At 53.3% G+C, this 140,400-nt stretch overlaps 3 protein-coding genes across 6 annotated transcripts; 2 read left to right on the forward strand and 1 right to left on the reverse strand.

Annotated features, from left to right (window-relative positions):
* Window positions 1-2,280: 2,280 nt before the first annotated feature.
* Window positions 2,281-61,940, forward strand: A2ML1 (alpha-2-macroglobulin like 1). Its single transcript, XM_056134680.1, has 36 exons — window positions 2,281-2,342; window positions 3,346-3,529; window positions 4,258-4,420; window positions 5,457-5,509; window positions 9,762-9,782; window positions 11,156-11,315; window positions 12,333-12,417; window positions 14,512-14,638; window positions 16,600-16,714; window positions 17,992-18,101; window positions 18,739-18,906; window positions 21,000-21,227; window positions 21,803-21,863; window positions 22,648-22,793; window positions 24,921-25,070; window positions 26,690-26,878; window positions 27,893-27,992; window positions 28,709-28,817; window positions 30,688-30,916; window positions 31,592-31,718; window positions 32,413-32,534; window positions 33,640-33,691; window positions 34,524-34,607; window positions 36,930-37,106; window positions 38,281-38,362; window positions 40,275-40,431; window positions 41,752-41,826; window positions 42,757-42,919; window positions 49,432-49,646; window positions 52,786-53,001; window positions 53,122-53,249; window positions 54,199-54,289; window positions 54,550-54,618; window positions 56,549-56,651; window positions 59,625-59,666; window positions 61,878-61,940. Exons 1-36 carry the CDS (start codon window positions 2,281-2,283, stop codon window positions 61,880-61,882), a joined length of 4,368 nt encoding a protein of 1,455 aa, XP_055990655.1. The 3' UTR covers window positions 61,883-61,940.
* Window positions 61,941-77,873: 15,933 nt separating this feature from the next.
* Window positions 77,874-105,978, forward strand: PHC1 (polyhomeotic homolog 1). 4 transcript variants are annotated; one of them, XM_056134683.1, is made up of 15 exons: window positions 77,874-77,877; window positions 81,634-81,787; window positions 87,251-87,361; window positions 88,747-88,827; window positions 89,736-89,885; window positions 90,506-90,661; window positions 96,707-97,202; window positions 99,242-100,050; window positions 100,467-100,614; window positions 100,805-101,016; window positions 101,495-101,609; window positions 102,460-102,568; window positions 102,701-102,851; window positions 103,608-103,839; window positions 105,769-105,978. In XM_056134683.1, exons 2-15 carry the CDS (start codon window positions 81,674-81,676, stop codon window positions 105,921-105,923), a joined length of 3,039 nt encoding a protein of 1,012 aa, XP_055990658.1. In that variant the 5' UTR covers window positions 77,874-77,877; window positions 81,634-81,673; the 3' UTR covers window positions 105,924-105,978. The 4 variants fall into 4 exon arrangements, with proteins under 4 accessions (XP_055990658.1, XP_055990656.1, XP_055990657.1 ...); XM_056134681.1 differs by lacking the exon at window positions 77,874-77,877 and adding an exon at window positions 79,712-79,818 and having other exon boundaries at window positions 81,636-81,787; XM_056134682.1 differs by lacking the exon at window positions 77,874-77,877 and adding an exon at window positions 79,712-79,818 and having other exon boundaries at window positions 81,636-81,787; window positions 90,530-90,661.
* Window positions 105,979-107,554: 1,576 nt separating this feature from the next.
* Window positions 107,555-120,849, reverse strand: M6PR (mannose-6-phosphate receptor, cation dependent). Its single transcript, XM_056134689.1, has 7 exons — window positions 120,638-120,849; window positions 115,426-115,605; window positions 112,154-112,326; window positions 109,996-110,105; window positions 109,661-109,791; window positions 108,586-108,712; window positions 107,555-108,089 (listed from the first exon to the last, which is right to left on the reverse strand). Coding segments are annotated over exons 1-7 (846 nt in total). The 5' UTR covers window positions 120,640-120,849; the 3' UTR covers window positions 107,555-107,966.
* Between the last annotated feature and the right edge of the window lie 19,551 nt (window positions 120,850-140,400).

Raw genomic sequence — 140,400 nt, forward strand, 5'->3', positions numbered from 1 at the left:
CCCCATCTCCACCCCTCCCCCTGCCTCTATGGCATACAATCTCCCCATACTCTCTTTTGTATTGCTTATTTTGAATAGCGTAAGAAGTCTCAGAGCTACGTGCTCCTGGAATTCTAAAATTTTAGATAATTAGGGTCTGGAGAAATCTCTGCAGCGAGCTGCTCAGTTCCGAGATTCTTTTGTGTGTCTCTGGGATCATGGTCCTGGAGAAGCTTAAGTAGCAGCTGGAGGCAGTTTGTGGGTGTGACCTCCAGGGTCCCATAGGGATGAGGAGATGAGAAGGATCGGTCCATCCCCTATCCCTTGAGGCCTGGAGTTTACAGTCACTGAACCTGTGTACCTGCACTTCTCATTGGGTTCTGGAAGTTGGCGGCCACTGGGGTTCTTAGGAGGCAGTTGGAGGGACAACGCCCACCCCCATCTGAGGCACCCCATGAAGTCAGCCTGGCTTAAAGTCTGGAGGCAGCTCTGCAGTGAGCTGCTCAGTTTAGAGATCCTTTTGTGTGTCCCTGGATACCTTTCATGTCTTATCATTACACAGAGCACTGTGGGCCTGGGAAGAAGTTCAGTGGTAGAGCACAGGTCAGGCTCAGAAGACCCCGAGTTTGACCCCTGGCACCACATGGCCACCTGAACACCACATATGTTGTCCAGATTACCTCTGAGCACCATCTGCTATGCACAGCATCTGCACAGCCCTTCCCTGCATGGCTGGGTGTGGCCCCTATGTCATAAAAATAATTACAAAAACTCAAGAGACCTGTGAAGAAACTCAGCAAAGCTATGTTTTTTGGCATGCATGTGGGATGCACTCTACTCAGAAGACAGTTCTAGAAAATGAACGGCTGGTTGAAAGGATTTACAAACCACGAAGGCTTTTGAAACATATTGTGAAATCACCCTGACCATTTAAATCATTGAGATCATCTCAAGGTGTGTCTCTGTTCTTATTTCCATGCAGTTTTTTTTTCCATTTTGGTTTTAAGAGAGGGCTATACCCACCTCTATGCTGGGGGTGACCATGCAGTGCCCAGAACGAACTCCCAACTCCCACAAGCAATTTATACGTGTTCAGTCTCTTGTGCTCGCCGCTTGATCTTCCATGCACTTGTGACAATATTGAGTGTCACGGGGTGAAAGATTAGTCAAGAAGGCTGGAACATTCTCGTTAACCAAATTGAAGAGTCTTCGTTAACCTGCAGGGATCACCCAGCCTGAGAACAAGGGTCTCAACAGTTGAACCGAAGTCCAGGCCACGTTTTAAACATTCCTTACCCCTTTCTGTATTGTGGTGGCATCAATCAACTTTCCCATCAGCTAAAGCAAGCAAAACCCATTCCAGTACAGAAGCCAGACGCTGTACCTAGAAGTGAACCTTCTAGGTTCACTGCTCAAGGATATTTTCACTTGGCAGCTGAAAAGAGTGATGCGTGACAGGTACCTAGTCTGGCCTCTAAGCACAGTCCTGGGTAGAGCCTCATCCTGCTTCCCTGCAGATGACCTGCCACCGCCTGCTTTTCTGCGAACTTTGGGTCACCTGATCACGTTGAGTAATTAAAAAGAAATTTTTTTAATTCCCAGATCAGCAGAGGCAGACTAATTCTCAGCGAAGACTCCATGCATCCATGTCTGTGTTCAAAACTACGTCACCGTGGCCTACGTAGGAGAGAAAAGGATCTAGAGAGAATAAGGATTTGGAATGAAACTAGATAAAAAAAAAAAAAAAAGAAAATAAAACGATTTAAAGAAAAAAAAAGGCTGGAGCGATAGCACAGCGCGTAGGGCGTTTGCCTTGCACGCGGCTGACCCAGGTTCAATTCCCAGCATCCCAGATGGTCCCTCGAGCACCGCCAGGAGTAATTCCTGAGTGCAGAGCCAGGAGTAACCCCTGGGCATCGCTGGGTGTGACCCAAAAAGCAAATAAATAAATAAATAAATAATTTACAAAAATGGGAGTAGTCTGAAATGCGTGGTGAGAACCTGACGTCTGAGAATACTGAGCTGGGGATTCACCTCTAAACTGGTATTATAGACGGCTGAGTCAGCGTGAATGTGCAAGTTCACGGGGCCCTGCCCTGCTTTGCCGCCTTAGCCCGGGGCCCTCACTGTGATTGGCGGGAGAGTTCCGGGGCCCCGAAGGTGATTGGCTGAAGAACTCGGGGCCTTGACCCTCATTGGTTAGAGCCCCAGGAGCGAGGGTTGATAATGAAGCTGCCGCCCGGGCGCGGTCCTGGATGCTGGAGCTCAGCTTGGGAGCTGTGGACCGTCCCATCCACTGAGATGTGGGTCCAGCTCCTTCTGGGGATGCTGGCCCTCTCGCCAGTCAGCACCGACAAACTCCCGTAAGTGCTGGACCTAGGGCGCAGGTGGTTTCTTGGGATCTCCTTCTCCGGCATATATAGAGGAGATGCACCTTTAGGTGATGTGAATCTTCCTTTGGTTCTCCTGCCTCTGTTATCCAGACAGCAAAGCCGAGTCACCGAGAGGAAGCTTCAAAAACTAGAATATCGGGGTTGGGGGAGGTGGTGAGGGGAATGACAGTACAGCGGGGTTGGGTGCTGGCCGACCTGGGTTGGATCACAGCATCTTTCATAAGGTCCCCAAGTCTTACCAGGAGTCAGCCCTGAGCGCCGCAGGGTGTGGCTCCCCCCACTTGGAAAAATTAAATATTGAAAAAAAAGAATAGGACCAGACAGCTCAATAGCCTGTTTTGCATGCAAGAGCTCTGGGTTCCAACTCCAGTTTTTCAGCACCCAGGAGCAAACTTGAGCATCAGGCTGGGAGAAATTGCATGAGGGAGTGATACCCTCCCCCGTATACACACACACACACACACACACACACACACACACACCACACACTACCACCAATATCACAGAGAGTAAACTCTTGTTCTCTGTAACAAAACTTGTGTTTTCCCGGGTACCCTTTTTGTTGTTGTATTTGGGCCTCACTTGGAGATGCTCAGAGGTTACTCCTGGCTCTGTGCTCAGGAATCACACCTGGCAGTGCTCAGTGGACCATATGGGATGCCTTGGATGAAACCCAGGTTGGTCACATGGAAGGCAAGCCCCTTATTTGCTGTACTATTCTTTTGGTCCCTTCCTGGGTACCCTTGTCCAAGATCCTCGCTGATGACCTCCTTAGTTGTGTCTGGGGGCGGAAGGGGTGGAGGTTTAGGCTGTGTGGTTCATTGTCACTCTGTTCATTGTCCCTGGATGCTTCTCCCTGGGGACAAGAAAGGCTCCTGAAAGCGGGGCTCAATCTGGGGAATTTCCCCGCGGGATGCAGGGATGCTGAGGTTTTGTTGAACGGAGTCCTGAAATCCTTTCTCTTCCATCACAGAACCTACCTGGTCACCTTACCAGCCCAGCTCAATTTCCCCTCTACTCAGAAGGTCTGCTTGGATCTTAGCCCTGGGTACTGTAATGTCAAGTTTTCTATTACTTTGGAGACCAAGGACAAGGTCCAGAAGTTGTTGGAACACTCAGGATTGAAGAAGAGGCACTTACATTGCATCTCCTTTCTGGTAAACTTTGAACTCAGCCCCACCCTTAAGCCTCATTCCCCTTTCTCTGCCTATGCCTTAAACTCTCTGGAATCATTTTTTGGGAGGCAGGGTTCTTTTTGGGTCCCACCGGCATTGCTCAGGGGTTACTCCTGGCTCTGCACTCAGGAATTACTCCTGCTGGTGCTTGGGGGACCCTATGGGATGCTAGGGATCGAACCCAGGTCGGCCATGTGTAAGGCAAATGCCCTTCCCACTGTCTGGCCTCAGCACTCTGGAATCAAAATTGAATACCTGTTGGCTTATTTATTTATTTTTAAATTTTATTATTTTGCTTTTTGAGTCACACCCGATGATGCACAGGGGTTACTCCTGGCTCTGTGCTCAGGAATGACTCCTGGCGGTGCTCGGGAGACCATATGGGATGCCGGGGATCGAACTCGGGTTGACCGTGTGCAAGGCAAATGCCCTCCCCACTGTGCTATCGCTCCAGCCCCCCTATTGGCTTATTTATGCACCAACTTGTAGGCCAGCTCTTGCCCCTACCTTCACCTCCTGGCCAGAGCCCCCCCACCCCTTAACCTTTTCCCATGATGATTTGGTTCTCATCTCCCGACAGCCTGTAGTGCTCCCTGCCTCTGCCTCCTCCACTCTGGTGTTTTACCTCCGTCCACTCCATCGGGACGGAGCTCATTTGAGTCCATCTCCCCAACCTCCAACTGCACCTCAGGACCTCCTCTCTCTTCCAGGTCCCACCTCCCGCGGGTGGCCTGGAGGAAGTGGCCACAGTCCGGGTGGCAGCCAGCGGAGAAAACATCCACTTTGAAGAGAAGAAGAAAGTTCTGATCCAGAGGCAGGGGAATGGAGTCTTCATACAGACCGACAAGCCTATCTATAGCCCCGGACAGCGAGGTCAGAAGCAGGGAAGGGAGGGGATGACCGCAGGTGGCCAAGGATGATGGTGGGTAGGAGGGTTGGACGATTGTTTTTGTTGTTGTTCACACCTAGCGATGTACAGGGGCTACTCCTGGCAGTGCTCGGATATGGCATATGGGATGCCGGGATTGAACCTGGGTTGGCTGCATGTGAGGCAAATGCCCTCCCCGCTGTACTCTCGCTTTGGCTGGGTTTGGACTTTGTGTTTGGTGGCAGATCAAAGGGATCCTAGGAGAAGAAGGTGTGGAGGCGTGAAGGACTCAGGCTGTTGACTGTGTGCGTGTCCCGAAAGCGTGGGCGAAGTGGGTGGACTAACTACTATGTGAGGAACTGTTACAAAACACACATCTTGGGGACGGGGCGGGGGGCGGGGGGAGGCAGAGAAATAGTGCAGCGGGCAGGGTGCTTGCCTTGCACGATGCCAACCCGGGTTCAGTTCCTGGCATCCGATCTGGTCCCCTGAGCACTGCCCGAAGTAATACCTGAATGCAGAGCCAGGAGTAAGTCCTGACCACTGCCAGAAGTAATTCCCGAGTGCAGAGCCAGGAGGAACCCCTGAGTATTGCCAGGTGTGACTCAAAATGAAAAGAATAACAACAAACCCGCATGTCTTCTTCCAGGGTGGGATTTGGCATATGGCACTGGATTGCTGTGCTTGTCTGCAGCTCCTCAAGTTTTGTTGATTGTGGTGTGTGTGTGTGTGTGTGTGTGTGTGTGTGTGTGTGTGTGTGTGTGTGGAGGGCACATTCAGTGATGCTTAGGTCTGACTCCTGGTTCTGCACTCAAGGATCACTCCTGTCAGTGCTCCAGGGACCGTATGGGGTGGTGCCAGGGTATCCCTGTACTGTCTTTCTGACCCTGAGCATCGCTGGGTGTGACCCCCCCCCCAAAAAAAAGCATGCATGCCAGCCCTTTGAGCCTTTTCTGAGTCTCTGGCTCAGAAAGAAAGACTGTGAGCAAGAGGAATAAATCCCCTCAATCCCCTTTGCTAAGGACGCCTCTTCTCCTGCAGTGAACTTCCGCATCGTGACCCTGGACAGCCAGTTTGCTCCAGTGAATGAGAAGGTAAGAAAGGGAAGGGGTTGGAACAGGGGAGAAGGCAGAGGGAAGGAGGAGGGCGGAATGAGAGGGGAGATGAGAATTTCTGGACCAGATAGAGAGGTCCTCCCCTTTGCTGTGGGAGGCGTGAGACTTGGAGAAATTGGACTGAGTCTGGGGTACAAATGGAGATTCTCTCAAGCCTTTGCCTAAAACCCTGGGCCTGTCCCACTGGTTTGACACCTGTGAAAAGCCACCCTGCTGCATTCCTGAGACCTGGTTCTGACAAGGTGCTTTACACTTCTAAGACGTTCTTTCCAGGAATGACATTGAATGATTTTGCCATTCAAATATTAGATTATACCACACACACACACACACACACACACACACACACACACACACACACACTATGACTATTAAGGAGCGAAAGGAAAAAATGACTATTCATTCCTATCACGTTATTTTTTTTTTTTTTACCTACAAAGCAAGAGTTTATAAAGTATGCGATTCTCAGGGCCAAGGTGATAGCACAGCAGGTAGAGTGTTTGTCTTGCATGCAGCCGACCTGGGTTCAATCCCTGACACCCCCAATGGTCCCCCGAGCACTGTCAGGAGTGGTTCTTGAGTGCAGAGCCAGGAATAACCCTTGAGCATCGCCAGGTGTAACCGAAAGCAAACAAAAAAAAGTAGGCAATTCTCTTGTTTGTGTGTGTGTGTGTGTGTGTGTGTGTGTGTGTGTGTGTTTTGGGGCCACACCTGACTGTGCTCGGGGTTTACTCCTGGCTCTGGACTCAGTTCACTCCTGAAGGGTTTGGGGGACCAAATGGGGTCCTGGGAATCAAATCTGGGTCAGCTGTGTGCAAGGCAAACACCCTACCCACTGTACTACTGCTCTAGCCCATAAAATAGGTGATTCTCTCTCTCTCTCTCTCTCTCTCTCTCTCTCTCTCTCTCTCTCTCTCTCTCTCTTTTACTTTTGGTTTTGGTTTTGGTTTTTGGGCCACACCTGATGATGCCCAGGTCTTACTTGGGCTCTGCGCTCAGCAATCACTCACTCCTTGCAGGGCTCTGGGGACCAGATATGGCACTGAGAGTTGAACCCAGGTCTACCAGGTGTGAGGCAAGCAGCCTACACACTGTACCATCTCTTGACCCCTAAATAAGGCAATTCTTAAAATCATTTAAACATACATACCAGGGGTCAGACAGAGAGAGAGAGCCAAGGGGTGAACACATGTGTTGTGGGCAGAAAGTCTGGGTTGGGCCCCTAACACCATGTGCCATCCCAAGCACCACCAGGAGCAACCCCCAATCACAGAAGAGGGAGTAGCTGCCCCTGAGCACTGGTGGGTGTGACCCCCCCTCCAAAAAAATGGACATATATGCCAAATTCATAAATGCTGTACCCTTTGGCAAATACTTAAATATTTTTCTTTGGGGTTGGGAATGGAAAGTGAGATATACTTGGTGATGCTTAGGGATTACTCCTGACTCTGCATTCAAGAATTATTCCCATAGTACTTAGGGGACCATATAGGATGCTGGGGATCGAAGCCGGGTTGACCATATGCAAGGCAAGCGCCCTACCCACTGTACTATCTCTCTGTTACATTTTTATTTTCTTTTCGAGTTTTTTTTTGGGGGGGGTGGGGGTCACACCCAGCTATGCTCAGGGGTTACTCCTAGCTCTGCACTTAGGAATTACTCCTGGCAGTTCTTGGGGGACCCTATAGGATGCCGGGGATTGAACCCAGGTCGGCCGTGTGCAAGGCAAACGCCCTACCCACTATACTGTCACTCCAGCCCTACATTTTTCTTAGAACAACTTGGTTCCTAGAATCATAAGCCTGTAATAAGTTTGATCTCAGTTTAGGAGATGCGTCTCTTCTACCTGCTCCTGAGATTCTCCTGTTTTCTCTTCCTCCCCCCAGTGACAGCTCATGTGTTTGTCAGGATGGAAGAAAACATCTCTCTTTCCTTCTGCCTTCTCAGACCACTTGAGCAAGCCAAGGACTTAGCAGACACATTAGAAAGAGAAAAAAGCAACTTTAATTCTAAATCCAGTCACCTTTTTCACCACAGTGGTTGTTTCCTCTGTTTCATTATTGTTGATTTGGGGGCCACACCCCGTGGTGATCAGGACTTATTCCTGGTTCTGTGCTCAGGGATCAGTCCTGGTGATGCTCAGGGGGTCATCTGAGGTGCTGGAGATCGAACCCAGGTTGGCCACATGTGTGGCAAACACCTTGCTCACAGTGCTATCTCTCTGGCCCTTTACTATTCTTTTTTTTCCCCCTTTTTATTGAATCACCGTGAGCTACAGTTACAAAGCTTTCATGTTTGAGTTTCAGTCATACAATGATCAAACACCCATCCCTCCACCAGTGCACATTCTCCATCACCAATGTCCCCAGTATACTCCCCCTTTCCCACCTTCCCCCTGCCTCTATGGCAGACAATTTTCCCCATACTCTCTCTCTACTTTGAGGCATTATGGTTTGCAATATAGATATATAGATACCAAGAGTCTATCACATTTGGTCCTTTATCTACTTTCATTTTTTAATTTTTATTTATTTATTTATTTATTTATTTATTTTGCTTTTTGGGTCACGTCCGGCGATGCACAGGGGTTCCTCCTGGCTCTGCACTCAGGAATTACTCCTGGCGGTGCTCAGGGGACCATATGGGATACTGGGAATCGAACCCTGGTCGGCCGCATGCAAGGCAAACGTCCTACCTGCTGTGCTACTGCTCCAGCCCCTGGTCCTTTATCTACTTTCAACACACATCTCCCATCCTGAGCGATCCCTCCAACCATCACTGACTTAGTGATCCCTTCTCCATCCCAGCTGCCTTCTCCCCCAGCTCATGAGGCAGGCTTCCAACCTTGGAGCAATCTTCCTGGCCCTTGTGTCTACTGTCCTTGGGTGTCAGCCTCATATAATGCTATTTTATATTCCACAAATGAGTGCAGTCACTCTCCTTGACATCTACCATCCTCGCTGGAGGGAGATATCTTATGGTTGCTTGGATTTGGACTTCCTTGTTAAGTGACAGTGAATTCTTTTTATTTACTCATTGGCCATGCTTAAGTCCTCTGTGCAGAAGTATCTCCTCTCCTCCTCTCCCCATTTTTGGATGGGGTCATGGGTGTCTTTGGCGCTGGGCTTTGTGAGAGCTTTTATATATCCTGGATAGATGAAATTGAGTCCTTTGTCTGATGTACTCTTGTGATTCCTCTGGCAAAGAACTTTTGGGGGGAGGTAGAAAGGAGCAAGAAGAAAGATTCTTTTTTATGGGGGACACAGCCAGCGGTGCCCAGGATTTACTCCTGATTCTGTGCCCTTTCCGCTCTTCTAGTGGCCCTTAGAGTATCCTTTCAGTTGTATTTACTTATTTATTTATTGCTTTTTGGGTCACACCCGGCAATGCACAGGGGTTGCTCCTGGCTCATGCACTCAGGAATTACTCCTAAGCATGCTGAAAGTAGCCTATAGACCAAACATGATTGCCACTCAATGCCTCTCTTGCAAAGCACAGTACCCAAAAGAAGAGAGAGAGAACAGGTGGGACAGGGGGATGGGGGGTGGGAGGGATGCTGGGACCCGTGGTGGTGGAGGATGGGCACTGGTAGAGGGATGGGTACTTGATCATTGTATAACTGAAGCCCAAGCACAAAAATTTATAAGTCTATAACTGTACCTCATGGTGTTTCACTAATAAAAATAAATAAATAAATAAATAAAAATAAAATACTATTATTAGGGAAAAAAATGGATTAAAGATCTCAACATCAGGCCAAATTCCATAAGATGTATTGAAGACAAGGCCTGCTTAAAAGTTTTGATCCACTCTTTGCTCTATTGGCAAATAAAGCAATTTTTGTCTTATGCTACAAATGCCTAACAAAGGTGGCCCTCTTCTCTTCCTTCCTATAGTGAATCTAGGAGTCAGTTCAAAGAGGAATCTATTCAAACTAGAAAGCACTCAGCATGACAAAAGAGATCAGACATCGTGTATAAAATTAACTGACTTTCATTTAAATAAAGTGCTAGAAAATTAAAAAAAAAAAAAGGAATTACTCCTGGCGGTGCTCGGGGGACCATATGGGATGCTGGGAATCGAACCCTGGTCGGCGGCGTGCAAGGCAAACACCCTCCCCGCTGTGCTGTTGTTCCAGACCCCCAAGAACATCTTTGCGAGTGTTTTGCTTTGGTCAATCTTCTCTCGTGGGAAGATCCTGCTTTAACCACAGTCTCTTTTCTTTTTTCAGTACTCGCTGGTGGAGCTGCAGGTACGTCCGAGTTTCTCTTTCTCTCCTGTCCGTTGGGGGAGAGGAAGAAGGTGCCTCTGGGGTTCCAGCGAGGAGCCAGAAACGATTCTGAGATCCCAGTCCAGAGCCGGACGCCTTGCCTGGATACTGAGTGACTCACGATTCTAGCCGGGCTGTTCTCTGGCCTCTGCTGTCCGGCACCACGGGCCGTAGCTCCTGCAATAAGGACCTGACCTGTGCCACCACCCCCAGACTGTGCCAGGTTTCTCTCAGTCCTCAGGATTAAGTACCAGTACTTAGCTCTCAGCACTAAGTACTTTTCCTTGGTACTCAGTCCCCAGCAGAGACTGATTTAGACTCTCAGCTGGTGAAGGGAGGGGACTGGGCGGGGGCTTTTCCCATCACCTCCCCTGCGTTTCTGTCTTTCCAGCAGATATAGTCCAACCCCTCAGCACTCTGTGTGTGTGTGTGTGTGTGTGTGTGTGTGTGTGTGTGTGTGTGTGTGTGATTTGGGGCCACACCCAGCTGTGCTCAGGCTTGACACCTGACTCTGCACTCAGGGATCCCTCCTGGTGGAGCTCAGGGAACCCTATGGAATGTCGGGGATTGAGCCGGGGTCAGCTAGGCAAGGCAAGGCAAATGCCTCCCCACTGTCCTGTGCTTTGGCTCATCAGCACTGTCCCTTCCCAGGGACCAAGGAAGGATAGGAGATGACTCTGTGGGGCTAGCCTGTGCCTTGTATGCTAGAGAGCAGGGTTTGAGCGCCAGCACTGCAGGGGCCCTGGACAGCCCTCGAGCACTGCAGAGGGGCCTCCCTCCAAACCAAAGCAAACACGAAATAGGAACCAAGTAGAAATGCTGTGTGGTCACAGTCAGATCCTCTCAATCCTCCACACCCTTTTCTTCCTAAAGAGAAGGACGAGGCCTTAGAGGAGAGAACCTCGTTCTGTAACGTCCTTTTTTTCAGGGGGGTGGGGTGGGGGAAGGGTGATCATACCCACCCTTCGCCTTGCACGCGGCCAACCAGAGTTCGATGCTCAGGGGTTACCCCTGGCTCCGCACTCAGTAATCACTCCTGGTGGTGCTTGGGGGACCCTATGGGATGCCGGAGATGGAACCCGCGTCAGCCATGTGCAAGGCAAACAGCCTCCCCGCTGTGCTATCACTTAATCCCCTCGCTCTGTAATGAAGAGAGTGACCCTTCACCCAGAAAGCTCTTCCCTGGCCTCAGGGCCCCCCCCAACTCTCCCCATCGTGTGGGGGTCTCTGCCTCACCTTTGTGTGGGAGGGGAGGGGTGTGTGGGACTGGGACCACAGCCTCACCCCTACAGGCTGCCTCCCCGGGGGCCTCTAGCAGTACGACCCCTCACGCAGCTTCTTCTCGCCGGACACAGGATCCCAACAACAACAGAATCGCCCAGTGGCTGGACGTGGTGCCGGAGCTGGGCATTGCAGACCTGTCCTTCCAGCTGGCTCCCGAGACCACGTTGGGCACCTACACGGTGGCCGTGGCAGAGGGCAAGACCTTTGGCACCTTCAGCGTGGAGGAGTATGGTAGGTGGGGTTCACAGCGCGAAGCGGGGGTTCACAGTGATAAGGGGGTTCACAGTGCTAAGTGGGGGTTCACAGTGCTAAGTGGGGGGTTGGCATCCCTAGTAAGTAAGAGATCCCCTATGGGACGCATCCCTGGCACCTGTCCCACCCCCCCCCAGGCTCGCACCAGTGCTCCTGGATGTGGCCCCCATTATAACAAAAACAACCACAAAAAGTAATTTTATTTCAGAATTCACCCCAGATTGGGATGGAGAGATAGTACCATGGTTAAGGCATTTGCCTTGTGTGTTGCCGATCCTGATTTGATTCCCAGGATCACATATGGCCTCTCGGGCACTGCCAGGGGTCACTCTAGAGAGTCAGGAGTAGACACTAAGCACCTCTAGCCAGAGACTCCCCAGACAAAAACAAAATCTACGCAGGTCCAATCAAACTGACTATGAAGACAGATGAATCTCATTTTGAATCCCTCTAAACCAGTTCACTGCATGCCGCCTTAATAATATCCCGTAGGGGCTAGAGAGACAGCACAGCGGGGAGGGCGTTTGCCTGGCACACGGCCAACCTGTGTTTGATCCCCGACATCCTATAGGGTCCCCTGAGCCCCACCAGGAGTAATTCCTGAGTGTGGAGCCAGGAGGAACCCCTGAGCATCACCGGGTGTGACCCCCCCAAAAATCTAAATAAATAAATAAATAATTTCCCTTAATTCAGCCCCGCATTTATTGAATTCATTGATTTAACCGTCGCTTTCATTCAGTAAATGATTTGCTGACTTGTGCAGGAGAGAAGGCTCCAGGGTCCGAGCACATGGTTTGCAGGCAGGAGTTGTGGCTTTGACTCCTGGCACTGCATGGTCCCCGGAACAGCGCCAGGGTCAGTCCACGAGCACCAATGGCTATGCTCCTGCCCCCACCCCCCAAGCTTGTTGCTGTTTCAATGCCTCCTTCAGCGTGCGCTCTCCCTCAACGTCCACCCCCTTGTCCTCCTCGTCACTTCCCTTTCTACTCCCTCCAGTGCTACCCAAGTTTAAGGTGGAGGTGGTAGAACCCAAGCAGTTATCAACAGCGGAGGAATCTTTCTTCGTCAAGATTTGTGGCAGGTAACCATATGCCCAAAAGAGAGAATGGGGGAAATTGTCTGCCATAGAGGCAGGGGGAGGGTTGGGATGACCGGGGTGGGGGGGTATACTGGGGACATTGGTGGTGGAAAATGTGCACTGGTGGAGGGATGGGTGTTCCATCATTGTGTGACTGAAACTCAAACGTGAAAGCTTTGTAACTGTACTCACGGTGACACACTGTCGGCAGCACTGTCCTCCCGTTGTTCATCGATTTGCTCGAGCCGGCACCAGTAACGTCTCACAACAAATTGTGAGACTTGTTACTGTTTTTGGCATACTGAATATGTCACGGGGAGCTTGCCAGGCTTTGCCGTGCGGGTGAGATACTCTCAGTAACTTGCCGGGCTCTCTAAGAAGGGCGAAGGAATCGAACCCAGGTCTGCCATGTTGGCCGCATGCAAGGCAAACGCCTTACCCACTGTGCTATCCCAAGCAACACCAAGAATAATTCCTGAGTGCAGAGCCAGGAGTTGCCCCTGAGCATCGCTGGGTGTGACCCAAAAAAAGCCAAAAATAAGGGGGCTGGAGCGACAGCACAGCGGGTAGGGAGTTTGCCTTGCTCGCAGCCAACCCAGGTTCGATTCCCAGCATCCCACATGGTCCCCTGAGCACTGCCAGGAGTGATTCCTAAGTGCAAAACCAGGAGTAACTCCTGAGCGTCGCTGGGTGTGTCTCAAAAAGAAATATAAAAAAAAAAGAAAAAATATTTTTATGGTGACACAATAAAAAAAAATTTGATACAGGTAAGGGGCCAATGTGATACTCCAGTGGGGAGGGCGTTTGCCTTGCACGCAGCCAACCTGGAATCCCATAGGGTCCTCCGAATACCACCAGGAGTGATTCTTGAGTGCAGAGTCAGGAATATGTACTGTACTTATCTATGGATATGTGTAGGTACTATGAATAGTTCCCTGAGCATCACCAGGTGTGGCCCAAAAAACAAACAAAAAAATTGTTGCAGGTGAGGTAGCAGCTCTGTACCTGGGGCTGGTCAAAGCTGGAGGAGCAGAAGTGTGGGAGGGCAGGGTTCAGAGGCTAAATTGTGGGCAAGGATCTCGCGAAGCTCACACTTGGCATGTGAGAAGCCCACGTTCCTTTCCTGGCAATACATGCCCTTCCACTCTGGCACTCCCAGGGGCATCCCTGGAATACCACCAGGTGTGGCCCTCTGAAACCAAAAAGACGTGCCCTGGGAGCCAGAGGGACAGAACTGGGTGCAGGCTGGGTGCTTCCCTTCCATATGGCAGACCCCGGTTCAATCCCTGGCACTGCATCTAGTCCCCAAACCCCGCCAGGAGTGATCCCTGGGCTCAGAGCCAGGACTAAGCCCTGAGCACTGCTAGGGTGACCCAACAACCGATAAAAAGATGTAGGAGGGATATTTTATTTCATTTTTGTTTGGGGACCCATGCCCAGAGGTGCTCAGGGGTCACTCCTGGCTCTGCACTCAGGAATTTCTCCTGGCAGGGCTCAGAGGACCCTCTGGGGTGTTGGGGATTGAACCAGCACCCTGTCTGCTGAACTAGCTCTCCTGTTCTGAGCGAGGGATGTTTGGGTCAGAGCCTGACTTCTTCATGGCTCCCAGCTCCGCAGGTGCACCTGCCTCCACGGTTTGCTAACGGAGCGTGACTGATGTGGAAAGTCTTTTTATATATTTTTTTAGTTTATTTATTTTTACTTTTTGGGTCACACTTGGCGATGCACAAGGGTTTCTCCTGGCTCTGCACTCAGGAATGACTGCTGGCGGTGCTCGGGGGACCCTATGGGATGCTGGGCATCGAACCCAGGCCGGCCACGTGCAAGGCCAACGCCCTACCCGCTGTGCTATAGCTCCAGCCCCAGTGATGCGGAAAGTCTTGACCCTGTGGGTGAAGCAGGAACCCGCGGGGACACTGTGTTCTGTCCTTGACTGGGTCTTCCTGGGTGGTGGCTGTGCTCTCTGAGGAGGGCTGGGAGGAAGGTTGTCACAGCCAGAGCCTGTGGTGACGGGAAGAGGGGAACGAAATCCCTCATGGAGGCTGGCTTGGAATTCTAAGGGGAATTTCTCAGCTTCTCCCTGTTCTTCTGGCTCAGATACACCTACGGCAAACCCATGATGGGGACGGTGCGCGTCTCGGCGTGCCAGAAGGCTTATACTTACTGGTATCCGGAGGAGGGACGGGAGCCCCTCCCTGACAGATGCAGGCATCTCTCTGGGCAGGTGAGTCCTGAGGGCTGCGAAAGATCCCGGGTCACAGGTCTTCACCGCCTTCAAGGGGCTCTTCTTTTGTTGTTTTTTTTCTTTTTGGGTCACACCCAGTGATGCTCAGGGGTCACTCCTGACTCTGCACTCAGGAATTACTCCTGATGGTGCTCAGGGGACCCTATGGGATGCTGGGAATCGAACCAGGGTCGGCCGCGTGCAAGGCAAATGCCCTACCCGCTGTGCTATCACTCCAGTCCCAACACCCTCTGGGGGTTCTTAATGGTAAGCGCCCACATGGAAAAGCCCAAAGCAGAAAGATCCCACCTCATTAAGGTCCCAGTGCTGGGGCAATAGGACAGCAGGCAGGGCATTCATTTCTCATGTGGCTGACTCTGCCCCCAGCATCCCCGAGAATCTCCCAAGTACCAGCAAAAGTAATTCCTAAGTGCTCCAGAGACCTGGACCCTACGCAAACAGGATGAGAAAGCTATTCGGGTCTCCCAAAGAGGAATTGAAAGAGCTATGCTTGGAATATCACGTTTCACTCAAATGAGAGAAAGAATCCGGAGTTCCAACATCCGTCGACGATCAAGAATCAGGGACACTGTCTCATTTGCCAAGGTGTCAAAAATCAGATGGGCTGGTCACGTAATGAGATTTAAAGATAACCGCTGGACTAGAGCTGTTACCGACTGGATTCCACAGGATGTCAAAAGACCGCGTGGCCGCCCACCTACCAGATGGTCAGACTTCTTCGTCAAGATCATGAACGATCGGTTTGAGGCTCTTCATGTTCCCAGAGCAAACAGATGCCATTGGGCTACACTAGCACGCGACAGAGACAAATGGAGACGTTACTGGCGCCCGCTCGAGCAAATCGACGATTAACGGAAAGTCAAGTGATCAAGTGATCAAGTGCCTCACCAGGAGTAACCCCTGAGCATCGCTGGACGCAATTCAAAAACAAGCAAACAAAAAAATCAGCAATATCAAAAAGCCCAGTTTTAGGGCTGGAGCGATAGCACAACGAGTAGGGTGTTTGTCTTGCACGCGGTTGACCCAGGTTCGATCCCCGGCATCCTATACAGTGCTGGAGCCCTCCAGGAGTAATTCCTGAGAACCGCCAGGGTGATCCCCAGATCAAACAAACAAAAGCTCCCAGATCTAAAACACAAAGCAGTGTACTCCGTGCTACACAAACGGGCTTGCAGGGCTGGAATAAGGACATGAAGCAGCCCTTCAGGGGAGACTCTCTTCCAGTGCTCCTCTTCCAGACTGGGTTCTTCCTGCCTTCTCTCCTCCTAGAAGGTCAATTACTCCTGTGGGCATCTGTCCTTGGGAGATAGGTTTGGAGATATATTTTATTTTTCTTTTTGGGTCACACCCAGCGATGCACAGGGGTTCCTCCTGGTTCTGCACTCAGGAATTACTCCTGGCACTGCTCGGGGGACCCTATGGGATGCTGGGAATCGAACCCGGGTCAGCCACATGCAAGGCAAAAGCCCTCCCTACTAGACTATCGCTCCATCCCCTGTCCTTGGGAGATAGGAGAGATTGACTAGCTTAAAGAGGAAGAAGAGGGCTGGTGAGTTAGTTCAGGGGTTAAAGCACTTGCCCTGTATGTGGCCAACTTTTGGGGGAGCAGAAGGGTGGGCACTAGGCTGAGGACTGACTCCTGGCTCAGTGCTCAGGGATCACTCCTGTAGGGCTGCTAGGGATCGAACCTGAGTCAGGTGTCTGCAAGGCAAGCACCTACACACAGGATGATCTCTCTGGTCCTGAACAACTCCAGCTGTTGAGCACAGACAGGAATAAGCCCTGAGCACCTCTGGGTGTATCCCCCCCAACCCACCCCATACCAAAACTGATGAAGAAGATAAAGTGTGGGGAGGTGGGGGGGGGGGCGGAATCTACCATCCATGATGAAGCAGAAGCAGAAATGAGGTGGTTCACTCCCCTCTTTGTTATCTCACCAGACGGACAAAATGGGCTGCTTCTCCGCTCCCGTGGACATGAGCACCTTCAACCTCACCGGGTACATGTACAGTCACAGCGTCAACGTTGTGGCCACGGTGGTGGAGGATGGGACTGGTAAGTAGAGATGCTCCCGGGCACAGGAGAAAGGAGAAGGAATGTGGGGCCGGAGCGACAGCACAGCGGGGAGGGTGTTTGCCATGCATGTGCCCACCTGGGTTCCATCCCCAGCATCCCGTAGGGTCCCCCGAGCACCGCCAGGAGTAATTCCTGAGTGCAGATCCAGGAATAAACCCTGAACATCGCTGGGTGTGACCCAGAAAAATGCCAAAAAAAAAAAAAAAGAAAGAAAGAAAGAAAAAAGAAAGGAAGGAAGGAAGGGTGGGTGGGCGAGAGTGATAGTACAGCAGGGAGGGTGTTTGCCTTGCACACAGCTGCACCGGGTTCGATCCCTGGCATCCCATATGGTCCCCTGAGTACCACTAGGAGTAATTCCTGAGTTCAGAGCCAGAAGGAATCCCTGAGCATCGCTGGGTGTAACTCAAAAAGAAAAAAAAGAAAGAAAGAAAGAAAGAAAGAAAGAAAGAAAGAAAGAAAGAAGGGAGGGAGGGAGGGAGGGAGGGAGGGAGGGGAGGGGAGGGGAGGGAGGGAGGGAGGGAGGGAGGGAGGGAGGAAGGAAGGAAGGAAGGAAAGAAAGAAAGAAAGAAAGAAAGAAAGAAAGAAAGAAAGAAAGAGGGGCTGGAGAAATAGCACAGTGGGTAGGGCGTTTGCCTTGCACACGGCCAACCCGGGTTCGATTCCCAGCATTCCATATGGTCCCCCAGGCACCGCCAGGAGTAATTCCTGAATGCATGAGCCAGGAGTAACCCCTGTGCAATGCCAGGTGTGACCCAAAAAGGAAAAAATAAAATAAAGGAGGATGCAACCAGTAAGAAAGAAAGAAAGAAAGAAAGAAAGAAAAAGGAATGAAAGAGTGAGAGAGGGTGAGAACCCAGTAAGAGTCGGGACTCCTCCGTGTTGCAGACAGACTTAGTTCTGAGTTGCTGCCTCTTGCTCTGCCTTCCACCTCGTGCTCCCCAAAGTTTGTGGGGGAAGAGCTCACTGGGATATTTGACCAGCCCCAGGACTGAGGTGATGGCACAGGAGCGAAGGTACTTGCCTTGCGTGTGCCAAAACTCTCACCTCACTCCCTCCGTTCGATCCCCGCCACTTCATAAGGTCCTCATGCACACAGAACCACTGGGTGTGGCCCAAACCTCTCCCCTGCCCCCCCCCCCCCCACACAAAGACATGCTATCTGGGCTCCCACCCCCAGAACCCCACCTTCCAGGATTCTGTGGAAACCCCAAGGTGAGGAAGTCGGGTGTGGAAGTCCTTCCCGCTTCCTTCTGCAGGTGTGGAGGCCAACACCACGCAGGAGATCTACATTTCCTCGCAGATGGGGTCTGTGACCTTTGAAGACACCAACAGTTTCTACTACCCCGGTTTCCCCTTCAGCGGGAAGGTACGTTGAGATGCGTCTCTGCCGCCGCCTCCTTCCTGGAAACTTAGACTCGCCATGGACGGTGTGGACGGATTCATCGGTTTATTATTTCTTGGTTGCTGTGATGTGGGCGATTCGTTTCGGGGCTTCACACAAGGGGAAACACAGGCATCTACCCCCTGAGTCATATCCTCAGCATTTTTTTTTTTTAATTTGCTTTTGGGACCACACCTAGCGATGCTCAGGGCTTCCTCCTGGCTCTGCGCTCAGGAATTACTTCTGGTTGGGCTTTGGGTACTGTGTGGGATGCCGGGGATCGAACCCGGGTCATTCTTATGCAAGGAAAATGCCCTCCCTGCTGGACTATTGATCCAGCCCCTCTCCCATCTGATTCATTTTTTTTGGGGGGGGGTCTCACCCGGTGATGCCAGGGGTTCCTCCTGGCTCTGCACTCAGGAATTACTCCTGGCGGTGCTTGGGCGACCCTATGGGATGCTGGGAATCGAACCCAGGTTGGCCATGTGCAAAGCAAACACCCTCCTCGCTGGGCTGTCGCTCCAGCCCCTCTCCCGTCTGATTCTTGAACATTTCTCTGACCTTCCCCATCTGCCTCCTACTCAAACCTGCTCGAACCTCGCTCTCAACTTCTCTCCCTCAGGTAAGAGCGAGGGACCACAGCGGCGCCCTCCTCAGGAACCAGGATCTGTTCCTGGTGATCCGGGGCACCAATAAAACCACCGAGAAGATTCTCACCACCGATGACAACGGTCTTGCCTCCTTCGAACTGGACACAGCTCCATGGAACGCCACAGGCATTTCCCTGGAGGTAAGCAAGGGCAGACCAGCTGTCCAGGGAGGGTCGAAGAAAACGGGGGTCTTGGTTCCCTCCCACCCCCATGCGTTTACAAACCCCAGATCCTCCCCCTGGGATGGTTCTGCTCCCCAGACCCTTCGCCTTAGACCCGGCTTTGTGGTGGTGCTGAGGGCTGGAAGCACATGTTTCATCCCTCCTTCTTGCTCAACTGGGCTTGGGTTTGCCCTAGACGGCAAAAGGGACTGTGTGGAGGTGTGGCCTGGATCGAATTTGCAACCTCAAGCCCACAGTGCAGTTGCTCTGACCCGGAAACAGATCCCCAGCCGCGATCTCCTGACTCCACGGCTTGTTTTTCATTTAATTTACTTTTAATTATTCTTTTTTTGGGGGGGGTGGGGGTGGGGGTGGAGGGGGCCACATCCAGCGATGCTCAGGGGTTACTCCTGGCTCTGCACTCAGGAATTACTCCTGGCGGTGCTTGGGAGGGACCATATGGGATGCTGGGGATCAAACCCAGGTTGGCCGCATGCAAGGCAAATGCCCTACCTGCTGTACTATCGCACCGGCCCCTAGTTAAAGGTAAAGGTAAAGGCCCTCCCGTTGATCGTCGATTTGCTTGAGCGGGCCCAGTAACGTCTCCATTGGAGACTTTGTTGTTACTGTGTCTGGCATATCAAATACTCTCGGTAGCTTGCCGGGCTCTCCGAGAGGGGCGGAGGAATCGAACTCGGGTCGGCCATGTTGGCCGCGTGTAAGGCGAACACCCTACCTATTCTAGTTATTCTTTTTTTTTTTTCCAAAACAAGATGTTCTGGGGAGCAGTCAGGGCTGAGTCAGGCTTCTCAGGGAGAGGGAGCAGGAGACAGTAAAGCCTTCACAGATGGAGGTCTGGGGGGTGCAGAAGCCGACCAGGTTTATATAGAAATCAAAGTCTGTATCGGGCAAAGTGATAGCAAGATGGGGAGGGCTTTTGCTTTGCATGTGGCCCATCCAGATTCAATCCCTGGCATCCCATATGGTCCCCTGAGCACTGCCAGGAGTGATCCCTGAGCACAGAGCCAGGAATAAGTCCTGAGGTTAGCCAGGTATGGCCCAAGTCTCCCGCCCGTGGCATTATCATGGAGCTGTGGCAATGGTCCAGTGGATAAGGTACTTGCTTTGCATGTGGCCAACCCGGGTTCGATCCCCAGCATCCCATATAGCCCCCGAGCCTCACCAGGGGTGATTCCTGAGCACAGAGCCAGGGGTAAACCCTGAGCATTGCTGGGTGTTCTCCCCATACACACCCCCAAATAAAAGAGGCCACTGGGGGCACTACAACTAGTTCTGTGATCAAGGATTGCTCCTAGTATAGTGCTCAGGGGACAATGTGGTGCTGAGAAGTGAACGTGGGCCTCCTGCCTGAGAAGAAGGCGCTCAGCTGTCGAGCACTCTCAAGAGCTGACCCCGGGGATCCCTAAGCATCCTCACCTCACTCTTAATAACACACGAATTGCCTTCCTGCTAAGTTACCCAAAATTAGATCGGAGAGATAGTATAGCGGGTGGGGTCCTTGCCTTGCATGTGGCCAACCTGGTTGAATCCAGGAGTGATCCCTGAGCACAGAGCCAGGAGTAAGTCCTGAGCAGAGCCAGGTGTGGTCCAAATCTTCCGCCCCACCCCCTAAAAAGTAAAGGTCGTCCAGAGCTTGGCATTCTCATGGGGCTATCACGATAGTTGAGGCTAAGATGCTTGCCTCGCATGTGGCAACCCAAGGTTCAATTCCCGGCATCCCATATGGCCCTGTAAGCCTCACCAGGGTGATTCCTTAGCCCAGATCCAGGAGGAAGCCCTGAGCAATACCAGGTATGGCCCCCAAAGCAAAACAAAGCAACCCACAAAACAAAACTCCTCTTGGGGCTGGAGCGATATCACAGTGGGGTTTGCCTTGCAAGCAGTGAACCTGGGCTCGATTCCCAACATCCCATGGGGTCCCCTGAGCACCGCCAGGAGTAATTCCTGAGTGCGGAGAATCTCTGTGCATTGCTGGTGTGACAAAAAGAAAAACAAAACAAAACTCCTGCTGAGCCGAGGGGCTCACAAGGCCGTGTCCCTCTCTCTCTCAGGGCAGGTTCAGTTTGAAAGACGACGTTTATAACCCTGAGGCGGTGCCCCGGTACTACCAGAACGCCTACCTGTACCTGCAACCTTTCTACAACACCACCCGCAGTTTCCTCACCATCGGCCGGCCCGAGGGCCTCCTGAAGTGCCACCAGCCCCAGGAGGTGTGGGTGGATTACTACATCCATCCCAGCGATGCCAGCCCGGACCAAGAAGTCGTCTTCTCCTACTACGTATGTGAGGCTGGGGTCTGAGAACCAGAAAGGGAGTGAGGGCCGGAAGTCAGAGAGGCAGGGAGACCCTCCGCTGTCCAGCAGGACACAGAATGAGCCTCAGCGGTCACTGCAAATATGCTAGACATCACCCGGGGGAAAATGGAATAGCAGGCAAGGAGATGGCTCACAATGGTGGGATACATGCTTTGTCTGTGAGAGGCCCGGGTTCCCTGCCTGGAACCCCCAGCATTGCTGGGTGTGAACCCCACCATTTCTGGCTGTGTCCCCCAAAACAAGGCATTTGCCTTGCACGCAGGTGAGCCGGGTTTGATTCCCAGCATCCCATATGGTCCTCTGAGCACCGCCAGGAGTAATTCCTGAGTGCATGAGCCAGGAGTAATCCCTGTGCATCACTGGGTGTGATCCAAAAATTAAAAAAAAAAAGATGTTTGAAGGTTCAAGGATGCTCCGTAAGGGGTGCGCCCAGGTCCTGGTCCCTCCAAGGAGCTCCCTGTGCAGGGATGCCCTTGATAGTCCAGGCCTGGGATGTCCATGCTGCCAACCATCTATCTCCCCCTCTCCCTCTTCCACAGTTAATGGGGAAAGGGAGTTTGGAGCTGGAAGGGCAGAAACAACTGAACTATAAGAAGCAAGGTAAGTACTCACGCATCTCTCGGAAGGGAACTTTATTTATTTATTTATTTATTTATTAATGAGACATCATGAGGTACAGTTGTAGATTTACAAATTTTTGTGCTTGGGTTTCAATTATACAATGATCAAATACCCATCCCTCCCCCAGTGCCCATTTCCCACCACCACGGATCCCAGTATCCCTCCCATCCCCCATCCCTCCATCCCACCCTGCCTCTGTGGCAGGGCATTCGCAGAAGGGGACTTTAAACCTCTAAGGAGGAGCTGGAGCGATAGCACAGTGGGTACAGCGTTTGCCTTGCTTGTGGCCGACCCGGGTTCGATTCCCAGCATCTCATAGGGTCCCCCAAGCACCACCAGGAGTAATTTCTGAGTGCAGGGGTGTGACCCAAAAAGGGGAGAAAAAAGAAACAAGCAAACAAAAAAGTAAAACCTATAAGGAACAGCCCGAATGATACAGCCCAATTGATACAGCCTGAATGATAGGACATTAACAGGGAGCTTGCTTTGCACGTGGCCGACCTGGGTTCCATCCTGGGCACTATCTATGATCCCCCCAGCCCTGCCAGGAGTGATGCCTGAACACAGAGCCAGGTATGACTCAAAAACCCAAAGAAAAAGAACAAACTCAAACAAAATCGAAACAGCAGGATGGGGAGGACCTTGAGATCAACCACAGAAGAAGCAGGAGACTCAGCAAGAAGCCCAGGGTGGTCCAGCGGGCGGCAGTGACCCGTGACTGGGAGTGCTCCCTGCGAGAGTGTCACGGTCCGTTCTCTTTCAGGACCCAAGGGCTCCTTCTCCCTCACGCTGACCTTCAGTTCCAGAACCGCCCCCGATCCTTCCCTGCTGGTCTACGCCATCTTCCCGGGTGGAGGCGTCATCGCGGACAGGGTGCAGTTCTCCGTGGAGATGTGCTTTGAGAATCAGGTAAAACACCCTGGGAGAAGCAGAAGCAGAAATTCAGAGAGTTCGCATGTGACAGTGTGTGTGTGCAGTGTGTGTGTGTGTGTGTGTGTGTGTGTGTGTGTGTGTGTGTGTGTGTCTGGAGAGAAGACGGGGCGGGGAAGGAAGAGCTCAGTAATGCTAGATACTGTGTGTGTCTATTTTTCCCTCATTTTTTTAAAATTTAAATTTTATTATTATTTTTTTGGGGGGGTCACACCCGGCGATGCTCAGGGGTTCCTCCTGGCTCTGCACTCAGGAATTACTCCTGGCAGTGCTTGGGGGACCATATGGGATGCCGGGGATCGAACCCAGGACAGCCACATGCAAGGCAAATGCCCTCCTTGCTGTACTATCACTCTGGCCCTTTTTCTCTCAGTTTTATTAAACTCTCCTGCTGTTCAGAAAACATCAGCCAGGTGCTCCTGTTGTTTCTTCCTCTTTCCAGTTCTTCTGGTTTTTTTTTTATTTAATTTTTAAAAATGGAATCAGTGTGAGATAGACCCTTACAAAGCTGTTCATGATTGGATTTCAGTGACACAGTGTTCCAACACCCGTCCCTCCACCAGTGTACTTTTCCCAGTACCAGTGTCCCCAGGTTCCCTCCTATCACCCCCACCCTCCACCCTCTGCCTGCCTCTGTGGCAGGTGCTTTTCTTCTCTCCTGGTTCTTCTCTTTTACGTTGTTTAACTCCTTCTGTGGTGTTGTTCACTTTCTACAACTTTGTCATGCATCACTGGTTCGAAAGGGCTAGACTTCCCCAAAGGAAGTCACTGTCGGGCTGGCGACAATCACTTGCCTTGCACACGGCTTCAATAGGCCCAACCTGGGTTTGAATCCTCAGATCTGGGGCTGGAGTTATGGTACGGCGGGGAGGGCTTTGCACAGGTTTGATCCTCGGCATCCCATATGGTCCTCTGAGCACCACCAGCAGTAATTCCGGAGTATAGAGTAATCCCTGAGCACTTCTGGGTGTGGCCCTCAAACAAAATAGAACAAATGAACAAATTCCCCAACACCATAAGAGGTCCTCTGAGCACTGTCGGGGGTTGCTACTGAGCACAGAACCAGGAGTAAGCCCTGAGCACTGCTCAGTGTGACTCAAAAAACTGAAAACCAAACAAAAAAACAAACAAAACCCCAATCAATCAAACAAATGAAACTCCCAGAGAAAATTCATGTGTGAGGAAGAGCATCTGGATGCCACAGGGCCCCCCAGGCTGTTAGACCTATGACTTTGCTTCCACTTTATTTTTTTCTAAATTAAGAGGTTGCAAAGGGCATGCTGTTGGTGACATTCCCGGATTCCACTTCAAGGTTGTCAAAGTAGCCAACGTGTCTCTTTTGGCTTTATACAGAGGCAAGAAGGAAAGACCAAGTTCATAAGTTTTTATGACGAAAGCACAGTAGTCAATAAATTTTCATAAATTAATAATAAGGGGCTGGAGTGATAGCACAGTGGGTAGGGTGTTTGCCTTGCATGCGGCCGACCCGGGCTCAATTCCTGCATCCCATATGGTCCCCTAAGCACTGCCAGGAGTAATTACTGAGTGTAGAGCCAGAAGTAACCCATGTGCATCACCAGGTGTGACCCAAAAAGAAAAAAAAAAAAAGAATAAAATTCTTTGAGGGGGGTGGGCTAGAGAGCTACTACAGCAAGGACATGGGCCTGGCCCGTGGCTGACCTGGGTTTCATCTCCAGTACCCCATATGGTCTCTGGAGCCCGACCAGGAGTGATCCCTGAGCACAGAGCCAGGAGTAACCCCTGAGCACTGCCAGGTGTGACCCCCAAACAAAATTTTCTTTTTAAAAAATTTTCTCTCTTTTTGGGCTGGAGCGATAGCACAGAGGGTAGGGCATTTGCTTTGCACGCGGTCGACCTGGGTTCAATTCCCAGCATCCCATAGGGTCCCCTGAGTACTGCCAGGAGTGATTCCTGAGTGCAGAGCTGGGAGTGACCCCTGAGCATCACCGGGTGTGACCCAAAAAGAAAAAAAAAAGAAAAAGAAAAAAATTTTCTCTTTTGCTTTTAATTTTGAATTTGATTTTGGCCTCTCCCCGCTGAGCTGCCCTCAGTTTCTCTTTTTCCTGTTCCCCCCCCACCACCCAGGTGTCCACGAGCTTCTCACCCTCCCAGCAGCTCCCAGGAGCTGGGGTGGAGCTGCGGCTGCAGGCGGCGCCTCGGTCCCTGTGCGCCATCCGGGCCGTGGATGAGAGCGTCCTGCTGCTCCGACCGGAGAGAGAACTGACCAACAGCTCCGTGAGTTCAGCTCCCGGGGAAGCCCGGGTCACCCGGCTGCCTGCGTTCCGTGAGGAGATGGCTGCTCGGGGTGGGGCGGGAGAGAAAGTCTCAAGGACATGAAGCCCCCCACAACAGGCGATGGAACAGCCAGTGTGGGGAACTGGAGCGATAGCCCAGCGGGGAGGGCGTTTGCCTTGCATGCAGCTGACCCAGGTTCAATCCCCAGCATCTCATAGGGTCTCCTGCTCCTGAGCGCCGCCAGGAGTAAATCCTGCGTGCAGAGCCAGGAGTAATCCCTGAGCATCGCCAGGTTTGGCCCAGATAACCAAAAAGAAAGAAAGAAGTAAAAAGAAAAGGAAGGAAGGAAGGAAGGAAGGAAGGAAGGAAGGAAGGAAGGAAGGGGAAGGAAAGAAAAGGAAGGAAGGAAGGAAGGAAGGAAGGAAGGAAGGAAGGAAGGAAGGAAAGAAGGAAGGAAGGGGAAGGAAGGAAGGAAGGAAGGAAGGAAGGAAGGAAGGAAGGAAGGAAGGGGAAGGAAGGAAGGAAGGAAGGAAGGAAAGAAGGAAGGAAGGGAAAGAAAGAGAGAGAGAGAGAAAGAAAGAAAGAAAGAAAGAAAGAAAGAAAGAAAGAAAGAAAGAAAGAAAGAAAGAAAGAGGGGCTGGAGTGATAGCACAGCAGGTAAGGTGTTTGCCTTGTACGCAGCCGACCTGGGTTTGATTCCCAGCATCCCATACGGTCCCCTGCGTACTACCAGGAGTAATTCCTGAGTGCAGAGCCAAGAGTAACCCCTGTGCATCGCCGGGTGTGACCCAAAAACATAGAAAGAAAGAAAGAAAGAAAGAAAGAAAGAAAGAAAGAGAAAGAGGGAGGGAGGGAGGGAGGGAGGGAGGGAGGGAGGGAGGGAGGGAGGGAGGAAGGGAGGGAGGAAGGAAGGAAGAAAGAAAGAAAGAAAGAAAGAAAGAAAGAAAGAAAGAAAGAAAGAAAGAAAGAAAGAGAAAAGGAAAACAAAGCCCATGTGGAACTCCTTGGATGAGGGTCTGATTATAGGCTGAGAAAGATGAGATGGGAGATGTAGGGGACAGAGTCTGAAGAAAGGTCAAGTAGAAGTTAAGTGGATGGGGCCAGAGCCACAGGACAGAGAGGAGGACATTTGCCGTGTTCTCATACGACCCAAGTTTGATCCCCAGCATCCCACCTGGTTTCCTGAACCCAGCCAGGAGTGACCCTTGAGCACTCCCGGGTGTCGCCCCCAAACAGAACAACCAAAACCAGGAGTTGGGCCAGAGCGATAGTACAGCGATTAGGGCATTTGCCTTGCACACAGCCGACCAGGGTTCGATCCCCGGCATCCCATAGGGTCCCCCGAGCAACCACCAGGAGTAATTCCTGAATGCGGAGCCAGGAGTAACCCCCGAGAATCACTAGGTATGACCCAAAAAAGCAAAAACAACAACAACAACAACAACAAAAAGAAGTGAACGTGTGGTGAAAAGCCCCAAGTTCCTGATGCCATAGATGGGAGCCCGCGGGAGAGGGAGAGACGGGAGGAGCTGGGACCACGGCCGGGCGCAGAATCTGAGAGATGTTTCTCAGAGAATGTCGCAATGCTGAGCATGACTTTCCTTCCCCCTGGACCTCAGGTCTACGGGCTGTTCCCCTTCTGGTATGGTCACTACCCGTATCAGGTGGCCGAATATGACGAGTGTCCTGCAGCTGGGCCCTGGGGCCCGCCACTCGTAGACCCTGTGCCTGAAGGGCGTTCGAGCGCGCGTTCCATGATCTGGAGGCCGTGGTACTCGGAGAGCACCGATGTCTTCAGTTTCTTCCAGGTTCGTGTTTTTTACCGACACGATGTTGGTGCTGGGGGGATGGGGGTGGGGCAGGAAATTCTATCTAGAAAGCGATCGTGTTAGCTGTCTGCAGTAATTGAATATCTTCAAAAGGAACTCCAGATCAAGATCTCTAATGACAGGGCTGGAGCGATAGCACAGTGGAGAGGGGGTTTGCCTTGCACACGGTTGACCCGGGTTCAATTCCCAGCATCCGCAAATGGTCCCCTGAGCACCTCCAGGAGTGATTTCGCAGTGCAGAGCCAGGAGGAGCCCCTGTGCATCACTAGGTGTGACCCAAAAAGGAAAAAAAAAAAAGATCTGATGGCATCAGGGAAACGGGTGGTGTTGGGGGAGAGAGTGGCTGTTCTTCAGCTGCTATGACCAAGGCTTTGGAAGGAACAAATGGTCTTGGCCGTTCTGGCTGAAAGTGAGCCGCGGGCCTGTAAATAGAGCCTCTGCCGCCTCGAAAGTTTGCAATGCTGTGGCCCAGTGCCCCAGTGGAGGACCAGGAGTCAGGAGCCGTCTGCTCCTGGGTTCCCCGCGATGCCTCATCCTTCCTAATGCTCCAGTGCATCTTTGTTTAATTGGTGGACCAGCTCTGGCCCCTTCCTTAGACAGGAAGCCTAAGGCCAGGCATAACCCTGGGGTGGAGCACACACCTGCCCTGGGTTCGATCCTCAGCAATGCCAAGTTCAGTCTAGCTCCAATAATAACTCATGGACGCTCACGGTGGGAAGAAGCAGGAAGTAGAGCTCCCAAGGACCCCCAGTTCATCAGAAGACTTTCACGAGTGCTGGGTCGAAGCGAATTTATCTTGGGGGGCTGAGCTTGCGAGGAGGGGGGAGGAAGTGGGGGGCATTAGTCCCATAGTGAATCAGAGGAGAATGTATGGATCCTGCCCTTTGGGTTGGGTGGAATATCTAGGCAGGGAGGAGCCCTTGACATAAGGGGAAGGACCCCCCCTCTCCCAGCAAGTCCTTTTTTTTCTCTGCTTGTTTTGGTACCTGCCAGAATATGGGCCTGAAAGTGCTGACCAATGCCAAGATCAAGAAGCCTGTAGATTGCACCCGCTGGAATTCAAAATATGACACTTCTGTAGCTGGAGGAGGAGGTAAGTCCCCCCCCACACACACACACCCCCACACACACTCATGTATCCACTAAGCTTTCAGGAACTGTGACTCCAAGAGCTGCCTCTGCCTCTTGACTTCCTCTTCAGACAAGGCACTGCCAGCCTCCAATCGTTCAGGGCTGGGGCCCTAGAGGAAGGCAGTTTCCTCGCCTCTCTCTCTCTCTCTCTCTCTCTCTTTCTCTCTCGGATCTGTTATTTTTTGAGCTACATCCAGTAGTGCTCAGCAGCTACTCCGAGCTCTGTGCTCAGGGGGACCATGTGTTGCTGGGGACCAAACCGGGACCTCCTGCATGCCAAGCTCTACCCATTGAACTTTCTCTTTGGCCCCTGGGGAGGACTTGGGAAGCCTGAAATCTGTCGCTGTTCATTTCTGGACTCAACCCCCACTTGCTTCCTTTCATCACACACACACACACACACACACACAGAGGCACACCTATGTGCACAAATGTGAACTTACACATGCAACAACTCACATGTGCACACATGCATAGACGCACATGCATACACACACGTGCACAAACACAAACATGCATGCCCACACACGCACACACAAGCATGCACACACATGTGCACACACAAATGCACGCATGCACACACAGGCTCAGTGCTCAGCGCCCCAGGGATCTTTCCTCCTGGTCTGGGGTACTGTGAGCTGCTTGCCAAAGCCCCTGTGTTCTCAGCCCGTCTAGAAGATGCTCTCAACCACCCAGATGGTTTCACGTCGACCTCCTCGCTTCCGGAAGGGTCATCCATCCGCCAGTACTTCCCCGAGACGTGGCTCTGGGATCTGTTCCCCATTGGGTGAGTCCGCCTGAGGGGAGCCAGACCAGAGAACTCAGGATCAACCCACTGCAGCTCTGGAACCTCACGCCCAGGAGAGTCAATGGTGGGGACCAAGCTTGTGGCTCTAAGGGCTGAACCCAGTGTGGGCTTTGCTGAAAGGAGCCCCGAGTTCGAGCCGGCACTCCATAGCTCCCTGGGCAATGCTGGGAACCACCCCCTGAGCACCAAGCTGGGAGTAACGCCTTTGTGGGTTACTGGTGTGACCTCAACCTCCCCTCAGAGAGAAAAAAAATAGAGTGATAGGACAGTGGGGAAGGCATTTGCCCTGCATGCAGCCACTCCGGGTTCAATTCCCAGCATTTCATATGGTGCCCCGAGCCCAGGAGAGCCAGGAGTAACCCCTGAGCATCGCTGGGTGTGACCCAAAAAGCAAAAAACAAAACAAAGCAAAACAAAACAAAAATACCCAGAAGTCTGCCTGCCTTGCACACAGCCAACCCAGGCTCAATCCCCGGCATCCCAGAGGGTCGCCCAGGCAACACTGGGAGTGATTCCTAAGTGCAGACTCAGGAGTAACCCCTGCCAGGTATGACACAAAAGCCAAAAGGAAAAAGAAAACAAATGCAGAGGGTCCAGAGAGAGGACAGTGGGTAAGACACTTGCCTTGCATCTGACTGACCCCGGGGTTTAATTCCATGAACCCCGTATAAGCACAGAGCCAGGAGTAGCCTCTGGTACCACAGGGTGTGCACCCGCTCCCCCTCTGCCGCCTGCCTCATCTTCCTATATACACGGAGGCTGGTGCAGGCCCCGTCCAGAACCTCTCAAAGTCAAAAGCACCTACTGGGGGTCCGGGGTGCATCTCAGCATAGGGTCTCCCAAGCCCAGCCAGGAATGATCCCTGAGCACTGCCAGGGACGGCTTAAAAGAACAAACAAGACAAAGAAGGGACTGGAACAACAGTCCAGCAGAGAGGGTGTTTATCTTGCACGCAACTGACCCGGGTTCGATCCCCGACATCCCATAGGGTCCCAGAGCACCACCAGAAGCAAGTCCTGAGTGCAGGGCCAGGAGTGATCCCTGAGCACTGCCCCCAAAGCAAAAACCAGAAAACAGACCCAGACCTCTGGGGCTAGGAAATGGGGCAGAGTTGAGGTGTTTTCTTTGCATGCAGCGGACACGGGTTTGGGCCCCCTGCATCACATACCGTCTCTGAGCACCAAGGCTGACCCCTGAGCACAGAGCCAGGAGTAGCCTCTGACACCAGTGGGTGTGCACTCCTCCCCTCCTCCCTGCCCCCTTCCTATGTACACTGAGGATGGTGCAGGCCCAGTCCAGAACCCCACAAAGTCAAAAGCACCTATTGGGGGGCTGGAGCAATAGCACAGCAGGGAGGGTGTTTGCCCTGCACGTGGCGGACCTAGGTTCGATTCCCAGCATCCCAGATGAGCACCACCTGAGAGGTAATTCCTGAGTGCAGAGCTAGGAGTAACCCCTGAGCATTGCTGTGTGACCCAAAAAGAAAAAAAGAAAGAAAGAAAGGAAAGAAAGAAAGAAACAAAGAAAGAAACAAAGAAAGAAAGAAAACCAACCTGGAAGGATGCTTGCCTTGCACTCAGCCAACCCAGGTTCAATCCCCAGCATCCCAGAGGGTCCCCCAAGCACCACCAAGAGTAATTCCTGAGGGCAGAGCCAGGAGGAACCCTGAGCATTGCTGGGTGTGACCGGCAAAATAAAAGCACCTATTGGGGCCTGGGATGCATCTCAGCAGAGGGGTCCCTGAACCCCATCCTCGTCTCTCCACACCAGCCCCCTCTCACCCACCCCCACCGCCAGGCCTCGTGGCCTCTCGGGTTCTCACTCCGGCTTCTGGGTTTCTTTCTGGCAGGAGCTCGGGGGAGGAGGTGGTGCCCCTGGTGGTCCCCGATTCCATCACCGAGTGGAAGGCTGTGACCTTCTGCACCTCCCGGGCCCGCGGCTTCGGCCTCTCCCCGCCCGTGGGGCTGACGGCCTTCCAGCCCTTCTTCGTGGACCTGACCCTGCCCTACTCCGTGGTCCGCGGGGAGGCCTTTCTCCTCTCCGCCACCGTCTTCAACTACCTGAAGGAGTGTATCAGGGTGAGCGGCAGGGGACCAGGGGCCCCGAAGTTTGTGCCCAGGTGGGGAGCATCACTTGGGAGTACCAGGAAGGATGTCACTGGGACAGCCAGCCCCCCAAATATCCCTAAGCCTCTGGGTAGCACTGTAGCACTGTTATCCCATTGTTCATCAATTTACTCGAGCAGGCACCAGTAACGTCTCCATTGTAAGACTAGTTGTTACTGGTTTTGGCATCTCGAATACACCACGGGGAGCTTGCCAGGCTCTGCCATGTGGGTGGGATACTCTCGGTAGCTTGCCGGGCTCACTGAGAAGGACGGAGGAATCGAACCGGGGTCGGCCGCATGCAAGGCAAACGCCCTACCTGCTGTACTATCACTCCAGCCCTCTGAGTACTGTCTGTTTTACTCATCAGATACTTGGACTTTTTTTTGGGGGGGGGGTGCTCCCAAGCAGTGCTTGGGTGGAGTCCCCATCTGTGATTCTCCGCCAGGTGACTGAGCCAGCTGTTCAAGGCAAGGGCCCCAGCCATGGGGTGCTGGGTGCTGGGGGTATCCAGGGCACCCTGTTAGCGCTGGGTCCTCCAGGGCTGCACCCGACAGTGCTTGCAGGGAGTTTGGGGTACCAAGGGTTGCCCTATAACTGTGCTACCTCCCGTCCCCCAACCCCCCCCCCCCTCGTCACTGTGACCAGGTCCAGACTGATCTGGCGGCATCGGATGCCTACCGCGTGGATTCACCAGCAGACCCCCAAGCCTCCAGCTGCCTGTGTGCGGATGAGGCCAAAACCCTTCACTGGGACATCACGGCCACGCAGCTGGGTAAGAGGCGGCGGCGTGTACTGCGAATCTCTCCCCTCTTCTGATATTTTTTTTCTTTTGGGGGACACATCCGGCAATGCTCACTCCTGGCTCTGCACTCAGGAGTTACTCCTGGCGGTGCTCTGTGGGGACCCTATGGGCTGCCGGGGATCGAACCCCGGTCAGCCGCGTGCAAGGCAAATGCCCAACCCACTGTCCTATCGCTCTGGCTGGTTTTGGCCATACTAGTCTGTGCTGATAAGAAATAAGCGAGGTCGAGAGAGGGCACCAGGGCAAGGTGCTTGCATTGTGGGCGACCAACCCAGTGCCACTCCCGGCACCCGCTGACGGTTCCCCCCACCCCCACTCCAGCACTGCCAGGAGGAAGGGCTGGTAGGCTCTATGCCCAGTCACAGAGTCAGGAGTAGACCCTGAGCACTGTTGGCTGTCCACCCCATCCCCCAAGGGGGGGGGGGAATTTAGAATATGGGCCCTACCCGATCCCCTGCCCCAAATCCACTGAGTCAGGGTTTTCTGTGCTGGGGGTGAGAAGTCCTTGGACAAAGGGACTCCTAAGTAGGACTGGAAGGGCAGGCCAGGCTCCACAGGTGGCGACAGTGTCCTCAAGTACGAGAGAACTGCAGAGGGGAGGGGAAGAAAGAGCCCCTGACCTCCTCAGGACCCTGAGTGGATGCTGTACTTACTTTCCTCTCAGGTCATGTCAACTTCACTGTGACCACTCAAATTCTGGACAGTGATGAACCCTGCGGGGGCCGAAAGGGCTTTGTCCCTGCGAAGGGCCGGAGTGACACCCTCATCAAGCCCGTTCTGGTCAAGGTGAGTGTGGGGGAGGCCAGCGGGATGCAGGGGGCCGGCTAAGCACTGCCCCCCCTTGCTCTCTGCACAAACCTTGCCACCTGGGTGAGGGGGGCGGGAGACGCTCCTCTCATCCCTGACTCCCAGTGCCCCTCACTACTGAGTCCACATTGATGCCCTGAAAGTGTCCGGCACAGCCGTGGATGGTGTTTGTCTCTTCTTCTTCTTCTTCTTCTTCTTCTTCTTCTTCTTCTTCTTCTTCTTCTTCTTCTTCTTCTTCTTCTTCTTCTTCTTCTTCTTCTTCTTCTTTTCCTTCTCCTTCTCCTTCTCCTTCTCCTTCTCCTTCTCCTCCTTCTCCTTCTTCTCCTTCTTCTTCTTCTCCTCCTCCTCCTCTTCCTCCTCCTTCTTCCATCGTCTTCTTCTTTCTTTTTTTTATTTTAAGGAACTTTATTTTTATTTATTATTTTTCTTTTGGGGTCACACCTGACAATGCTCAGGGTTCCTCCTGGCTCTGCACTCAGGAATTACTCCTGGCGGAGCTCAGGGGACCCTATGGGATGCTGGGGATTGAACTCGGGTTGGTTGCATGCAAGGCAAACACCCTCCCTGCTGGACTATTGCTCTGGTCCCAGAAAGTCTATTTTCTCCAGCACTCAGAGACGCCCTGGTGGGGGCCATATGAGGTCTCTCCTCTCTCCCAAAATGCCCGATTTCTATTTGGTTTTATTTGGGGGTGGGGGCTTTGGAATCACACTCCTTATGCTCTGGGGCCCACGCCCAGCTCTGTCCTCGGGGATCCCTGCAGTGCCAGGAATCAAACCTGGGCCTGTGAATCCTGCGCTCTACCTGCCAAGTCTTCTCTCCACCATCCATTCATGTCTTTTTTTCTGGGGCGATGCTCAGGGCTAACTCCTAGCTCTGCACTCGGAATCACTCCTGGCAGCGCTCAGGGACCATACGGGATGCCGGGGATTGAACCTGGGTTGGCCGCTTGCAAGGCAAACACCCTCCCCATTGTACTATCTATCCGGCCCCTGCCCTCCTAGTCTTTCTGAGCCCCCTGCCCTGACATCTGTCTTCCATGTTGCCTCATTGTCTCCACCATCCTTGTCTTCCCTTGTGCCAGCCTGAAGGTGTTCCTGTGGAGAAGACACACAGCTCCCTGCTGTGCCCCAGAGGTGGGTGACCCGGGAGAAGGGCTGGAGGTGTCACGTTCTTGGGCCCAGGGAAGAATAGCCGGGATGAGAGGGGTCAGGACAGTCTCCTGGGGGACACCCTCACCACACCCACTCACCGAGAAGAAACTTAGAGACGGGTGCACTGGGGCTGAGCACAGCAGGTAGGGCATTTGCCTTGCACACGGCCGATCCGTGTTCGATTCCCAGCATCCCATAGGGTCCCCCGAGCACCACCAGGAGGAATTCCTGAGTGCAGAGCCAGGAGGAACCCCCAGGCATTGTCGAGTGTGACCCGAAAAGCCAAAAAAAAAAAAAAGAGAGAGAGAGAGAGGGAGAGACTGGCGCACAGCACAGCCAGGCTCTCTGGGGAAGGGAGTTTCAGCAACGCCCGTGGGAAATCTGGTTTCCTTTGGAACCTTCCTCCAGTCTCCAGCCATACTGCCCTGAACACGCCTGGTCACTTCCAAAATCTTTTTCCACCATGTGGTAAACCCACAGTGCAGGGGAAAAAAAAAAAAAATTATGGAGCGGTATTTTGAGCCAGAGAACAACCAACCTTTCTTTTTCTTTTTCTTTATTTCTTTTTTTGCATTTGGGGTCACACCTGGCGATGCTCAGGCGTCACCCCTGGCTTTGCACTCCAGTCCCACTCCTGGTGGTACTCTAAGTACTCTAAGTACTCTAAGGGGGACCCTAGGGGATTTTGCAAGGCCAACACCCTCCCCCTCCCCAGGCCCCCCACGCCCCTCCCCCCCCCCCCCCCCCCCGTCCCACTGCTCTGAACTCCCCACCCACAACCTTAATGTCTCTCTCTCTGCTCTGCCTTTCCCAGGAAAAGTCGTCTCCGAATCCATTTCCCTGGAACCCCCGAAGGACGTTGTGCCTGATTCCACCAAGGCTTACGTTACTGTTTTGGGTGAGCCACTGCGGGGAGGGGCTGGGCTCAAAAGGGGTGGAGGCTGCAGGGGTTGGGGGGGGGGGGGAGGCATGGGAGCGGCAGAGGAATATCAGAAGGGACCATGTGTCAAGACAGAAGTCAAGACAGAACCGGCAGACGTGGTTTCCCCCAGCACCACCAGGGGTCGCTCTTGAGCACAGAGCCAGCAGTAGCCACCCGCCCCCCCCCCGCCCCCCCCCCCCCCACACAGCCATCAGCAGCACTGCTAAATTTTCTTTTTTCTTTTTGGGTCACACCCAGTGATGCTCAGGGGTCACTCCTGGCTCTGCACTCAGGAATTACTCCTGGCTTGGGGGACCAGATGGGATGCCGGGAATCGAACCCAGGTCGGCCGCATGCAAAGCAAACGCCCTCCCCGTTGTGCTATCGCTTCACCCCAGCACTGCTAAATTTGCACCCCCTACTGAAACACAGGAAAACAAGGGAAGAAGAGTTTATTTTAGGTAAGGGCTTACTCACTGTACAAGTGGGATGAGAGCGCGCTCCCATTCAGAGACAGGAGGAAGCCAGTCACTAAATCAGCTTCCTTGAATGGGTTGGCAGAAATTTAGAAGCAGTTGGCCATTGCAAAGCCATGTTTGAGCCGAATGGCATTGAGGTGGTAAAGGGGCCCGAAAGTGACCATAAGAAGGTAGAGAGGGGCTGGGACGATAGCACAGCGGGGAGGAGGGCATTTGCCTTGCATGCGGCCGGCCTGGGTTAGATTCCCGGCATCCCATATGGTCCCTCAAGCACCGCCAGGAGTAATTCCTGAGTGCATGAGCCAGGAGTCACCCCTGTGCAACGCCAAACACCAGATGTGACCCATAAAGCAAAAAAAAAAAGTAGAGAAATGGTCAGAGTGATAGATAGCACAGTGGGCAGCATATGACAGCTCTGGGTTCAAACCCCAGCATCCTGTATGATCCCCCGAGCCCCGCCAGGAGTAATTAATGAATGCAGAGGCAAGAGTCAGCCTCAAAAGAGCATTTCCCAGTGTGACCCAGAATGTTCAATAAAAAAACTATGGACAAAAACCAAGACAAAGGAGGGCCAGGAAGAGAGCTGGGACATGGGCTTGGCAGGCAGGAGGCCCAGGGCCCAGATCCCTGGCACTGCATGTACCCTCAAGCCCAGATGGGAATAGGCCCTGAGGAGCACAGGGTGACTCAAAACTAACAGATTGACCACTAAGTGAATGATGCTTGGAGGGCCCTCTCGGGAAGTGCTGGAAGTAGACTAAGGACCAAACATGCTGGCCACTTACTACCTGTATTGCAAACCATAACACCCAAAAGGAGAGAGAGAGAGAGTAAAAGGGAATGTGTCCCCAGAAGGGGCCGGGAGAAAGTCTGGGAAATGGGAGTAGAGGTGCCCTACAAACTGTTCCTGCAGTAGAGATAAAGGCCAGGAGGATCGCATCATGGCTTGGAAAACGGCCTGATGTGCTGGGGGAAAGATAGCTGGGATGGAGAAGGGACCACTAAGTCAATGGTGGTTGGAGGGCCCACTCGGGATGGGAGATTTGTGCTGAAAGTAGATTATGGACCAAACATGATGGTTTCTCAGTATCTGTATTGCAAACCATAACACCCCAAAAGAGAGAGAGAGAGACAGAGACAGAGACAGAGACAGAGGGAATGTGCCTGCCACAGAGGCAGGGGTGGGAAGGGGTGGCGGGGTGGCAGGAGGGATATTGGGAACATTGGTGGTGGAGAATGGGCACTGGTGGAGGGATGGGTACTCGATCATTGTGTGACTGAAAGGTAAGCATGAAAGTTTGTAAGTCTGTAACTGTATCTCACAGTGAATCATAAAAAAAAACAAAAAAACCAGCATGGGTGCAGAGAGAAAGAGCAGCAAGTAGGCTGCCTGCCTAGCATGCAGCCCACCCAGGTTCAATCCCCAGCTACCCCATGTGGTTCCCCAAGCCCCCACCAGGAGGGATCCCTGAGCACAGAATCAGGGGTCAAACCTGAGCACCACCGGAAGTGGCCCAGAAACAAAGGAATAAACAAAACCCAGCAACAACAGCGATAACCAGGGCTGGAGTGATGATAGTACAGCGGATAGACATTTGCCTTGCACGCGGCTGACCCGGGTTCGATTCCCAGCATCCCATAGGGTCCCCCAAGCACCGCCAGGAGTAATTCCTGAGTGCAGAGCAAGGAGGAACCCCTGTACATTGCCGGACATGACCCCCCCCCCAAAAAAAAACAGCAATAACCAAATGCCCTGTCATGTGCGCCTGTGTCTTGAGTGACAGCTGCTCAGGGCTCCTTTCCCTCCACGCATTTGCAGGAGACATCATGGGCACAGCCCTGCAGAACCTTGACAGCCTGGTGCAGATGCCCAGCGGCTGCGGGGAACAGAACATGGTGCTTTTCGCACCCATCATCTACGTGCTGCAGTACCTACAGACATCGGGGCAGCTGACGGAGGAGATCAGCACACGCGCCCTGGGCTTCCTGGAGAAAGGTGAGTCACTCGCGAGGACCTTTCTCCCGGCACTGGGAGGGTGGTTGGGTGGGCCCAGTGCAGGCTTTGCAGGCGGGAGGTGATTGAGGTCCGATCCGAGCACTATCGGGAGCAGCACCCAGGCACAGAGCTGGGAGGCTTCCCAGCTGTGCTGCGTGTGACAATAATAATAATAATAATAATAATAATAGTCATAGGGGGCCGGAGAGATAGGACAGTGGGTAGGGCATTTGCCTTGCACGTAGACAACTCGACTTCAATCTCCAACATCCTATATGGTACCCCGAGTCCCCCAGAAATGGTTCCTGAGCACAGAATCAGGAGTGAGGCCGCTCAGCACCACCAGGGTGGCCCATCCGTATCACCACCACAGACCCCCCCCCCCCCCCGCCCAAAGGGAAATGATATAGAGGATCTGGAGCAATAGGACAGCAGGTTGGATATTTGATTTACAGGCACCCGACCTGGGGTTTATCCCAGCATCCCATATGGTCCCCTGAGCACTGCCAGGAATAATTTCTGAGTGCAAAGACAAAAACAAAGGGGAAGAAAGAAAGAAAGAAAGAACAGAAAGAAAGAAAGAAAGAAAGAAAGGGAAAGCAGAAGAAAATGAGGCAGAAAGTGTGGGATCCGAGGGCTCACAACCTCTTGAACTAAGAGCCCCAACATCCTACAGTCAATATTTATTGCTTAGAACCAGGAATCATTAGAAGAACCTTTCGTCAGTTTCCTGTCTTAATCTATCCTGGCTAAGTTTGTACATATCCTGTGGCCTCAGTCTATCAAGACAAACATCTTTATAATGGGCTTATCTTCTGGGGAAGAGCAGAGGAGAGCGGTCCCAGTCCACATCGGTGTGGGTTTTCTGGATATGGGCTTCTTGGGATCTGCCCGTTCCGCCTTCCTCCTCATGCTCTCGTGACCCTCCGGTTACCTGCAGCCTTCCGAGGGCCTGTGGCAGTGTGTTAGGATACAGGGGGGTGGGGAGGCAGCTCACAGGAATGGAGTGCAGGCAGGGGGTCCTGGGCTCCATCCCCCCAGCAGGACCTATTCCTGCCCCGCCCCCCAAAAGAAAAGGGTGAGAGCTCCTGATGGGTCCATATCTGGGAAAGCCTCAGGGTATGTTTGGAAACTCACCCGGATCTAAAAGCTAAAATCACTTCCTGTGTCACAGGGTACCAGCAGGAACTTCTCTACAAACACAGCAACGGCTCTTACAGCGCTTTCGGGGAGCAGGATGGAGACGGAAACACCTGGTACTGTGGGCCCGGGAGCACTGCACCCCAAGCTCCAGGGACCTGCCCCCACTCCCCTCCTCCACTCCTCCTTTTATATGTCACTGTCACTGTCCTGTCACTGCCGTCCCGTTGTTCATCGATTTTCTCGAGCAGGCCAGTAACGTCTCCAGTGTGAGACTTTTGTGTGTTTGGCATATCAAATACATCACGGGGAGCTTGCCAGGCTTTGCCCTGTGGGCGAGATACTCTCGGCAGCTTGCTGGGCTCTCCGAGAGGGGCGGAGGAATCGAACTCGGGTCAGCCATGTTGGCTGCATGCAAGGCAAACGCCCTACCGCTGTGCTATCGCTCCAGCCCTCTCCATATATATATATATATATATATATATATATATATATATATTTAGTTGAATCACTGTGAGATACAGTTACAAAGCTTTCATGTTTGAGTTTCAGTCATACAATGATCACTCACCCATCCCTCCACCAGTGCACCCCTTCCACCACCAAGGTACCCAATATTATTCCCCCATTCCCCCTTTCTCCCGCCTCTATGGCAGACAATCTCCCCCATACTCTCTTTTGTATTGCTTGTTATGAGTAGCATAGGACGTAGTGCAGTCTGGAATTCTAAAATTTTAGATAATTAGGGTCCGGAGAAATCTCTGCAGAGAGCTGCTTGGTTCTGAGATGCCTTTGTGTGTCTGGCTCATGGCTATTAAGAAACTTAAGTAGCAGTTGCAGGCAGTCTGTAGGCGGGACCTCCAGGGTCCCATGGAGATGAGGGGATGAGAAGGATTGGCCCATCCCCTATCCCTTGAGGCCTGGACTTTGCCGTCACTGAACCCATGTACCTGCTCTCCTCACTGGGTTCTGAAAGTTGGCAGCTGCTAGGGTTCTTCAGGGGCAGGTGGAGGGATGACGCCTGCCCCCGTCTGAGGCCCCCAGTGAAGTCGGCCTGGCTTAAAGTCCAGAGGCATCTCTGCAGTGAGTGAGCTGCTAGGTTCAGAGATTCTTTTGTGTGTTTCTCTTTGAGATATATATATATATATATATATATATATATATTTATTTATTTTTAGGTCACACCTGGCAATGCATAGGGGTTCCTCCTGGCTCTGCACTCAGGAATTACCCCTGGCGGTGCTCAGGGGACCCTATGGGATGCTGGGAATCGAACCCAGGTTGACCGAGTGCAAGGCAAACGCCCTACCCACTGTGCTGTTGCTCCAGCCCCCACTTTGATATATTTTTTGATTTTAGATTGCTTAATTGCATTGAGCACCCTGGGATTGTTCTTCTGGATAGTTTCCTGCCTATCATGTTCCCCGCCCCCGCCCCATCCCTCCACCCCTGTTCATTTCCGGGTCCTCTCCCACCCCACTCTCCTGCCCCCATTCCTGTTATCAGGGGGAAGGGGCAGGTTGGGCCATACTGGCCGTACTAGGGGCTACTCCTGGCTCTGTGTGTGCTTGGAGGTTGCTCCCGGGAGTGCTCAGGAGACCATGCGGTCCCAGGGATTCCATCCGGGCCCCTCGCATGTGAAGTGTCTACTCAGCACTTTGACTTCTCACTGTGGCGCCCCGTTTCTTTATTGTACCTCGTCCCCTGCCTCCTTCATGCCATCTCTGCGCCCTTCTCCCTGCCTTCGAGCCTCCCTGATCCTTGTCCCCATGTGCCTCCTCTCCCGGGAACCAGTCACCTGAATAAACTCATTCCGCTCTGGGGGCTGGAGTGATAGCACAGCGGGTAGGGCGTTTGCCTTGCACGCGGTTGACCCGGGTTCGATTCCCAGCATCCCACATGGTCCCCCGAGCACCATCAGGAGTCATTCCTGAGTGCATGAGCTGGAACTAACCCCTGTGCATTGCTGGGTGTGACTCAAAAAGCAAAAAAAAATAACCAAACTCATTCTGCTCTATGTTCCCGTAGGCTCACCGCCTTCGTCACCAAGTGCTTCGGCCAAGCTCAGAAATTCATCTTCATCGATGACAAGAACATCCAGGAGGCTCTCAAGTGGATGGCGGGCAACCAGCTCCCCAGTGGTTGTTTCACCAACGTGGGGAAGCTGCTTCACACAGCGATGAAGGTGCGGCTGCGTTGGGCCAGCCCAGGTCCTTGTGCTCGGCGGGTCAGCGGGACACTGGATATCGGCTAGCCGCAAGGCTCAGCCCTGCTTTTCTTTATTGATTTTGGGTCACACCCGGCAGTGCTCAGGGATCACTCCTGGTGGTGCTCAGGGAACTATATGGGATGCTGGGGATCAGGTCAGGCATGTTCAAGGCAAGTGCCCTGCCCGCTGTGCTATCACTCTGGCCCCACAGTTCTCCTCTCTAAAAAAATTATTATTATTATTATTTTTTTTTGCTTTTTGGGTCACACCTGGCGATGCTCAGGGGCTCCTCCTGGCTCTGCACTCAGGAATTGCTCCTGGCAGTGCTCAGGGGACCCTATGGGATGCTGGAAATTGAACCTGGGTCAGCCACATGCCAGGCAACCGCCCTCTCCACTGTACTATCACTGCAGCCCCTTAAAAAAAAAAGAGTTATCCTTAAAAAAAAAAATCTTTGTGCTACACCCAGTGGTGCTCAGGGCTTACTCCTGGTTCTGTGCTCAGGGGTGGCTCCTGGCAGTGCTAGGGGGATCTTACGGGGGTGGGTGCTGGGGACCAAATCCAGGTCAGCCACGTGTGCAAGACAAACGTCCTACCCACTGTCCCGTTGCTCCGGCCCCTCAGCCCTGTTTCTGCATAGCCCAGGCGTGATGCTAAGTCTACCTCAGCCCCCAGCTCCCACAGTGTCTGCTAAACCAGCATCTGATCTAGAACTTTGTTCTGCACGTGGCTTCCCAGCTCAGCAGCCTCAGTCTCCCCCGAAGAACTGATTGGGATTGCAAATTCCAACAGAACCCCCACAAACCTGCTTTTTTTTTTTTTTACTTTTTGGGTCACACCCAGCAATGCACAGGGGTTACTCCTGGCTCTGCACTCAGGAGTTACTCCTGGCGGTGCTTGGGGGACCCTACGGGATGCTGGGAATTGAACCCGGCTCGGCCGCATGCAAAGCTAACACCCTACCCACTGTACTGTCAGTCCAGTCCCCAAACCTGCTCTTCAAAGAAAAACAAAGCCATTTGTGCGTTTGTGGGGCTGACTGTTTGGATTCGGTAGGGGAGAGTTCCTGAGAAATGCTCTGGGGAACGGGTGGGGTTGAGGGAGCATCGGTGGACCTGTGTGTCCAGTGCTGGTGGTACTGAGTGGCTCTGCAGTGCTGGGACCCAACCCGGGGCCTGGCGCCTGCCAAGAACCCACTCCAGCACCTCCGGCTGTTCTGTGGCCCTCACACAGAGCCACTGTGTGTGGCGTGGCCGAGGCTGCCTGGTCTGCATGTCCCCGCTCTCTGTCCCTTAGGGCGGCGTGGACGATGAGGTCTCCTTGACGGCCTACATCACGGCGGCTTTGCTGGAGATGGGCAGGAGTCCCCGGGTGAGTTCCCATCATTCTCCTCCTCTCTCGTGGCTCTTCCTGGAACCGTGTGGGCCCCTTTGTCTGCCTTTTATCACTTTTGCGGGGCGGGGAGGTCTTTGGGTCACATCCGGGGATGTTTAGGAAGGACATCCAAGCTCTGCACTCAGGAATCACTCCTGACGGTACTCGAGGAACCATATGGGATGCCGGGGATCGAACCTGGGTAGGCCACATGCAAGGCAAACGCCCTACCCACTGTGCTCTCGCTCCGGTCCCCCATTGGGGGTTACTCCTGACCTCTAGCAGTGCTTGTGGGTTGCTCCTGACACTGCTGGAGGACTATTCAGTGCCCGGGATAGTCAGGCCTCCTGCCTGCAAAGTCTGCCCTCAAGCCCTTTACACTGCCACCCGGGCCCCTGTTCTGCTGTTCCCGTATGTAGCACTGTAGCACTGTCCTCCTGTTGTTCATCGATTTGCTCGGGCGGGCACCAGTAACATCTCCCTTGTGAGACTTGTTGTTATTGTTTTTGGCGTATCGAATATGCCATGGGGTGCTTGCCAGGCTTTGTCGTGCGGGCGAGATACTCTCGGTAGCTTGCCGGGCTCTCCGAGAGGGGTGGAGGAATCGAACCGGGGTCAGCCACGTGCAAGGCAAACGCCCTACCCGCTGTGCTATCGCTCCGCCTATTCCCGTGTGTATTTTTATTTACGTGGGAGAGCGTGAGGGATTGGGTCACACCCAGCCATCTTGGGGGGCGGGGGGGTTTCTCCTGGGGTTGCTCAGGGATCATGCGGGACCAGGGACTAAACTCCGGTCTCCTGCACGCCACGTCTGCCCTCGGTTCTCTGAGCCCCTGCTCCCTGGCCCGCTTCTGCCTTTGACCCTCAAGAACGCCCCGAATGACCTGCTCTGGCACAGGGAGTCCAGCCCCTCCCTTCCCGTTTCAGGATCCGATGGTGGCTCAGGGCTTGAAGTGCCTCCGAAACTCCGCGGCCTCGGCCAGCTCCCAGTACACGCAGGCCCTCCTGGCATACACGTTCTCTCTGGCGGGGGACATGGAGCTCAGAAGCGCGTGTCTGGAAAAGTTAGACCAGCAGGCCATCGTGTCAGGTACGTGGGCCCCAGGTTTGGTCCCTCATGCCTCCACGGCCAGCCTTTGGCTCCATCAGAGGACTTGCCCGAAAATCACTGACTTTTGTGCCAAAGCCCCGATGAGTCTTCTAAGGCTTTGGATAGTGGTATAGAGCCGAGCAGGCCGGGGCTTTCAGCTCAGGGTGGAATGCCAGCCTTGCCTGGGAGAGGGCCTGGGTGCCATCCCCAGCACACACACACATACACACACACACACACACACACACACACACACACCCTGCAGCTGCAGATATATATAGTACAGGGGATAAGGCATACACACACACACACACACACATACACAAACACTTCTGCAGCTGCAGAGATAGCACAGGGAATAAGGTATATATACACACGCACGCACATACATATACACACACACATACACACACACATATACACACACACACATCCTGCAGCTGCAGAGATAGTACAGGGAATAAAGTATACACACACACATACATACATACATACATACATACATACACACACACACTGCAGCTACAGAGATAGTACAGGGAATAAGGTATATACACACACACACGCACATACATACACACACATATATACACACATACACCTGCAGCTGCAGAGATAATACAGGGGACAAGGTAAACACATACATGCACACACACACACACACACACACACACACCCTGCAGCTGCAGAGATAGTACAGGGGATAAGGCATACACACACACACACACACATATACAAAAACTTCTGCAGCTGCAGAGATAGTACAGGGAATAAGGTATACACACACATGGACATACATATGCACACACATGTACACACAGTTGCAGAGATAGTACAGAGGATAAGGTATACACACATACACATACACACATATACACATACACACACACTTGCAGCTGTGGAGATAGTATAGGGGATAAGGTACACACATACACACACATGCACACCTGCAGCTATAGAGATAGTACAGGCGATAAAGTATACATACGCACACATGTACACATACACACACACACACAGGGAACAAGGTGCTTGCCTTCTGTGTTTCCAGCCTGGGTTCGATCCCCAGCACTGCATATGGTCCCCCAAGAACCACTAGGAGTGATCCCTGAGCACAGAGCGAAGAGTGAGCCCTGAGCACCACCAGGCATGCCCTCAAATGACCACAACAAGCTGTCTCAGAGCAGCGTTCTTACACCTGTCACACCTGTGGATGGCACCTGTCCTGCACACGGGTCCACGCGGTCAGCACCAAGGCACCAGCCCAGGGCTGTCAGCCTATCCACACCCGGGGACTGCCTACAGCCCGGGAGTTGAAGTCGGCTGTCCTAGAGTCCTGTGGTTTTGTGTGGTTTTGGTCTTTCTGTGTGGGGGGTAGTGCTTGGGACCACACAGAGGTGCACAGGGACTGCTCCTGGCTCTGAGCTCCGAAATGACCCCTGGCAGTACTCAGGGCTCTATGAGGGGATCCAACTGGGGTCAGCCGTGTGCAAGGCAAGTGCCTGACCTCCAGTGGGATCTCTGGCCTGTGTCCTGCAGTGTTAATGGGTTTCCTAATCTCTGTGTTCATCTTGTTCATCTTCACCTGCATTTCTCCTTGGATGTCTCATATTTTTTTTATACGCCTGCCACTGTGGGAGAGGGGTGGCTTACACGGCTCCGCTCAGGGCTCACTCCTGGCTCTGTTCTCAGGGCTCACTCCTGGCAGTGCTCGGCAAAACCATGTGGGTTGCCGGGGATCCAACCCCAGGCAACTGCACGCAAGGCAAGTGCCCTATCCCCAGTACTATGTCTCTGGCCCTCATTTTTTTCCTTCTCAAAATATTAAGCCATGGGGCTGGAGCGATAGCACAGCAGGTAGGGCATTTGCCTTGCACGCAGCCAACATGGCCAACCCAGGTTCGATTCCCAGCATCCCATATGGTCCCCCGAGCACCGCCAGGAGTAATTCCTGAGTGCATGAGTCAGGAGTAACCCCTGAGCATCGCTGGGTGTGACCCAAAAAGCGAAAAAAAAAATAAAGTGAAACATTGTTATCACTTAACTTAATCACTTAACTTCCCGTTAGTCGTCGATTTGCTCGAGCGGGCGCCAGTAACGTCTCCATTTGTCCCTGTCGCGTGCTAGTGTAGCCCAATGGCATCTCTTCCCTCCGGGAACATGGAGGGCCTCAAACCGATCGTTCATGACCTTGACAAAGAAGTCTGACCATCTGGTAGGTGGGCGGCCACGCGGTCTCTTGACATCCCGTGGAATCCAATCAGTAACAGCTCTAGTCCAACGGTCGTCTTTAAATCTCATTACGTGACCAGCCCATCTGATTTTCGACACCTTGGCAAATGAGACAGCGTCCCTGATCCTTGATCGTCGACGGATGTCAGAACTCCGGATTCGTTCTCTCATTTGAGTGAAACGTGATATTCCAAGAATAGCTCTTTCTATTCTTCTTTGGGAGACCTGAATGGCGTTCTCATCTTGTTTGCGTAGGGCCCAGGTCTCTGAGGCATATGTTAATGCAGGAAGAACAGTGGAATCAAAGAGATGTGCCCGGAGCCGGAGGTTCTTCGTCCTCTTAGCTATTTCTTCGACGTTCTTGAAGGTGTTCCAAGCCGCTCTCTTCCTCCTGCGCAGCTCGGGTGCCAGGTCATTTGTCATGTTGACCTCTCGACCTAGGTACACATAGCTGTTGCATTCGGAGATGGTCGTTCCATTGAGAGCGAATGGGGCGTCAGGAACAAGGCTGTTTCTCATAAACATTGTCTTCGTAAGATTCAGCTGTAGTCCTACCTTTCCACACTCACGGTCAAAGTCGGCCAGCATTTGTGCCGCTTGGCTGATGTTTGGTGTTATTAAAACAATGTCATCAGCAAAGCGGAGGTGGTGTAGTTGCCGACCATCTATCTTCACTCCCATTCCTTCCCATTCCAGTCGTCGCATGATGTTCTCGAGGGTGGCACTGAAGAGTTTTGGTGAAATGGTATCACCCTGCCGCACCCCTCTCTTGACATCAACGATCACTTCTTTGTAGAATGGTGAGATCCTGGTAGTGAATCCGCAATACAGCTCACGGAGGATCCTGATGTATTGGGCTTGAATGCCCTGATTGGCTAGGGCTTCAATGACCGCTTCCGTCTCAACAGAATCAAAGGCCTTCTTTAAATCAATGAACGTTAAGCAGAGCGGCATCTTGAACTCCCGAGAAACCTCAATGAGTTTGGTTATCGTGTGGATATGGTCGATGGTGCTGAATCCTTTGCGGAACCCTGCTTGCTCACATGGTTGTCCTTCATCTAGTGTTCTGCCAATCCTATTCAGGATGACTCGAGTGAACAACTTGTAGATGACAGACAATAGGCAGATCGGGCGATAGTTGCCAATGTCATGGATGTCTCCCTTCTTGAACAGTAGTACGGTCCTGCTGGTTTTCCATTGAGATGGAACCTTGCATTCAGACAGGTAGCGAGTGAAGAGCCGAGCCAGTGTATTGATGAGTACTGACGGCAGGTTCTTCAGGTGTTCAGGTCTGACTTTGTCTGGGCCGGGTGCTGTTTGCTTCTTTACTGACGAAATGGCGTGTCGGATTTCGGAAGGGAGAACGTTGGGAACGACATACCCATCCTGTGGAATTTGGTATGTCGGCAAGTGGACATGGCTATCGAAGAGATTTGAGTAGAAGTCATGGATAATCTTCTCCATTGCCGTTCTGGAGGATGTGATGGATCCATCAGGACGTCGGAGGGCAGTCATCTTGGTCTTATAGTTGGCGAAGGACAGGCGGGCGTTACGAATACTTTTCCCAGCTTCTGCCGCATCTACTAGTACTTCTGCTCTTCTCTCTTTGAGGTCTTCCTTGATCGCATCTCTGCACTGCTTTGCAAGCTCGGACGTTAGCTTGCGGTTGCCTGAGGCATGCGCCAAACCACGCTGGCGAATTAGCTCAAGAGTTTTCGAAGATAGGCGACTTTTTGTGGCTATCTCTCTCTTGGCGTTCCTTGCACATTCATGGAGGTGCTGAACCAGTCGATCGTATTCCTCGTCAATGTTGTCAACAATGGCATCTTCCCATGTTGCCGCAATAGTAGCAAAGAGTTCCCAGTTGGTGGTCGTTCTGGGAGTTCTCTTTTTGAACTTTGCAGCCCTTTCTCCCCGCTCTGTGAAGTAGAATTTTGCACGAAGGAGACGGTGGTCCGATCCCGTTCGAAATTTTGGGACAACAGCGACATCAGTCAGGCAAAACCGTCGATTGAATATGATGTGGTCTATTTCGTTGTGGAATCGTCCACCGGGAGACTCCCATGTCCATCGTTTAGATTCTGCCTTCTGGAACTGTGAGTTACCATGAATGGTCTTGGTCGACATGATGAACTCAGACAGTCTCTCACCCTGTTCGTTCCATTCTAGGCCATGGGTTCCGATGTGAAGTTCTTCAGCTGATCTTCTCGGTCCTATCTTGGCATTAAAATCACCCACAATGATCTTGTAGAAGGTGTGGTCTTCTTTATAGAATTTCTCTAGCTCCATGTAGAACTTCTCGATTTCTCTTTCATCATAATGAGATGTTGGTGCGTAGACAACGAAGATAGAAACTGCAGGCAGTGAGCCACATCTATTCAAATGTAAACGTCCGATTCGGGTTGTTAGGCATTCGAATGAATCAATGCTCTTGGCCAAGTTTGTGTTGATAAGGACACCGACGCCTCCAACACCTCTTTTATCGCATGTTCCGAGGAACAATTCTTCTCCAGTGTCGAAAACGGCATGGTGAGATTCGTGCCTTCTTGTCTCGGTCAGACCAATGATGTCGTACTTGATCATTCGCGCTTGTACCATCAGGTCCTCGATGGATGCATCTGATGCTAGCGTACGTGCATTGAAAGTACAGACGATCATTTTTGTCTTCCTTCGTTGTGGCAGCCTAGGTCGGCCTTGAGATTTTGTCGGCCTCTCCTTTCTCATCCTTCTCAGTGCTGCCATGTCGGTGAAGCCTTCAGGGTCAGGTGAATGAGACCAGTTGTAGTTACTGGTTTTGGCATATCGAATACACAGCGGATAGCTTGCCAGGGATCGAATTGTGCACAGGAGACCCACCCTACCCAGATAAATACCCCACTGGCAGACTTCCACTCTCGACACTACTTCCACTACCCAGCCGTCGCCACACTCCAGGACGCTTTCCGGACCCGCGCGGCCGCAAGCGGCCGCGCGACACATCATAAGACACTAAATACCCGTCTTCTGGAATTGTCGTACCATATTTGATAGGGTTCAAATATGGTAACACCTACAAGGGTGATTAGAGGTCACCCCAAAAGCCTCTATACCTCTCGGAAAGACTGGCAAGCTACCGAGAGTATTCCGCCCGCACGGAAGAGCCTGGCAAGCTATCCGCTGTGTATTCGATATTCGATATGCCAAACATTGTTATAAAGAAAATTTATTAAAAAAAAATTAAGCCATTGATTATGAAAACGTCAATGCTGAAAATTGCTAGAATTCAGTAAGCCACGAGGAAAAAAGTCATGCCCCCAAACACATGAGGAAGATTCTACTTATCTCATCCACTTTTATTATTATTATTATTATTATTATCATCATCATCATCGTCATCATCATCATCGTCATCGTCATCGTCATCATTAATATTATATTTGGGTTTTTGGGTCACACCCTGCTATGCACAGGGGTTACTCCTGGCTCTACACTCAGAAATTACTCCTGGCGATGCTTGGGGGACCATATGGGATGCTGGGGATTGAATCCAGGTCAGCTGAATGCAAGGCAAACGCCCTACCCGCTGTCCTATTGCTCCAGCCCCTCCATCCTGTTTAGAATCCATACATGAACACAGGTGGTTATCACATAATTACTAGAGACATGTAGCAATGCTCCTAACATGACTTTGGGGAATTATCTGTGGGGTGTATAAACACATGCACCCACAGACACATATCCTCAATCTTGGTAGTTAGTAGGCCTGAAGATAACTGAGAAATACATTTTTATTTTATTTTATTTTTGCTTTTTGGGTCACACCCAGCGATGCACAGTGGTTACTCCTGGCTCTGCACTCAGGAATTACTCCTGGAGGTCCTTGGGGGTCCCTATGGGATGCTGGGAATTGCACCCCGGTCGGCCACATGCAAGGCAAACGCCCTACCCTCTATGCTGTCACTCCAGCCCCGAGAAATACGATTTTTTGTTTTGTTTTTATTTTTGCTTTTTGGGTCACACCCGGCGATGCACAGGGGCTACTCCTGGCTCTGCGCTCAGGAATTACCCCTGGCGGTGCGCAGGGGACCATATGGGATGCTGGGAATTGAACCCAGGTTGGTTGGCTGTGTGCAAGGCAAACGCCCTCCCCGTTCTGCTATTGCTCCTGCCCTGAGAAATACGTTTTTCTATCTTATGATGGGTGTTGGGTGATATTTGCTCAGCTGTAAGATGCAGCACTTACCATGCAGCCATGGAAGTCATTTCTTCCCAAGACCGTCCTTGCATGTCCCTTCCCATAGGAGAGTCCATTCACTGGAGCCAGACACCCACTCGGGCCTCAGACGCCAGTCCGTGGTCCCAGCCAGAGGCCGTGGATGTGGAACTTACCGCGTACGTACTGCTGGCCTGGCTGAGCAAACCCAGACTGACTCCCAAGGACATCGCCAGGGCCACTGGCATTGTAGCCTGGCTGGCCAAGCAGCGCAACGCCTATGGTGGCTTCGCGTCCACGCAGGTAAGTGACCACTCTCCTAGCTGCCCCTTTTCACATGGGCTTCAGTATAAAAGAAAGAAGAACCTGGAGTGAAGCCATAGCACAGCGGGTCGGGAGTTTGCCTTACATGTAGCCAACCCAGGTTTGATCCCTGGCATCCCATCTGGTCCCCCGAGCACCACCAAGTGTGATTTTTGAGTGCAGAAATTAAGAATTAAGGGAGTAACCCTTGAGTATTACCGAGTTTTACCCAAAATGACAAAGCACTGTAGCACTGTCTTCCCGTTGTTCATCGATTTGCTCAAGCGTGCACCAGTAACGTCACCATGGTGAGACTTGTTGTTACTATTTTAGGCATATCAATTATGCCATAGGTAACTTGCCAGGCTCTGCCATATGGGCGGGATACTCTCGTTAGCTTGCCGGGCTCTCTTAGAGGGATGGAGGAATCGAACTGGGTTGGCTGCGTCCAAGGCAAACGTCCTGCCTGCTGTGCTATTGCTCTAGCCCTCTTTAGTAAGTTATAATTAACTTTTAGTAAGTTATAATTATTGCTAACTGTTAGTAAGTTATAATTAATAAAATGACAAGGATAAAATAAAATAATTAAAATTCAAAAAATAATAAAGGTGGTCATGACTTAATTAGAATTTTCAAAAAAAAATATGATTCGGGGGCTGGATCGATAGCACAGTGTGTAGGGCGTTTGCTTTGCACGCATCCCACCTGGGTTCGATTCCCAGGATCCCATAGGGTCCCCAAGTACCGCCAGGAGTAATTGCTGAGTGCAGAGCCCTGTGCATCGCCGGGTATGACCCAAAAAGCGAAGAAAAAAAAAAAAAGATTCTGGTATTCTGCTTTCTTCATTCAGGAAGATTTTTGGCAAAGACCAGGGAAGATTCTCTCCCGGTTCAGCTCCATCATTCCAAGAAAGGGCATTTAAGAAAGGGCAGAGGAAATGAGCGGACACGGAGTTCCTGGTGACAGATACTCTCCAGAGTTATACACTAGCGAAATCCTGGGCAATTACAGGAAGCTCTAGGTCTTGTCACGGGTTTGTCCACTGCAAGGGAGGGAGGGGCCGTGCCTTGGATTGTTTCCACATGTTCACGAAATAAAGACTTCCTCGGGAGGCTGGAGCGATAGCACAGTGGGAAGGGCATTTGCCTTGCATGCGGCCGACCCGGGTTCGATCCCCAGCATCCCATAGGGTCCCCTGAGCACCACCAGGGGTAATTCCTGAGTGCAGAGCCAGGAATAACCCCTGTACATTTCTGGATGTGACCCCAGAAGAAAAAGAAAAGACTTCCTTGGCTCTGGTGTTCAGAGAGCAGACAGCCAATTTGAGTGCAGAGCCAGGAATAACCCCTGTACATTTCTGGATGTGAACCCAGAAGAAAAAAAAAAAAAAGACTTCCTTGGCTCTGGTGTTCAGAGAGCAGACAGCCAATTTGACCTGCAAAGGCTATTTGTTGTTGTTTTGAGGGGGTGGGTTTGGGGCCACACCCAATGTTGCTCAGGGCTTACTCCTGGCTCTGCACTCGGGGATCACTCCTGGTGAGGCTCAGGGGACTAAGTAGGGTGCCAGAGATGGAATCCAGGCTGGGTGCATGTAAGGCAAGTGTCTTATTTGCTGTATTATCTCTCTGACCCAGACCTGCGAGGCTTCTACTGTTCTCTTCTTCAATAATGAAACCACAGGCCCCAGGAGAGAACACAAGGAAAGGACTTCACATGTCAGAACCCTGGCACCATCGAGTTGATCCCTTGAACAACTCAAGGAGCAACCTCTGGGCCAGAGCAATAGTACAGTGGGGAGGGCATTTGCTTTGCGTGTGGCTAACCCGGGTTCTATTCCCAGCATCCCATATGGTCCCCCAAGCACTGCAAGGTGAAATTCCTGAGTGCAGAGCCAGGAGTATCCCCTGAGCATTGCTGGGTGTGACAAAAAATTAAGAGAGAGAGAGAGAGAGAGAGAGAGAGAGGGGGAGAGAGAGAGAGAGAGAGAGAGAGAGAGAGAGAGAGAGAGAGAGAGAGAGAGAGAGAGAGAGAGAGAGCAACCTCTGAGCACAGGACCAGGAGTAGCCCCTGAGCACTTTGGAGGAAAAAAAAATTCAAAGAACCACCGTTCCAAGGAATCCAAAGAATGTCATTGTCACTGTCACTGTCCTCCTGTTGTTCATCGATTTGCTCAAGCAGGCCCAGTAACATCTCCATTGTGAGAATTGTTGTTACTGTGTTTGTATTTGGCATATCAAATACGACACAGGTAGCTTGCCAGGCTTTGCCGTGCTGGTGAGGTACTCTCGGTAGCTTGCCGGGCTCTTTGAGAGGGGTGGAGGAATCAAACTCGGGTCGGCCAGGTCGGTTTGCAAGGTAAATGCCCTATCCGCTGTGCTATGGCTCCAGTCCACTATTCCATGTATATGAAATAATCTAGTTATGTACACATAGTAATATACGGTACATATCATATAGACAATACCTATAATATATAGGCACATTATATATTCATAATATAATTCACTTATCCACTTGTATGATAGTTTTTTATACTCTAATCTGTGATGTTAATTTAGTGACTCACAGAATGTTCCAGAAAGACTTAATGGTGATTGGGGACCAGAGCGATAGCAAAGCGGGTAGGGCGTTTGCCTTGCACGCGACCAACCCAGGTTCGATCCCTGGCATCCCATATGGTCCCCCAAGCACCACCAGGAGTAATTCCTGAATGCAAAGCCAGGAGTAACCCCTGAGCACTGCTGGGTGTGACCCCCCCTCCAAAAAAAAAGACTTAATGGCTGTTGTCCAGACAAATCAGGCCTTAGAATCCCTTCTTCAGTACGGGCAAGAAGGATCTGACATATTTAGTTGTTAGGGATTTTTGGTTTGTTTGGGGGCCACACCGGGAGTGCTCAGGGCTTACTCCTCTCTGAACTCAGCAGTAACTCCTGGTAGGGCTCAGGGGATCCTCTGGGCTGCCTGGGATGGAGCCCGGGTCAACAGCCTGCAAGGGAGACGACCTCCTCACCGTGCCATCCATGGGCTGGATCTGAGTGAGAAGAGGCCTCCCCAGGCTGCCTGACCTCCGGGAGAGGTGCGGGTTCTGTGGCCATTTGGGGTCAAATGCCTTGACTCACCCATGGCCGCTTCTCCCCAGGACACGGTGGTGGCCCTCCAGGCTCTTGCCAAATACGCCACCACTGCCTACGAGCCCTCGGAGGAGATCAGCGTGACCGTGAAGTCCACCGGGAGCTTCCAGCGGACTTTCAGCATCCAAGCGGTCAACCGGCTGGTCTCCCAGCAGGAGGCCCTGCCCACGGTCCCCGGAGTCTACACACTGGAGGCCACGGGCCGGGGCTGCGCCTACGTGCAGGTGGGCGGGGGCGGGGCGAGGCCGCCAGGCTACTCCTCTCCATCTGCAGGGAAAGGGGCTCGGATGGTCCAGCCTGGAATGCTTTTCCTGTGTCTGACGAGATCCGTTTCTTCCAACTAGACGGTGCTGAGATACAACATTTTTCCTCCCAAAAATGAGGAGACCTTCCGCCTGAGTGTGGACATGGGTGACGCGAGGTGTGGGCCGATGTCTTCCCCTCGCTCCTTGACACTCAATGTCCACGTCAGGTGAGGGCAATTGAGGCGGGGAGGGGGCTCCCGGGTCGCACAGGGGCTCTGCCAATGGCATGTACATATGTGAGCGTGTTCACGGACAAGTGCCTGTGCGTGCTGAATGTGAGTATATGTGTGTGCGTGCATTGTGTCCTTGTCTATCTGTGTGTGTGTGTCTGCCTGTGTGTGCCCTAGAGTGTGTGCATGTGTGTGCTTTTGCAGTCCTGAATGTGAGTGTATGTGTACTTGTATGTGTGTACATCTGTGTGTGCACTTGTGTATCTATGTCAGTGTGTTCCTGACTGTGTGTGTCTTTGAGTGTGTATATATGTACACATGTGTGTACTTGTGTCCGGGAGCGAATTAAATGTGTACATATACATGCCCTATGTATGTATGTGTACATGTGTGTGTCACTGAATGTGTTTATGCATCCAAGTGCATGTGTGGGTTGTTGAGAGTGTAGCATGTATGTGTGTGTGCCTGCAATGCACGTATGTGTATCTGTGTGTGTGCACACATGTATGTGTACATGTGTGTGCCCGCGGTGCACGTTTATGTATATGTGTGTTCACAAATGTACGTGTGTGCATTTGCATGCCTGCAGTGCATGTGTGCCTATCTGTGCGTGTGTCCATCTGCATGTGTGTGCACCTGCAGTTACATGTATGCCTACCTGTGCATGTGCACACATACATGTATATGTGCATGTGTGTGCTTTCAGTGCACATATATGTACATGCATGTGTGTGCTCAGTCCATGCATGTACATCTGTGTACACACGTGTACGTGTGTGCATGTGTGTGCCTGCAGTGCATGTGTACGTATCTGCATGTGTATCTATGCATGTGTGTGCATCTGCAGTTACACGTATGCCTATCTGTGCGTATGCACGCGTGCACGTGTTTGCCAAGGATGCAGAGAGTCGGGAGCTCACTCAGACTGGCTTCTCTGTGCTCGCAGTTATGTGGGCAGCCGGGGCTCCTCCAACATGGCCATCGTGGAGGTGAAGATGCTCTCGGGCTTCAGCCCTGCGGAGGGCGCCAAGCAGCTGGTAAGTGGCTTCTCTTTTTCTCACTGGATCTGCGCCACGGAGGTCAGTGACCTGGGCGGCTGGGCCTGTGCACCCCTCTCTCCTTTCCGTACCCCAAGGGCACCCCAGTCAGGGATCCACCAGGGACAGAGCTGGGAGTCTCTCTCCTTTCCTCTCCCTGGACGTCTCCTTGGCCATCAGAGATTGCAGAGACGACCCCAGGGGACAGGAAGCCTTGGGCTCTCAGTGTCCTCCCCTCCCCAACCCCGTTTCTTCTTCAGCTGCTCCAGCAACCCCTGGTGAAGAAGGTGGAGTCCAGCCCCGACACGCTGCATATCTACCTGGAGGAGGTGAGGGTCAGGAGCTGAGGCGGGGCGTGTTGGGGCACTTCTGTCACTTCTAGTTCTCACGCCCATGACTAAGGTCCCATGAGGAGGGGCCCTGGAGGCGACGAGTCCCCAATCATGCACTGAGTGATCCCTCCCTACTGGCACTCTACATCTTGTCATTAAGAAAGTTTTGAGGGTCTGGAGTGATAGCACAGCGAGTAGGGCATTTGCCTTGCACACGGCCAACCCGGGTTCAATTTCCAGCATCCCATATGGTCTCCTGAGCACTGCCAGGAGTGATTCCTGAGAGCAAAGCCAGGAGTAACCCCTGAGCATCGCCAGGTGGGACCCGAAAAGCAAAAAAAAAAAAGTTTTGAGGGTTTAGGGGCTAGAGTGACAGCACAGTAGGGAGGGTGTTTGCCTTGCATGTTGGCTGACCTGGGTTCAATCCATAGGGTCCCCTGAGCACCGCCAGGATTAAACCGTAAGCATTGCCGGGTGTGAGCCAAAAACAAATTTTTTTTTTAATTAGAGAAAAAAAGAGTTTGGAGATAGTACAGTGGGTAGAGTGTAAAAAAATAAATCAATTGATTTAAGAAAAATAAGTAATACTTTAAAAAAAATAGTTAAGAGATTGGGGCTGGACAGACAATACAGGGATTAAGGTGCTTGTCCTGCGTGCAGCCAACCTGGGTTTGATCTCCTTGAACCCTGCCAGGAGTGATCCCTGAGCACAGATCCAGGAGTAAGCCCAGGGCATAGTGGGTGTGGCCCCCCAAACCACAAATAAGTAAAAAGTTAGGAGGTTGGGGGAGGAAAGACAGGGGTTTGTTCTCTGCCTTGCAAGTAATTGACATCACCTGGTTCCCCTGAGTAGCTCCGGAGAACCCTGAACACCATCGGGTGGGTGCTCAAGCCCCCCAGGCCCTACATTGAACCTATAGCATGGTGGCTAAAAGTCTCTGGGAGGGAAGAGTACCCCAGGCCTCCTGACTACCTCTTGGGAGGCCTTTATCCTCCTAAAAAACAAAACAAAACAAACAAACAAACAAAAAAGTGTTGGGACTGAAGCAATAGCACAGCAGATAGGACCTTGCACACGGCTGACCTGGGTTCCATTCCCAGCATCCCATATGGCCACCTGAGCACCGCCAGGAGGAATTCCTGAGTGCAGACCCAGAAGTAACCCCTGAGCATTGTCAAGTGTGATAAAAAAAAAAAAACTCAGTGTTAATTTTTTGGACCACACAGGGCCAGGGTCAGGGGTTCAGGTGGTTATTCCTGACTCTGCTCTCAGGAATCACTCCTTCAGGGCTCAGGGGCCATCTGGGGTGCCCGAGATTGAATCTGGCCAAGTGTAGGCAAGTGCCCAGCCTGCAATATCATCTCCCCAGCCCCCAAGCAGTGACTTCTGACTCCCCAAGGCTGAAATGATTTCCTTTTTTCTTTGGGGCCAGAGTCCTCGCTGTGCTGTCACCCCAGCCCCTTCGAGGGTGGCTTCATTTTAGTCCTTCCATCATGTATTTTTTTTATTCATTTATTTTGCTTTTTGGGGGGGGTCACAACCAGCAATGCTCAGGGATTCCTCCTGGCTCTGCACTCAGGAATTACTCCTGGCGACCCTATGGGATGCTGGGGATTGAACCTGAGTCTTCCGACCGACTGACCGACCGATGGACCGACTGTGTGCAAGGCAACTTCCCTCCCTGTTGTGCTATTACTCAGGCCCCTTTTGTTTGTTTGCTTTTTTTTCTTATTTTTGGGGTCGCACCCGGTGATGCACAGGGGTTCCTCCTGGCTCTGCGCTCAGGAATCACTCCTGGCGGTGCTTGGGGGACCCTATGGGATGCCGGGGATCAAACTCGGGTCAGCTGTGTGCAAGGCAAACGCCCTCCCCGATGGGCTATCGCTCTGGCCCCTTTCCATCATGTTTAATCTGTCTTCCCCACAGCTCAGCCAGGAGCCGCAGACCTACTCAATCACCGTCCACCAAAGCGTGTTGGTCACCCACCTGAAACCAGCAGCCGCCAGCGTCTACGACTACTACCTCCCGGGTGAGCCGTTGCCCCAACGCGCCTGGCCAGGCCCGGCCTTCCCCCGGCTTCAGGTTGCCCCTTCCCACACCAAAGAGCACATGGTGGAACTATGTGATTGAGAGCACTCGGTCCAGTTGCAGGCCGCCTGAAAAGTCTTCTGCGTGAGCACTGGAGAGAGAGCTCACGAAGCCAAGTGCTGGCTTGGCATTCAGGAGACCCGGTTCAATCCCCGCCACCACATACATAGGCCCAGAGCCCTGAGTGGCACCAGAATCGACTCCTGAGCACAGAATTAGAAATAGACCCTGAGCATCACTGGGTGTGTCCCCCACTCAAAGAAAGTGAAAAAGGAAAGGAAGTCACAGTAAGTCACAGTCCTCCTGTTGTTCATCAATTTGCTCGAGCGGGTCCAGTAATGTCTCCATCATGAGACTTGTTGTTACTGTGTTTGGCATATTGAATACGTCACGGGTAGCTTGCCAGGCTCTGCCGTGCGGGCGAGATACTCTCAGAAGCTTACCGGGCTCTCGCTATCGCTTCAGCCCAAAAAGGAAAGGAAAGAAAATATTTTACACTTTTTTTTTCTTTTCTTTTTTATTGGGTCCTACCCAGCAATGCTCAGGAGTTACTCCTGGCTCTGCATTCAGGAATTACTCCTGACAGTGCTCAGGGGACCCTATGGGATGCTGAGGATTGAACCCGGGTTGACCTTCACCCTACCCATTATGCTATCTCTCCAGCCTCTGCAAACTGTTATTTTTTTTTTTGTTTTTTTTTCTTTTTTTACCTTTGGTGGGAGTAGGTATTAGGACCACACTCCATGGTACTCAGGGCTTACTCCTGACTCTGTGCTTAGACATTACTCCTGGTGGCAGTGCTCAAAGGACTGTGTGTGTTGTCAGGGATCAAACCCAGGTCAGCCCCTGGACTCCCTTTGGCCCCCTCAACCACGCTATTTTTTTTAAGTGAAGCAAGATAGATTTTATTGAACAAAACTTGCTTGAAAAGATGGGAGGGGGGAGAAAGAGGGGAAATATATGTTCAAGAGAGAGCATGGTTTGTCCAGAGTGGAAATAAGCAGGCAAAGACAGACAGAGAGACGAGTAAGTGAGACATGTGGTCGAGGAGAGCAGGGCCTGGAAGAGCAAATTGGCCAAACTATTCTAAAAAGATCTGCTGCCAGGCCGGAGCGATAGCACAGTGGGTAGGGTGTTTGCCTTGCATGCGGCTGACCCTAGTTCAATCCCCGGCATCCCATATGGTCTCCCAAGAACCGCCAGGAGTAATTCCTGAGTACAGAGCCAGGAGCATTGCCGGGTGTGACCCAAAAGGCAAAACAAAACAAAACAAAAACAAAATAAAATCTGCTGCCAGCTATCAGAAAAAGTGAGAAGTCATGAAATTTGCCTATAAATGGATGGACATGGAGAGTATCCTGCTGAGTGAAGTGAGTCAGAAGAAGAGGGACAGATATAGAATGACTGCGTCCATTTGAGGTATATAAAAATGTATATAGTAGAATAATAATACCCATGGCCAGGGAAAACAGGGGTTAGGAGGCTGGTCAATGGTTGGAACTAACCACAAGTGTGTGTGGGTCGGTAAGATAGAGAAGAGACCGCTATGGCAATAATAGCTGGGAATGATCACGCTGGACAAGATCTGAGGGTTGAAAGTAGGTAAAGGGATATTCTTGATAACCTTTCAGTATCAATATTGTGAACCATAATGCCCAAACGGAGGGAGGGGGAGAGAAGAAGGAGGAGGAGGAGGAGGAGGAGGAGGAGGAGGAGGAGGGAGAAGAAGAAGAAGAAGAAGAAGAAGAAGAAGAAGAAGAAGAAGAAGAAGAAGAAGAAGAAGAAGAAGAAGGAGGAGGAGGAGGAGGAGGAGGAGGAGGAGGAGGAGGAGGAGGAGGAGGAGGAAGAGGAGGAGGAGGAGGAGGAGGAGGAGAGGAAGAAGGAGGAGAGGAAGAGGAAGAAGAAGACGAAGGAGAGGAAGAGGAAGAAGAAGACGAAGACGAAGAAGAAGAAGAAAAAGAAGAAGAGAAGAGGAAGAAGAAGATGAAGACGAAGACGAAGAAGAGAAGAAGAAAAGAAGACGAGAAGAAGAAGAGGAAGAGGAAGAAGAAAACGAAGACGAAGAAGAAGAAGAAGAAGAAGAAGAAGAGAAAGAAGAAGAGAAGAAGAGGAAGAGGAAGAAGAGGACGAAGAAGAAGAAGAGAAAGAAGAAGAGAAGAAGAGAAGAAGAAGAAGAGGAAGAGGAAGAAGAAAATGAAGACGAAGAAGAGAAAGAAGAAGAGAAGAAGAAGAAGAAGAAGAAGAAGAAGAGAAAGAAGAGAAGAAGAGGAAGAGGAAGAGGAAGAGGAAGGGGAAGGAGGAGGAGGAGAAGGAGGAGGAGGAGGAGGACAGACAGGAGGGTCATGGGAGGGAACCTGGGGACACTGCTGCTGGGAAATGCACACTGGTGGAGGGATGGAGGGATGGGTGTTGGAACACCGTATGTCTGAAACCTAATCAGGAATAGCTTTGTAAGGGTCACAGTGATTCAATAATAAAAAAGAAAAGTTAAAAATAAAATAAAATCTGCTGCCGGTCCTGAGAGCCAGTGCAGAGGGCTTGAGACATACCTGCCAGACACAAGGCAATCCCCACACCCCTCTCCCGACCACCTTCCTCTAATTCTTTTTTTTTTCTTTTTGGGTCATACCTGGCAATGCTCAGGGGTTGCTCCTGGTTCTGCACTCAGGAATTACCCCTGGCGGTGCTCAGGGGACCCTATGGGATGCGGGGGATTAAACCCGAGTTGGCCACATGCAAGGCAAACGCCCTCCCCGCTGTGCTATGGCTCCGACCCCTCTTCCTGTAATTCTGACTGTGCGGTGGTGACCTACAGGCAGCGTGTGAAAGGGGCAGAGTGGCTGTGGCTTTAGGACTGTCCCCTCCCTCTAGGCAGAGCCTGCCCTCTAACGCTATATGTCGTTTCCTTCCGCAGATGAACACGCAACTGTTCTGTACTCTGACCCCTGTGAGCAAAGTAAGCCCAGACTGAATGGTGGTGTTGGGGGGGGGGGGTTAATTTTTCTGGAGGGAGGGCAGGAAGCAGTTGTGGTTGTATTTAGGGGAACTACTGCTGAGTTATTATTGCTACTGTCTTGTGGAAGGTATTTTTGTTTTGTTTTGTTTTGCTTTTTTTTTTTTTGTTTTTGGATAGAAAGTTGAACTTTTAGGAGTTGAAGCAATAGCGCAGTGGGTAGGGCGTCTTCCTTGCACGTGGCTGACCTGGGTTCGATCCCCAACATTCCATATAGTCCCCTGAGCACCACCAGGAGTAATTCCTGAGTGCAGAGCCAGAAGTAATCCCTGAGCATTGCCAGGTGTGACCCAAAAACAAAAACAAAAGCAAAAAAAAAAAAAAAAACCTGAACTTTTAGGTCTGCAGCAATAGTCCAGCAAGGAAGGTGTTTGCCTTGCACACGGCTGACCAGGTCTCAATCCCTGGCATCCCATAGAGTCCCCCAAGCACCACCAGTAATTTTTGAGTGCAGAGCCAGGAGTAACCCCTGTGCATTGCTGCTGTGGCCTAAAAATCCTCCAAAATAAAAATAAAGAAAAAAGCAAATGTCTCCATGACCTGCTACCTGCTCTGGTCTTTACACCACAACCAGAGGTTCTCAGGGCCTGCTCCCAGCTTGGTGCTCTGGGGTCGGTCCCAGGGATGCTCATGGGACCCAGGGATGCTCAGGGGACCGGGTCCTGCTGAGGGTTAAACCCAGCCCACCTGCAGACCACACATGGGCCAGGCCAGGCCGCCAGCCTGGCCTGAACTTTTTAAGAAGACTAGCGGTCTTGCTCAAAGGGATTTGATATGACGGTTGGAACCACACCTGGTGCTGTTCATTCTTCATATCCTCTTTATGCTTTGACTCGGAGTACTCTTGGCTGTGCTCAGGGGGCCAGGGTGGTGCCAAGAATCAAATCTGGGTCTCCGACATGCAAAGCCTGTGTTCCTGTTCATTGGACTATCTCTCTGACCCTCTATGTGATTTTAAAAAATTATATATAACATATGTATATATATTTGGGGGGTTGGTTTTGGTTTGGGGTCACACCCAAGTGAAGCTCAGGGGTTCTTTCCAGCTCAGTGCTTGAGGGTCACACGTGGTGATGCTCAGGGCCACCACCTGGTGCCGAGGATCAAACTTGAACCCCCTGTATGCAAATCTCATACTTCGGCATATCAAATTGCTTCTTCAGCCCCTACAATATTTTGTTAAATGTCAGACCGAAAATTGGAGAATTTTCCTAAGTATGTTTTGCAGTATCGCGTCTTTGTTATATAGAAGTATGGGGGGACTGGAGCTATCATACAGCGGGGAGGGCGTTTGCCTTGCACACGGCCAACCCAGGTTGAATCCCCACCATCCCATATGGTACCCCGAGCACTGCCAGGAATAATTCCTTAAAGCAGAGACAGGAGTAACCCCCTGAGCACTGCCAGGTGTGACCCACAAAGCAAAAAAAAAAAAAAAGTGTGAAAGACAGGCCAGAGTGACAGTACAGCGGGTAGGGTGCTTGCCTTGCACAAGACTGACCTGGGTTCAATTCCTGATATCCCATATGCTCACCTTGAGCCCATCAGAAGTCATTCCTCAGCACAGAATCAGGCGGAAGACCTGAGCATTGCCAGGTGTGACCACCCCACGCCCCAAAAATATGTAAGGCAAAAATAAAGAGTTCCTGATTCTTACTATTATAACATTATTAATAAATCTCATTCTCAAGCGCCGGAGCAATGATACAGTGGGGAGGGCATTTGCCTTGCACATGGCCAAACGGGTTCCATCCCAGACACCCTGTATGGTTCCACAAGCCACCAGGAGTGATCCCTGAGCACAGAGCCAGGAGTAAGCGGAGTAAGCCCTGAGCACTCCCGGGGATCCCAAACAAAACAAGATGTCATCTTTGACTGTGATGGTTTTTAAATAGGCAGGAGGGAGCTGGAGTAATAGCACAGCGGGTAGGGCATTTGCCTTGCATGCGGCTGACCTGGGTTCGATTCCCAGCATCTCATATGGTACTCCAAGCACCGCCAAGAGTAATTCCTGAGTGCAGGGCCAGGAGTAACCCCTGTGCATCACCGGGTGTGAGAAAAGAGGGGGGAAAAAAGGCAGGAAAGAACTTTGTCGCTGTGAAAGCTTCCTCTGTACACTTGGACGTTTTCTCCTAGTTCTGTTCTTCCCCCCAGGATAGAAGCTGCAAAGACACGAGTCTAACTCTCAGTGGCGATCCTGGAGAGCCTTCTTCCGCCACCTCGGACAGCCTGACGCCTTCAGTCATTTGATTTCTCTGAACTACCAAGTGGCTGACAGATGAGGAGGCCAGAAATCTGCTTCTTTCGGAGGCTTCGCAAATACCTGCACCGCGGGATGAAGCAGCTAGGGAGGTGGCTGGGAAGAATTACATAGCGGGAACTGCATGGCACCGGGAAGGGGGCAGGGGTGTGGGGGGTTAGCCTTGCCAACCCTTAAACCATTTTGGCCACTTTCCAGGGAGCTGGTGGAGGGAGAGAAACTCCAGGATGAAGATGGGAATATTTTTTTTTGGGGGGGGGAGGTGAAATCTCAGGGAAGATGTAATTTACGACTTAGGGAACAGACGAAAACAAATAAAATTCCTTTTCTTGAAAAGAAAGGCTGGCGCGTTTGGCTGTCTGTGTGGCTTCTGTGGATGCCTAAGGTTTTGTTTAAAGATGCTGGTTGGGGGGGCTGGAGCATAGCACAGCAGGTGGGGCATTTGCCTTGCAAGCGGCTGACCCGGGTTCGATTCCTAACATCCCATATGGTCCCCTGAGCACCGCCAGGAGTAATTCCTGAGTGCATGAGCCAGGAGTAACCCCTGTGCATCTCTGGGTGTGACCTCCCCCCCAAAAAAAAGCAAAAAAAATATGGTGGTTGTGGGGATGGGCTGGAGCGATAGCACAGCGGTAGGACATTTGCCTTGCGCGCAGTCAGCCCGGCCGAGCCGGGTTCGATTCTTCTACCTGGAGAGCCTGGCAAGCTACCGAGAGTATCTCGCCCGCACGGCAAAGCCTGGCAAGCTACCTGTGACGTATTCAATATGCCAAACACAGTAACAAGAAGTCTCAAAATGGAGATGTTACTGGGCCCGATCGAGCAAATCGATGAATAACAGGAGGACAGTGTTTGTTTGTTTCGTTGTGGGGATGGAGAGATAGTACAGGGGTTAAGGAGCTTCCCTGGTACATTGGAAACTCTGGTTTGATCACCAGCATCTCATATGGTGCCCAAGTCCCTCCAAGGGTAATCCCTGAGAGCAGAGCCTGGAGTAACCCCTGAGCATTGCCGTTGTAGCCTCAAAAATCAACAAAGAGGCCGGAGTGATAAAACCTTAGTGGGGAGGGTGTTTACCTTGCATGAGGCTGATCGGGTTCAATCCACAGTATCCCATATGGTCCCTCGGGCAACACCAGGAGTAAGTAAGTCCTGAGGGCAAAGCGGGGAGTCATCCCTGAGCATTATCGGGTGTGACCCCAAAAACCAAAAAAAATAAGATCAACATAAAACTAAAGAAAATAATTTAATGAATTGGGGGCAGGGGGTGTTTTTAGGGCACACCTGAATTGCTCGGGGTTTACTTCTGGCTCTGCACTCAGGAATCACTCCTCGTTCGGCTCAGGGGACCATATGGGGCACGGGGGATCGAACCTGGGTCTGTAGCGTGTGAGACAAGTGTCCTGCCTGCTGTACTATCGCTCTGGCCCAGTGTTGAATAAATCTTGGAGCTGGAGCAATAGCACAGCCAGTAGGGCGTTTGCCTTGCACGCGGCCAACCTGGGTTCGATTCCTCCGTCCACAGCCCGGCAAGCTACCAAAAGTATCCCGCCCGCAGGGCAAAGCCTGGCAAGCTCCCCGTGGCGTATTCGAGATGCCAAAAACAGTAACAAGAAGTCTCATGATGGAGATGTAACTGGCGCCCGCTCAAGCAAATCGATGGGAGGACAGTGCTCAATCTCCACTCCCATCCAGGCTCCTGCAGGGTAGGAGACAGTCCTCACAGCTTCCCTTTCCCCTCACAGAAAGGCTTAAACTCAAAGAGGGAAGTGTGACCCCTTCTGGTCACAGAGGAAAGTACACCGGAAGCCGGCCGCATTCTTTAAGTGTTTCAACGTTGCTTTCATCATTTACTGTAGCATTGTAGCACTGTCGATTTGCTCAAACGGGCCCAGTAACATCTCCATTTTGAGACTTTGTTGTTACTGTGTTTGGCAAATGAAATACTTCACAGGTAGCTTGCCAGGGTGAGATGCTCTTGGTAGCTTGCCGGGCTCTCCGAGAGGGGCAGAGGAATTGAACTCGGGTCCCCCGGGCTGGCTGCATGCAAGGCAAATGCTCTACTGCTGTGCTATCGCTCCAGTCCATTTACTGAGAATACGAAAATGGGGACCAGAGAGATACTACAGACGGCTAAGGCTCTTGCCTCCCATGTGCCCGACCTGGGTTTGATCTCTGGCACCTTGTAGGGTCTCCTGAGCCCACCAGGAGTGATCTCTGAGTGCAGAGCAAGCCCTGAGTACCACCTAGTGTGAACCAAGCCCTCTCCTCCCCCACCTGCAAAAGATTAATGCAAATGTCAAGGTATGAAAAGAGAAAGTCAGGGGCCGAGCAAAAGAACAGCAGGTAGTAGCGTGTTTGACATCGATGCTGTGACGTCACCACCATCTTCGCTGGGCATCAAACCAAGCCACCTGCGCCCTCTCTTCGAAGCTGTTCTCGCCCGGGCTGGCGGGCATCCTTCCCAACGTTGGGGGTTTTATTGCCAATCAGGTTCCTCTCTTTTGGAAGGGGGGACTCACCCAGCTGCGTTCAGGGATCACTCCTGGTGGGGCTCAGGGGACTCTAATGGGTGCCAGGGATCGACAACATGCAAGGCAGGAGCCCTACTCACTGTACTATCGCTCTGGCCCGTATGTCTTTCTCCTTGTTGTGCTTTTGAGGGGTCGGTCCCCCTTGTGGTGTGGATACACACACCTGGCTAGGGTGTGGCCGGAAGTCTCTGATGGCCCAGGTATCACAGACAACAAAGCTGCCAGAATTGAACTCTGGTGCATCTGGTGACCCTGTGGATTTGATCTTGCGCCCAGGTCACTGCAAGGCAGGTCTTGGGAGCCACTGTGCTTTTCCTCTGGGGTCAGGAACTCAGGTGGAAGGAGCAAGGCATGTGAAGGGGATCCGAAGGTGTCACCCTCTTCGCCAGAGAGAGTACTGGGATACCTGCCTTGCATGCAGCCAACCTGGGTTCGATCCCTGGCACCTCATATGGTCCCCTGAGCACAGCTCGAGTGATCTCTGAGTGCAGAGTGAAGACTAGCTCATGGGTTATTCCTGGTGTGGCCCAAACCCCTCTCACCCTTAGCCAATAATAGTAGCACTGTCCTGTAGCACTGTCCTCCCGTTGTTCATTGATTTGCTCAAGCAGGCACCAATAACGTCTCCATCGTGAGATTTGTTGTTACTGTTCTTGGCATATCAAATACACCCATGGGGAGCTTGCCAGGCTCTGCTATGTGGGCGGGATACTCTCGGTAGCTTGCTGGGCTCTCCGAGAGGGAGGGAGGTATCGAACCTGGGTTGGCCATGTGCAAGGCAAACGCCCTACCCGTTGTTCGTCGATTTGCTCAAGCGGGCCCAGTAACGTCTCTGTCGTGAGACTTGTTACTGTGTTTGGCATATCCAATACGTCACAGGGAGCTTGCCAGGCTTTGCCATGCGGGCGAGATACTCTCGGTAGCTTGCTGGGCTCTCTGAGAGGGGCAGAGGAATCGAACCCAGCTCGGCTGGGCTGGCTGAGCACAAGCCAAATATGCCCTACCGCTGTGCTGAGCACAAGCCAAATATGCCCTACCGCTGTGCTATCACTCCAGCCCTAAATAATAGTACACTTAATCACTTATCACTTAACTTCCCGTTAGTCGTCGATTTGCTCGAGCGGGCGCCAGTAACGTCTCCATTTGTCCCTGTCGCGTGCTAGTGTAGCCCAATGGCATCTGTTCGCTCCGGGAACATGAAGGGCCTCAAACCGATCGTTCATGATCTTGACGAAGAAGTCTGACCATCTGGTAGGTGGGCGGCCACGCGGTCTCTTGACATCACGTGGAATCCAATCAGTAACAGCTCTAGTCCAACGGTCGTCTTTAAATCTCATTACGTGACCAGCCCATCTGATTTTCGACACCTTGGCAAATGAGACAGCGTCCCTGATCCTTGATCGTCGACGGATGTCAGAACTCCGGATTCGTTCTCTCATTTGAGTGAAACGTGATATTCCAAGCATAGCTCTTTCTATTCTTCTTTGGGAGACCTGAATGGCGTTCTCATCTTGTTTGCGTAGGGCCCAGGTCTCTGAGGCATATGTTAATGCAGGAAGAACAGTGGAATCAAAGAGATGTGCCCGGAGCCGGAGGTTCTTCGTCCTCTTAGCTATTTCTTCGACGTTCTTGAAGGCGTTCCAAGCCGCTCTCTTCCTCCTGCGCAGCTCGGGTGCCAGGTCATTTGTCATGTTGACCTCTCGACCTAGGTAGACATAGCTGTTGCATTCGGAGATGGTCGTTCCATTGAGAGCGAATGGGGCGTCAGGAACAAGGGTGTTTCTCATGAACATTGTCTTCGTAAGATTCAGCTGTAGTCCTACCTTTCCACACTCACGGTCAAAGTCGGCCAGCATTTGTGCCGCTTGGCTGATGTTTGGTGTTATTAAAACAATGTCATCAGCAAAGCGGAGGTGGTGTAGTTGCCGACCATCTATCTTCACTCCCATTCCTTCCCATTCCAGTCGTCGCATGATGTTCTCGAGGGTGGCACTGAAGAGTTTCGGTGAAATGGTATCACCCTGCCGCACCCCTCTCTTGACATCAACGATCACTTCTTTGTAGAATGGTGAGATCCTGGTAGTGAATCCGCAATAGAGCTCACGGAGGATCCTGATGTATTGGGCTTGAATGCCCTGATTGGCTAGGGCTTCAATGACCGCTTCCGTCTCAACAGAATCAAAGGCCTTCTTTAAATCAATGAACGTTAAGCAGAGCGGCATCTTGAACTCCCGAGAAACCTCAATGAGCACATTAAACCTCAATAGTACACATTAATAACAATATGATGATGTTGATGGTGATAGAGATGAAAGAAATTAAAGACAAAAGGAAGAGTTCTTTTCTTTTTTTTAAAATTTTTTGTGTTTTGGGCCACACCAAGCAGTGTTCAGGGCATACTCCTGGCTCTGTGCTCAGGAATTACTCCTAGTGGTGCTCGGGGGACCCTATGGGATGCCGAGGATCAAACCAGGGTCAGATGCATGGAAGGAAAATGCCCTCCTCCCTGCTCCAGCCCCAGGAAGAAGTTATGAAGAGGTTATTTGGTATTCTTTAATTTCATATTGCTTTTGTGATTTTGGTTGATTTCTTACTGGATGGGTTCCTTGACAGCCATGATGAGGTAGAGATGAACTTATAAATGACCCCAGCTTCTGTCTAGTGCAAGGAAAGATAGTCCTTGAAGGTATAGCTCACGGTCCAACAGGACATTATTGAGTTTTGTGTTCAGCTCAGCAATCTGCCCTTATTTTCTTTCTCATATTTCCTGAGAACCCCCAGCCTCTCGGATGGACTTTGAATGGACTGACTATCTTCCTGGTTCTTTAATTCATGAGTTGTACAAACTCTTCAACACCTGTTCAATTCACATTTGCATGAGAGTTACAAGTCTTCCTTTCTGAAAATTGAACTTTAATGGCATTTTCACAGAACAGAAAAAACGCTGCCGTTCAGAATGATTCCTGGGCGCGTAGTCATTGATTCGTCCAAGCTGGAGTTACAATAAATTTTCCTATTGTTGGCAAACAAGGAGAAATGGAAGTTGGCAATTGGCTAGGCTTCAGGCGGCAGTGAAGGCCTCAGATTAGCTGCTGCTTTTTTTGAAATATTGTCGAGCTAATGTGTTCGTTTTCTCTTGCTGTTAAGAACAATTTGTCACAAACAGTGGTTTTAAACAGCACAAATTTATTATCCCACTGTTTCATAGATCAGCAGCCTAACATGGGTGAAAACTCGAGATGCCACCAAGCGCTGTGCTCTTTCCTGGGGGAATATCTATATCCGCATTATTTTTTTTTCCCAGCTTCTTCAAGGTTCCCTGACTTCCTCTGAGCTCCCCAGACATCAACAGCAGGATGAATCCTTTCCTCATAACACAGCCCATCTCTGCTGTGATCCTTTAGGGTTTTTTGCTTAAAAAAAAACTATATATATATATATATATATTTGGGGGCTGGAGCGATAGCACAGCGGTAGGGCGTTTGCCTTGCACGCAGCCAACATGGCCGACCAGAGTTCGATTCCTCCGCCCCTCTCGGAGAGCCCGGCAAGCTACCGAGAGTATTCGATATGCCAGACATAGTAACAACAAAGTCTTCAGTGGAGACGTTACTGGGCCCGCTCGAGCAAATCGATGATCAACGGGAAGGCCTTTACTTTACTTTACTTTTATATATATTTGGGGGGGACCACATCCAGCAATGCTCAGGGGTTACTCCTGAAAGAGCTATACTTGGAGTATCACGTTTCACTCAAATGAGAGAAAGAATCCGGAGTTCTGACCTCCGTCAACGATCAAGAATCAGGGACGCTGTCTCATTTGCCAAGGCGTCAAAAATCAGGTGGGCTGGTCACGTAATGAGATTTAGAGATGACTGCTGGACTAGAGCCGTTACCGACTGGATTCCACGGGATGTCAAAAGACTGCGTGGCCGCCCACCTACCAGATGGTCAGACTTGTTCATCAAGATCATGAACGATCGGTTTGAAGCTCTTCGTGTTCCTAGAACGAACAGACGCCATTGGGCTACACTAGCACGCGACAGGGACAAATGGAGACGTTACTGGCGCCTGCTCAAGCACATCGACGATTAACGGGAAGTCAAGTGATCAAGTGATCAAGTGGGACCACATCCAGCAATGCTCAGGGGTTACTCCTGGCTCTGTGCTCAGCAATGCTCAGGAGAATGGTGGCTGGGGGGAATCCTATGGGATGCCGAGGATCAAATCCAGGTTAGCCACGTGCAAGGCAAACGCCCTCTGTGCTGTACTATGACTCCGGCCCCTGCTATATTCCTTTAAGCCTTTAAAGATGCTTACGAGGCTGGAGCAAATGAGGTTGGAGCAACAGTGCAGCAGGGAGGGCGTTTACCTTGCACGCGGTCAACCTGGGTTCGATCCCCAGCATCCCATATGGTTTCCCGAGCACCACCAGGAGTCATTCCTGAGCACAGAGTCAGCAGTAACCCCTGAGTGCATCGCTGGGTGTGACTCAAAAAGCAAAACAACAAAACAAAAAATTAAGTTAAAGATACTTACGATGTTGTTCAGCTTTCCTGGATAACGGAGGATGTTACCTGTTACCCCGTATGATGGTGCCGGCCTCTGCATTTCTGGATGGCATGTGAGTCTTCTGCATTCATGCGAGAGATGCAGAAAAACGGAGTTTTTCGCAATGCTTCAGATGCGCAGTGGGTTGGACTCCTTGCCTTGTGGGACGGTCCCTTGGTTTCATTTCTGAAAGTGTGTGGTCCGCTTTGCACCGCCAGAAATGACCTCAAACACTGAGCTGGCTGGAGTCCCCGAGCACTGCCAGGTGTGGCCCCAAACAGAACAGAACAAGTCCAAACCAGAAGACATCTGGGGTCACTGAGTTCAGCAAAGGACATTAGCAAGGTGAGTGCAGGAGGTTCTGGGCAGAGGCCTGGTTAAGAAAGGTATGCAGATTTCACTTCTGCCTTGTCTGGTAGGAAAATGAGATCTGGATGAGCGATAGCACAGCAAGGAGGACATTTGCTTTGCACACAGGCAGACTGGGTTTGATCCCTGGTACACCTAGCTTGCCAGAAGTGATCCCCAAGTGCAGAGCCAGGAGTAAACTCTGAGTACCGCTGGGTTATGACCCCAAATCTATTACACACACACACACACACACTGTATATTTATATACACGCATATATACACATAGTTATATAGTTTATGTAACATGGTTACAATAGTGGGGGGCTGGAGCAATAGCACAGCGGGTAGGACGTTTGCCTAGCACGTGGCCGACCCGGGTTCGATTCTCAGCATCCTATATGGTCTCCTGAGTACCACCAGAAATAATTCCTGAATGCAAGAGCCAGGAGTAACCCCTGGGCATCACCAGGTGTGACCCAAAAAGCAAAAGCAAAAAAAAAAATGGTTACAATAGTATTAGAAGTTTATGTTTCTGATGTACAAAGTTACTGCATCTCAACACTATGAAAGTATCAAATACCTTCCATCACTGTATGTTATTATTTCCATTTTTCCTCTTTCTTCTCCTCACTCTTTCCCTGCTGCTTGATAATTCAAGGCAAAGAGTTTGGCATTGTTCAATACTGTCTGTTCCCTGCTTTTTTTTTCCCTCTGTAGTACAGGTAAGACTTCCTCTTCTCCTTCTTCTCCTTCTCTTTCTCCTTCTCCATTATTATTATTATTATTATTATTATTATTATTATTATTATTTGCTCGAGCGGGCCCAGTAACGTCTCCATTGGAGACTTTGTTGTTACTGTGTCTGGCATATCGAATACTCTCGGTAGCTTGCCGGGCTCTCCGAGAGGGGCGGAGGAATCGAACTCGGGTCGGCCATGTTATTATTATTTTGGTCTGGAGTGGTAGAACAGTGGGTAGGGCTTTTGCCTTGCATGTGGCCGACTTGCATCCGATTCTTCCACCCCTCTCGGAGAGCCGGGCAAGCTACCGAGAGTATCTCGCCTACACGGCAAAGCCTGGCAAGCTATCCGTGATGTATTCGATATGCCAAAAACAGTGACAACAAGTCTCACAATTTATTGTGAGATGTTACTGGTGTCTGCTCGAGCAAATTGATGAACAACGGGAGGACAGTGCTACAGTGCTATTATTATTTTATGTTGCCGGCTATAAATGATTTTATATTGCCAGGGATAGAGCCCGGGGCCTCAGATTTGAGGCCTGCGTGCTCTCTGCCTAACTCACATCCCTGGCCCAACAAGTAAACACAAGCCATATAATTAATAAGAACTGTATGGCTTTTACTCCCATGAGTGTTTTGTTAGTTTAATTCATGAGCCCCTCTTTATTGAATCAAAGAGAGTAAATAAGAAGTTTTTCCTCTTCAATAGTAAGTTCATTAACTACACCACCCCTAACTCATAAACTCATTAACTGCATTGTGAGTTGATTAAGTTTTGAGGTAGGCTGAATAAAGGGTGGTTAAAAGACATTTGGTGGTGACGAAAATAGATTGGGTTACAAGAGGAAACTAATAATAGCTTGTCCTGGGTATGTATGGAAGACTTCATTAACAGCTCATTTATTTCCAGCCACTACTAGGAATTAATTCCATTTCTCAGAAAGAAAACCAAGGCTGGGAAAAGGTACCTGATTGCTCCTAATGACTAAGGCTAAGTTGTGCAGCCGGTATCATCAAAACCTCGAGCTTTTCAAGAAAGAGTGAATGTGTCCATTTCTGGGGAGACCAGTGACAAATGTGATTTACTGAGCTGAATGTGGTGATTTTGAAAACTCTTGCTCTACAGAAAGCAAGCAGAGTGGAGATCAGGGAGGGAAATGTTGTTTTCAACTTCCTTTAAGTCCCTGGCTGAGCCTGAACATAATTTTATTTTTTATTTTTTTATTTATTTTTATTTTTTGCTTTTTGGGTCACACCTGGCGATGCACAGGGGTTACTCCTGGCTCTGCACTCAGGAATGACCCCTGGCGGTGCTCCGGGGACCATATGGGATGCTGGGAATCGAACCTGGGTCGGCCGTGTGCAAGGCAAACACCCTACCCGCTGTGCTATCTCTCCAGCCCCTAATTTTATTTTTTTAAACGTTGGTTTGGAAGCCACACCCAGCGGTGCTCTGGAGGCTATTTCTAGCTGCACCCAGGAATCACTCCTGGTGGGTTTGGGGAACTATATGGGAAGCCGGGGATCGAACTCAGGCTGACCGCATGTAAGGCAAAAGCCCTACCTGATGTGCTCTCGCTCCAGCCCCTAAGCCTGAACTTCAAACTGGCAGAGACAGGATAATTAAGAGAAAGCAGGCACTTTTTTTCCCCCTTTTTGGGCCACACCTGGCAATACTCAGGGGTTATTCCTGGCTCTGCACTCAGGAATTACTCCTGGCGGTGCTCGGGGGACCCTATGGGATGCTGGGATCGAAAATGGGTGGGTCACGTGCAAGGCAAACCCCCATCCCACTGTACTATTGGTCCAGCCCCTATGTTGTTTTTATTTAATTTTAATTCATTTATTTTGGCTTGAGGGCCACACCCAGCAGGGCTCAGGGCTTACTCCTGGAACTTGAGGACTACATGTGGACTGAATATATAACCAGGGACTGAACCCAGGTTAATCTGCTACACTGTTTCTCTGGCCTTACATATTGTTTTAAAAAAATGATTACAGAAGGTAACTTGGGTAGCACTGCCCTGTAGCACCTTCCTCCCATCCTTCATCGATTTGCTCAAGTGGGCACCAGTAACGTCTCCATTGTGAGACTTGTTGTTACTGTTTTTGGCATATCGAATATGTCACAGGTAGCTTGCCAGGCTTTGCTGTGCAGGTGGGATACTCTTGGTAGCTTGCCGGACTCTCCGAGAGGGGCGGAGAAATCGAACCCGGGTCAGCCGCGTGTAAGGCAAATGCCACACCGCCACACCGGTTGTGTTATCACTTGGGCCATACAGCTAAACAATGTAACAGTTCCTGAAACTGTTTCCATTCATTTGGTCTTTTGCTTATTGGGCCACACCTGGCAGTGGGGGGGGGGGGGGCGAGGGGGGGCAGAGGGGGGCCTACTCCTGGCTCTGCACTCAGGAGTTACTCCAGTCGGTGGTGCTCCGGCGACCCTAGGGGTTGGCCTCGTGCAAGGTAAGTGCCCTACCCGCTGAGCTATTGCTCCGGGCCCTGCAGACTGAGTTTCTATTTGGAGGGTGGCAAAATAAAGGCAGGGTGTTTTCACACGGGGCGGAGAATGAACACAACCTGAGCGTGCTTGGTATTTTGGAGGCAGAAGGCATTGTGGGTCAAGGGGGAGTGTTGACAGAGGTCTGAAAGTGAGCTCAGTTCTGAGTGCTCATTAAATAGGGCGCCCAGGCTGGAGAAACTCCAGGTGGGGCTGGGAAATTTATATCAATGAATCGTGGGAATTTTTATAAGAAGTGAGGACCCAGGAAGCAGCTGAAGTTATTTCCTATGTTGGAGACTCGGGGCCACACCTGGCAGTGCTCAGGGACCCACTCCTGTAAGGGATCATGGGATCGCCTGTGGTGCCGGGATGGAACCAGGGTCTACTGCGAGCAAGGCATCAGGCTCAACACAGTGCCATTTCTCTGGTTCCATTAATTTACTCTGTTTTCATGCCAGGTGTGGAGAGAAGGCGTCAGGAACTTAAGACAACTGAACAACCACGGAAGATGAGGGAAAAATCCGGCAGGCAGGTGTGGGTAGAGAGAAGGATGACTCCATCCTCCCACTGGAGAATTTGGGGACCCTTTTCAGAGGAAGGGAGAGAGCTTTTGCTTCTTACACTCTCCCAAACTCCATTAGTTGAAACAACCGAATTTACCAAGATTCTGTATTTTGAGGTAGCATGAATTGAGTATTGCTGATAGGTATTAATGATGAGGAGTATCCTTGAACTCCATATATATATATTTTTTCCTTTTTGGGTCATACCCGGTGATGCACATGGGTAACTCCTGGTTCATACACTCAGGAATTACTCCTGGCCAGTGCTCTGGGGACCCTATGTGATGCTGGGAACCAAACCCGGGTTGGTCCTGTGCAAGACAAACACCCTACCCACTGTGCTATTGCTCCAGCCCTCTCCTTTTATTTTTTTTTGCTTTTTGGGTCACGCCCGGCGATGCTCAGGGGTTACTCCTGGCTCTGCACTCAGGAGTTACTCCTGGCGGTGCTCAAGGGACCCTATGGGATGCTGGGATTCGAACCTGAGTTGGCTGCGTGCAAGGCAAACGCCCTACCCGCTCTGCTCTCGCTCCAGCCCCAGCCCCCTCCTTTTATACTTTTGAAAGGGCAGACTATGAAATCTAGTGTTTATTGTATTTATTTTAGTCTTGATCTCTATTATTATCATATTATAGAATATCGATATATGACTTACAGGCTTAAGTATTACTGTGACTTATTGTTACTAATTAATATTTATTGGCACCTCCCATTAGCCAGGGATTATAAAATGTTCTTCTTCTAATTCATGCACGTTTGAGCTTGCAATTGTCTCCACTGAGCATTGTGGGTCTTGAATAATTAAAACAAAAATTTTTATTTTGGGGGTGGGTCCTTTTTAAAAAAAAAAAAACAACTCAGGAGTCTTGAGACTGGAGATAGCTAATACAAGAGATAAGACCCAGCATGCAGCTGACACATTTTCAATCTCCAATACCAGGTATGGTCCCCTGAGCACACCCAGTGGGTGTGACCCCAAAACAACAACAACAACAACGATATCTGGAGCCTAAGAACTCTCTCAATCTTTATTTCATCACCCCCCTCCCCAATTCCCCGTGAGGGCTTTCAATGGCACCCAGAGCGGTGGTGTTTGGACGTGACTCACGATCAGTGAATCGAATCCTGAATTAAGTAGGACGAAGGATTGACCTCCCTCCCCAAACCTCCATAGATCTCTTATCTGCATTGCATAAAAATGTGACCACGCATGTTTCCCTACTGGCGTCCTGGTAAATTCCGGAGATACAAGGGCGTCTAGGCCAAGGGCCATTTTTCCTGAATAATTTCTTGCGCAACTGGCCCTGTCCCGGTGGTCTAGGGGCCAGGATTCAGCGCGTTTGCAATATCCTACCACGCGGGGCTTCGAAAGTTGGAGGGATGCGTTATTCAACGTTTAGTCGAGGTGTAAAATTTTATTAGCCTGCCTCCTGTTCCGAATGCCCCAGCGGCCGCCCGCCGTCAGCTAGGTGATTTCCTTTCAAACCCCGAAGCTTTCCTTATTTAGATAAGTTCGCAGGCAGAGGGCATTCATTTCCACACACACGGAGAGAATGCATTTCCTTTCCACCTATTTAGACTCTTAATAGCTACCAGTGTTATGTAAAGAAACGCCTTCGCCTCCATTCAGAAGAACAATGTGGTTTGAAAGAGAAAGGACTAATTCCTGCAGAATGAAAATGAAAACGAGAACGTTTTGCCAGAAAATCAAAACACCAAGTCAGCAAAAAAAAAAAAAAAAAAAAAAGATTTCTTCTCCACCCCCCACCCCCCCACTAGGGATCCAGTTATTTTGCTGTTTTGCTGTAGATAAGCCCTTCGGTCGGTATGCACGCCCAGCCCTACACCCCTCATGAATTGGTTTATGCAAATGAGTTTCTAATGGATGGGGTTCCCCCATGACTTCATTTTGCTGTTAATAATTTTCTTGATAAGACAGATTTTTTTTTTTTTTGTCTTTGGAAATTTTTCTTTGTGACCTAAAAAGCCTGGTGTATCTTGGCGGGAAAAGGAACTTGTGAAGGATTGCTGTGAGACGTGGGGAAAGGAAACGTCTGGCCCCTAATCAAGAAGGTATGTTCTCCACAGCGCAGCTCTAACGCTCGCTTTGTGGCCGCCAACCGGGATTGGGGCCACACCCAGTGGTGCTCAGGGTTTACTCCTGGCAGTGCTCAGGGGATCCAGTGGGGTGTTGGGGGTTGAACTGGGGTCAACTAAGAGCAAGGTAAAGTGCCTTCACCTCTGGACTCTCATTCGGATATGGCTTCACCAGTTTCTTTTCTAACATTAGAGAAATGCGCACCTTTTTCATACACACTGAGGAGTTGGGAATCCAGGAAGCTCAAAAAAAAAAAGAAAAATCCAGGTCTGGAGCAATAGCACAGCGGGTAGGGCGTTTGCCTTGCAACGAGGCCAACCCGGGTTCGATTCCCAGCATCTCATAGGGTCCTCCCCCGAGCACCGGCCAGGAGTAATTCCTCAGTGCAGAGCCAGGAGGAACCCTGAGCATTGCTGAGTGTGACCCAAGAAGCAAAATAAATAAATAAATAAATAAATAAATAAATAAATAAATAAATAAATTTCCAGAGGGGAAGGGCAAGCCTGAGACTGGTCTCCATGCCTGCCATCGTCCCCAACCCCTTCCCAATTCCCTAAACACCTTTATGGGTGGAATGTAACTGTGGTAGTCTTGGTCCCACTTCATTTCTAAGGGTGGGGGCTGTAACGCGTCGGAGCCCCTTATCCCAGAATGACAGGCTTTCTCTTGAGCCACTTCTTGCTCATTCTCCCATGACAACACATGAGGAAGATTCCCAGACCGGAATGTCAGACAATCTGGAAATCCTCTCTGGATCCTTACTACTTTTTTTTTTTTTCCTTCGCCGGTGCAAGGCAATTCAGCTCAGGTTCCAGATACTCATTTTAATCCTCTGCAAAGCAGCTTCCCCACTTCGGTGACATGCCAAAAACCGAGGCTCCAATGACTCACGGGGTTCACCTACATCTCACCGCCCTCTCCACCCCCTTCCCCTTCCCCCCATCCTCTCGGCCAACATCTCTTTCAATTCATCTTGGGCCAAAACCTGTCAACGCATTCTGGCAACAGCCCCTGGGCACCTTCCCCCCCCCCCCCCCGCCCCTGGTGCCCTGGCGGTCCCAGGCAATTTGGCTGCCCTCATCCTGTCCTTCCCTCGCGGACTCGTCCGACTGGTTCCTAGAAGCCTGGCAGCCAACAGTTTCTCTGACATCCATCTGGCTCCCACAAATTAGGAGCCGGGAGTTCAAAACACACCTCTCCCAAGGCAAATCTAAAGGGATCTAATTTGCAAACAAAGAGAGCCCCATCTTCCTCTTCCCCCACCTCCCAGAAAAACAAATCCGCGCGCGCCGGCTTTGAAAGGACCCCGAGTGGACTGGCCAACCGCAGGAACGCAGGTTAGGATTAAAAAAAAAAAATAAAAGAAAAGCCCTCGAGGATTAAAAAAATAATAATAAAATAAAAATAAAATTAAATAAGGCACTGGACGACGATACCATCAAGGAGCGCATCCACCTGAGTGATTAAGCCCCGCGGCGCCTGCCAGCCCCTTTGGTAAAGGTTATCACGAGGGCGGTTATCTTTGTTCTGGGTACCCCGGTCACCCCGGGGAGGAGGTGGGGGGGGGGGGCTTGGCACGTAGTAGGTGCGGCCACAACTTCGGCCCGACGACCCCGACCCCAGGCTCGGAGCGGCCGCGGACCCACCCCCCCCCAGAGACACGAGAGGCGGGCGGGATTCCCCCAGCAGCGCCCCATTGTTCTGCGTCTCCCCCCCGCCCGAGCCCCTAAACCTCGGGAAGGCGACCGAAGGACCCCCCGCCCCCCATTCTTCCCCGATGCCTGAAATTCCAGACTCATGAGCCACGGAGGTAGGAGCCTCCCGGGAAACCCACGCGCCCCCCAACCCCACCCCCGCCCCTGCCCCCGCCGGGAGCCGTCGTCTGCGCCGCCTCCTTTTCCGCCTCGCTCGGGTCGGGGGGCTCGGGGCTGCCCCTCTGCCTCCTCGCCGGAGTTGGGGGGCTCCGGGCTGCCCCCCCGTGCGTCCTTCTCGGAGATGCGGGGGCTCGGGGCTGCTCCCCGCGCGTCCTTCTAGGAGTTGGGGGAGGCTCGGGGGTGCCCCCGTGCGTCCCCCCGCGCCTTTTTGTCGGAGTCGGGGGGGGGCTCTCGGGGCTCCCCCCATGCATCCTTGGCGGAGTCGGGGGGTCTCGGGGCTCCCCCCGTGCATCCTTGGCGGAGTCGGGGGGGTCTCGAGGCTCCCCCCCGTGCATCCTTGTCGGAGTCGGGGGGTTCGGAGCTGCTCCCCGCGCCTCCTCGGAGATGGGGGGCTCGGAGCTGCCTCCGCGAGTCTCCCCCGCCCCCCATGCGTGCCTGTCGGAGTTGGGGGGCTCCGGGCCGCCCCCCGCGCCTCTCCACTCCCGGGAGCCCGGCTCCTTTCTCTGGGGCCCGGGGGTCCCTTTGATCCTTTCTCTGTCTCGCCCCGACTCCCGGACGCCGCCGAGAAGCCCCCTCGGTGTTCCCCGGCGCCGCACGTCACTTCCCTCCGGGGGCGCCGAGATGCGCGCGGGGTTGGGGTCTGCGCGCCGGGCGGGGCGCGGGGGGACGCGGGCGCGAGCAAGGGAGGGGGGAGGGAGGACGGAAGGAAGGAGGGAAGGAGAAAAAGGGAGGGAAAAAAGGAAGGAAGGAGAGAAGGAAGGAAGGGAGGGCGGGAGGAAGGCGCGAGACGGGGATGGAGAGCGGCGGCGCCGCCGAGAAACCCACCGCGGGGCCCTGCGCGCCGGCCGCCGCGTCGCCATGGCAACGGGCGCCGGCAGGAAGCGGGGGCGGCGGCGGCGGGGGGCGGGGGCGGGCCGGGGGCGGGCCCGGCTGCCCCGGAAGCACCTCCCCGCGCCCCCCTCCTCGCGCCCGGCGCCGCCGCCGCCCCCGGCCGGCCGCCCCCAGCCCGCGGGCCCGGCAGGAAGTGACAGGCCCCGCGCCAGCCCCGCAGGCCCGGCCGAGCGGCGGGAGGGGCGGGGAGCGGCGGCCGCGCCGGGCGCCTCCCCCCCAGCCCGGCCCTGCAGGAGGCCCGAGCGCGCCCCCCGCCCCGCCTCGGCGGCCTGGGGGGGTGGGGGGGGCTGAGCCCGGGCTCGGGAGCTGCTGGACGCCGCCGGCCCGTCGGAGACGGGGGGCTGAGTCGGCGGGAGCGAAGGTAAAAGCGGATCGGGGAGAGGGGGTGGGGGGCGCCGGCGGGGAGGGGTGCGGAGATCCCCCCTCCCCACCCCCTCGGGGCGCCCGGGAGACCCTCCCGCACCGTCCCCCCGACGCTGCCCCGGCCCGGCCCGGCCCGGCCCGCGCGCTTCCCTCCCAGCCCCCGCGCGCTCGGCGCTGTCCGTGCGCCCCGGCCGGGCCCGCTCGGCTCCCCGGGGCTCATTCATTGATCGCCCCGTGCCCCGCCGGCTCCGAGCACGCTGCCCGGCCCGGGGACGCGTGTCCGTCCCGCCCGCCGCTGGCCCGGGTACCCCCCGCGCGCCTGGCAACCCGCGTCCCCGCACCCTGCCCTCCCCGACCCGGGAGAGTTGTTTTCCCCGTTCAACCTTGTCTTCCTTCCTTTCTTTCTTTCTCTCTTTCTCTCCCCCTTCCTCTTTCCCTCCATCAGGGACTCTAGGGACCCTTGGGCGCCCACTCTTTTCTCTTAATTCTCCGGCTTGCTTCCATCCTCCCGGGGCGACCGTTGCGGGAGGCTCCCCGCCAACCCCCTTTTCTCCCCAGGCACCCCAGCAGCAACTCGTTCTGCTCCGGGTTTCCTCCAACTCTTGGCTGGGCGCACCCCGCACCTGGCCCACTGTCCACGTCCCTCTCCCTCCCTTCTCTCCCCCCCTCCACTTTTTGGAGCTCCCTACCCCGGGGGTCTGGGCACCTTTCCATCCCAGCCCTCACGCGCACCCCCAAGGCTGCTCTCTCCTTCCAGGATGGAGAGCTACTTTTTTTGGGGGGGTGGGGGGAAGTGGAGAATGGACCCGGTGCTGGCTCCGCGTCCCCCACACCCCCTTTCTCCTCCACTTTTGATTCCGAACTCTGCCTTTGACTCGGCTCGGCGCCCCCAAACTTTTTTTGGATGTCTTTCGGTTTGCTGCACTCAATTTTACAGTCCCCGACCTGGTTCGCAAAGTGGTTTTTGATTTATGTGCCTGGGATGGGACAGGACGGGACGGGATGGAGTGGGGTGGGGGTGGGTGTGATGAGTGGGGGGGAGACAAACCCTGGTTTTGAAGACAGGGGTCCCCGATTTTATTGAAGACTGTATGGGGGTAGGGGGGCGGCTTTTCGTCTTTGTTCCCCTTTTACAATCCGCCGCCCCCAGAAGGGAAAGGGGTTTTGGAGGAGGGATTCCGTAGTAGTTGGCCCGGTTTGCAAACACTGAGTTTTAGCAAGCTGCGCTCCCCGGCTGCAGAAATTGGAGTATCCGAGGGGGGTCTGTGGATTTGTGAGTCCAGCGATCTGTACGGAACTGTGCCGAACTGCCTCTAATCCTTACCCACTTTTTTTCTTCACATGCTGATAAATGAGGATTCATGGGTCTGTATCCGTTCAGTGCTTTTGATATTTTGGCAAAAAAAAAAAAATGCGGGGAGAAGATGAATGAGCCTCAAAGCTGATGTCCCCCGGGGCTGGGATACACACCTGGTTCTGGTGTGACATTTGGGCTTCCTGATGAATCTGAAGAGAAGTGTAGGAGGCTTTGGGGGTGCGGGACTTGGTGGGACCCGATGGGAATGGACTTAGTAAGAAATCCCTCCGACTTGGTTGGTTTTCAAGGCCCAGAAAGTTTTCTCTTACTTCCTTTGTTTTGGATGAAGTCCGCGAGCGAAACTCAGTGTTAGAAAGCTGTTGACAGCAGGCCCTGTAGCTGAAATTCTGGTTTGATATTTGCTTTCCCAAACCAAACAGTGCTTTTGCCGACTTGATTTTCCAGTGCCCACATGCCACCGAAGTGGAAAATAACCTGGTGTAAAAATTTAACAACAGCAACAAAAAAATAGGAGCCTCAAACCTTTGGTCACTTAGTGCTGCCTTGAATGCATGTTTCGTTCGTGTTGGTTCTCAGCTTTTTTTTTTTCCCTTTCTTTTTCTTTGCCTTCATTGCATTTTTATAAACCTTTTGCACAGTTTTAAGTGGGGACCCCACAGGGTAAGTGCTAAACACTTCAGTGGACTAAAAAAAAAAAAGTCAAATCTTGACTTTCTTCATTTGGGGAGTTACTTGTTGGCGGGATAGCTTACTGCAGGTTAGTCGAGATACGGCCTTTGCAATCGGGGAAACTGAATATAAGAGAAAATAGACTCGTGCTGTGTGTTAAACTGAGAAACCGGAGCTGAACCAGATAGCCACTGACATTTGGGCTCTCTGGGCCAAAGGCCGCTCTGCTACTTTTTTTTTTTTTCTTGGCCACTTCCAGAGGTGCCCAGGGGTTATTCCTGGCTCTGCATTCAGGAATTAACTCCTGGCAGTGCTCCAAGGAACAAATGGAATGCGGGGGATTGGACCCGGGTTGGCCGTGTTGGGTTGGCCGTGTTGTACAAGGCCGGCAAACGCCTTCCCCCCCCCCGCCCCCCCCTTACTATCGCTCCCACTGTTTTGCAACTTTTCTTTTACTTTTCATGATCCGTTTAACCCATCTGTATCTTCAGGCCCTCATAAAGGGACGACAATGAGTATCCCAGCAGGAGCAGCCCTGCTTTAATTCCACGTCTGGGTGTGTTGAAAGAGGTGTGGGCGCCTGTCAGGACCCCAGGAACTAACTTCCTAGGGCCACTTGGGTAGTCTCAGGGTCGCCTCCTTCGCAGGCTTGTGAATTAGAACCTTGTGAATTAGAACCCAGCCTTGCTTGCTTGCCGGGCCAGCCCAGGTGAAGACCCCCATCCCCCACCGCCTAAGTGAAAGGAGGCGGTGGGGAGGGGCTGGTGTGTGTGGGGGGGAACCAGCCACCAGACCTCTGTTTAGCTGATCCTGACATTGGAGTTGCAGATGCAAACGGCTTTGCAGGGGAAGGTCCCAGGGGTGCAAAGCGCAGTGGGTACCTGCTGTGTGTGTGTGTGTGTGTGTGTGTGTGTGTGTGTGTGTGTGTGTGTGTGTGTGACCCCTCGGAGGTGCTCTGGTCACCTTGATAGCCAGTGCTGTCTGTCCGCCCACGGGAGCACCTTTGAGATATTCTGGCACTTTACCCCCGGAGGGGGTGGGAGATGCCGTCAGGAGCTTGGAGGGCAGCCAGAGCAGCCGTCGAGGTAGTTGCGAGGCAGAGAGATCGTGGCTGCTGGCGGAAGGGGGAGATTCTTGAGCTGCCTCTCGAAGCGAGTGTCCCCTGTAACCCCCTCTGCTGCTTGCTGCCTTCCAGGTGTTGAGTCGGAGTCCTGGGGACCCTGGACGGCTATCATGGAGACGGAGAGCGAGCAGACCTCCAGCTCCGCCAACGGGAGTTCCGGCTCGGGGGCCAACTCTCGGCCCCAGATAGCGCAGATGTCGCTGTATGAACGGCAGGCCGTGCAGGTGAGCTGCGGTCCCCAGGAGGCTGCGATGCCCTCGATGCCCCTCATGTAACTGCAACGGGGGGGTGGGGGGCGACTTGGGTTGTGACTGGGGGCCCTTCTTCTGCTCTGAGAATCTTTGTTTATTTTATTTTATTTTTTTGCTTTTTTGGGTCACACCCTGCGATGCTCAGGGGTTACTTCTGGTTTTGCACTCAGGAATTACTCCTGGTGGTGCTTGGGGGACCATATGGGATGCCGGGAATTGAACCCAGGTCGGACGCGTGCAAGGCAAACGCCTGACCAGCTGTACTATCGCTCCGGCCCCCTACTCTGAGAATCTTTGGATTTTTTTTTTTGACTTTTTCGTCACACCAGGTGATGATGCACAGGGGTTCCTCCTGGCTCTGCACTCAGGAATGACTCCTGGTGGTGTTTGGGGAACCCTATGGGATGCTGGGAGTCGAACCCGGGTCGGCCTCGTGCAAGGCAAACGCCCTACTTGCTGTACTATTGCTCCAGCCCCCTGCTCTGAGAATCTTTGGAGTTGATAGTAGTTAGATCTGAGAGTGAGACTCATCTTCCAACTGAGATATTGTTTTCTATTTTTGGTGGGACAGTGGGGAGGAGGGGCAGTGGCGGGAGAGGGTCTCCCAAGGGCTGCTCAGAGGGCCTGGGGGCCATCGTTGGGTTTGGTACCACTCCACAGGGACCCAGGACCCGGGACCCTCGCATGATCCAATCCTTGCCCTTTCACCTCGGCCTGACCTTTTTTTCCTGTTTTTGATTGAGTTTGGATTTTGGATTTTCGGGGACACACTTGGCTGTGCTTACAGCAAACCCCTGGAACTGTGCCCAGGGGATCGTATGTGGGGCTGGGATTGTCCCAGGCATGGCTGAGGTAAGGGAGTTCCTTCTCAGCTTGCTATACCGGCGTGCCAGCCCTCCCTGGCCTGTGTTTTGTTTTGTTTTTGATTGTTTTGCAGTGGTGGTTATTCAGTTTCTGAAACTGGGTTCTCACTAACCATTTCTCTACATGGATTGTCAGGTTTTTCATTTTTGATCTTCCTTGTAAATTGCTTTGTGTTAAGGAAGTGTGAAATCAAGTTTTTATTTCTTAAAATTAAAAAAAATTTTTTTGCTTTTTTTTGGGTGGGGGGCGGTGTCACACCCAGCAATGCTCAGAGGCTACTCCTGGCTCTGCACTCAGGAATTACTCCTGGCAGTCCTTGAAGGACCCTCTGGGATGCCGGGGATTGAACGCGGGTCGGCCGCGTGCAAGGCAAACACACTCCCTGCTGTGCTGTCACTCTGGCCCTGGAATCGTTAAAGGTTTTGTTTTGTTTTGATTTCTATTTCACAGGGACCATACCCCACAAGGTTGCCAAGGGGGGGGGTCTTGAAGGGTCACGCCCGGTCAGTGGAGAGAGCCCGAAGGCTTGCAGGGACCCGACTGATGGTGCACACCCTCGTCAGTGGTCCCGGGGATGGTGAGGAAGGTGGGGGGGGGTGCATTGCCCAGAATCCAGCTTGGGCCTTCCCTGTGCCTGGAGTCTGCCCAACCTCTGAGCCAGCTCTGCACCCCAGGTGTTTTTTTTTTTTTTTGCTTTTTGGGTCACACCCGGCAATGCACAGGGGTTATTCCTGGCTCTGCACTCAGGAATTACTCCTGGCGGTGCTCAGGGGACCATATGGGATGCTGGGAATTGAACTCAGGTCGGCTGCGTGCAAGGCAAATGCCCTACCTACTGTGCTATTGCTCCAGCCCCAGGTTTTTCTTAATATTTTGTCCCTGCCTTTCCTTCTTCTGTGTTGTGATTGTGTCTCTCTCTCATACACATACCCTGCTGTGGTGCTCGCATGGTTGTGTCCTTGTGTGCTTGGCCCTGCTGCTCGCAGAGGTCCGCCCACACACGCGTGCACTCCCGCGCTTGCTGCAGGTAGTGCTCGTCTTTAAAATGTTTTTTAGTTTGGGGCAATAGTACAGTGGGTAGGGCGTTTGCTGGGCGTGCAGCTGATCTGACTTGGGTCCCCAACATCCCACATGGTCCCCAAGCACCGCCAGGGGTGATTATTCCTGAGTGCAGAGTCAGGTGACCCATAATGAGAACCCAGCGCGTGGCAGGGATGGTCCCAGAACAACAGTGAAATAAAAGAACATTTGTTGGGAGTTCTCTTTGGTTTGTTTTGGTGCCACCTCAGTCTTGCCTCCTGGTGGTGTTGGGGAGACCTTATGGATGCCTGAGTATGAGCCCAGGTTGGCCATGTGCAAGGCAAGTGCCCTGTGCACTGTCTTGTCCTTCGGGCCCCTGGGCTGCACTCTTTCGTGGAGGAACACAGAAGTATCAATCATGGTGTGTGTGTGTGTGTGTGTGTGCGTGTGCGTGCGTGCGTGCGTGTGTTCCTGGGTGTTCTGATCATGGTGTATGTGTGTATTTCTGGGTGTTCTGATCATGGGGTGTGTGTGTGTGTGTGTGTGTGTATGTCTGGGAGTTCTGATCATGGTGTGTATGTGTGTCTGGGTGTTCTGATCATGGTGTGTATGTTTGTGTGTGTGTCTGGGTGTTCTGATCATGTTGCGTTTGTATATGTACATCTGGGTGTTCTGATCATGGTGTGTGTGTGTGTGTGTGTGTGTGTGTGTGTGTGTCTGAGTGTTCTGATCATGGGGGATGTGTGTGTGTGTCTTGGTGTTCTGATCATGGTGTGTGTGTGTGTGTGTGTGTGTCTGTCTGTCTGGGTGCGTGTGTCTGGATGCCCACACGCATACTCCCCAGGCGCATCCCTCCTGGCTGTGATGCTGGCACTTCTCCTTAGCTGTGGTTGCCCCTTGTTTGTGGTGCCACAGATACAGGGCCGGGCTGCTAGGTGGTGCTCAGTCCATGGGGGACTCTGGGCTTGACATTGGGCCTCACGGTTGCAAGGCTGCTCCGAGGCCCCGGGCTGCTCCTCTGGGGCAGCACGTTTCGTTTTAATTTTTATTTATTGAGTTTTGTGTTTGGACCACATTGGTTGTACTCAGGACCCACTCCCAGCTCAGCGCTCTGGGACCACTCCTGGCGGGGCTCAGGGGTACCATATGGTGTATCAGGGATCAAAACCCAGGTCGACATGCATAAGGCAAGTGCCCTCCCAATTGTATTACCTTTCTGGCCCTAGTTTTATTTTGTTTGTTTATTTATTTATTTGTTTTTTGGGTCACACCCAGCCAATGCTCAGGGGTCCCTCCTGGCTCTGCACTCAGGAATCACTCCTGGCCGTTCTTGGGGGACCATATGGGATGCTGGGAATCGAACCCGGGTCGGCTGCGTGCAAGGCAATCACCCTACCCTCTGTGCTATTGCTCCAGCCCCTATTTTCTTTATTTAAAATTTTTTGGGGGAGGGCCATACTTCTCGGTGCTCAGGTGTTACTCCTGGCTCTGTGCTCAGGAATTATCCCTGGACTGCTCGGGGGTCTGTATGGGATGCCAGGGATCGAACCCGGGTCAGCTGTCTACAAGGAAAATGCCCTTCCTGCCGTACTATTGCTCCAGTTCCCTGTAGTTTATATATATCTATATATTTATATCTCTCTATATACACACATATATGTACATGCATATATATTTTTTAAATTTAAATTTTTTTTTTTTTTTTTGCCGAAGGCCACACCTAGCAATGCTCAGGGATTACTCCTGGCTCTGTGCTCAGGAATCACTCCTGGTGGGTTTGGAGGACCATATGGGGTGCTTAGGGATCAAATCTGGGTCTGCTGCATGCACGGCAAATGCCTTAGCTGCTGTACTATCTGCCCAGCCTTAGTTTTATCTTTAAACAAAGAATAAGTTCTTTGTTTCAAGTAATCTGATTGTGGGGCCGGAGCAGTAATGTAGCCAGTAGGGTGCTTGTTTTGGGGGCGGCAGACACATGTTCGATCCCGGCATCCCATATGGTTCCTTGAGCACTGCCTGAAGTCTTTCCTGAGTGCCGAGCGAGGAGGAACTCCTGAGCATCGCCAGATGTGACCCCAAACAAACAAACAAAAAAAACGAACAAATCAGCATGGTGGGGCCAACAGGCAGGTTGAACACGGGCCTCACGGGTAGGAGACCCCAGCTCTATCCCTGGCACCATAACAGCCCCTGGGCACTGCTAGGAGTGACCGTGGAGCACAAAACACAACCAACCACACAGCTTGGGATCGGGACTTTCTGCTTCGATTATTTATTAGAATAACTGTTAGCACATCATACAAGTATTCTAAAGCCAGAAAGATAGGCCAGGGATTGAGGTGCTTGCCTTATGGGGGCCTGACACTGGTTTGATTCCCCAGCCCTGATATGGTCCCCCTGAGCGCTGCCAGAAATAGCCTCTGAAGGCTGATAGGTGTCACCCTCTTCCCCGCCCCCCCAATCTTTTAATCATGAAATAATAAAGATAGTGACTGGAGCAATTTATACAGCTGTATTTGCCTTGCATGGAGTGGCCTGGGTTCTTTCCTCTCCATCCCATATGTTTCTCTGAGCACTTCCAGGAGAGATTCCTTGAGTGCAGAGCCAGGAGTAACCCCTCAGCACGGCCAGGTGTGGTGCCCCCCCACCTTAAAAAAAAAAAAAACAACCCTCAGAAAACCTGAATTACCATTATCCGTGTCAACATCTATGACTCTTATACTGTAGGTATTTGAAGATAAATTCAGCTGAAAATTTTATTAGACTCCTGAATCAATTTATTTCTCATCATTTTAAACTCTGGAGGGCTTACTCTTTTCTTTCTCTTCTACATCAACATTTTTGTTTTGTCTTGTTTTTGGTTCCCACCCTTGCGCTCCATGTTTTTTCCTGGCTGTGCACTCAGGGGTCACTCGGGGTGATGCTTGGGGGACCCTGCGTGTTGCCAGGGATCAGGGTTGGCCTGGGGCAAGGCAGGTGCTTCGACCCTGTACACTCTCTGGTCCTGAGGAGACACCTTCTGTTGCCGTTGTTGTTTTTGGGTCACACCCAGTGATGCTCAGGGGTTACTCCCAGCTCAGTGCTCTGATGGTGCCTGGGGGCCGTATGAGATGCCAGGAATGGAAACTGGGCCAGCAGCACGTGAGGCCAGCGCCTTCCCTGCTGTCCTGTCGTTTCGGGGCCCCCTCCAGTTCTTTCCTTTTTCTTGTGCCTGTGTGTATTTCTGGGTCCCCTTTTGGGAGCCAAGGGTTTCTTTGAGTTACCTGGTGTTACCCGCTTTTGATGAGCAAGACTCAAAACGAGAACATCGGTCAGTGAGGACTGTCTGAAGTCCCCCGTGCTCAGATAAAAATGGACAGAAGAGCCGGAGTTCGGACTGTCCGAACTCCCACGTGCTCGTGTGAAAACGGACCGGAGGGTGGTGGCTAGGTGAGCCGAAGCCCCTCTCTCTTGCTCGGGTCGCCTTGGCGTTCTGCAGGGGGTCCGCGGTCAGAGCGCTGCCGTCTCCGCGGGCTGACCCCTGAGCTCTCTCTCTCTCTCCCTCTCTCCTAGGCCCTGCAGGCTCTGCAGCGTCAGCCCAACGCGGCTCAGTATTTCCACCAGTTCATGCTCCAGCAGCAGCTCAGCAATGCCCAGCTGCATAGCCTGGCCGCCGTCCAGCAGGTGAGAGGTCAGCAGGCAGCTGGCCCAGGAGGGGAGGGGTCGTGCAGGAGAATTTGGGCGGGGGGGTGGGGGTGGGGTGGGGGTGTTCCTGCTCTAGATTCTCCCCTGAGTCGGGCCTGGAGGCATCTGCTCTCCCTCCCTCCCCCCCTCCCTCCTGTGTCCTGTGAGGGTGATGGGGTCTGGCTCAGGGCTGCAGGAAGTGCGGGGGTGGCCAGGCAGGGCTGGGGTGTGGAGGGCACGTGTCTGGGAAGGGCCTGCATCCCCCAGCGAGGGAGTCCTGGCCATTGGCCGCTCTTGGGTGGGGGGCAAGAAGGGGGTGCCGGTCCGCGTGGCAGAGGCAGCGGTGCTGCAGAGCCTCTCTGTGGTATGTCAGATGTGGGCAGGCAGGGGAGTGTCTGTCGAGGCCGCCCAGTCTGTACTGTGCCCTGTTGAAATAGGCTAGTGAGTTTATTTTTTTAATTTTTATTTATTTTTTGCTTTTTGGGTCACACCCGGTGATGCTCAGGGGTTGCTCCTGGTGGTTAAGTGAATTTTTATTTATTTATTTTTTGCTTTTTGGGTCACACCCGGTGATGCTCAGGGGTTACTCCTGGCTCTGCGGTGCTCAGAGGACCATTTGGGATGCCGGGTTGACCGTGTGCAAGGCAAACGCCCTACCCGCTGTGCTATCGCTCCAGCCCCCTTGATTTTATTTTTTAATTTTTATTTATTTATTTTTTGCTTTTTGGGTCACACCCGGAATTACTCCTGGAGGTGCTTGGGGGACCCTATGGGATGCTGGGAATCGAACCCTGGTTGGCCGCATGCAAGGCAAATGCCCTACTCAATGTGCTATAGCTCCAGCCCCCGAGCTATTGACTTTAACCCTCCAGGTAACGGCTCTGGCTTTTCCCCACCACTTTTATTTTTGCCTTTGGGTCACACCCTGGCTCATGCACTCAGGAATGACTCCTGGTGGTGCTCGGGGGACCCTATGAGGATGCTGGGAATCGAACCCCGGGTGGGCCGCGCGTAAGGTGAACGTCCTACCCGCTGTGCCATCTTTCCAGCCCCTTCTTCCCACCTTTTTACAAGTGGGCATGCTAGAGAGTTCTCCTTGGCGGCCATCGTATTTGTATTGGACAGTGTTGGCGAGTCTACTCAGGGCCTCATGTGACCCGATCAAAGGTGGTTGGCGGCGGCCAAGTTGCCCGGGATGGCTCCGAGCGAGTCCCTGAGCTCACATGGGTGGCCCTGTGCTGGGAGCAGGGAGCAGACCCTCCCCCTGTCGCTCGGAAGGGTTGGCGGCGCTGAGCTGAAGTCTCTGTGTGGGGCCTGTTGTTGGCCCCCTGGGAGACTCAGCCTTTCCTCTGTCGTCTCTGCTCCCGTCCCGTCCCCCTCAACAGGCCACCATCGCGGCCAGTCGGCAGGCCAGCTCCCCCAACGCCGGCAGCACGCAGCAGCAGACGGCCACCACCCAGGCATCGGTGAGTGCGCAGAGGCCCTCCGCGTCGGCCGGGCGCTCACTTCGAGCCCCCGAGGAAAAGGGGGAGACCCCCGATGAGATCAAGGGCCTTGATGGAAGTCTCTGGAAGGAGGGCGAGGGCCCGGAGAGGCTGGGCAGGGGTGGAGGGCTGGCGAGGGGCCCCAGGCCATCCCCATCAGTGCTCGAATAGCACCAGGCATGCCCGGTTGAGGCTGTGTCCCTCCCCTGCTCAGAAAAAAAGAAGGAAAGGAATCATGAGGGTGGGATAACAGAGGAAAGGAACCTTCTGGATCCTTCCATGACAAAGTGAAATGTGTTCCTTGGCTTCTTGGGCTCTTATGCTGTGGTTAGGGACAACTTCCTCCTCCTCCCCCTCCCCTTCCCCCCTTCTCACCTCTCCTCCACTCACCTCGGGGCTCTCCCTCTTCCCTCGCCTGCTCTCTCCTTCCTCCTCCGGGACCTCACACGTGGGAGGCAGCTGCTCAGCCCCTCAGCCGTGTTCTGGCCTGCACCTGGTTTCCTTGCCCTGGGTCAGACCCCAGAGTCGCCAGGACAGGGCAGCTACGGCCTGGACCAGAGGGCGCCAGGCTTAAGGCTTTTTTTGCCTTGCACGTGGCTGACCTGCCCTGCCCTGCCTGCTGTGTGGTCCCCTGTGGCCTGCTAGTGGGCCTCTAAGCCCAGAATTGGAAGTGCTCCCCGAGCAGCACTGGATATGGCCCCAGCCCCCTCTCCACCCCCCATCATCCTCCCTTCCCACGGCCCCACAGATCCCCATGTTCTCAGTTTTGCCCTTCGGAATTCCCGCTTCGTGCCTTGCCTTTGCTCCCACCCCCGGGGAATCCTCATCTTCATCCTCATCCTCATCCTCATCCTCATCCTGATCCCGTTTCCCCCCCGCCTCCCGCGCAGATCAACCTGGCGACCACCTCGGCCGCGCAGCTCATCAGCCGCTCCCAGAGCGTGAGCTCCCCGACGGCCACCACGCTCACCCAGTCCGTGCTGCTGGGCAACCCCACCTCCCCGCCGCTCAACCAGTCGCAGGCCCAGATGTACCTCCGGGTAAGCCTTCAACCAGGGCCAGCAGCGTCCGGGGGGTGGGGGGGCGGGGGTTGGGGGTGCCCCAGCCGCGCGTGAGGGGGTCGGCGGGGACCAGGGCGCAGGTAGAGGGGCGGGTCTCCTCCTCCCCTCGCAGTGGTGCGCACGCGCGCGCAGGGGGCAGGGGGACGGGCCGGTCTCCTCCCGCCGCCGCCCTTTGCAGCGTTGCGCACGCGCGTGCGCAGGGTCCCGCTGAGCGCGCCGGGGAGTCGGACTCGGGGAGTCGCTCGGTCGCACGTGGGCTGACCCTGAACCCTGTGCTTGGAGTAGACAAACGCGCCCAGGTGCTGCCTAGCCCGCCGCCTCGCCGTCCGTTCTTGCTCCGAACGCCTCGCGGTCTCCTTCCGGGCCGGTTTTTGACTCTGCGTCATCCATCAGCCCCCCCCCCCCGAGTTTTGTGTCCCCGTTTTAGGTCACCTTGCGCGCTCGTGCGCGCGCGCACGCGCCTCCGGAGAGGGCGCGCCTCCCGGGTCGGAAAAAAGGGGCCACGTGGCCGTCGGGGCGCTTCTGTTTATTTTGTCTTGTGATCCTTCCCTTCCGCCTCTTCTGTCTGTCCTTCTCCCTCCGCCTCCCGTCCTCGCCAGCCACAGCTGGGAAACCTGTTGCAGGTCAACCGGACCCTGGGCCGGAATGTGCCTCTGGCCTCCCAGCTCATCCTGATGCCTAACGGGGCGGTGGCTGCAGTCCAGCAGGAGGTGCCATCGGCTCCGTCGCCGGGAGCGCATGCCGATGCCGATCAGGTCAGTGGCCGCCACTGGACCTGGGGGGGCCCTCCCACCCCAGCCCACCACTTTTCCAGGATTCGGTTTTTTTTTTTCTTTTTTTTTTTCCTTTTTCTTTTTTTTTCTTGTTTTTGTTTTTTTTTGTGTTTTTGGTTTTTTCCCCCCCTTTTCTCCGTTTCTGCATAACTGGAATCTCTTACCACTTTTGAGTGGATTTGGGTCAGGAAGGAAACGGTGGAGGTGGCAGAGGGCGGGCTGGAGCAGAGAGACGGGAGGGAGGCACCTCGGGGCCTGGGGGCGCCCTCTCCTTCCCCAGGGGGCCGAGGTCCTGCTTTCCCAGCCGTTCTTCCATCCCGGCGGGGGCTTGTTTGTTCAGGAGACGTTCGTTCTCGCTTCCAACCGTCATCGTCTCCCAAGGAGGAGCGGGTGGCAGGGGGCTTTGTGGCTGGCGTAGTGCTTGGGCCCGGCTCTTCTCCAGTCCCTGTTGCTCTCGGATGCCAGGGGCCTGTTGGCAGCAAAGTGTCCTTCCCATCGTTTCTCGGGGCCCTCGCCTCAGAGCCTGTTCCCCGCGCGTGAGAGATCCCATGGGGAGTTTTCTCTTTGGCGGCTAGTACGCCAAGTTGGATCTTAATTAGTTGGAGTTACCGGTTTGCAAGTCAGTCTTCCTGTTCTCTCTCTTGGTGAGCTCAGATCAACTCTAAGCCCTTTGTGGGTAGCACTGTAGGTAGCTTAGTCCTCCCTTTGATCATCGATTTTGGTCCAGCGGGCCCAGTAACGTCTCCATTGTGAGACGTGTTGTTACTGTGTTTGGCATATCGACTACGTCATGGGGAGCTTGCCAGGCTTTGCCGTGCGGGCGAGATATTCTCGGTAGCTTGCCGGGCTCTCCGAGAGGGACGGAGGAATCGAACCCGGGACCGACCGCGTGCAAGGCAAACGCCCTACTGCTGTGCTATCACTCTTCGAGGACAAGAGAGTGGAAATCGGGACTCTGACGTTTGGGTCAGTGCCCGACTGCACTGAGTCTTAAGAGTGTGAGCAGAAGCTGGCGCAACAGCATGGCGGGGAGGGCACTTGCCTTGCACACGCCAGCCCAGGTTGCACCCCGGGCAGCCTACAGTGTCCCCCGAGCACTGCCAGGAATGGTCCCTGAGCACCGCTGGGTGTGGCCTCCCCCCCACCAAAAGGAAAAAAAAAGCACAAAAACCCAAGAGGCACAAGCAGTCACATTTCTCTCTCAGACACTCCTCCGGGTGGCCAGGAAAGTCCCATCGTGAGACTGATGGGGGAGGCTCCCACAGCTGGTCAGAGGGGGGAGTCAGGCGTCCGCTCCATAGAGGGAAGCCGAGTGCCCTCCCCACAGTGAGGGAGCAAACGTCGCCGTGCAACGGGGCTGGTGGGCATGGAGAGCCGGGACCCCCACCAAAGAGGGCTGGGGTGCACGGGTGTGCGCAGGACCCCGGTTCTGCTCCCTGGCCCGGCCTCCAGTGCCACTTGGTGTAGCTGAGGTGGCCCCAGCAGAAACAGCACCCCGAGGTGGGGCACAATGCGGGAATGGAGTGCAGGAAGAACGAGGTGACAGCAGGAGGACCCATAGCCTGCGTGGGCACGGGGCTGTGCTTGCGGGACAGAAAGAAAACTGGGTGGGGGTGGGGTTCGGGGCCACACCTGGCGGTGCTCCGCGCATACTCCTGGCTTCGTGCTCAGGGGTCACCCCGGCGGGTGCTCAGAGGACGTGTTGCCTCAGAGACCCAACACGGACCAGTCGTGTGCAAGGAAGGCAAAAGAGAAGGAAAAGAACCGTGAGGGGGAGAGAAAAGAGGAAGGGAACTTTCTGGATCTTTCCATGAGACGTGAAATGTGTTCCTTGGCCTTCCTCGGCTCTTAAGCGTGTGGTTAGGGACACCTTCTTTACCCACTGTATGGTCTCTCGGGCGCTCACAGTTCTCCACTTCCTACTGAGGGCCTGTGATGCACAATGCTTCCCCGTGATGGTTTGCGCCTCCCACTCTGGCCACACCCACCCCACGGCTCCTGCAGAGGCCCAGAGACCCACTCCGGCCAGTTCCCTCGGGGTCACTTGTTTCCAAAAACTCCGATGTTCTCATTCTGTTCTCTCTGGCCATTTGTTGCTCGCTTACTTGTTTTATTTTCCAGAAATTCTGAGGTTCTTTTTTTTTTTTTTAATCCTGGTAGTGTTGGAGGACCATATGGGATGCTGGGAATCGAACCTGGATCAGCCGCATGCAAGGCAAACGTCCTGCCCTCTGTGCTATCACTCCAGCCCTGAGATTCTGATTTTTATTGCTTTTTCTCTTCCTCCTCCCTTTTTTTTTTAAATTCTTTTTTTTTCTTTTTTTGCTTTTTGGGTTACACCCATTGATGCACAGGGATTCCTCCTGGCTCTGCATTCAGGAATTACTCCTGGCAGTGCTTGGGGGACCCTGTGGGATGCCGGGGATGAAACCCGGGTTGGCTGTGTGCAGGATAAACACCTCTGTACTATTGCTCCAGCCCCTTCCATTTTTTTTTCTTTTAAAATCGGAAAATCATCTCAAATGTTTAATTTCCAAGTGTTTGAATGTCTCCTGTCTGCCGATTTCTGTTTGTGAATAATTTCCGTTTTCCCCGAATGCTGGTGTGAGAGTTGGCGACGGGGTTCCTGTGCTCTGGGTCTCCTGGAGACGGGTTTGGGGGACCCGGCCTATGGTTTGTGTGTCATGGGGTGTGCCCGGCGCCCCAGGGACCGTGTCCTCCTGGACTCTGGGGACAAGGGGCCCTCTGTCTGTCTGCACACCCATCTCCTGGCGTGGGGCTTTCTCCCTAGGGGCTGCGCTTGGCGTGAAGGTGTGGCTGGTTGGTGGTGGGCCCCGGGGCTCACACACGCGGGGTGACTCCTGTCACTCCCGGACTGTCCAGGTGAGCCCCAGGGGAAGAGAGCACCCTGACAGCCAAGGCAGGCGGGGCTGTCCGGATTCAGACAGGAGCAGGTGTGAGGGCAGATCTGGTCCTCAGGAGTGTGGGCGGGGCGGGGTCTGGTCGTGTAGCTATGAGATGGGGGACGTGGGTGTGTGGGGGGGTAGGGGGCGCTGGCGGTCAGGTAGCTGCCGGGTAGCTTGGCTGTTTTGTACCCAGGGTGACCGTCCTGAGCTGAGTGGGGTTGGAGATGTAGGGCTGGTCATTGGATTTGGGGGGGGGGGCTTGCCCGTGGAAGGAACAGCCTTTAAAGATGATGCCCCTAACCATCCACTCACGAGGCTAAGTTCTGTCCATGCAGTCTGCGATGGAGTTGAGGATGACGGGCTGGCCAAGACAGGGAGGGAAAAGGGACCGGTGTGTGACACTCTTGTCACAGTGACCATCTGGCGAGGACCCGAGCAGAGCGGCACCCAGGGTGGCTGGAGGCAGCCGAGGGCGGGATGGGGTTGGAGAGGCTCTTCAGGGGCCGTGGGGTCGGAGCCAAAGCGGCGGGATTCGGAGGGAGGCCGTGCTGTGAGCTGGACCCAGTGGGCCCATGAGGTCAGCAGTCGGGAGTGACCGGGGAGGGGGGGTTGGGGGGGGGGGTTGGGCGGTGCAAGTAGTTTCAGGTCTAAGGAAAAAAAGAAGGTTTTTGTTTTTCAGTAGGACTTGGGAAACAGCATGTGATACAGGGTGAGGATCCGGGATGTGGCACTGTGGGCTAAGTGCCCAGCCCTGAGGCCTGCGGCTTGTCCATCTCTGCCGCTGCCCCTTCTCTCTGCTTGGACTCTGCACTGCCTGTGCGAGTGTCCAGCGGGCGCCTGGACCTCAGCCTGATCCACTTCTAGGTTTCTGCATTGCGGTTGGAAGACGCTTTCCCACTCATTATTACCTGCTGCTAATGCTATTTTAATATTTTTAATTTTGGGGGTTTTGAGCCACACCTGGCGATGCTCAGGGGGTCGCTCCTGGCTCGGCACTCGGGAGTCACTGCTGGCGGCGCTCGGGACCCTCTGGGATGCCGGAGATGGAGCCCAGGTTGGCCGCGTGCAAGGCAAACGCCCTCCCCTCTGGACTATTGCTCCAGCCTCCGCAACTGCTAGTTCTGCTTGATGCACAAAGTCTGGCGTACAGAAATCTCAATGGCGTAAAGAGCCCTCCTGCTGGACTCTCATGTCCTGCCATCATTGCATTACTGGGTCACTTGTCTGTACCTGCTCTGTCATTTGTGATCCTGTCATTAACAGTTCCTGGTTCCATCCCCTGCCGGTCCCCACAGTCACATGAGGCCATGGGAACATGGTGTCGGGCACTGTGATTTCCAGACCTGTCCTTCCCTTGACTGCCTGGTTTTTGGAGACGGGGAAGCCTCTCTGTGTACATGCCCGAATCCCTATACTGTCTCAGTGGCCGTCCTTGGGGTCTCTCTTTATGTAGTTTCATTGCATGTATGTAGCTTTTGAAGACGTGCTTTTTATCAGGGAATCTTCTCAAACCTTTCCAAAAACGGGGGATGGAAAAAGGAACCCCTCAGCCCTCCAGCTTGGGTTCTGTGGAGATGGGGGAGCAAGTTCGGTCTCTTGAGGCATCTTTCCTGGCCTTGTGGCTTTTTCAGTAGCAAATTGCAGCCCCTCTGTCATTGTGTCTGCTGTTTCCAGCTTTATGGTTAAGTCTATGAGGTCTGCCTGCTAAGGACATTTTTAGGAATGCTTTCTAGGAAGCAGCTTATTCCTTTGTTTGTGGAGTAATTTGCTACATTGTTGCGTGCTTCATTTGCCTACTTCATTTTTGTTTTGTTTTTTTTGTGTGTTTTGGGCCATGTGGGGCAATGCTCCAGGCTGACTCCTGGCTCTGCACTCAGGGATCGATCACACCTGGCGGTACCCGGGAACGGGGCACCAGGCTGGTGGCGTGCAAGGGCAGCGCCCTCCCCGCCGTGCTGTCTCTCCCACCCCGCCCTTCTGCTTTCCTGACCTGGACCTTCCTGTCCTGCCGTGTTGTGTGAGTGCCTTCTCGTCTGATAACGGCCATCGGGGCTGTTCCCAGACTTTGCTTGCTGTGCTTCTAGATGCTTCCTCTTGCACACAGCACGTGTCTTCTGTGGGATTTCTAGGTTAGCGTTTGTGTCACGGTTCAGCTTCAGCAAATGATGCCCAGCTGTTAGCCACAGTGCTTGGACGGACGCCTTACTTCTGCTAGCGATGCTTGTTTATCGGCATTCTGACCACTCCCCAGCTATCCTCCACGGCTACTCCTGGCCCTGTGCTCCGGGAAACATGCAGCGCTGGGGCTTGAACCCGGGACTCACGCATGCAAAGACTGCGTGGAGCCTGTCGCGCCCCCCACCCCCACCCCCCCATGCTCCCTGCAGCCTGTAAAGGAACGGCTTCAGAGAGAAGGTATTTATTCCATTGAACCCGACTGAAGCTCACTGTTCCCGTCCTCTGCAGGGTGCTAGGAACTTACAAGCCAGCCAGCCGGACATGTTTCTGTTGGACTGTGAGTCCAGACCCTCCTCAGACCTGTCAGGCCCTTCCAAGCCCTCTGGTCCTTCCTGGCCGCCACCTCGCGTCCTCAGTGTCCCCACGTGCCCCACCTCCCAGACTTCTGGGCCTGTGGTCGGTCCCCTGCCACGGTGGCCGGTGACTCTGACCTCTGCTCCTCGCAAGTGCTCCTGAGGAATGAGTCTGTGTCTCCCATCCAAGTACGGACCGGACCCGACCCTGCTTAGCTTCCGTGCTCCGATGGACGGGCCGCGGGCAGGGTGACGTGGTGGCGGGCAGGGTCGGTGTCTCTGGCTCCTGCCTCCCCAGTGCCCAGCACCGTGCCCAAGGCGGAGTCGGCGTCTGGTGGGTGGCGAGTGAATGGAGAGGAGAGTAGGACAGCCGGCAGGAAACGGGGTTGGCAGTGAGTGAAGGGGATGCTCGCGGGGTCCCTCCCTGGTGGCCCAAGGCCTTTCTCAGGTGCTGCTCGTGGGAGCCGAGGAAAGGCGGGCCGAGACCTCCGACCCCCGGGGGGCTGCATCTGCCTGTATCCCAGAGAACTTCGACCCTGGGGTCTGCTGCCCTCCTGCCCTCAGTGTCTCCGTCTTTTCTTCTCTTCCAGGTGCAGAACTTGGCGGTCCGGAACCAGCAGGCCTCAGCCCCGGGCCCCCAGATGCCGGGCTCTGCGCAGAAGGCCATCGCGCCCGGGGCCACCCCGGTCTCCAGCCTCTCGCAGGCCTCCAGCCAGGCCCTGGCGGTGGCTCAGGCATCCCCCGGCGCCTCTGGCCAGTCCCTCAACCTCAGCCAGGCCGGTGGCGGCAGCGGGAATAGCCTCCCCGGGCCCCTGGGTCCCGGCGGTGGTGGCCAGGCCCCCGGGGGCTTGGGTCAGCTGTCCTCCCCCGGGATGGGCGGCGGTGGCAGCTGCCCCCGGAAAGGCACGGGGGTCGTGCAGCCCCTCCCCTCGGCGCAGGCGGTGACCGTGAGCCAGGGCAGCCAGACGGAAGCCGAGAGCGCCGCGGCCAAGAAGGCTGACGCCGATGGCCCGGCGCAGCAGAACGTGGGCATGAACCTGACGCGGACCGCCACGCCCGCCCCCAGCCAGACCCTCATCAGCTCAGGTGAGCCGCCCACCCCGAGACAGCCTCCCGGCGTGCCTGCTCTAAGTCGGGGTCTCTGGGGGGTTCCCAGCTGCAGGCTGGGCGGGCGCCCGCCCTCCAATCTCCAGGAGCTTATTCGTAGGCTTGGCGGTCCGACCCCTCTTCCCCGCATCTCTCCATTCTGAGTGGTGGGAGATCTCCTCTGCCACCGCCGTCAGACCAGTCCAGGGCCAGGAGAACCGAGATGGGCCCAGCTGCTGGGCCAGGCGTTCGCTGGCATGCAGATGGACTTTTCCTTCCCGGAAGCGATCGTCTTCCTCAAGGCTCTTGTTGCTTGCTCTTGGTGCCCAGTGCCTGGCCGGCTGCACCGGCTGCGTTGGGGAGAGAGGGTGCCTGGGGGTGGAGTCTCTCGTGTCTCTGCCCCCGGGCAGGCCAGGCTTGCAGGGGGCCACTTATGGGGTCCCTCCCCGGCAGCCCGAGGCCTTTCTCGGGCGCTGCTTGTGGGAGCCAAGCTGAGGCGGGCCAAGACCTCCGACCCCGGGGGGGGGGGGGGGGCTGCGTCTACAGGCGTCTACACGGCTTTCCAGGATGAGGAGAGGGCAGAAGCAGGAATCCTGACCCCCTTCCCCTCCCCCAACCCCCCAAAAGGGTCCACACTGGCTCTCAGACTGGCATGGTTGGTCACCGCCTATTTCTGCCTTGTTTCTAGCACTTGATTTAGGTTTTGGACTTTTGAGCCACACCTGGCGGGGGTCACTCCTGCCAGGGCTGGAGCTGGTACCAGGACGTCTTGCATACAAAGCACAGAGGCCAGTGCCCAGCCTTTCCGACTGTCCCTCTGGCTCTTGTGTATTTGCTTGTATCCCGCCCCCCTCCCCCTTGGTAAATCCGGGCAGGGCCTGGCTGCAGGGCAGCTCAGCTTGCTTGCTTGCAGCTTGCACGGTGCCCTCCCTCCCCCACCAACCAGGGCTCTGCCCCCCCCACCCCCCCCACCCCAGCCAGTATTTGGATACTTTACTGCCAAGAGCCTGTTCGTTTGTAGCAAGTTAGTGAAAGGCTGTTACTAATGCGTTATGTGTAGCATTTCCATGTCACACGTCTGGGGTGGGCTCGCTTGTGTTGTTGGCACCAGCAGGTTGCGTGAGTTTAGAAGTGTAGAAATTGTTGACAGAGAAGGAAACCGAAGTCGAGCCTCTAGCTGACGCCTCCTGGTGCGGCTTGAAAAAAAGCTGCGGTGGCAGGCCGGGGAGATGCTCAGTCCGCAGTGGGAGGGCCGGGAGTGACATCAGGCCCCATGGATTTCTGGGTCTGACCCCCAAAGCGGGCAGTAAAACCAGCAGCCAAGAGTTGTCTGTGGACAGATGCCCGTCTGCTGCTGCTTCTGTCACTATTGGGAAGCGTTTCCAGGTGCCAGGCAGTGGGCCAGGGGCTGGGGTGTAGGAATGGCCGGGACATGGACTCTGCCCAGGAGCAGGGACAGCAGAGCCTGATCATGGAGAAAGTGGCGACTCCCCGATTCCATCGGGCTGAGCATCAAATCATAGTATATATATATATATATATATTTTTTGGCTTTTTGAGTCACACCTGGCAATGCACAGGGGTTCCTTCTGGCTCTGCACTCAGGAATTACTCCTGCTGGTGCTCGGGGTACCATATGGGATGCTGGGAATCGAACCCGGGTCAGCCACATGCAAGGCAAACGCCCTCCCCGCTGTGCTATCGCTCCAGCCCCAATGTTTTGTTAGTTTTGGGGGTCAAACCCAGAAATGCTCAGGGTGTCCTCCTGGCTCTGGGACTCTCCTTGCGGGCTCGGGGGCCCACATGGGGTACCGGGGATCGAACCTGGATTGGCCGCGTGCAAGGCAAGTGCTGCCTTCACCCTCACCATCGCTCCAGCCGCCGCCCCCAGTGGCAGGAATGCGGGAGCAGAGAGAATTGCGTGAACTCCGCTCAGGGGCTGGTGCAGGGTCGGGTGCGCGGGCTCCCCCCAGGGTACGGGGGGTGGGGGGGGCAGGGCGCGCTGACCCGCCCCTGGGCGCCGCCTCTCGTCCCCGCAGCCACCTACACGCAGATCCAGCCGCACTCCCTCATCCAGCAGCAGCAGCAGATCCACCTGCAGCAGAAGCAGGTGGTGATCCAGCAGCAGATCGCCATCCACCACCAGCAGCAGTTCCAGCACCGCCAGTCGCAACTGTTGCACACGGCCACGCACCTGCAGCTGGCGCCGCCGCAGCAGCCGCAGCCGCCGCCGCCCGCGCCCGCACCCGCGCCCGCGCTCCCCGCGCCGCCGCCACCGCCGCCGCCGCCCGCCGTCCCGCCGGGCGCGCAACTGCCGCCCTCGCCCTCCCAGCCGCCGGCGCAGACGCTGGTGGTGCAGCCCATGCTGCAGTCGTCGCCCCTGTCGCTGCCGCCCGACCCCGCCGCCGCCAAGGCCCCGCTCCCCATCCAGTCCAAGCCGCCCCTCGCGCCCCTGAAGCCCTCCCAGCTGGGCGCCGCCAAACTGGCCACCACCGCGCCGCCGCCGCCGCCGCCGCCCCACATCCCCGTGCAGGTGGTGGGCACGCGGCAGCCCGGGGCCGCGCAGGCGCAGGCGCTGGGCCTGGCCCAGCTCACCGCTGCCGTCCCCGCATCCCGGGGCATGCCCGGCCCGGGCCCGCCCGCCCCCGCCCACCTGGCCGCCTCGCCGCCCGTGTCCCAGGCGCCCGGGGCGCTGCAGGAGTGTCCCCCGTCCCTGGCCGCGGGCCTGGGCCTGGGCCCCGTGCAGGGCGCCGCGCACGTGGTCAAGAGCGGGGCGCCCGCCGCAGCCGCCTCGCCGCTGGTGGCCCAGGTGCCCGCCGCCTTCTACATGCAGTCCATGCACCTGCCGGTGAGTTGGCCTCGCGGGTGACCGGGGTGGGGGGACGGGCCTGCCTGGGAGCCCGAGGGGTGTGATCTTGGGTTTGTCAGTTTACACCCGAAAGCGCAGGCTTTGGGATGGATTCCTGCTTAGGTCCCGGGACCCTGCCCGTCCCCACTCTCCCGTATCCATCCCGGGAGGGAGAAGCATCAGTTCTGGGGATCCAGGTGCAGCGGGCCCAGTGGTGCCCCTGCCTTCCTCTGTGTCCCTGGGCATACCCCAGAGCTTGGGGAAACTTGGACTCGTGTGTACCGGGGGGCAGCTGTATGTAGGGCGGCTGCCCCCCGGGGCAGGCCCACACCCGAGGCCGTTGTCTCGGTTCTCGGGTGCCTTGACCTGCCACCAATGTGTTCCCCTACTCCTGGTGCCCCGCTCCCCGTCCCCAGGGCAAACCCCAGACGCTGGCCGTGAAGCGCAAGGCCGAGTCGGAGGAGGACAGAGACGACGGCCCCGCCTTGGGGTCCCTGCTTCCTGCCAAGGCGTCCCCAGTAGCAGAGAGCCCAAAGATCCTGGAGGAGAGGGGTGGCTTCGGAGGTGAGTTGTTCCCCCTGCCTGGGCCCCGCGGGGGAAGGGGGATGAGCCGCACGCTACTCCAGGGTCAGCCTGGTCTGGAGGGACGAACGGACGGCCACGGGGCCAGGGACCCAGGAACCCAGGGAGAACGGCCAAGGCACTCCTTCTCGGGAGAGAACAGGATGCCAGCGAGCTGCCGGCTTCTTCACAGAGAAAGCTGACCCCGGCGCCGGTGTGAACGCCAAGCCCCCCGGCGGGGACCTCGCCGCCGTGGCCCCCGCTCCCTCAGCTCCGCCTCCCACCCTCGCCATGGTGTCCAGGCAGATGGGCGACTCCAAACCCCCCCAGGCCATCGTGAAGCCCCAGATCCTCACGCACATCATCGAGGGCTTTGTCATCCAGGAGGGCGCCGAGCCTTTCCCGGTGAGTCAGACCGTCAACCCCCCCCCCCCCGCCCCCCCTCCCCGAGAAACGCCAAGACTGGCACTGCTTAATGTTTACCCATCGATGAGAAGGGAGGAAGGGGAGAGGGGGGCCGAACCGACTTAGGGCCAGACGGTGAAAATGCGGGGCTGGTTGTGAGGAAGAGGGAGAAAGGGGCCCTCCAGGCGGGAGTGATGGGGTGAGCCAGGTGAGATTCACTGCTGTGGGGAAGGGCGGGCAGAGAGGCGCCAGCACTTCCTCTGGGTACCACAGCCCCCAGGTGGTGCGCATACCTGGGATTAGGACGCAGGTGTTCCGGCTTCCGCCTGGAGCCTTCTCTGCTAACTAGGAAGGAACCGGCAGGACCCCGGGCCCCCAAAGGTTCCTGGAGGCAACTCCAAGCCCGGCGGGGGGAGGGGGAGGACGGAAGGGGCTCGGCTTGCCTGACACCCCCCCCCCCCCCCCGTATCGGGGACAGGTGGGCTGCTCTCAGATCCTGAAAGAGTCCGAGAAGCCGCTTGCCACGGGCCTCCCCGCGGGCCTGAAGGAGAAGCAGCCGGCCGGGCCCTTGGGCGGAAGTAGCCCGTCAGCTGGTGAGTCTGGCCCGAGAGACCCCAGGGGAGTGGGAGGGTGGGCGCAGCGGGGGGTCTCTGCTTGCCTCTCTTCCCCCAGACAACATCCAAGCGGGGATTCTAGAAAGCCCACCTGTATTTATTTGATAGACCAGAATTACAGAATCACGCGAGAAGAGCCGCTGGGTGTGAGAAACCCATTTATTAACATGCCAGGGTCGGTCGCAGGTAACTGCCTCCTGCCTAGACGCGTTTTATCAGACCCAAGGAGACTGTTGAATCGCTTGCTCTGAGGGTCTATAAAGCTGACCTAGAATGGACCGGTATTTCTTTCAGTTCTTATTCAGGAGGCAGCCGTCCGTATTAAGGGCTATTTTTTTACAGTTTCCCTTCCGCTTTTGGGAATCTCTGTGGCCGGGGATCATCTGTCTTCCTAGACTCGGCTCATTAGTTCCTTTTTCCTGTTCAGAAATGCCGCCTGACTGGGAATCTGAGAGGACCGATTAGGGTAAAATTCGTCATCTGAGACGGAAGTGGTCCGGCTCAGAGTTTGGGAGACTAGGGACCGGGAGAGTCTCAGTTACAGTGGACCGACACCCCTGGCACTGTATAGGCTCCCCCAATCATGGCCAAGAGGGACCCCCACCCCCAGGGGACTGCTGGGTGTGACCCAACCCCCACCCCCACCCCCACGGAAATATGTAGAAAGTAAAAGTTAGGAGATACCATCGAGGGACCAGTCTTTATGGCTCAGGGTTGAACTTGGTCGCTGGCTTTCCGGAGAGGCGAGTCTCTTTCGCTGTGGGTGGGTGGGCAGCCGGGCGCTGGGGAGAACAGAGACCCCGACCGTCCTGTGAAACGCCCTTTGCAGAGCCAGACAAGAAGGCCAACCTCCTCAAGTGCGAGTACTGCGGCAAGTATGCGCCCGCTGAGCAGTTCCGCGGCTCCAAGCGCTTCTGCTCCATGACCTGCGCCAAGAGGTGGGACCTGGGCCCTGGCCTGGCGCCGCGCCCCCATCCCAAGCCCAGCGCCCCCCACGGAGTGTCCCCCCACCCACCCCCCACTCCGGACTGGGGCGCAGGTACCCAGCACGGTACCGTTTCCACCCGCAGGTATAATGTGAGCTGCAGCCACCAGTTCCGACTGAAGAGGAAAAAAATGAAAGAGTTTCAGGAAGCCAATTATGCGCGCGTGCGCCGGCGCGGACCCCGCCGCAGCTCCTCGGACATCGCCCGTGCCAAGATCCAGGGCAAGCGACACCGGGTGAGGGTCCGCCGCGGGGCCGGCTGCCCCGGTTCCTGGTCTGTTTGGTGGGTTTGGGGTCACGCCCGGTGATGGCTCCTCCCGGCTCTGTGCTCAGGGATCCATCCTGGCAGGGGGTTCGGGTAGGACGACCAGGAGGGGATAGAGTCTGGCTTGACCCCCTGCAGGGCAAACGCCCCCCCCCCCCCCCCCCACACCTGCTGTGCCAGCACCCTGGCCCCTGCCTGGGTTGATGAACTTCTTTGTCCTTGGGTTTGACCGCTACCCCCCCCCCACCCCTAGCTCCTCTCAGCTCAGTGCTCAGGGGTCACTGCAGTGCAGAATGTGGGGCTCCCGGCTCGGAGGTTTCTCCCCACCCCACCCCTAGAGCCAGCTGCTGCCCGTAAGCCAGGCGGAGAGTAAGGCCAGCCGGAGAGTGGGGTCAAGTCTCGTCTCCTCTCCCCTGCCCCTACTGGCCACGGTCCATCAGGCCGCCCACTGGACGGCGGAAGACGGCCACCCCCGCCGGCTGGTGGTCGCAGTGGCCACCCCCGCCGCTGGTCGTCGTTCAGCATCTGGGAAGCCCTTGCGAGTTGACAAGTGACTTGGGGCCCTTGACACTTGCGGGGCAGATCCTTCCGCTGTGCCAGGGCCCGTTTTTTTTTCCCCCTCCTCTCCCGGGAGGACCCGGATGAGGGCGAGGGAGAGCGAGGTGGAGTTGGCAGGGGTTGGGGGAGGCGCCTTGACCTCGCGCTTCTGCGTGCTCCCCTCCCGTAGACGCAGGAAGACTCCAGCCGGGGCTCGGACAACTCCAGCTACGACGAAGCCCTCTCCCCCACGTCGCCGGGGCCCCTGTCCGTGCGGGCCGGGCATGGGGAGCGGGAGCTGGGCAACCCCGCCACGGCGCCCCCCACGCCGGAGCTGCACGGCATCAACCCCGTGTTCCTGTCCAGCAACCCCAGCCGCTGGAGCGTCGAGGAGGTGTACGAGTTCATCGCCTCTCTGCAAGGTGACCGGGGCGGAGGGGTCACACCCGCACGGCCTGGCTGGGCTTCAGGGCGCCACCCCCTAGGGCCGGGGGTGGGCGGGGGCCCGTGCTCGGGGGTGCCTTTCGGCCTGTGCACAGAGGACTGCGTGCCGCTGGGCCTCGAACCCATCCTCCTGCCCAGCGCTGTCCACCCCCCCCCCCACCCCACCTCGCAGGTTCTCCTCTTGCTGAGGATGTGCGTGACTCACTTGTGGCCCCGTCACCCAACCCAGCTGTTGGGTTTCCATCGGACACAGTTGTGTCTCTTGCGCTGCCTGCACCCCCCCCCCAAGCCCCCCTCCCCTGCGTTGCTGCAGCGTTGGCTTGTGTGTGGTGCGCCAGAGACCACACTCGGGGTTCCCCCCATCCCCGACTGCGCTGCTGGAGGAGCAGCGTGGGGTGATGGCGGGGACCGATGTCATTTTGTATGTGGGCAATGGCATGAAGATCAGGTGCAGCGGGGGAGGCGCCCTCCCTGGGTGTGCAGTAAAAAGGTCACCGGAAGTGAAAAGGTCACCGGGAGTGGCCTGGGGTTTGTGTGTGGTTGTGGCAGACGTGTGTTGGGGAGGTGAAGGAATTGTGGCCGAGGTCGCCCCACACTCTCCGAAGTAGGAGTCTTTCTTCTTGTTTTTGTTTTTGGGGCCACGCCAGTGGTGCTCAGGGCTGACTCGCTCCTGTCAGTGCTCAGGAGTGCCGGAGAATTGAACTTGGGTCATCCATGCGTGGATGACAAGTGCTTTTCCTGCTGTGCTAACTTTCTGGCCTTAAAGCTGGGAGTTTAAAATTTTTTTTTTGAGGGGGGGGTGTCAGGGGTGGGAGGCAGAGCTGGCTCTGTGCTTCCTTCTGGCTCTGTGCTCTGCAGTTGCTCCTGGGGGTGCTCAAGGAACCACATGGGGTGCCAGGGTTGAACCTGGATTGGCTGCGTGGGCGCCAGCAGCAGCCTTACTCTAAATTCTTGGCTTTTTTTTTTTTCTTTCCCTAACCCTTTTTTCTTTTGCTTTTTGGGTCACACCCAGCGACGCACAGGGGTTCCTCCCGGCTTTGCACTCAGGAATTACTCCTGGCGGTGCTCAGGGGACCCTATGGGATGCTGGGAATCGAACCCGGGTCGGCCACATGCAAGGCAAACGTCCTACCCGCTGTGCTATTGCTCCAGCCCCCCTAAACTTTTTCTTAAAAATGGACAGAAAAGGCAATCACTTTACCCTCGCTCTCTGAACTCTGGGTCCTCTCGCAAAGAATGTCGGCAAGGTCCCCCCTCCCCCCCATGTAGAAAACATGTTGCTATAGTTGGCACTTGCCCTTCTTCTCATTCGAATGTTTTTTTTTTCCCCTATGGTTGAGTAACTTGATTTTTTTTCAACATTTACTTTCGACTTTTTTTTTTTTTAAACCAACCAGTTGCTATGACTTTATTTTGTTCATCTTATTCTTTGTTTGTTTTGTTTGGGCAGCCTCCCAAAATGCTGGGGTCAAGAGTGCCAGGAACCAAACCCAGGTCTCCGGCATGGGACGCAGGAGTCTCAGCCCAACTGAGCGTTTTTGCTTCTAAAGGTCTCCAGCGCTGACCGTTGCCTTCCCCAGAAGGATTGATTGGCGCTTAGGGAGTGACCCTTGCTAGGGCTGTTTAGTTGGCGGGGGGTGGGGGAGGGGAGGCCATGCCTGGCAGTGCCTGGCACTTCCGGATTGGCCTGTGCTAGGTTATTGGGCCACACTTGGTGGTACTCGGGGCTGACTCCTGGATCTACGCTCAGGGTTCGCTCCTGGCGCGGTGGGCCATGTGGGGGTGCCAGGGCTTGAACCTGGGGAGTTCACATGCAAGGCCAATGCCGTACCCACTGTGCTCTGGCCCGTTCTAGGGCTTCATGTCTCCCATTAGTCCCCCTCACCCGCCTCCCCGTTGCCTCCTAGGGTGCCAAGAGATCGCAGAGGAGTTCCGCTCCCAGGAGATTGACGGACAGGCCCTGCTGCTCCTGAAGGAAGAGCATCTCATGAGTGCCATGAACATCAAGCTGGGCCCCGCCCTCAAGATCTGCGCCAAGATCAACGTCCTCAAGGAGACCTAAGGAGGTGCTCTGGGCCGGCCCCCCCCGCCGCCCGGGCTAGCTCCGGGTCTCGGCGGACTTCCCCGGGAGGAGCCGTCCCCGGGACGCCCCGTCTTCCGGCGAGCGGGTTCCCGAGACGGGGGAAGATGACCAAGTCCAAGAGTTGGACGCTGGTGCTCCACCGTGGCAGCTGTGACCTTTTTTCTCTGGGTTCTAACTCTTGTTTTCTAAAACCTTGGCAACTCTCGCCGTCCTCAAGACCCGGCCAGTCTCGACCACCCAGGCAGTCCTGGAGACCGCGGACTGCTCAGCCTTATCCTGGCGCCAGAGTCAGGCCCCGGTGCTCGGCCTCCGAGGGGGCACGGAGGCCTCCCAGCTCGCGTGACGCGGAAGCGGAACCTGGCGCGAGCCCCCAAACGCGCCCCCCATCCCCCACCCCCCACCCGGACTGTCTGGCTGTCGCTGTGGCCCGTTTCCCTGTCGTCACTCCGTAGGAACCAGGTCTGTTCCCAGGGCCAGGCCGCCAGGATCGTCCCACTCCTGCAGGGACTGTTTGCACCACGAGGTCCTCATCGTCCTTCCTGCGTCCCTTGCCCTCCTCACTCCATCTGTCGGTTCCTCCCTGCCTTTGTTTCCCTCCAGCTCTGCGCGTCCTATAGCTTTATAAACAGGAGTGCCTGGGGCTGCCGTCGGAGTCAGACCCGCCGCAGGCACCAGTCCTTATACTACACAAATATTAAATATTTTTTTCCTCCTCAGTTAAAAGGAAGAAAATGGGTCTCGGTTGTATCACTGCATTCCAGGATCTCACACGAAGGACTAGGCTGACACTTTTTTTTTTAAGGTCTTTTATGTGTTTTTGTACAAAAAGTATAGGGTTTTCTCCCCCCCTAATCTTTAAAACATCAGTGTGGGAAAGGGATGCAGACAAATAACAAAGATGCTTTTAAGAACATTTTCCCTGTTTAGAAAGGAAAAAAAAAAGTGTCCTGATAAGTATTTAAAAGTCCAAAGATGAAGAAACTTCATTTTCTTTTCTAAAGGCTTACAAAAGGCCCCAGCTGCTGGCTCTGACCCTTGTGGTCAGTGGAGCCAGGCTCTTCCCCACTGGCCTGCGGCTTCATAATTTCACAAGGGTCGCAGCATAGGAAGGTGGAAAAAAGCATGAAAACCTCTGGGGCAGGAGGGCCAGACCCATTCCCCAAGCCAGAGCCCAGCGGGCCCGCCTCTGTCTCCAGAAAAGTCCCAAGGACATGCTAATGAAGGAGCAAGCCATGTTTAGAAATACTGGCAGAGGGAAGCTTACTGGAAAGAAGGAAGTGTGGCCAGCTCTAATGCAGGTGAGAAAGAGAGTGCAAGGGGATCCACTGCTAGATAAAGGGGTTCCCCTCCCTGTCCCAGAGCCCTCAGCACAGGAAGGAGCCCCCTCCTGTGGTCTGACCGGCTGTGCCACGTCTAGACCAACAGCCAAAGTTCCAAGCGCAGGGCGAAGCGGTCCAATACCAGCGGGTTGTGAGGGTCCCTTAGTTAATGGTACCTGGATCTGTGACTAGGAAACATTCACATCCCTCCCTCCAGCTTCTCGCGGTGGGAGAAGTTAAGCCCCCCCGCCGGCTCAGCAAATGCCGGTGTGTGGCTTACACCAAGCGGTCACTTTTCTAAGCGGCAGGAAGTGGCATCCGTGTTCTCACGGAGACCCACAGCAGGGCACTGACCAAACAGCAGGAAATCGATCAAGCCTCTGATAAAGTTTCGTGGCCTTTTTTGGGGGGGTGGAAAAAAAAGGAGGGGGGGGGGCTGGGGAACCTGCCAGGTACCCTTTGTGTTCACCGAAACTATCCTGTACCTTCTGCTGCCGAGAAGACCCTGGTGGCCCTTGTCCGGCCGCTCCCTGTCACTAGCCCTGCGGCACGAGGGGCAGGCCGGGCGCTGGAGAGAAAGCGTTTCGAGGGTGGGAAGAGGAGGCGGGCCGGAAGCAGGCTGGCAAAGCAAGCGCAGCGATCAGGCGAGGCGAGCGGGAGCAGAGGCCGCTCCCGGGGTGGGCACGGTGGCGGGCGGGACCCTTCACATGGGCAGCAGGTGGTCATCGCGCTCCTCGGTCTCCTCCCCCAGCTGGTCGTCCCCCACGCCCCTGTAGGCGGCAGGCGCGCCGCGGGGCTTGGAGCGGCACACGAAGTCGCAGCCGTCCTGTGGGAAGGAAGGCAAGGCCCGCTGGAACAGAAGCTGCAGCCCCAGCCTCCACCTGCAGCTTAAGAATGGGGGCAACGAGACTGGAGCCACAGCACAGCCGAGAGCCATTTGCCTTGCAGGCAGCCGACCCGGGTTCGATTCCCAGCATCCCTCAGGGTCCCACTGAGCACCGCCAGGAGTCATTCCTGAGTGTATGAGCTAGGAGGAACCCCTGTGCATCGCCGGGTATGGCCCAAAAAGAAACAAAACAAAAAGAATGGGGGCAAGATTTGGTGGTCCCCCCCCCCCCCCCGCCCCGTGTAGAGCCTTCAAGAACTATCTAAGCCTTTCAGCACAGGGTTCCTCTCTGGCTGAGATTAAACCAGGCCAGACACTGACTTGACACTACTTGGAACTCTGGACCAACACTTCCGGCCAGCTGGAGGGTGGCTACAACTTTCATGGCTTTAAGGCCTTGGGCTGAGGGGCCGTGGGACAGGTCCCTGCCACTTACCGCTACCAGGTTGCCGAGATCCTGCCAGAAGGCCAAGTGGGGGAACTGCTCCATGCCCTTGGCTCCCACCACCAGGCGCTGGTACAGGAAGCCCCCGATGATGTAGACAGCAACCAGGCACGCAAACCTGCCGGGAAGAGAGCAAGACTGGCAAAACCAGGAGAACCACCCCCGCCCCCAGGTGAGAGCAGGGGATTGGCCCAGCTCCAGCCCCAAGGCCCCTACTCCTGCCCTCACCTCCCCCCATACTCAAAAAGCAGCAGACTCAGGAAAAACACAGTCACAGAGGTGACTCACGGCCAAGAGTGACCGTTGGCTACAGGATTCTGTTTCCCCATAGTTTAATAATACCGCCGGATCTTAAAAATGTTCAGCCCACCTGGCTGGAGCGATAGTACAGTGGGGGAGGGCGTTGGCCTTGCACACGGCCGACCCGGGTTCGATTCCCAGCATCCCATAGGGTGCCCTGAGCACCGCCAGGAGTAATTCCTGAGTGCAGAGCCAGGAGTAAAGTCTGGGCATTCATGGGTGTGACCCTCCCCAACCCCCACCCCAGTACGAAGGATTAGGGGAAGAGTCTCGGAATGCAAATATTTACTGGCGACAAAAACAGTCTAATCTGAGGCTGGAGGGATAGCACAGCGGGTAGGGTGTTTGCCTTGCACGCAGCCGACCTGGGTTCGATTCCCAGCATCCCATGAGGTCCCCCGAGGACCGCCAGGAGTAATTCCTGAATGCATGAGCCAGGAGTAACCCGAGCATTGCTAGGTATGACCCAAAAAAACAAACAAAAAAAAGTCTAATCTATTTTTTATTTGGGGGCAGGGAAGTGGGGCTTGGGCCATGCCTGGCTGCACTCAGAAATCACCCCCAGCTCTACAAGTGGCGGGCTGGGGGACTAGAGGGGCGGGGAGGGGACACACACCATACGGGGAGCTGGGGATCAAACCTGGGTGGGCTGCATGCAGGACGAGCAGCCGGGCTGCCGTCCTCTCTCCAGCCCTACCTCCCCAATGCCTATGTTTCGGACACGCGGCCCGACCTGGGCAGGCGGGGACGGAGCGCGGCCACTTACGTGATGAGCAGGATGGCGCCCACGCTGAGGTGAGAGGTCTCGGGGGCGCAGGCCAGGCTGCTGTCCATCTCGAAGAGGTAGAAGCAATCCTGTACTTTGCCTCGCTCCTCGAACACGGGATTGAAGTTGGCCTGGTGCCGAGAGAGCGGGCCACGCGCTGAGGAAGCTTCATCACCCCTTGGCCCCAAGAACGGGACTTCCAAGTCCCCATAACCCCAAACCATGCAGGACGGCAAGCCGGATGGGGTCTGCGACCCGGGGAGGAGCGGGAACCTCCAGCTTCCCCTCAACCGCCCTCCCCAGCCCCCCAGAGCGGGCCGGGGCCCTCCCCTCACCCCGAGCGTGTGACGATTGCAGGAGATCATGACCACGGCCCGCCGCTGCTCCTTCCCGCAGTGGTTGTCGTATTCGTGGCCGCCTTTGTAGATCAGCATGATCCAGTTGCCTGCGGAGGGAGGAGGGAGGTGGCTGAGTTGCTGAGGGCTGGGGGCCCGCGGGGAGAGAGGCCCCAAGCTCACGCCCAAGCCTGGGGAGAGAGCGAGGTTAACTGCTGGGCCTGCTTGCCGGCGGCTCGAGAGAGGAGAGGAAGAGCCGGAGCTTGGGAAAGGAGCGAGCGCATTCCCCATCCGGAGGGCAGGCAGCCGGGAGCGCCGAAACCACGGCGGGCCATTCCTGAACAAGGGTGCGCATTTTCGGAACACCTGCGAACATCAAAAGCAGAGGGTCCGTGTAATTACCGGCTAGCAGGGGAAAGCCTGCTATTTCCAATGAACCGTTTTTTTGATTTTTTGCTTTTTGGGTCACACCTGGCGATGCTCAGGGGTTCCTCCTGGCTCTGTACTCAGGAATTACTCCTGGTGGTGGCCGGGGGACTCTATGAGATGCCGGGGATCGAACCTGAGTCAGCCACGTGCAAGGCAAACGCCCTCCCCATATCCCTCCAGCCCCGAGCCGCAGATTTTTAAGACTGGAAGACGTTTTTTCTTTGGCTTTTTGGGTCACACCCAGCGATGCTCAAGGGTTACTCCTGGCTCATGCACTCAGGAATTACTCCTGGCGGTGCTCGGGGGACCCTATGGGATGCTGGGAATCGAACCCAGGTCGGCCGCATACAAGGCAAACACCCTGCCTGGCTTACTATCGCTGCAGCCCCTGGAAGTCATTTCTTCTTGTTTGCTGGCTTCCAATTTCTTAAAGTATTATTTGATTCAGCAACCAAGAGAGATCAATATAGACTGCTTCCAATTTTCTTTTTTTTTTTGGGGGGGGGGGAGGTGGGTGAGGCATATGGGAAAACAAAGTAGAAATGTGGAAATGACGTTTCAAAGTTGTAAAGAAAGTTAAAAGCACCTGGGTTACAAATCCCACCTTCTGAAACCCCAGCCCCAGACTCTGCGCCACCGTTAGCGGAGCACACATCTGCCCTCAACACTTGGATGATTTAACTATCCTCAGGGGAGAGAATGAAGACTCTCGTGGTCTTTCATGGTCTTTTTCCAAGAATAGGATTCTGTTTTTTGAAAACAAGCTCCACTGCACATGGTGGGAAATTCCGGTTTGCCAGACCACCCCCTCCCCCAAAAGCTTGAATAAATTTTAATTAGCAAAGCCTGAGGAACTTGATGAGAATCAGTGAAGGTCTGTATTTTCAATCTGAGCACACCAAAATCCTGAAGGACCTAGGTGACTAAGAGGGCCACGGGGCCACAGATTTCCAGCCAGGTTCTTGTTAGCGCACGTTTCTCATTTTAAAGCGAAGGTGTAAGGATTGGAGCGATAGCACAGCAGGGAGGGCGTTTTGTCTTGCACGCTTCCGACCTGGGTTTGATCCCCGGCATCCTATAGGGTTCCCTGAGTACTGCCAGGAGTGATTCCTGAGTGCAGAGCCAGGAATAACACCTGAGCATCAAGCAAGCAAGCATCACGCATCTGGGAGCGAGGGATGATGGGTTGGTCTAGGGGTGTGTGTGTGTGTCTGTGTGTGTGTATGATGGGTTGGTCTAGGTGTGTGTGTGTGTGTGTGTGTGTGTGTGTGTGTGTCTCCACACTCACCTCACGCACCTGGGAGTGATGGATGATGGTTTGATCTACGGGTGTGTGTGTGTGTGTATTTGTGTATGATGGGTTGGTCTAGGGGTGTGTGTGTGTGTGTGTGTGTGTGTGTGTCTTCACACTCACCTCACGCACCTGGGAGTGATGGATGATGGGTTGGTCTAGGTAGGGGTGTGTGTGTATGATGGGTTGGTCTAGGTGTGTGTGCGTGTGTGTGTGTGTGTGATGGGTTGGTCTAGGTGTGTGTGTGTGTGTGTGATGGGTTGGTCTAGGTGTGTGTGTGTGTGTGTGTGTGTGTGTGATGCCAAGCCACACCCACCACAGCATCTAGCAGGGGGCCAGGGAGGGGCCGAGACAAGCTCATCACGGGGGCTGACTGGGCCCGGAGACTCAGACCTGAGGTGGGGGGGGGGGGGCGGGTTTGGGGAGGAGGAGCCTTACTTCCATTGAAGACATGCGTCTCATTGAGCCGCCCCACCACCGTCTCCTTCCCGGTGCTCTTGTTGATCTGGACCAGGCCTGCGCCGGAGGAGGACGAGTGGTTGCTGGCTTCCCCGCACACCCGGAACACGTACATGTACGTGTCGGGGCCCTGGTCCACAGTGCTCTCGAAGCTGCGAGGAGAGAGAAGATGGTGAGTGATGGGGAGGCAGTGGCCTCGCCTCCTCCCCGGGGGTGGGGGTGAGGGTCATTTTAGGGATTCGGGAGAGCCGAGCTGGGTCTAAGTAAGGAAAAATCAGCCCCCAGCCCGAAAAGGCATTTGGACGCTTTCCGGAATGCCTGCCCAGAACTCAGAGACACCATTTGCTCATTTCCCCGAGCACGGGATGGTGCTCCTAGGGCAGTGCTCCCAGGGAACTCCCTTCCCTTCCTTCTTCCCCAAACGCCTGACACAGACACCGGAGGGTTTATGACAATGTCGCAGAGGCTACTACTCTAGTCCATCTGCAGCGAGGCGGCCGCTAGCCACGAGCCACAGGACGGCTTTCTGGTCAGCTGCAAACTGTACCCGGGACAGTGGTCCCCTGATGCCTGTTCCGGGGGCAACGCGGCACCTACTGCCTACTACCGGTGTCTGTAGCAGCGAGAAGCCAGGCCCGGAGCCTGAGAGACAGCAGGGCCAGACTGATTCGCCACTGGCAAAGTCCTGAACCTGTCCCCTCCACCTACTAAAAGCGCCCCCACCCCCGCCCGGGACCTCCAGGTGTGATCCCTCTAAAAATAAAACTCCTATCACGGATGACCTCTCTCCGCCACCAAGAAGTCCTCCCAAACTGCCACCCCAGCAGAATCGGGAAGAGTTTTGGAGAACACGCTCAGTGCTATTGGCACAGATGTCCCAAAGGTCCATCTTTCCACATGCATCCCCAACAAGAACGATCAGACCCGTGGTCTTGTATTTTTAGTATTTTTTATTATTATTACTACCAAAAGTATCCTGCCTGCACGGCAGAGTCTGGCAAATTTCCCGTGTCGTATTTAATATGCCAAATACCAGTAACAATGATGGGTCTTATTCTCCTAATCCTGAAAGAGCACTGAAATGGCTCTTCTAAAATCTCAGGGCTAGGAAGAAGGAGACGTTACTGGTGCCTGCTCGAGGAAATCGACGAACAACAGGATGACCGTGATCGTGATTATTATTATTAATTATTATTTTGCTTTTTGGGTCATCCAGTGATGCTCGGGGGTTCCTCCTGGCTCTGCACTCAGAGATGACTCTTGGCGATGCTCAGGGGACCATATGGGATGCTGGGGATGAAACACAGGTTGGCTGCGCACAAGGCAAACACCCTCTCCACTGTGATATCGCTCCGGCCCCTGTCTTGTGTTTTTCAAAACAAAAATGTTTTCTGCCACACACAGCCGAGCTCAGGAATCATTCCTGGTTTGTGCTCAGAGTAAGCCCTGGTGGTGCTGGGGCTTGAAACTGGAATCTTCCGTAGGCGAGTTAAGTACTGTTAACCCCAATACAATCGCTCTGGCCCCCAGCTTTTTAATTACATAATCCTTTATCTTTTCTTCTTTTTTTCTTGCCCTCCCAAGTGGTGATCAAGGGGCCCGGGGACCCCAGTGGTGGCTTCTGCCCGCTGGGCCATCAGTTCAGCAAGAGGGCCCCAAGGGCGTAATACGTTTTGGGCCCTGCAGAGTTAGGGGTACCTGGGTTCCCTGGGAGGTGCTAGAGGCCTCCAGGGTGGCACCTGGCAAGGCCCAGGGAATGCAACCTGTGACTGGGCACTTACTGGGCATGTGCCCTTCTGCCCGTCCCAACTCCTGGCCAGCAATTTAATGCCTTTTCACCCCTACAAGCTGGTCTTCGTGGTGTAGCCTTGAAAACAGCTTCCACATTTCATCACATTATCACTGCCACCGCTGCATAATCAGGACACCCAGCTTTGTTTGGTTTGCGGCCACACCTGGTGATGCCCAAGGCTTCTTCCTGGCTCTGCACTCAGGAATGACTCCTGGTAGTACTTGGAGGGGCGGGGCAGGTGAGGGACCATACAGGGTGCCGAGGACCAAACCCAGGTATGCTGTGTGCACGGCAAACTCCCTGCCTGTTATACTATGGTCCAGCCTGGGACCCCCGTTTTTCAATGATAATGTCAGCATTAGAAAAGCCTCACGTAACCGTCACACCCCATTTTTTTTTGGTTAGCTTGTTTTTGTTTGGGGGCCACACCCAAAGGTTTATTCCTGGCTCTGCACTCGGGAATCAGTCCTGGCAGTGCTGGGGGCGGGGACCATTTGGGGTGCCGGGGATCAAACTGGGGTGGGCCACATACAAGGTTAAGTGCTCTGCCCGCTATATTCTCTCTTCAGTCCCACACCCCACATTTTAAAAATTGTTTTTTGGTTTTTGGGTCACACTCAGGGATGCTTAGGGGTTCCTCCTGGCTCTGCACTCAGGAATCACTCCTGGCAGTGCTTGGGGGACCCTATGGGGATGTCGGGGATTGAACCTGGGTCAGCTGTGTGCAAGGCGGCACTTACCTATTATTTCTCTGGCCCACCCCACAATTTTTTTTTTAAAGGATAAAAACAGGGGCTAGAGTGATAGCACAGCGGGGAGGGCGTTGGCCTTGCACAAGGCCAACCCAGGTTCGATTCCCAGCATCCCATATGGTCCCCTGAGCACCGCCAGGGGGCATTCCTGAGTGCAGAGCCAGGAGGAACCCCTGTGCATCGCCAGGTGTGACCCAAAAAGCAACAAAACAAAAAACAAAACAAAACAAAAGAGTTGGCATGAAATGTGCATCAACTATGCGGGGAAACACTTCTGCAAATGAGAGATGCTGCGGCCTGGCCTCTGGATGCTGGGCTGAGAGCCTGCTGTATGCTCTGCAAGCGAGCGAGCTGCTACGGCCAGATCAGGGCCCGTTTCCTGGCATTCCGTATGCCCAGTGGCCCAGAGCCGTCGCTCCCGGGAGGCTTATCCCAATGTGCGTCCCCTCGAAAGCTGAGATAGACACTTCCGTGCCAGGCGCGCCTTCACAGGGCCCTCGGCCCTGCCCTCTCGCCTTCTCCCACTTTTCTTTTTCTTTCTGGATCACACCCGGCGATGTTCAGGCGTTCCTCCTGGCCCTGCACCCAGGAATTACTCCTGGCGATGCTCAGGGGACCATCTGGGATGCTGGGGATTGAACCCAGGCCAGCCACGTGCAAGGCCCACGCCCTCCCCGCTGTGCTATGGCTCCGCCTCTCCCACTCACCTTTTGTTATACAGCGGCTTCAGCCTCTTCAGCAGCGCCAGTTCGTTCTCCGACTCTTTCCCCTTTTCCCCTACCAGGTCGCACTTCTTCTCCTCTGCCTGCCACGACTCCCTCACGGCCACGGCCAGGAGCAGCAGCGGCAGCGCCCCGGTCCTCCAGCGCCTGCAGACGGGGAACATCCTTCGGGGAGAGAGGGGGAGAAGCCGCCTTTGTTTATTTCATTTATTTATCTTTAATTTTATCGAATCACTGAGAGACACAGTCACCAGCTTCCGTGTTTGAGTTAGAATCACACAATGGTCCAACACCCATCCCTCCACCAGTGCTCATTCCCCCGCCCCCAATTTCCCCGGTATACCCCACCCCCCATTTTCCCCATCCTCCCCCTGCCTCCATGGCAGACAATTTCCCCCATACTCTCACTCAACTTTGGGCATTGTGGGTTTGCAGTACAGACACTGAGAGGCCATCCTGTTTGGTCCTTCATCTACTTTCAGCACGCATCCCCCATCCCGACTGATCCCTCCCAACCATCACTGACTTAGTGGTCCCTTCTCTATCCCAGCTGCCTTCTCCCCCGGCTCATGAGGCAGGCCTCCATCTATGGAGCAATTGTCCTGGCCCTTGTCTCTACTGTCCTTGGGTTCAGTCGCATGTTGTTTTATACTCCACAAACGAGTGCAGTCCTTCTACGTCTGTCTCTCCCTTTCTGACTCATTTCACTTAGCATGATACGAGAAGCAGCACGAGGAGAGCTCAGGTTTTCTCGCGCTGCGCGAAGCCTACGATTCTTTGGCTTCCTGCAACAAGCAGGACATTCTAGTGTCTCTGGAAAACTTTCTGCCCCAGTTATACCCAAGTCCCTCAAACTCTAGGGGGGGAGAAGAGGCAAGGTGTGTGGGGGTGGGCCAAGGGCTGGAGCACAGGCTTCGGAGGTGCAGGTTTGCTCTGATCCCGGGTACTGCATGGGGCATGATCTCGCCCTAACTCTCACCGTGCCCTCCCCAAAACACCCCTGCCTCCCAGCACTGCCCCTATGGAGACACTCTGGCCTCTTTTTATTTATTTATTTATTATTTATTCCCTTTGGCTTTTTGGGGTCACACCCGGCGATGCACAGGAGTTACTCCTGGCTCTGCACTCAAGAATGACTCCTGGCGGTGCTTGGGGGACGATATGGGATGCTGGGAATCGAACCCGGGTCGGCCGCGTGTAAGGCAAACGCCCTCCCCGCTGTGCTATCGCTCCAGCCCCACTCTGGCCTATCTACAGTTTGACAGCAAGCTACGCTGAGGGGCCAGAGACAGATCAGCGCCTGCCTTGCACGCAAACCAACCTGCCTTGGGTCCCCGATGTCGCATATGGTCCCCTGAGTCGCTCCAAGAGGGATCCCTGAGCACAGAGCTAGGAGGAAGCCCTGGGCACAGCTGGGCGCTCCCCCCAACCAAACCAACCAGCCAAAGTTAGACTGAGATCAAAGTGAAACCTTGGTTCTAAGGCACAGCTCCACACCAGAGGCCAAAGAAAACCTCAAACGAACACTCAACGCCTGAGAGATCTAGCAGGAAACAATTAGCGCAGACGCAAAAGACAGAGAAAATGGAATTCTCTGGACCCCCAACTCGAAGCAATACTCAGGAGCACCGGATCCCCCGCTCCTAGTCACTGCCGCAGAGGCTGAATCGGGATAAACGGTCCCAGCACTTCAAACCCGGCTTGCATCTATACTGATGTCTCATCCCCAAGGAAATCCACTCAAATTACCTCTTAGGACGATGAAAAGCCACCAGGTCAAAAGGAGCGTGCACGTGAGGAAGACATCCAAAGTGCCCTCAAGCTTTGTAAATCACACACCTCGAGGGTGTCGACTAGATTTCCGCCACACTTCCCGTCACCCGTAACCTCTGGGAATCACTAAATCACTTTACAGTTTAATAAATCCGATCCGCCATCTGCTTTCGCTGCTGGGAACGGAAGAATACTCTTCCACTTCCCCGATTCACTTCATCTTCTCCTTGAATCCAGGCCGAGGGATGGACCCTTGCGAAAGATTCCCCAACGGGGTTCCTGAATGACCCTTCAGGCCTCCTGTGTTCGTTTTCTAACAGCGTCACTAATTTTGCTGGTTACAGAGACTGAATTCTTCAGAAGTTTCGTCACTTACACGTCCTTCCACATGCATCTGAACCTCAGTGCAAATATTCTTTCACGCCCTTCGTACGGGTCCACGGACCCCCAGTGCGTTTTTAAAAGACCTGAAACAGGCAGCATTTAAGGGGTCCCGAGAGGGGAAAGGAAGACCTGGGCAGAAACCGTCTCCAGTTTTCCTAGCACATTTATATCAGACTTTGTTTCTCTTGCTCCATTGGGGAAAGAAATATTTGGGAACTGTGTCCCTGACTCCGTGTAATGCAGTTTCCAGTGATACTTATCAAGATGGTTCACAGACCAACTATGGCCAGTTCTAAGTTGTGACACCCCCCCACACCCCCATCCCCCCCAAAAAGTATTAGAATTATTTTTGACAGCTCCAGGTTGTTTTTTTCTTTTCTTTTTGGGTTACACCCAGCAATGCTCAGAGCTCAGAGGTCATTCCTGGCTTTGCACTCATGAATTAGCCCTGGTGGTGCTCAGGGGACCACAGGGGATGCCGAGGATCGAACCTGGGTCGGCCACGTGCAAGGCAAACACCCTCCCCGCTGCACTATCGCTCCGGCCGTTTGACAGTTCCAGGGAAGGAATTCAGGATGCCACACGTATACAATGAAAACTTTCACCATGGAGCCATACTCCTGGATCAATAATTTGGGGGCGGGTAGGAAGAGGGTTAGACAGGATTTGGATCACACCTGGCAATGCTCGGGGGACTTTGCACTATTGGGGACTGAGGTTGAAAGGCGGCGGGGTGGGGGGGGGGTGGTCAACCACACACGAGGCAAGCACTGTCACCCCTGGGCTCTCTCTGGCGCCTGCCTGGCCTAGTGATTTAAGCCACACTGCAAGTCTTATCCTGCCAGGGATGGACCCTGGGTCTCCTGCATGGGGCATGCGCTTTCCTGGCTGCAGAAACACCCCCCCCCCCCCCACACACACACCACTGAAAACACAGAAAACCAGAACCCCAGGGAGGGCAGAGGATCTGCCTTCTGCTGGGTACCTTGCAAGTTAATGAATGGAAATGAACGTAGCCTCACAACAGCGCTTTGCAGCCAATGCTGCGATCACTACCACTGAACAGCAGAGAAATCGAGGCACCTGCCAGCCCAGAGCTCGCGGTCTACACCGGAGCCCCTCCACCTGGGAACTTGGGCCGGGATGGGGGGGAGCCAGCAGGCAGCTCAAGCTTGACTTTCTTTCTGACTGAGCCAAGAGGAAAGGGGAAGTGACTCCTCACACAGTTGCTGAGAGGAGCTGGACCCAGGCACCCAGACCTCAAATTCTGACCTTTCCTTAAAAAGCTCATTGCTCAACATGTCACTTGACCGACAGAGATAGGGAAAAGAAAAGACTCCTTGAACTGGGCTGGTTAGGCAGGCTGGTCCTCCTCTAACTTCTCAGGGGGCCCCGAATATTTCTATTTCAAAGTTCTGGAGGAGTAGGGATTCCCTGCCCGACCTCCCTACCACTCCCCACAACCTGGGTGGGGAGGGAGGCATGCAATTTTCTGGAGTGATGATCATACAAACACCAGTCAGCTGCCTGTCTAGTCACAGCCGATGATTTCTTTTCCCCAAAGTAGAACAAATAATCTTGCAAAACTGGAAAGGGATGAAAAGTTAACCCTCTGTGGCCAGCAGGAGCTCAGCTGGTTCGAGAAGTCAGATGAGAAGTGTTGCATTCTATTCTCTCCCTCTCTCTCTCTCTCTCTCCTCTCTCTCTTTCTCTCCCCCCTGGCCGCACCCCTTTGGGCAGCTTCTCTGATTCAGCGGCAGAAACGCACCAAGTGCATTTCTGGATTTTCCTGGCTGAACTTCACAACCCAACGAAGTATGATTTCTCTCATTTAATCAGCTCGCACCCATTTTTAAAGACAAGAAGTTCGTGAGGCCAACTTGGCTTATTCGGGGCAGAAAGAAATAAGGAGAGCCCCCCCCCCCCAAAAATGTATTTGCTTGGAAAAATCCTTTATTTGGAGTATGTGCGGGGAGTGTTCCGGCCGCATCTGGCTCTGCACAGGGCTCACTCCTGAAGGTACTTTGTGGGGGACCACAGGATGCTAACCCTAACCAGGGTCGGTCACGTGTGTAGTAGCAAGTGCCTTACTCCTGCATCTCTCTGGCCCTTGCTTCAGCATTTCTGACACACAAGGTGCATGAAATTCATTTCCAAACTCTGGAAAACAGGCAGGGCTCGCTTGATCTTGCACAGTCCCTTTCGATTTCTGCCCATCATGATAGGTGGACCTGGGAAGGGGTACCTTCCTCCCACTGTCCCCCACGCCCAGCTAGGCCCCTTCAATCCTCTTCCCCCCTCCATGCTCGGCTCCCTAAATCTTCCTTTCACACGGAACCCGGCTCTGGGAACCAAGTTTGCAATCACTCGGGCCTCTTCTCTGCACCACTCACCAACCCCGGCCGCCGCCCCGAGATGGGCGAACCACAGGTTATTTTCCATTTTGCAAGGGAACTTCTAACTTCTTTTCGCTCACGTCTGCCCCGGGGGGCGCCCTGGACACTCGGGCGCTGGGCAGCAGCAGCAGCATCAAGCATCAACCCCCGAGCTCCGGGGGCTGGAGGTGCCGCTGTCCCGCGCGCGCGCACGCAGGCGGGTGGGCGCTCCCTTGCAAACACGAAGCCCCCCCACAACCTCCCCCACCCCCACCTCCACCCCCGGGCAGCCCCGCGGGAGTTGCACGCCAGCCCCCTCACAGACGTGCAAGAAATTCCCCAGCAAGTCTCATCTCCAGCCTCTGCAAACTCCGGGGGGGCGGGGGAGGGAGGTGGGCAGGTTGGGAGGGGGGGCTTCGTGTTTGGGGGCTTCCCCGCATACAATCCCCCCATGCCTCCTGCGGGGACAACCGTGCACACGGGACCCCACGTCTGAGCATCCCTCCCACCCCCACCCCCAGCCCGCTCCCGGTTTCCCTGCCGGCATTGGGGGGAGGGAGGGGGGGTCTCTTCGCTCTCACACCCCCCCACCCCCACCCTCGCGTCCAGCCGAGCCCGATGAGACCCGCGCGCGCTGCAGCCCCCTCCACGCCCCTCACACTCACATGCCGCGCGGGCAGGGGCTCAGAACCGCAGGGAGACCGAGGGGGCAGCGGGCGGCCAGCCGCACACCTCCGTCCAGGAACTCGTGTCCCGGGCCAGCGCTCCTCCCCCCCGCGAGCGCCTCGCAGTGCAGCGCTCCGGGAACCGGAAACAGGAAGCGCCAGGCGGCCGCGGGGGCAGCGGCTCCTCCCACCAGACCCCGTGGCCGGGTGACTACAGAACCGTGGGGCCTTTCTGATTGGTCGCTGCCCCGGGCGCTTCACTCCGCCCCCGTCCTACCTACCCAATCACTGTCGAGATTTTCAATCGGAGTCGCGCCCCCTCGAGTCGCTTTCTACCAATGGGACTCTAGAATCTCGGGTCGGCCCGCCCCTCACGCAGGGGGTCACGCGTCCGGTTAGTTCCCTGGATAGGTCCGATTGGTGGGGCGAGAGGCGGAAGCGGAAATGCCGGGTGGGGAGGGCGGGCCTCCAGGCGGGAGCGGGGCTTGTCGGGAGTTGTAGTTCTGGAGTTGTAGTTCTCGCTCCTCGTCGTCGTCGTCTTCAAGGCCGTTTGTCGCCTGCTAGAGTCGCTGTTTCGCCGCCGGGCGACCCGGCGCCTGCGGAGTGTCTAGTGCTGGCACCTAGAGGCGGGTGGGGAGCTGCTGGGGTCTGCATCGCCCTGGCCTTCTGAGCCCCTGCTGATGCGCCCCTGGGCCGGTGAAGCTTTCCTGGGTGTCTATGTCATTAGCTGCTGCTGCAAGTGGGCCAGGTCCTTGGGATGCGGTCCAAGGGCTCTTGCTCCCGCAGGTGCAAGGAGCTGGAGCTTCTGCGGGAAGTCCCGGGTTCCATTCCCCCCTCCCCACAACCTGGCCCTAGCGGCCCCCCTGCCCTGGGCAGCATCCAGCTCCTGGAGGACCCCCCCCCCCCCACACCCCTCCCCCAAACAAACAATCACACTGTGCGCTTGCTGCTCCACCTTTCTGGATGGATTCACCACCTCCAGAATGAATTGCAACGGTCCACAGCGAAATAAATAATATAACCTTTTTTTTTTCTGGGTGCCTGACTTGTTCCTTGTACTTGGCTTTAGCCCGCTCTCTGCTTGGCCTGGTTGACCCTCGCTCCCTCTTCAGGGACAGGGACTTGGTTTCCGTTAGTCTCAGCAGAGAATGGGGCTGGGAAGAATACAGGTGAAGGGCTCTGGCCTTGCACGCGGCTGGCCCGGGTTCAATCCCCGGCATCTGTGTGCATCGCCAGGTGTGATTCCTGGACTTTTTTTTCTTTTTGGGTCACACCTGGCGATGCACAGGGGTTACTCCTGGCTCTACATTCAAGAATTACTCCTGGCGGAACTCAGGGAACCTTATGGGATGCTGGGAATCGAACCCCAGTCGGCCGTATGCAAGGCAAACGCCCTACCTGCTGCACTATCACTCCAGCTCTGCGAACTAATTTTTTGTTATTCCGTGGTTACTCCTGGCTCTGGGTTCAGGAATCATTCCTGGTGAGACTCAGGGACCATGCAGGATTCTGGAGATCAAACCTGGGTGGGCTGCGTGCAAGGCGTGCAAGGCAGGCAGCCTATCGACTGTCCCACCTGCTGTCCTCTCTCTCCAGCCCCGAGAGTGAACTTTGTCTAGGTCGGTGGTGCCCATACTATTTCGAGTCCTTTAAAGGTGTAGGAGTTGTGACAACCTGAATTAGGAAGTATCTTATCCTGATTTCACAGATGAGAACCCTTAAAGAGAAATAGAGGCTAATCTCTTACTCGGAGTCCCACCACCCCTAAGGAGGTAGATTCCGGCATTTAGACATGAATTAGTCCTCTGGACCCTGAGACTTGGAATCCAGGCTCCCATTGTTGCCTCCCTCATCTGTTGGTTTGTCCGGACATTTAAATCAACTTTGGTGGTAATCATATCTGGGTTAGAGTTCTCCCAAAGGGTGGTGGGGAAAGCTAATAGATTTAAAAGAAAGAAAGAAAGAAAGAAAGAAAGAAAGAAAGAAAGAAAAGAAAATAAAATAAAAAGAAAGAAAATCAGGTGATTTTTTCCATTTTCTTTTTTTGCTTTTTGGGTCACACTTAGCGATGTACAGGGGTTCCTCCTGGCTCTTCACTCAGGAATTACTCCTGGCGGTGCTCGGGGGACCATATGGGATGCTGGGAATCGAACCCAGATTGGCCGTATGCAAGGCAAACGCCCTATCTGCTGTGCTATTGCTCCAGCCTTCATACTTTCTAATGAAAGTATAGTAGTAGGCAGGCAGTTTACCCAGAGTGTGCACACGCTTTGTGTGTGGGAAGGGGGTTAGGGGTCACCTCCCCATCACCGGGAACCCTCCCCATCACCTTAAGGTATGGTGGTCCCCAAAGAAAGTTAGAGTCATTGTCCTCAAAAAAAACGCAGGACAAAAATCCATATACCCACAGAGAAGTCATGTGTTTTTCCTCTTAAAACTGTATTACCAGGGCTGGAGGCATAACATAGCAAGTAGGATGTTTGCCTTGGACACATCTCCAGCATCCCTTATGGTCCCCTGAGCACTGCCAGGAATAAGACTTTAGCACTGCTGGGTGTGACCCTGAAAACAAAACAAAGCAAAAACCCCTGTAATATGTCAAGTATCTCTCCAGTTCATCAACTGTGTTAATAAGCTTTGATGGCTGAATAATATTAAACTATGGATCGCTACATAACCAATTCCACCGGTGCTGACCATCGATTTTATTTCTATTGATGGGCAATTCATGGTCAGCTGCTTACTCATCCCGAGAGATGGAGGCCTCTTGGGGATTACCAAATGATATCAGCGAGAGAAGTGGGGAGAGAGTGAGTCAGCACCCTCCAGAGGACTGACCTATCTCGGTCTCCCTGGGGAAGTACCTTAGGGGTACTTAGGGATCAGATCTGCGTTCCAAACCTGCAGGGCCTGGACACTAGCGTCCATCAGCTCTGCTGGGAAGCCAGGGTGCATCTGAGTCACTTGAAACCCAGCACCTGAATTCAGGGATCTTGTCCCCAGACTGGAGAGAGAGACTCCTGTTTTCCTGTTTTGAGAGACAGAAAGAGAAAGAGAGAAAGACAGAGACAGACAGAAACAGAAAGAGAGACAGAGAGAGACTCTGTTTATTTTTATTTTTATTTTATTTTATTTTGCTTTTTGGGTCACACCCAGTGTTGCTCAGGGGTTATTCCTGGCTCTGCACTCAGGAATTACTCCTGGCGGTGCTCGGGGGACCATATGGGATGCCGGGGATCGAACCCAGGTCGGCTGCGTGCAAGGCAAACGCCCTACCCGCTATGCTATCGCTCTGGCCCCGACTCTGTTTTTTTTAAACATATATATACATATATACATATATATATATATATATTTGCTTTTTGGATCATACCCGGCGATGATCAGGGGTTACTCCTGGCTCTTCACTCAGGAATTACTCCTGGCAGTGCTCGGGGGACCATATGGGATGCTGAGATTCGAACCCGGGCCGGCTGCAGGCAAGGCAAATGGCCTACTGGCCATGCTATCACTCCAGCCCCATGTTTTTTTAAATTTTTAAATTTTATTTTCATAAGGTTGTTCACATTCATGGATTACATTCAATATTTCAACACCAATCCCACCCCCATTCCACCTTCCCACCACCATCATTTCCAATTTTCCCACCGCCCGCCTGCCACAGGCAGATGCTAGGTAATTTATTTTCTATTGCTTATTATGAATATCATGAGAGGTCGTGTGGCCGTGAAAGCGGCTGCGTGCTCCTGGAATACTGAAGTTGTCAGTGATTGGGATCCGGAGACATCTCTGGAGGGAGCTAATCCTTTTTGAGATTCATCTGGAAGTCTCTGGATCAAGGTCCTTGATGAGCTTAAATGCTGCCTGGAGGCAGTTCTTGGGCTTGATGCCCAGGACCCGGAAGGAGGGAGACTCCTGCAGAGAGAGAGAGAGAGAGAAAGAGAGAGAGAGAGAGAGAGAGAGAGAGAGAGAGAGAGAGAGAGCGAGAGAGAGAGAGAGAGAGAGAGAAGGAGAGGAGGTCAGGAGAGAGAAGAGAAGAGAAGGGAAAGGAAGAAGGGATGGATGCTGGAGAGGAGGGAAGGAGTTGAGGGGTTGTGGATGAGCACTTTTCTGGATGGGCACGTATACCCACTCACCTTTGCAAAGTTGCTTTCTTAGAGTTTCCCCCACGGTGGCCCTGCTTGGGGCTTCCCACGTAGATAAGCATCTGCGTTGTCAAGACCAAAAGCTTTGAACGTTTAAGGCTCTTTCCTGTTCTTCTCAAAGCCCCTTTGGTTCCTGCTGAAGCTTCTCCTGAGGTGGGGGCGGGTGGGGGGGGGTTGTGTCCTTGCTCTCTCCAGGGCTGTGCTGGCACCAGTTAGAATCCTACTAGCCCCAGCCCGAAGGGAGTTGGGTGAGGCCCCTCCCCGCACCGAGGGACCCAGCCCCGGTGGTTGAAAACCTCCAGAACCCAACTGTTGCCTTGGTCACAGCCATTCTCCACACTTCACCCATGAGTGAATCTATTTCTGGATACTTCAAACCACACACCCTACCCATACTCCAAGATGATCGCACCACATTCGATAGGGTTCAAGTAGGAGGCAACCATTTATATATGGAGCGATAGCACAGTGGTAGGGTATTCGCCTTACAAGCGGCCGACATGGCCGACCCGAGTTCGATTCCTCCGCCCCTCTCGGAGAGCCCGGCAAGCTACCGAGAGTATTCGATATGCCAGACACAGTAACAACAAAGTCTCCAATGGAGACGTTACTGGGCCCGCTCGAGCAAATCGACGATCAACGGGAGAGCCTTTACCTTTACCTTTACATATATATATGTATATATATATACATATATATATATCACTGTAGCACTATCCTTTCGTTGTTCATCAATTTGCTCGAGCAGGCACCAGTAACATCTCACAACAAATTATGAGACTTGTCGTCACTCTTTTTGGCATATCGAATATGTCACGGGGAGCTTGCCAGGCTTTGCCGTGCAGGCGAGATACTCTCAGTAGCTTGCTGGGCTCTCCGAGAGGGGTGGAAGAATCGAACCCAGATGGGCCGCATGCAAGGCAAACGCCCTACCCACTGTGCTATCGCTCCAGCCCTTTTATATAAAAGCACACAAGGCTTAACCTTTAAGAACATGTTAGTGATCTCTTATAGAAGGACTTAGTGTTCCCTGGGTGAAGTACAACCATCTCCATACTCTTTCCTCTAAGGATAATTTTTTGTAGCATTTTCAGCTGCTTCTCATAACAAACAATACAAAACATATTTTTTAGGTTCTACTTTGGGGCAGGGATTTGGGTTCGGGATGGAAACATCCGAAATACGGTGGTGGGAAGGTGTGATGGTGGTGGGATTGGTGTTTGAATATTAAACATAATGAAATACGTTGAACTACTTTAGCACTGTAGCACTGTCCTCCCGTTGTTCATGGATTTGCTCAAGTGAAATTTTTTTTTTCTTTTTGGGTCACACCCGGCGATGCTCAGGTGTTACTCGGCTCTGCACTCAGGAATTACTCCAGGAGACCATATGGGATGCTGGGAATCGAACCTGGGTTTGCCGCATGCAAGGCAAATGCCCTACCTGCTGTGCTCAAGCCCCATATAAAATAAAAATATTTTTATAAAAAAGAATCTTTTTTTATCTTTTTTTTATTAGTGAAACACCATGAAGTACACTTATAGACTTACAAATTTTTGTCCTTGGGTTTCAGTTATACAATGATCAAGTACCCATCCCTCCACCAGTGCCCGTCCTCCCCCACCACGGGTCCTAGCATCTCTCCCACCCCCCATCCCCCCCTCCCCCCCATCCCACCCTGCCGCTGTGGCAGAGCATTCCCCCTTGTTCTCTCTCTCTTCTTTTGGGTACTGTGTTTTGCCAGAGAGGCACTGAGTGGCAATCATGTTTGGTCTATAGACTACTTTTAGCATGTCTCTCCCACCCTGGGAGGGTCTTCACAACACCCTTTATTTGGTGCTCTCTTCTCTATCTGAGCTTCCTTCTCACCTAGCACATGTGGCTGGCCTTCAAGTCATGGAGCAAAATTCCTGGTACTAATCTGAGCCATTCCTGGGTGTTAGTCTCCCGTTTTGTTGCTTATAAAAAAGAATCTTATTGGCCCCAGTTCTTGCGTCCTCAAAGGGGTCCGGCCTTCATGCCTCTGGGCCACTTTAGGGCTATGACAGTGTAAATTCTTGAAGTCACATCTTACTTTTATTCCTGAGAAATTCATTTCCAGATGCCCCCACCCCATCCCACCCCCACCATCTCCCTGCCTGCTTCAGAGTTTTTGAGGATACAGTAAAAGGGGGGGGGGAAGCCCCAAACTCCTGTAAAAATGAAGTTACCTGGAATTGATCATACAAAAGTCAGTGAATTTGGAATTCTTGCCCCGAGAACTGGGGCTGCGTGCTTTGTGGAAGTGGAGGAAAGGGCTAGAAAATCTTTGGGTAGGTGGAAGAGGGCGTTTTTCCAGGAGTGGGAGTGAGGGCGAGCTTCCCTGAGTCCTCAGCCTGCTTCTCAGGCTCCAGTGCTCTCTCACGATTCCCCCCCCCCCCCCGCACCCCCATCTCCCCGCAGAAAACTTGATCTCGAGGTTCTTTCCAGGGGCAGAAATTGGGATTAGCAGTTCTCAGTGCCCTCCGGTTCTGCCCCTGCTAGCCCCTGCCCTATCGAGGACACTGCTCATAGCCCCATGGCATGGCCTTCCAGGCCAGCTCAAGCGTTCACTGCATTTGCACAGAAGTTCTAGATGTTGCCTTAACGCTGGGCTGCCTCCCACATGTAGAAGCAGATGAGGCGAAGGACGTGGATGGGTCTGGTTGTTCTAAGACCTTCAATTTCTTTTTTGTTGTTGTTGCTGTTTTGGGGCTGCGCTCAGCGATGTTCGGGGGGTAACTCCTGGCTGTGATCTCAGAAATTACTCCTGGCGAGAATCTCTCCATGGCTTGGAAACCGGCCTCACATGCTGGGGGAGAAGACAGTTGGGACAGAGAAGGGACCATTAAGTAAACGATGCTTGGAGGGCTTGCTCAGGTTGGGTGATGTGTGCTAGAAGTAGATTATAGACCAAACATGATCCTTTTTGCAAACCAAAAGGAGAGAGAGAGTAAAAGGGAATAATCCTGCCACAGAGGCGGGGGGTGGGGGGATGGAGGAAGTGGCGGGAGGGATCCTGGGAACATTGGTGGTGGAGAATGGGCCCTGGTGGAGGGATGGGTACTTGATCATTATTGTGTGACAGAAATGTAATCACAAAACTTTGTAAGTCTGCAACTGTATCTCACGGTGATTCATTAAACCGTCGCTGTCACTGTCCTCCCATTGTTCATCGATTTGCTCGATTTGCTCGAGTGGGCCCAGTAACATTATGGGACTTGTTACTGTGTTTGGCATGTTGAATATGTCACAGGGAGCTTGCCAGGCTTTTGTGGTGTGGACAAGATACTCTCGGTAGCTTGCTGGGCTCTCTGAGAGGGGCCGAGGAATCGAACTCGGATTGGCCGTGTTGGCTGCGTGCAAGGCAAACGCCTTACCCGCTGTGCTAAGATTCATTAAAAAATTAAAAAAAAAAAAAGAAAAGGAGTTACTCTGGTGGAGCTTGGAGGACCATATGGGATGCTGGGGGATTGAACCTGGGTTGACCGCCTGCAAGGCAAACGCCCTACCCACTGGACTATCTCTCTAGACCCAATCTTTTTCAATCTCTTGGCTTTGATGAACTGCCAGTGGGAATTTGCATGGTGTTTCCTTTGTTCTTGTGCTGTGTCCCCATGCACGGCCCCTAGACCTGTTTGGTTGACTGGGAGCTGGTGGGGAACGGCCTTTGAAACCTCTGAGAGATAGTACAGCAGGGAAGGTGCTTGCCCTGCAGACCACCACCCCTGGCTAGATCCCACGTATATGGTCCTCTGAGCAGTGCCAGGAGTGATCCCTGGGAAAAGAGCCAGGAGGAAGCCCTGGGCTCCAGGAGTCCAGCCTAAAACTGCCCCTCAATAAAATAAAACGCATATATTTAAAAAAAAACAACCTGTCAGAAGATTTATTTGTTTGGGGAGACCATATGCAAGGCCAGGGTTTGACTGGGGCCAGCTGCATGCCTGGAAAGCGGCTTTTTTTTGAGGGGGGGGGGTCACACTCGGCGATGTACAGGGGTTACTCCTGGCTTTGCACTCAAGAATTGCTCCTGGTGGTGCTCAGGGGATCATATGGGATGCTGGGAATCGAACCCGGGTGGGCCGCGTGCAAGGCAAACGCCCTACCCGCTGTGCTATCTCTCCAGCCCCTGGAAAGCGGCTTTTTAATTTTCTTTTTGAGTCACACCCAGCGATGCTCAGGGATTACTCCTGGCTCTGCACTTAGGAATCACTCCTGGCGATGCGTGGGGGACCCTATGTGATGCAGGGGATCGAACCCGGGTCAGCTGCGTGCAAGGCAAACGCCCTCTCCACTGGGCTATCACTCCAGCCCCTGCTACAAGTTTTATTTCAGGTCCACCACCAGCATCCTTCCAGTTTCAATGCATTCTGCCTGCTCACTGTTTCTCTCCTTCTCAGGGATCTTTGGGAATTTATTTGGTAATTGCCCAGTCCTGTAGACATCTATTCAGCTTGCAGTGAATCAGACTTCAGTTTTAAACTTTTGATCGATGTCTTCTTTTCTATCATGATTTACATTTGACATATTTATATGTATTAGGAGGCCACATTTGGTGGTCCTGAGGGAACCTTCTGGGATGATGGGGAGTTGCATCTGGGTTGGCCGTGTGCAAGGCAAGCGCCCCATCTGCTGCACTATTTCTCTGGGCCCTGCATTGGATATGTTTAAAGGAAAAGTATATTTCAGCTTTGGTCAGTTTCGATTTTTTTTTTTTTTTGCTTTTTGGATCACACCCGGCGATGCTCAGGGGTTGCTCCTGGCTCTGCACTCAGGAGTTACTCCTGGCGGTGCTCAGGGGACCATATGGGATGCTGGGAATCAAACCTGGGTCGGCCGCGTGCAAGGCAAACACCCTACCCGCTGTGCTATCTCTCCAGCCCTGGTCAGTTTCAATTTTTAATATAATTTCACAGTTTTAGAATGTATGCAAGAAGAGTATAAAGAAGCTTTTATCTTCTCTAATTTTTCTAGTCATTCAAGACTCCATTTGCTCTATTACTTATCTATTTTTTGGTTTCTGGGTCACACCAGAGTACTCCTAGCTAAGTACTCAGGGTGGTCCTTGGGGGACACTTTCTGGTGGAGAGGATCAGATCTGGGCCCCCTGCAAGCAATCAGCACTTTGAGCTGCCTCCCTGCACCCCATCTGTTCTATGAGTCTCCCACATACTCCCACACAAAGTACAAGACTTGTCTTCTATCTCAGCAAAGATATTTATCTCATCTCACTGTGGCAGAGTTATAAAAGTAAGAACTATAACAAGTGATTAACATTAAGAACTATAATATTATTATTGTTTATCTACTTATTTTTTTAAAAAATAGTTTTGTTTTTTATTTTTATTAGTAAGACACAATGAGGTACAGTTGTTTAATTTGTTTAATCCATTTCTTGAGACAAGGGGCAATGTTTCCATTTATGGGAAATGTTCTTTTGTTCACACAGTGAAACTGAGAAAAATTGTATCAGATGAGAAACTGTTTTCTCTAATCTCCTTAAATACCTCAATAATGTAATACTTGGAAAATGTAAATTTTTCAAATCAAACTTGAAAGGTTATTATTACTAAACACACACATCTTATTGCTTGGCACCAGATATTCCAAAAGCTCATCAAAAAATTTGAAGAATTCTATAAACCATCATTTTGTTCTTAAACAAAATGCATATATATCAGTGGCAACTCTATGCTCTTTTTAAAAGATAGACTACAAAATTTCTCGTATTTTTAGGTTATGCAACTAATAAAAATAAATCATTAATTTTCTACACATAATTTGTGCTCCCCTATAGGAACTGCTACTGATTTAGGGAAGTTGTTTTTTTTTGTTTTTTTGTTTTTTTTTTTCTCTTAATCCACTGTGTCGTCTTGATTCCTATACAGATTAGTTGACTTTCTGTTCCTCTTTGTTCAAGGTATGGTATGTACTTTTCCTTTTCTTTTCTTTTTTTGATTTTTGTGTTTTGGGTCACACCTGGTGATGCTCAGGGGTTACTCCTGGCTCTGCACTCAGGTATCACTCCTGGCAGACTTGGGGACCATATGGAATGCTGGGGATGGAACCTGGGTTCACCATGTGCAGGGTAAGCACCCCACCTGCTGTACTATCTCTTGGGCCCCTGTCACTGTCACTGTCACTGTCCTCCCATTGTGCATCGATTTGCTCGAGCGGGCCCAGTAACGTCTTCATTTTGAGACTTGTTGTTACTGTGTTTGGCATATCAAATACATCACGGGTAGCTTGCCATGCTTTGCTGTGCGGGCGAGATACTCTCGGGAGCTTGGGCCCCTGTACTTTTCTTAAATACCATGAGTTACACTTTTCATTTTCAAAATTAGATAATTTCTTAGCAATATGTTTTAATAACTAGTACTTTTTTTGGTTTCATACTGTTTTGTTTGGGGCTGGAGTGATAGCACAGCAGGTAGGGCATTTGCCTTGCACGCAGCAGAGCCGGGTTCAGTTCCTCCATCCCTCTCAGAGAGCCTGGCAAGCTACCGAGAGTATCTCGCCCACACGGCAAAGCCTGGCAAGTTCCCCGTGACGTAGTCGATATGCCAAACACAGTAACAACAAGTCTCACAATTTGTTGTGAGATGTTACTGGTGTCCGCTCGAGAAAATCGATGAACAACAGGAGGACAGTGCTACAGTGCTTGTTTAATACATAGTCCATGTCCAAAATGTCATTCATTGCCCCATAACAATGTTTTGTAATTATCTCCTACTTGCCAGCCACGAAGCCAAGCTAATCAATATTGCGATTTGTTTTTAGCCATTTTTCTTTCTCTTTTTTAACCATGAAATTCTGAAAAGTAGAAGTCATTTAGTTTACAAAATGTGTCTTTTTTTGTGATTGTCTGATGTTTCCTTGGGCTGGAGCGATAGCACAGCAGTAGGGCCTTTGCCTTGCACGCAGCCAACAAGGCCGACCCGAGTTCGATTCCTCTGCCCCTCTCGGAGAGCCCAGCAAGCTACCGAGAGTGTCTCACCCACACGGCAAAGCCTGGCAAGCTCCCCGTGACGTATTTGATATGCCAAACACAGTAACAACAAAATCTCCAATGGAGACGTTACTGGGCCCGCTCGAGCAAATCGATGAACAACGGGAGGACCGTGACCGTGACCTATCTGATGTTTCCTTATAAATATATTCAGACATGTTTCTGTGGGAGAGGGATGTGCGGGGGGCGGGGTGTCTTTGGGCCATGCCCGGCAGTGCTCAGGGCTACCTCTGGACTCTGTGCTCAGAGATCATTCCTGGTGGTTCTCAGGGGACCATACGGGGTGTTGGGGATTGAACCCAGGTGGGCCTATACAAGGCAAAATCTCTACCCTCTGTACTAGCTCAGTGGTCCTAAGGCAGGCTTTTCATTTTTGTTTTGTTTTGGGGCCACACCCAGCAGATGCTCAGGGGATCTTCCTGGCTTGATGTTGAAGCATCCATCCAATACAAGGAAGTGTTGGCATCATAGCACGCTTATCCCTACACTCTGTCACCCATGAATATGCAGTTTTGTACAGGAATATTAGCACGGACTCGCATGCCTGACGCCACACCAACAATTTTCTTTTTTTAAATTTATTTTGTTTGGGGGCCACACCTGGGGCCACGCTCAGGGGTTACTCCTGGCTCTGCACTCCTGGCAGTGGTTGGGTGACCATACGGGATGCCAAGGATTGAACCCGGGTCTGCAGCGTGCAAGGAAAGCACCCTACCTGTTGCACTATCACTCTGGCCCTACACTTGTGGGGGAGAGTTTTTCTTCAATGTACCCAGACACGTGCACACCGGGTCTGGGCTGACGTAGGGCAAAGGATGACAGGTGTGTGGAGAAACCACTTCGGGAGACAGCCAATGGCCGTTCACTTATTGCCAAATACACACATATTTTATAGAGGATCTCAGCTTAAGAGGATTGCCCAATCACTTGGAGTTTAGCATTACTGACCTATCACCTTTCCAACTCTGCTTGGCCCCGGCAAAAATCTCAATTAGGGCTAAACGCTGCAGTTAGGAACTTGCTAAGCGTAAGTGACAATTCTTGGGGGGTTGGGTGAGACTCAAGGCTGGATACCTGATGCTTGTCAAATGCTCTCAGGACACTCCCTACTGGGTCACTTTGCAGGAACAGGTCTTATCTGCTATGCAGGGACAGATCTTATCTGCTCTGGGGCCTGTTGCTGTGCTCCACAAGACACCAGTGATTTTAGGGAAACTTTAATATAAAGAATTAGTGTCTAGTCAAGATTAATGACCAAGAATGGCCGAGATTAGTACCAAGAATTTTACTCCATGGCTTGGAGGCCAGCCACAACTGGTAGGGGAAAAGGGAGCTCAGATAGAGAAGGGAGTACCAAATAAAGGGTGTTGGGAGGATCCTCCCAGGATGGGAGAAGCATTCTGAAAGTAGACTATGGACTGAACATGATTGCCACTCAATGCCTCTTTTGCAGACCACAACACCCAAAAGGAGAGAGAGAACAAAAGGGAATGCCCTGCCACAGAGGCAGGGTGGGATGCGGGGAATGGGGTGTGGGAGGGATACTGGGACCCGTGTTGGTGGAAAATGGGCACTGGTGGAAGGATGGGTATTTGATCACTCTATAATTGAAACCCAAGCACAAAAATTTGTAAGTCTACAACTGTACCTCATGATGTCTCACAAAAAAAAAAAAGAATAATGACCAGGGGAGAGAGTACGAGGGTTCAGGCACTTGCCTTATCTGTGGCCATCCCTGATTCAATCCCCAGCATCCCATAGGGTCCCCTAAGCACCACCAGGAGTGACCCCTGACCAGAGCCAGGAGGAAACCCTGAGCACTTCTGGGAATAGCAATGAAACAAACGAAAAGAATGGGTGTTAAAGGGGAGTAAAAGAGGTCCTTGAGCTGTACAGAGGTTAAACGGAAGTAGAAGCTACAAAAAAAGAGTTATCACTCCACTCTGCTGAAGTGGAGTCAGCAAGGAATACATTTACAGTAAGAGCCACACCTTCCTGTCTCAATCCCAAGATTGAGACAGCTGATGAGGGGCTGCGGTTCCCACCACTGAAACAGTCCGCTGGTGAGCTCAGAGGACCACTGCTGGGGTGGGGTAGGCCAAGGAACCCTGGAAACTGCCAGTCAGAACTTTTGTGGTGGTTCTCTTATCCAAATGTCCCACTCCCATAGTTTTTTTTTTTCCTTTTTGGGTCACACCCAGCTATGTACAGAGGTCACTCCTGGCTCATGCATTCAGGAATTCTTCCTGGCGATGTTCAGGGGACCATATGGGATGCTGGGAATCGAACCCGGGTCGGCCGCGTGCAAAGCAAACGCCCTACCTGCTGTGCTATCACTCCAGCCCCCTCCCATATGTTCTTGAGCAGTTCTTTACTCTAAGCAATGTAGATGTTTCACGTTGTTCTTGGACGTTTCTTACCCCAGCCATTTCTCCAACAGGGCCTGGACCACTTTGTAGTGGAGAATGGTGGTAAGAGTGCATGGTCTGGGGGCCAGAGAGATGGCTCAGTGGTCTGTGCATGCATGCGTGAGGTGCAGGCCCAGTCTCTGGCACCATATAGTCTCCTAAGCACAAAGCTCAGGTTTAGCTCCACCAAACCCCACCCTTGCAGTATGGCCAGGTATGGCCCCCAAAGCAAAAATAATATTTAATAATAATAAACACAAAAATAATACTTAATAATAATAAACACCAAAAAAAAAGTAATAACAAGTCGCTGCATAACAAGACTTATTTATTTACTTATTTATTTTTGCATTTTTTTTTTGGTCACACACAGCGATGCACAGGGGTTCCTCCTAGCTCTGCACTCAGGAATTACTCCTGACAGTGCTCATGGGGACCATATGGGATGCTGGGGATCAAACCTGGGTTGACTGCTTTGCAAGGCAAATGGCCTACTCGCTGTGCTATCGCTCCAGCCCTAACAAGACTTATTTAAAAAGAAAATGCAACCTATGGAACGAGGGAAAATTTTTTTCTGAGTAGTGGTTAGATATTTAGAAATTCATACAATTTAATGGCAAAACAAAAACAAAGAAATTCACTCAGTTAACAGGCCAAGGACCTGAATAGATTTCCCCCCAAAAAAGACAAGCTATTAGTGAACAGGTATATGAAAACAAGCTCACCTTCACTGAGATGATGGAAACGCAAATCACAGTTATAGCAAGTTGGCCAGAGAGCCAGGAAAGGGATAATGCTCTTGCCTTGGGTCAACATCCTCAGTTCCATCCTTGGTACTACAGTCTCGGGAGCAGATGCTGAGCACAGGGCTGGGAGTAACCCCTGAGCACTTCAGGCTGTGACCCACAGTTCCCCACCTATGCATACACACACACACACACACACACACAAAATCAAATAGTAGTCAGTAGGAGTGAGGTAGGGACAATAGTGGAGGGTCTTTGACACTTCCGGTGGTGGAGGGGTAGTAACTTTGTATACCAAAGTCGAGAGTTGTAGCATTATTATTGTAACTGTGTCACCTTAAATACAGTCAAGGAATGCAGCTCAGCTGCAAAAGCAGCAGACGCTTAAACACAGGATCTTGTTTCTGCAAGCTCTTGGGCTGGTGATTCTGACTGTGAGTCACGAAAGTTCAAGAGGAAAAGGCCAAGTTACTCCAGAAATTCCTGGAAAGAAGCCCAAGCTAGGCCCAAGTGATAGTACATCAGGAAGGTTTTTTGCCTTGCATGAGACCAACCCGGTTTGATCCCTCTCATGCCATAGGATGCCCCGGGAATCATTTCGGAGTGCAGAGCCAGGAGTAAGCCCTGAGCACTGTCGAGTGTGGGTCCCTCCCTAACCACCAAGAAAGAAAGAAAGAAAGAAAGAAAGAAAGGAAGGAAGGAAGGAAGGAAGGAGAAGAAAGAAAAGAAAAGAAAAGAAAAGAAAAGAAAAGAAAAGAAAAGAAAAGAAAAGAAAACCAGAACAGAACAGCCAACAACCATGCTTCAGATTGGGAACATGCAGCGTGTCTGAGTGTGGGAGTTTTGGGGAAAATCTTAATGGACATTTGAGAATATTGGCTGGATCTGGAAAGATTACCAGAAAGAAAAGGTACGTCATTAAATCCCAAGAAGAGGCGCTGCTGAAGTAGATTTCCGATGATGCAGAAAGAAATGACACCACAGCCTTCTAAATTTCGTACTCTTTATTTTCAGCTGTCTTTCTTTCATTGGTTTTGCTTTCTCAGCGGGGTTTTCCAAGCTGCTGTACATTTGGATTACAGAACAGTTTCTAAGATAAGACTTAAAAAACAAAACAAAACAGTACAGGAGGACTGGAGTCAGTGAGAGAGAGAGAGAGAGAGAGAGAGAGAGAGAGAGAGAGAGAGAGAGAGAGAAAGAGTAGCTGGTAAGGTGCTTTTAGCCTTGCATCCGACTGACCTGGTTCGATTCCCTGCACCACATAGGGTCCCCAAAATCTCGCCAAGAGTGATCCCTGAGCACAGCCAATTGTGGCCCAATGCCCTCTGCCTGCAAATGCATTATGAAAAAATAAATGTGGAATAATAATAATAATAGCCTTGAAGATGTGGAGAAAGGGAACCTTGTGTGGTATTGGCGGGAGAGTGACTTGTTGGAACAGTTCGCAGAGAGGTTGCAACACTTATCTTGCATGCAGCTAACCCCAGTTTGATCCCCGGCACCATATAGAGTCTTCTGAGTCCCACTGGGAGAGATCCCTGAGCATAGAGTCAGGAGTAAGCCGTGACCACAGTCAGGTGCAACAGCAAAACAAACAAATCAGGGGCCAGAGAGATAGCACAGTGGTTAGATTCTTGCACGTGGCTGACTTGGGTTCAATTCCCGGCATTCCAGGTGGTCCCCCTAGCCCAGCCAGGAGTAGTGAGCCTTGAACATAGAGTCAGGACTTACCCCCAGCATTGCCAGGTGTGGCCCCCAAACAAAGAAAAAGCCAACAAATTATATATGGGACTGGAGAATGTGAGCAGGATCTGGGTCATGCCTCGCAGTCAGCCCTGCTCCATGCCTGGCAGCGACAGCACGTGGTCCCCTCACATGTCTGGAGACCCCTGAGCAGGGCTCAAGCAACACCACATCCTCAAACCCTCATATTGAATTATTGGCGAAGAATTGCAGGGAGGGCCCCTGATTTCCTGAGCACCCCCCCCCCCCCACACACACACACATTAATCTGAGAGCAACGTGAAGAAGAAGAGGCAAGAATGTCCCTGGAACAAGCGAAGCCCACAGCTGCAGCAGGGGTTGGAGCGATAGCACAGCAGGGAGGGCTTTTGCCTTGCATGTGACCGACTGGGGTTCGATCCCCGGCATCCCAGAGGGTCCCCGAGCACCGCCAGGAGTAATTCCTGAGTGCAGAGCCAGAAGGAACCCCTGAGCATCGCTGGGTGTGGCCAAAAAAGCCAAGAAAGAAAGAAAGAAAGAAAGAAAGAAAGAAAGAAAGAAAGAAAGAAAGAGAGAGAGAAAGGGAGGAAGGAAGGTAGAAAGAAAGAGATAGAAAGAAAAAAAGAAAGAAAGAAAGAAAGAAAGAAAGAAAGAAAGAAAGAAAGAAACCAAATGTTTGATTGTGATTAAGAGTCTTGCTTATTCAGCACTGCGAGGAGGGCCTTTGCCCTGCACACAGTTGACCCAGGTTCAATCCCTGGCATCCCATATGGTGCCCCAAAAGCACCGCCAGGAGTAATTCCTGAGTGCAGAGCCAGAAATAACCCCTGAGCATCTCTGGGTGTGACTTAAAAGTAAACAGCCCGCAGTGTCTGCATACCCTGTACCCATGTCATGCCACATTGCACCTTGCCCCAAGGCAGGACTGAAGGGGATGCTAAAGGCGAGAGGGTAAGGGCAGGGCGAGCCCACAGAGAAGGTCTACGCTGCTGTGTACCCACCCTGCACCTCCAAGGCAGGAGTCCGGTCTGCAAATTCCCCTGAAGAGAAGGGAGAGAAAGTGCCCAGGGGGAAAAGGGGGAAGCCGATGCTAACACTGAGGTCTGCACTGTCACTGTCACTGTCCTCCCCTTGTTCATTGATTTGCTCCAGCAGACCCAGTAACAATCCATTGTGACAATTGTTACTGTGTTTGGCATATCAAATACATCACGGGTAGCTTGCCAGGCTTTGCCGTGCGGGCGAAATACTCTCGGAAGAATCAAACTCGGGTCGGCTTGCAAGGCAAACGCCCTACCTGATGCACTATCGCTCCAGCCCACTGAGGTCTTCAGAAACCCCAAAACAGAACGGAAACAGCAGGGATGGGCCAGGTCTGGGGAAGGTCTGAGGCTATGATAGGGCACACCGTGGACTGAACAGTTTGAAATACTGTTTGTCAAGTTCTATTTTTTTTTCTTTTTGGGTCACACCTGGCGATGCACAGGGGTTCCTCTTGGCTCATGCACTTAGGAATTACTCCTGGTGGTGCCCGGGGGGCCATATGGGATGCTGGGAATCGAACCCAGGTCAGCTGCGTGCAAGGCAAACTCCCTACCCGCTATGCTATTGCTCCGGCCTCTCAAGTTCTATTTTTTTTTTTTAATTTTTATTAGTGAGACACCATGAGGTACCGTTGTAGACTTACAAATTTTTGTGCTTGGGTTTCAATTATACAATGATCAATACCTATCCCTCCACCAGTGTCCATTTCCCACCACCACAGATCCCAGTATCCCTCCCACCCCCCAGCCCCCCCATCCCACCCTGCCTCTGTGGCAGGGCATTCCCTTTGGTTCTCTCTCTCCTATTGGGTGTTGTGGTTTGCAAAAGAGGCAATGGGTGGCAATCATGCTTGGTCTATAGTCTATTTTAAAAATTACATAATTTTGTCTTACTTTGGTGGTTGCAAGCCACACCCGGCGGTCCTCAGGGCCTACTCCTGGCTCTGTGCTCAGGGATCACTGCCGGCTATGCTCGGGGGACCCTAGGTTAGGCTGGGGGTGAATTTGGATGAATGGTAGGCGGGGCAAGCTTGCTATAGTACACTCTGTACTAACGAGACTGTCTCTCCAGCCCCATTTCCCTTGGTTACTGTTGTCTACTTATTGTCTACTTAGCACACAGATGCTCATTGTTGTTTGCAAGGATGGGCAAAGACCGCTGAGACTGTATTGACTTGAAGGAGAAACCACATCCCGTTGGTCTTGAGAGCCTTTCTCTGTGCTCAGTAGGAGGGATTCCTTCGTGGATCCACACCTTGGCACAGCTGCCTTATGCCAAGTAAGGGAGAAGGGGCACACCCAGAAGTGCTCGGAGATCATTCCTGACAGTGCTTATGGAACCCTGTGTGGTGCTAATGTTGGAACCAGGGTCAATCACGGGCAAAGCAAATGCTTCACCTGCTGTACTATCTCCCTGGCCCTAAAGCTCATTCCTTCCTTCCTTCCTTCCTTCCTTCCTTCCTTCCTTTCTTTCTTTCTTTCTTTCTTTCTTTCTTTCTTTCTTTCTCTTTCTCTTTTTTTAAATCTTGCCTTTTGGGTCACACCTAGCGATACACAGGAGTTACTCTTGGCTCTGCACTCAGGAATTACTCCTGGCGGTGCTCAGGGGACCGTATGGGATGCTGGGAATCGAACCCGGGTTGGCCGCATGCAAGGCAAACACACAAACACCCTACCTTCCATGCTATATCGCTCCATTCCCCTAAAGTTCATTTCTTTTTTTCTTTTTAATTTTTATTGAGCCACTGTGAGATACAGTTACAAAGCTATCATGTTTTTTTTTTAAATTAATTTATTTATTTATTGAATCGCTGTGGGAAAAATCACAAAGCTTTCAAGTTTAGGTCTCAGTCATGCAAATATCCATCACAATTCCTTTTACCAATACTTATTTTTCACCACGAAGAATCCCAATAAACCCCCCCCCAACCACCCCCCAATGTCTGTGGGGTAGATGAATTCTAGTTAACACTCTGTCTACTTTGACTAGCTTCATTGTTTTGATAAAAGTTGCACTATTATTATTTAGACTTTAACCCCAGCCCCCAAACTCAGCCATGCTGAAAAAGCATTGTGAAATGATCTGCTTTCTACAGCTGGGTTCAAGAATTAAATGATGTCGCAATAGCGGCCACGCGGTTTTGGATTTCTGCTATTTTATTTATTAACCCTGCAAGTATTTCTACTGAGAGTCAGATAATTAAGAGATTGGTCTCTGTGCTTCTGGGGCCGTGGCCGTGCCGGAGAGCCGCTCGTGGGGGGCAACTGGTGACCTCGGTCGGGCGTGAAGGACGGGCCGGAGCGCTCCCCCGTCCCATGAGGTACCCATCGCGCCCCCACCCCCGGCTCAGACCTGCTCTCCACCAGGCTCCCATGCGGCCACCATCCTTCTTTCCAGAGAGGAGAGGGCGAATGGGAGCTATCATGTTTGAGATTCAGCTATACGATGATCGATCACCCATCCCTCCATCAGTGCAAACTTTCCACTAATAATGTCCTCAGTATCCCCCCCCCCACCCCAACTTCCATCCCAGTCCTTACCCTGCCTCTATGGCAGACAACTGCTCAGATACTCTCTCTTTTAAAAAGTTCATGTTTAAAACTTTTTTCTTTTAAAAAGTTCATTTCTGGGGAGAGGAAAGGGTGGGTTTAGGCCACACCTAGTGGTACTC

The sequence above is a fragment of the Sorex fumeus genome, unplaced genomic scaffold, assembly GCF_029834395.1.
Source record: "Sorex fumeus unplaced genomic scaffold, SorFum_2.1 ptg000101l, whole genome shotgun sequence".
Taxonomy (NCBI): domain Eukaryota; kingdom Metazoa; phylum Chordata; class Mammalia; order Eulipotyphla; family Soricidae; genus Sorex; species Sorex fumeus.

What these genes read in the sequence shown, in the direction of transcription:
- A2ML1 (XM_056134680.1), top strand. Translation starts at nt 2,281, where the DNA reads ATGTGGGTCCAGCTCCTTCTGGGGATGCTGGCCCTCTCGCCAGTCAGC. An exon ending in AAGTCGTCTTCTCCTACTAC is followed by an intron (nt 21,228 to 21,802) that starts GTATGTGAGGCT and finishes CCTCTTCCACAG; the next exon opens with TTAATGGGGAAAGGGAGTTT. An exon ending in CCAGCAGGCCATCGTGTCAG is followed by an intron (nt 42,920 to 49,431) that starts GTACGTGGGCCC and finishes CCCTTCCCATAG; the next exon opens with GAGAGTCCATTCACTGGAGC.
- M6PR (XM_056134689.1), bottom strand. An exon ending in AAGCCGCTGTATAACAAAAG is followed by an intron (nt 112,327 to 115,425) that starts GTGAGTGGGAGA and finishes CTCTCCTCGCAG; the next exon opens with CTTCGAGAGCACTGTGGACC. An exon ending in GGCGCCATCCTGCTCATCAC is followed by an intron (nt 108,713 to 109,660) that starts GTAAGTGGCCGC and finishes TCTTCCCGGCAG; the next exon opens with GTTTGCGTGCCTGGTTGCTG.
- PHC1 (XM_056134681.1), top strand. An exon ending in CGGCCACCACCCAGGCATCG is followed by an intron (nt 88,828 to 89,735) that starts GTGAGTGCGCAG and finishes CCTCCCGCGCAG; the next exon opens with ATCAACCTGGCGACCACCTC. An exon ending in AGGGCGCCGAGCCTTTCCCG is followed by an intron (nt 101,017 to 101,494) that starts GTGAGTCAGACC and finishes TATCGGGGACAG; the next exon opens with GTGGGCTGCTCTCAGATCCT.